This window comes from Equus quagga, chromosome 4 (genome assembly GCF_021613505.1).
Source record: "Equus quagga isolate Etosha38 chromosome 4, UCLA_HA_Equagga_1.0, whole genome shotgun sequence".
NCBI classification, from domain to species: domain Eukaryota; kingdom Metazoa; phylum Chordata; class Mammalia; order Perissodactyla; family Equidae; genus Equus; species Equus quagga.
Window position 1 is genome coordinate 27,118,582 of NC_060270.1, and position 114,478 is coordinate 27,233,059.

General features: G+C 38.0%; 1 protein-coding gene across 4 annotated transcripts; it reads left to right on the forward strand.

Moving 5' to 3' along the window:
- Nucleotides 1–1,964: 1,964 nt before the first annotated feature.
- On the forward strand, nt 1,965–82,729 carry PAK2 (p21 (RAC1) activated kinase 2). Of its 4 annotated transcripts, none has more exons than XM_046658330.1 (16): nt 1,965–2,107; nt 6,507–6,670; nt 37,229–37,436; nt 53,678–53,778; nt 54,137–54,284; nt 55,822–55,853; nt 56,828–56,935; nt 57,810–57,942; nt 59,322–59,385; nt 61,207–61,255; nt 61,741–61,853; nt 62,972–63,089; nt 64,625–64,724; nt 67,094–67,290; nt 78,208–78,345; nt 78,807–82,729. In XM_046658330.1, exons 3-16 carry the CDS (start codon nt 37,250–37,252, stop codon nt 78,891–78,893), a joined length of 1,575 nt encoding a protein of 524 aa, XP_046514286.1. In that variant the 5' UTR covers nt 1,965–2,107; nt 6,507–6,670; nt 37,229–37,249; the 3' UTR covers nt 78,894–82,729. The 4 variants fall into 4 exon arrangements, with proteins under 4 accessions (XP_046514286.1, XP_046514284.1, XP_046514285.1 ...); XM_046658328.1 differs by lacking the exon at nt 1,965–2,107 and adding an exon at nt 3,759–4,044; XM_046658331.1 differs by lacking the exon at nt 1,965–2,107 and adding an exon at nt 4,213–4,841.
- The last annotated feature ends 31,749 nt before the right edge of the window (nt 82,730–114,478 follow it).

The following is a 114,478-nucleotide window of genomic DNA, read 5'->3' on the forward strand; positions in this document are numbered from 1 at the left end:
GCTAACATCCGTGCCTGTCTTCCTCTACTTTTTATGTGGGATGCCTAGCACAGCATGGCTTGCCAAGTGGTGCCATATCCACACCCGGGATCTGAACCGGTGAACCCCGGGCCGCCGAAGCGGAATGTGTGCACTTAACTGCTGCACCACCAGGCTGGCCCTATATCTATTTTCTATTGCACATCAGAAGGAAGTTTCATCAATATTTAAATTAGTTTTCAAATTCATATTTGAGATTGTGGCTTGGAACATGATTCAGCCATTTACTCATTTATACAGGTTTTTAGAAGTGTAATAAAAATGTGAATGTGAGTGAAGAATACTTTAATATGACTCTTCTTGCCTGAGAAATGGTTGCAGATGACATCACTTTTATAACAGACCACTGCTGGTTTTGAACTGTTTATATTATCTTCTTTGAATTCTTAAAAAATGAACAAGTGCTTTATTTTTAAAATCAATTTTATAATTCTGTATACAGTCTTTTTTGTTTAATGCCAAGAAAATGGGCACTGGTCTCTTAGTGAGTTCCAGTATTTGTTCCACTTTTATGGTTTATTTTTCTTAAAGTATTGTGTTATGTTCTTTTGGATAAAAATAACAGCCACAGGTTACCTCAGCTAAGGGTGGTGGTAGGACAGAGACTATTGTGTGGGTATCTCAGCCACTCTGCCAGGAACTTAGATTATTTAACTAGATCTCATGGAGGATGGTATATACATGATGTGGGAGCTGGAAAGATCTATTGTGGCTCTAATGATTTCAGAATTTAATGAGTTTAAGGATTATTCTAGTCAGATATTGTATTCATTTCAAGCTACTCATTTATATTTTGATAATTAATGCTAATTGATATAATATGGAGATAAAGAAGTTAAGGTGAGGTGACCAACACCTATCTGTATTATCCCCCAAACTTACAAAATATGCTTCTACAGGTAGTTGAAAGTAGGGTTTGGTAGACTGTGGGAGAATGAAATAATATGGACTAAGTATGCTCTTCAGGATTGTCCTAATCAGTGGTAGGATGGTGGGTTAAGCTATTTGATTTCTTGCATCTTAGACCTCACTACTGGATCACTTTCTTCCTGGAGTGTATCTTTTTAAGGAGTTCCTTTAGTAGATCTCGGTTTTTGTTTGATGATACCTTTCTTTCAGCTGCACTCATATGACTGATAATTTAGCTAAGTGTACACTTCTAAATTTGGTTATTTTCTCTTGTTACTTTGAAAATATTTTTCCATTTTCAGCTGGCACCCATTGTTGCAGTTGAGAAATATGCAGTAATTTTAATAGTTGTTTTTTTGTAGGGCATGTCTTTTCTTTCTGGTTGCTTTATCTTTGAAATTCTGCATTTTCACTTTGATGTACTTGAGAAGATTTCCTTTACTTTTCCAGGTTGGGATTCACTTTGCTTCCTGAATCTGAAGGTTCTTGTCTTTAATCAGTTCCGGAAAATTTTTAGTCATTATCTCATCATATCCTGCTGCTTCTGCTTTCTCTCCTCTCTCTCCTCGAGTTCTCATTAGGCATATGGTAGACCTTTGCAATCTATCCTCGTGTTTTTAAATCTTTCCTTCATATATGCTACGTCTCTGGGCTGCTCTCAGTAATTTTTCTAGATCTGTCTTCCAGTTTACTAATTCTGTCTTCAACTGTGTGTCACCTGCTATTTAACCCAAACACTGGCTTTGGTTTCACTTATTACATTCTTTATTTCTAGAAGTTCTACTTGTTTCCTTTTCAAAGTTACTTGGTCATTTTTTGAAAATAGTATCTTGTTTCTTGCTCCTGTCGTATTTTAATCATTTTAATAAACTTATTTTTTATTCTGTAGCCAATACTTCCAATATCTAAAGTTCATAGGCTTCATTATTCTGTTCCTGGTTTCTGTGGATTCACTCATGGTGGCTTATTTTCTCAGGTGTATTGTAATTATATTTTGGTGCTTATGTTTAGCTTTTAAAATTCTGTTTATCTGTGGAAATCCTTTCAGAGCTGGCTTGAGAGTGAACACGTGGAGTGAGGATTTGTATTGTTTTTCTTCTAGGCCTCCAAGCACTACCAGCGTGGGACACCTTTCTTGACTTGAAGTTTCCTGGACAGTGTACGTTCTATAAATTTGAACTTTCAAACCCATGGGAGGGAAAGTTTGTGGTTATGAATTCTAAAGGGAAATTTTTTTTCCCCTCTATGCCAAGTCTAGGCTAAAACATACAATTTGTCTCCCTGGGCTGATACAGGGGATTTTGGGTTTTTTCTTTTAGTCTCTTCTTGGAGGGTATAGCCCTCTGAGTTACCAACCTTATGCAGGATCACACTCCCAACTCCTTGGACAGGCCCAAGGCCTTGTCTTTGGTCTCTTGTCTCCTGTGCAGCCAGTAAAAGCATAGAGATTGCTGAGATAAGTAAATACGCTCAGCATAACCGTGGCTTCACTGCCCTGCTTACCACTTTCGTTTCTCGTTCCATTTTTGGGTTGAGGGTAGAGTTTGGAAAACTGTCAGAGGTATTCCTCTTTCTTGAAAGTTTAGTTACGCCTTTGAAAGGATGTTCTATTTAATTCAGCATTTCTGTGTGTCTAATAATGGGACTATTTTTTAGGTTATTTGATAGTGTGACATAGCCTTGATTTCTTTCTCTCTTATACTCTCCATATCAGTTGAGTTTTTTGTTCTACATCTATAGATAAAGACAATCTGGCTACCTTTGTCCATTTCCACCAGTATCTCCCTAGTGTCAGTTGTGATTGCTGCCTCTTAGTTCATTTCCCTTATATTCTTGCATCTCTCTATTCTCCACATGGCAATCTAGTGATCTTGAAGTCTAAACCAGATAAGATCACTTCCTTGCTTAAAACTCTTTGATAGCTTCTTGGGATAAAGTCCAAATTCCTTACCATGGCATTCAAGATCCTTTCTGACCTGAATCTTCTCTACTCTTTGTGTTTTCTCATATATGCTATCTTTTTTGCACTAAGCTCCAGCTACCCAGGCCTTCATAACTGACCATAGCAAGGCCTTTTTGCTTCCTCCTGCCTGTAATGCTTTCTCCTGGGTGCTTCTCACGGCTCTCTCTTTTTCTTCTCAGCTTAGATGTCACCTTCTTAAAGATGCTTTTTCTGCCCGCCTTATCCAAAGTAACCTCCCCAGTTTTTTCCTCATACTACGTATCACTATTTTAATTATTGCATTTTCATATTTGTAAGCTCCACAAAGGCAAAGTGACTCATGTTCACTCCCTGGGTCCCTGATGACCTGACACATAGTATCTGATATGTATTAAGACACTCAGATGTTTGTAGAATTAATGAATACATTGATGAACCCCTCCATGGATAAAACATGGAGGCCTTAATTTGCAAGGAGGTGGGACTTAATTCAGGGGGAAAATATAGAGTTTGTAGGTAAAAAGCAAAATGGATAATGTATGAATTCCTAGAAACAAATGTCCTGGCGCAGATTCATATAGCCGCAGTCGTCTACCAGCATCTTTGGTTGGCACAGACCTGACTGGAGACAATGCTGAATAAAATGAGGAACTGGCTGTCTCTCTCAATATAAAGACAAAAAAAAGAACCCTACACAAAACAGGACAGGCCCCACACGTCTTCAAACTACAACTCTCAGCAGCCCTCGCGCGAGCCCGCCCCCTGGGAGGCGGTGCCGGTCTCCGCCCGGCGCAGCTCCGGGCTTCGGGCCGGGAGGGCGGGGTCATGGCCCCGCCCCTCCCCGCTCCCCGCCGTCGCCCTCCCCCAGGGTTGTGGCCACGCGCGGCGGCGGTGGAGGTTCCGCTTCCCCTCCAGCCCGGGCCGTCGCCATTGCCGAAGGCTCCCTGCCCTCCCCTCCCGGCGCCCGCGGGCTCTGCTGCCGCTCGGCCTAGCGGTTGTAGCGGCTGCGCTCCAGCGCCGCTCCTCTTCCCGCCCCGCTTCCCCTTCCTTCCCGTCCCCGCCCCGCGCCGCGCGCTTGCCCGGGGCGGCTCCAGAGCCCGCCGGGAGCTCGGACGGAGGCGCCTCGCTGGGGCGGGGACCTTCCCTCGCCTGGGGTAAGTGTGCCGACGGGCCGGGACGCGGCCGTCGCTCTCCCTTCCTCCTTCCTTCTCCGCGGCCTGGCCGGCGCGCGCGGCCCGGGCAGCCGAGCGCCCCGCGCAGGGCCGGGGAAGCGGCCACCTGCGTGCCTGGAGCCGCGCTCCTGGGGCGGTGGCTCATTGTCTGCTCCCTAGGGCTGTTTTCTTCTCCCGCTGGAGCCCGACACGGGGAGCTTGCTGGGCTGCTGAGCTCTGACTCTTCCTGAACTCAGCCCTGCCTGAACCGTGTCGCGCCACAGGCTCTGCCTCTCTCGGTCTCCCTCGCGTTTCAACCTCCTCCTCTCCTCCGCTTACTTTAGCGTTCGACCAGACGTCTCGGGTTTTCTTCCTCGATTTTTCCTCTCTTTCTGCATCCCGGCCCCTCCTTGCTACCCCTCAGTTCATCCCTGTTTCATTGCTCGGGAATATTGTCTCGCGTCCCTTTACTTTTTTCTAAACTACAATCTGTAATCTCTTCCATATTCCGCACTAGTGGAAAAGTATAGTTTTCTGAGGGTTTCAGGGCCTCCGCTTAAAAACAGAACTTTCAGATCTTCTCGTGATTTTCGTTTGATCTTCAGCCAGGAGCTGAATATTTTCTTCTTTAGGTAACTTAGGTGAAGGTTGGCTTTTCACCATGTTTGGCGTTTTTTTAAACACTCGCAAAACGTTGTCACAGATTCCTCGGTGGACTCCACCTTTTGACTGATTCTTTAAAGGTGAAGTTATCCAAGAACTGAAGTCTGAAAGTGATTGCCATGGTCAGTTGTTGGGAGGTCGGTACCCATCCTTGTATCTTAATTTTGATGGGAATACTCTGGGCCATGTGAGCATGATTTGTTTCCTCCTTGATAAATAATGCGAACCCCCATTGAGATAATCATCTCAGCTCTACTTTACAAGTGATCTGTAGTTTTGATCTGTAGTTAGATCTGTAGTTTTTTTGTTTTCTTCTTTAACCTGTGTAAAAAGACAATCAAAATGGTTAGGCCTAAAATTAGACTAGGACGAGCTGTGTTTTGGATCAAGGTTGTGCACGTCACGTTTTTTCCCCTGCTCTGTTTGACTCTTCCGCTCTTATAAGTAGGCAGGATATTGAAACGTACAAGAATTTGCTCTGGGGGTTTTGTTTTTGCAGGGTTATCCACATGAATAACATCGAAGTTAGATTGGGATGAAGGCAGTGAACAGTAATTTTTAAAGCATGTTGGAACTTGTCTACTTTGCCAGAAGCTCTGTGGTATTTGTGAAACACACTCATACCAACTTCTGTATACTTGTTACATATATATATAAGAATGAAAGACTTTATGTTCTATTAAGGGTATTGATTTAAGGCAATTCTTTTATCTTTGCTTTTTAAATCCTTGTAGCAGCCACGAACTGATTTGCATTATGAAAAATGAACCTTAAGAGGTTTTCGATCTGTAATCTGTGTAGGTTTAAGGGGTTAAGGTATAGAAATGTTGGGTCTGTTGATGTCAGCTTCTCTGCCAGTTCTTTCTGTAAGCAGATACTTGTACTAAGGGAGAGTTCCTGGGTATTCTACTTGCCTTAGCACCTTGATTCCTGCTTTACTATTATCCAAAGGGGTTATTCTTCTGGACTTTGTGACATTTAATACTCACCTTGCAAACTCAGATTCATAAAGTGACAGTAAGTTTGTAGTTGGCCATATCTACTAAATATATAAATACGGGCACCTCTGGTTCTCTGATCTTTGTGATAGGCAGGTTTCCAAGTAGACCTGGTTAACAGCGGTGTGTATTTCTTTTCAATTATACTTTTTTAAAGAGAAAATTTAGAACTTGTTCAGGTAGCTAAGGATAAAATAAGTCACTGCTGTTAAATCCTTCCTATGTTTCATCTGTCAATAGTGATCATTCTAATATTGAGTGTAACATTTTTTTTGCCTTTCTCAATTTTGTACTTTTGGTTAAAACTAGAAACTGGGCCTGGGGCTGACTCCGTGGCTGAGTGGTTGGGTTCGGATCCTGGGCGTGGACATGGCACCTCTAGTCAGGCCACGTTGAGGAGGTGTCCCACGTCCCACACCTAGGAGGACCTGCAACTAGGATATACAGCTGTATACAGGGGGGGTTTGGGGAGATAAAGCAGGAAAAAAAAAAAAAAGATTGGCAACAGTTGTTAGCCCAGGTGCCAATCTTTAAAAAAAAAAAGAAACTGGCCTTGTTCAAGACAGTTAAGGCTTTGGGGTTCTGATCACTCTGTTTTCAAAAGCCCTTGCAGTTAGAGGGCTAATTCCAGACTAATCAGAGGGAGGGTGTTAAGTTACTCACAAATCTGGGCTGTCCACTGGATCCTTCTTGTACCTTGGTAGAAGGAGAAAGAGAAGGAAAAAACAGCCCCCATTGCCCTGAAGAAATACTGATTGTTTTCTTCTGTGATCAGAATTGAGTTTCACTACTTCTTCATTTTAGGTTCACTAACCTGATTAAGAGTAGTCCACCTGAACATCGCAGGATTTCAGAGTCTAGCCTGTTATCTCTGTGGTGCATTAGTGCTTATCATTCCATGAATCGCTAGTGGTGAGGAGCTGGAGACCTGAACTGAATCCTGGCTCTTCTGCTTGACCGCAGGCAAGGTACACATTCTTTTCAAAACTTGTTTTTTTCTTCTGTAAAATGGGGGTTAATAATAACAACAATATAATGCGAATTTCATAGGGCTATCTAGAGCCAATGAGATAATGCAGGTAAAGTACTTAGCAAACGCGGTAAGGAAGTACTTAATAAACATTAGTTAATATTCCATTCTAAAATAAGTTTTACATTTAATTGTTTCTACAGTAAATGTTATACTCCTAAACTTAGATTTAAGACTGCTTTCTCAAAGAGGTTGGAATCTCAGCCAAGTTTCTGAGACCATAACTGTTAAATTAAAAATTATTTTTCAGGGAAAAAACCAATTTCACCACTGAAATAAAATACAGGTTTTGTGAACGCAAGTTTGTCAGATTTAAAATGTATGCATATTAAAGAAAATTTGGAAAGTAGTGAAAATTATTAAGAAACAGGATAAAAATCGCTTTAGTCTCAGCTCTCAGAGATAATCATCATAACAGACTGGAATAGTGTTTTTTCCTAATTTTAAAATTACAAAGGGAGTACCTGCTTATCATAAAAGGTTCAAGCAAGTAAATTATTGAGAGTAAAAGTGAAAATTACTCTTTCCTCACTTTCTAGTCCCATTCCTTGGACAGTTTTGTTGTCTTTATGCAATTAGAAATAAACACTGTATGTGTAGTTTTTACCTTTGTTTTTTAAAATAAAAAGTCTGATTATTATATATTTTCCATCTCAATACGTATAGTTGTACCTCATCTTTTTAACAGTCGTGAGATGTTGCATTAAACGGTTGTACTTTAATTATTCATGGTCATTTATGTTGTATCCAATTTTGAGCAACTAAAACCAGAGCCTTAATGAACTTCCTTCTGTCTTTGTGTACATGCGTATGTGTACAAGTATCTCCATTAAAAGGATTCTTAAGTGTGTATTTTAAGTTTCAGTAGATGCCAAAGTGCCTTCCTAAAAGGCTACACCAATCTATACTTCCTTATTGAGTTATAGAAACTCTTCATACATAATAGATATTAATCCTTTGCCTTCTGTTTAAGGTCTTCGCCATTTCACCTTCATCAGAAAGCGTTCTTCTATATTTTCTTCTGGTACTTTAATAATTCTTGTAATTTAATCTAAATTCTTGTGGGGTTTTTTTGTGTGTGTGCATGGTTCAGGTAAGAGTTTTAAAAATATTAAATAGTTTGGCTACTGAAATAAAATACAGGTATAAAAGTATTTTAGAAGCTTGAGGTTGATGTGAAGATAAGTCACATTGTGGAGATGCAGAGAGAAGTACTGTAGTGATGTTGTAAGCATCACATCTGAAAAGGAAAAAAATGCCCATCTTTGACTGCTATCTCATGTCATCCACCTACCTCATCCTCGTCCTTCAAATTTCAGCTTCTCAGTGTAGCTTTCTTTGGGAGTCTATCCTGATTTCCACTATAATTTCGATATTCTTCTTATTATATATTTTCTTAACATGTTAGTCCATAATTTTTATTTGCAGTATACTAAATGCATAAATTATTCATCTGGAAATGAGAGTTATTTCTCAATCTTTGTCGGTGGAAACTCATCAAAGAGGGGAGTGCAAGGAAGATCTCAGTAGTGTTGGTTAAGTGATGCACATAGATACACATGCATCCAGGGCACTTTTAACCCACATTACTGAGTTCTTCCTTACATCTTTCTGATCAAGGTATTATACTGGTAATATTTTTTTCATGTAAATGTTTAATAGCTTCTGGAAAGATAGAAGGTTTTATTTTGGTCTTGCATTTATTTAATAAGAACAAGGTGTATTTTAAGGTATAATCTCAGCTTTGAAAAAAATTGCTATTCCTTTTAATTTTGAGATTTTTTTAGTAACTTATAGACTTATGAATGAAGCAAAATTATTATATAATAAACATGAAGAACAAGAGATGGGGAAAGTAGTTATACAAAATTTCAAATGCTATAAAAAGCAAATTATTAAAGAATAAGGAGGTACATTGGCAGCTGTAATAGTGGAAATATAGCCAGATGTTTGATAACCTGTCTCTGTTGTAAATTCTTCCTGAACTTTTTTCATCTTCCTGAGTAAATATTTGAAAACATAAAGTTTAAAAAACTTGCTTCTTATTTCATTACCTTTGGATAACTACTGTTGATATTTTGCTATGTTTCCTACCAGTACTTTTTCTTCTTTATATATATGTATGTACATAGTTTACTTTTATAAAATTGAAATCATATTCTGTATAATTTGCTATCTTGATTTTTTTAACTTAACATTAAACCTTGAAGGTTTCCCTTTGTTCTCCTTAAAAATACTTTTTTTAAAAATGAGTTTTTAATCTTTACCAACATTCCGTTGTATAGTTGTACCTTAGCTTCACTATTTTCCTATTGCTGAATGTGTAACTTTTTCCAGTATTTTATATAAATAATACTATAGTAAATATCTTTTTATTTATCCCTGATTATTACTTTAGAATATTTTCCTAGAAGTGGAATTACTGAGTGAAAAGGTATAAGCATTTAAAAGTCTTAAAATACCCTTCAGAAAGGTTTCATGTGTACCGTCACTAGCAATGTGAATCCCATTTTATTGCTATCTTTATTGAAATGACCATCATTCTTAGTGAAATTAATAAAATTTTCTTATTACTAGGCAAATAAAAAATATAATTTATTTTCCATTTCTTGTTTAAATTATAACTTACTTTGTTTTTGTTAATTTGATTTATTTTCATTATTTATAATAAGTACACAGAAGTAACTAAATTTTTGTGCCTACTGTTATTTTTATTATCTTACTGGACTTTAATAAAATTTCAGTTACTTTTTTTTTTTCTTTTGGTGAGGAAGATTGTCCATGAGCTAACATCTGTGCCAGTCTTCCTCTGTTTTGTATGTGGGATGCCACCACAGCATGGCTTGAGGGCATTGTATAGGTCCGCACCCGGGATCCGAACCTGCAAAAGCACTCGAAGTTAACCACTGCCCCACCAGGCCCACCTGCAAATTTTATTTACTTTTGTTTTCCAGGTTCATTGTCTTATCTGAAAATGGTAGTAACTTTTACTTCCTTTTGAATAGTCACAATATTTATTTCTATTTTAGTCTTTATTACATTGACCAGAATCTCCAAGACACAGTTAAGTAAGAGAGGTAATAATTGTCTTGGAATGTCTCTGGTAATTTTACAATTAAGGTTGATGTCAGCTGTTGGTTTTACAGAGATATATTGTTTTATTCTGTTTCTACTTTACAAAAAATAAGAATGGCTTCTGAATTTTTTCAGATTTTTTATAATACTTAATTAGGTGATCAAGTTTTTCTTCTTTTAACTACATCTGATAAGAACATATAATAATAAATTTGCTAATAACCAAAGGTACCCTAAAGGGTATATTATGAGGAACCAAAACCCTACTCATGTTAGTCAAATGTACAGAATTTGTTGGAAGGATAGAAGAGGATCTCTCAGAAATTCAGTGTAATAAGAGTATATAGGCCATATGGTAGCTTCTGTAGTTACTTCTGTAGTCTCTTGGGGAATCCTTACTTATTCATGAGTCAATTGTGATAAGTTGTATTTCCCAAGATTGTATTTTTTAAGGTTTTAAAATTTATTATTATATGGATGTGTGTAATATTTTCTTATAATTAAGTCTGTGGTGTTCATTTCCATCTTTTGCTAGTGATTTTGTTATTTTTCTTGATTTGATTTGCCAAATGTTTATCTACTTAGTGGTTTTTAATAACCAGCTGTGAGATTTATTCTGTTGGCTTTCTGCTTTGCGATTCCTTGATTTCTAAACTTTTCTCTTTATTTTCCTCTTCTTGCTTTTTTCTTTTTTTGTTATACTTTTTATAATGCAATAAATTTTTGATTCTTTTTTTTTAATAACAAGAACATTTAATGCTCTTAATTTGCCTCTGAGTACAGCTTTGGCTGCACTCTATAATTTACATGAATGATGTTCTTATATTCTTTTCTTTTCAAATAGTTGATCTAGTTTGATTTTCTCTTTGACTTGAGGTATTTAGGACAGTTCTGTTCACTCTTTTCTTTCATTGTTGTCAGTGACTATGGTCTTTTAAAATATCTTTTAAATTTATCAGGGGTTTCTTTATGACTTAAAGCATAATCCAATTTGGTAAATGTTATGTGAAAACTTGAAAAAACCATTTTCTATTTGCAGAGTATGGTTTTTTGGGGGGTGAGGGGAAGAAGATTGGTGCCGAGCTAACATCTGTTGCCAGTCTTACTCTTTCTGCTTGAGGAAGATTATTGCTGAGCTAACATCTGTGCCAATCTTCTTTTGTTTTTTTGTATGTGGGATGGTGCCACAGCATGGCTTGATGAGTGGTGTGTAGGTCTGTGCCCAGGATCCGAACCCGCAAACTCCAGGCTGCTGAAACAGAGTGCGCGAACTTAACCACTATGCCATTGGGATGGCCCCGCAGGGTAGATTTATATATATATATATTTTGTTAATTAAACTGCACATTTTGGGTATAAATATCTTCAAAACCAAATGTGTTGAGTATATATGTAGTCACATGTTGCTTAATGAGAGGAATACTTTCTCAGAAATGCATCATTAGGCAATTTCATCATTGTGTGAACATCACAGGGTGTACTTACACAAACCTAGATGGTATAGCCTACTACACACCTAGATGTGTCTTTTCCAAATATTTTCTCCCAGTCTGTGGCATGTCTTCTCATTCTCTTGACTATTAATTTTTATTGTGTGTTTTGATGCAGTATTATATGATGCATGTGTGAGTTCTATGCTGCTGAAGATCTTCAGTATGGATTACACCTAATCAATAAACATGTTATCATATTTAATCTTTGTGAGTCCTTGTGTTTTACTTATCTTAAATTCCTGTCTGTATTATTTTTGTTCAATAAATTATCCAACTTTGTCTTTCCATGTCATTTTGTTTCAGTTATGTCTCTTAAATTACATGTAGTTTATTTTTGTTTTGATTCAAAATGAATGCTTAAAACATTTGTTTGTTGTCATAATGAATTCTGTTGAGTGTTTCTTCTGTCGTCTTAATGATTTGTTTTTTAATGATTCATTGTTGCTACTTTAATTGTCGTAAAATATACATAACATAAATTATTGTCTTTACTGTTTCTGAGTATAGAGTTCTTTGGCATTAAGTGTATTTACATTGTTGTGCAACCATCACCACTGTCCATCTCCAGAACTTCTTCATCTTCCTTCCCCAGTTGAACCTCTATACTCATTAAACACTAACTCCCCATTCCTCCCCACCCCCAACCCCTAATGTGCTTTCTGTATTTCTGCCCCCAATCTTCTAATCTACTTTCTGTCTCCTAACAATTTTGCCTATTGTAGACGATTCATATAAGTGGAATCATACCATATTTGCCTTTTTGTGTCTGGCTTATTTCATGTAACATAATGTTGTTGAAGTTCATCCGTGTTGTAGCATATATTAGTACTTTGTTCCTTTTTATGGCCAAATAATATTCCATTGTATGTTTATACCACATTTTGTTTATCCAGTTATCTGTTGATGTTTTCTGTTTTTTGCTTTGTGAATTATATTTGGTTTGCTTTTATTTCAGGTATTTGGAATGTATACATCCTGTTTTTAAAGTCTATTAATTTATAGTTTAAATGAATAAAAGAGTAAATCTAAATTTAAAAGAATAAAATTTTATGATTTGTCAGGCTGCAAAAGAAAATTATACTTTGATTCCTTCTATTTCTGAAGACTAATTTTTTCTCCTAACCTACCCTCACTTTATCTACTTTTCCCTTCTACAGTGAGTTTGGGGCCTTAGAATATTGTTAGTATATTTTTTTGTGCATTTTATGTTTTTAACTTCATCTTTTTACTTTTATCTTAGTAATTATGTTGTGTTAACATAAATTAGTTAAACTTTATTTACATGGATTTGGTGGTCATTGCCATTTTTCTCAATCTTACATTTAAATTGATTCATCGTGTATGTCAGCTAGCATACATTTCAGCTAATATTTTTAGTAAGAGTAACTGAAAGGCATATTTAATAATTATTAGGTCACTGAGGTCCTCAGAAATTCTGTGTCATCTTGCATTGATCATTTTGTTTTGGAGCTTCCTGTGCCTGATAGTGGTAGGAATATTTCATTTTCTTTTGGTGTAATATTTTGACAGATCGTGTCTTGTACGTGTTCATTAATGTTGCCTGGTACTTTAGCTCCTTGCAGTCTGCATAGCTGGCTCTTTCACATTTCCAGAGATATTTTTGGTTATTTCATTTTAGTTCTGTTTTCTTCCTTGAAAACACTTGTATTAATTAGGTTGGCTTATCATTTCTGTCCTTTGTGTGAGCTTCTCAAATGTTTTTCCTTATTTGTCATTTGATTTTCCTTTATCACCTCCAGTGTAGGCCTTATTTCTATTGAAATTTTAGTTTCGCATGCTTTAAAAATTTACCCTGCTCCCTTTTCTTCCTAAATTACTCTCGTCTTGGTCTGTTCTCTCCATGGATGCCTGTTCCATAGAGTTGCCAAGCAGTGTTTGGAAGTTAGTTCTCTGTCCCGAAGTAATTTAATTCACCTTCTGAGTCAGGCTCTGCTTCTATATGAAAGGTAATTTTCCCTCTTCGTTGTGCTGCGTTATTTTTTTGTTGGGATCAGTGGTGGATTTTTCTTTTCTGCTTGTTCATCCTTGAATGATAACTGTTACATATTACTACCTGATGTGCATTTGTCAGAAATGTTTGTGGACTGTCCTTGCCTCTACAGTTGACTGAAATTCTGGTCGAAGCTTCTTGTTAGGTGTATTGCTGAAGGATAAATATGCAGCTCCTAGCCTGAGTTCTGGAGATTAATAGACATTTATCTAATGATAGTTCTAGGCTAGGATGGTGGGCTCTTATCCTACCCTGGTTTCTAGCATGTGCTGCTGTTAGGGCTCTTCCTGATTCTAGCCTTGTGTCTTCAACACAGCACTTTGCACATATGACTCCACCTCCCAGGAAGCTGTGTGCCAATTCAGGTTTTTCTGCCCTCACACAGCTCCACCTGAACCTCACGTACACACGGGCACATAAACACTCCTTGCTTGTTTTCTGGAACTTGCATGGTAGTCTCCTAAATGTATGTAGACAGATCAGAGGAGAAGATAAGGAACTCTGGCTGCCACCAAACCTGCCTCTGCATAGCAAGAAATGGCTTAGCAAGGGTGACTGACTAATTTGTTTCTTTGAGGCAGACTTTGGGTCTCTAAATAAAAGGGTGGTTAGCAGAGAGAGACAAGGTATCTTCATATCTTTCTTATCTTTTTTTTTCCCAATGAGGAAGATTGGCCCTGAGCTAACATCTGTGCCAGTCCTCCTCTATTTTGTATGTGAGACGCTGTCACAGCATGGCTTGACAAGTGGTGTGTAGGTGCACGCCGGGGATCCAACCCCATGAACCCCGGGCCACCAAAGCAGAGCATGTGAACTTAACCACTACGCCACCAGGCCAACCCCTCTTCATATCTTCTTTTATGCAGGTGGTTGAACTGTCTTTTATGAAGCAGAGCATGGCTGGGTCATGAATCTTTTCTCGGTTAAGATTGAGTGACTTTATAAGTAGTGAAAATCCTTCAAAGATCTGATATAAATTGTCTTCATGGAAATTTGGGATAAAGTACATGGATAATTTCTGATTTGACATTTTTTATTAGAATAAGCTGATCCCAACTTCTGTTTAACTTAGATAACCATATAAGTAATTAAATAATCAGTCTGCTGTTGACCTTCAGTTTCCAGTAAAAGGTCTTATCTTAGAGTGATAGATGGTATCTTGTTCCACTTTGCATCTCCTTGATGTCTAGCAGGTTGAACACTTTTCATCTTTATTGCCCCTCTCCCCTTATTTCATTTCGAATTGCCGTTTGGGGTTTGTGACCAAACTTGGGGAAAGCTAGACTTCATACTGTTCAACACATTTCTTACTACTTGTTTTTTTTTTTTGGTAATCTTTGTTGTTGTCCCTTGCTTCCCCATTCCCTACCTTATCAGCAGTTTTGAAGCATTGTCTGAGTCTCACCCCTTTGCTTCTCTCATGCTTGGTTATTGTTTCACTCTTTTAGTATAGTGATTGGGTGAAGGCCAAGGGGAAAAAGAAAAAAAAAGACCACGTTTAGATTACGAAGTTTCTTTACACATACTTCTTCCTCTGTACAGAGACCTTCCTCTCTTTCTTTGCCTGGCAAATTCCTTTTCATCCTTCAAAAGCCAGTTCTGATTTATTTGCCTAATTACTCCCATAAATAGGAGCTCTGGGTCCTCTTTTCCGTTGTATGCCGCTCATCCCTCTCAGCTCTGAGCTCACTGCAGAGTAGTCATCTGTTACTGTTTTCTCACTGATGTGCTCACAGCTGAGACTAAATCTTAGTTATCTTTGATCTCTAGCATCGGACACATTGTAGGCACAAAATAAATATTTGAATGACCTAGAAGAGACTTACTAAGAGGTTTTTTTCCTTCCACCATTTCATTTCCCTGCTTCTAGTATGAAAATATAAAAAACAAGTCTTTCTGGATATTCTTTTTTGTTTAGATTTTATTCTAGTTTGAGTTTTTTTGTAATGATCGTGTACTACTTTTATTATTAAAATAAAAAACACTTAAAACCAAACCTCTCAAACTTCAAGGTGCTCCCTCTTGCCCCAGTGACTTTCTGGCCCCACTGAACTTACCAGTCTATTTCCCACTACTTGGTACCGTATGCCCTCTTGTCTCCTTGCTGTCTCATGAACTAGATCATATTTATTGTTCCTGTTGCTTAGAATCCCATCTTCTGGGTAGGACCAAGATCTGTTGTAAATTGAGGAATACTTGTAATAGGGATTGAGTTGTGAGAATTTAGACCATTTGTCCTGCTGCTCTTATCCTGACTATATGGTGGTTAAGGTGAGGTTCTTGGTCAGTTCTTCAGTTGTGAGGATCAAGATAAATGGAGCATTTAATTGTTTTAGTTTTCTAGAATAGTGACCTCAAAGGAGATAGAATAGTCCATGTATCTTCAAATTTCTCCTAGCCTAAAAAAGAAAAAACTTACTTGACTTGGAGGCCATCACAGATAAACCTTTCATTGGTTGATTTATTCATTCACCAGTTACTCATTTCACAGACACATGAACTATACACAGTGTGAGGTGTTAGTGATATAATGGTCAATGAAATGCTCACTGGATTCATGCTTATGGGGTTTATAACACACGGAAGATGGACGTTAAAAAAGTAAATCCGGTGTGATGAATGTTAAGACAAAGGAAATAAAGTAATGTGCATGGGATGGGAGTAAGGAGGTGTCAGAGGTGGTTTCCTTAAAAAGTGACTTTAAGGCCAATACTTGAAGTAGGTGTCAAACAGAGGTGGTAAACAGAAAGTAGAGTGACCGACTCAATCCCACTTTGCCTAGCGCTCTCCTGGGTTTAGCACTGAAAGCCCTGTGTCCCAGGGAAATGGGATGCTTGGTCACTGATCAGAAAACCTTGCAGGAAGGTCATGTGTGAGGGCCTGAGATGGCTATTAGAGGAGCTGAAATGACTGATAAAACTTAAAGCCTGTAGAGGAAAAGACTACAAAGGGGAGTCTGAAAAGTTAGGGGCCTGATCATGTGTTACAGTAGGCTCCCCTTACCCGTGGTTTCAGAGACCTGCAGTCAACCTCAGTCTGAAAATATTTAATGGGAAATTCCAGAAATAATTCGTAAGTTTTAAATTGCACGCCATTCTGAGTAGCATGATGAAATCTCGCACCATCCCGCTCCATCCTGCCCAAGACGTGAATCATCCCTTTGTCCATCGTATCCACACTGCATATGCTACCTGCTACCTGTCCGTTAGTCACTTGGTGGCTGTCTCGGGTATCAGAGCGACTGTCATGGTATCATAGTGCTTGTGTTCAAAGTCTTATTTTACTGGGGCTGGCCCCGTGGCCGAGTGGTTAAGTTCGTGCGCTCCGCTGCAGGTGGTCCAGTGTTTCGTTGGTTCGAATTCTGGGCGCGGACATGACACTGCTCATCAGACCACGCTGAGGCAGCGTCCCACATGCCATAACTAGAAGGACCCACAACGAAGAATATACAACTATGTACCGGGGGGCTTTGGGGCAAAAAAGGAAAAAATAAAAAATAAATAAATTTTAAAAGTCTTATTTTACTTAATAATGGCCTCAAAGTGCACAAGTAGTTATGCTAGCAACTCACATATGCCAAAGAGAAGCTGTAAAAGTGCTTCCTTTGAGTGAAAAGATGAAAGTTCTTAAGTTAATGAGGAAAAGAAAGAAAATCATACGCTGAGGTTCTGAGATCTACAGTAATTTTAATTATGGTATATTGTTGTTCTATTTTGTTATTAGTTATTCTTGTTAATCTCTTACTGTGCCTAATTTATAAATTAAACTTTACCATAGGTATATGTGTATAAGACAAAACGTCGTATATATAGGGTTTGGTACTATGGTACCATGGTTTCAGGCATCCACTGGGGGTCTTGGAACGTATCCCTGCTGGATAAGGGGGACCTACTGTATTGGGTTTTATCTTAAGTATCTTGCTTAAAAGCTTTAAGTAGGAGACTGAAGTGATGAAATTTAATATATTGTAAGGTTGCTGCCTGCCATGTGAAAAATAGGCTGGGAGGGACCGAGAGTGGATTTGAGGATAATAACAATGATTAAGTCATAGGCTGCACTGACTTAAAAGTTCTGAGGAAGCTGTTCTGAGAGGCATGGATAGTTAGGAGAATTGGGGTGTTATTATAGAGGTGTGAAGAACTGAAACAAATGATTTTCAAAAATTGTTTTCCTCCGAGAACGTTAATTTCTTAAAAACAGAAAATAACTATTTTTTACTCTCACATTTTTCTGTCACTGCATAGAAATTTTAGTGGCAGAATAAATAATCCAGATGGCAGGTTTTTTTTTTCGGGGATGACTGTCAGCCTTTTTTCAGATAGGAAGAACAGGAGCATAGAATGTAGGAGGCATGTCTTTGAAGTCATGGAAGTGATTCTTTTCCTGAACATGGCAAAAAGTGTAACTTTGAATGGTTTTGTCACCTTCAAAGTGGTCCCGTTGAAAGGCTATCATTATTCCAGTAATGCTTCCATTCTCCAGGTCACTTTTTAGAACACTTCCCTCAAGGAGACTGGAGCATATTCTTCAGAGTATCTTCTTCACCAGAGGCAAACCCTCCGTCTTTGCTTCTGCCTTTGTTTGTGTCAGTCCCTGTTGCTTTCTGCATCAACATCTGCCCCACTGTGATTTCTTTTCTTAAATTTTTAAAAATCAGATATAATTCATATATGATAAAATCCACACTTTAAAAGGTGTACAATTAAATGTTTTCTTTACTGTATTCACAAGATTGTGCAACCGTCACCAATATTCAATTCCAGAATATTTGCATTACTACAAAGAAAAATCTTGCACTCAATAGCACTCATTTTATCCCAAACTGTGCCCTCTCACCCTAGGCAACCACTGATCTATTTTCTCTCTCTCTGTATTTGTCTATTCTGGACATGTAGGCAGATTCATATAATATGTGGTCTTTTGTGACTGGTTTCTTTCATTTAGCACAGTGTTTTCAAAGTTGATCCATATGTAGCATGTATGAGTACTTCATTCCTTTTTATGGCTGAATAATATTCCATTGTATGGAATGGAATGGAATAAACACATTTTGTTTATCCATTCGTCAGTTAATGGAAACTTGGCTTGCTTTCACTTTTTGACTATTATGAATAGTGCTTCTGTGAACATTGTGTAGAGGTTTTGTGTGGACATATTTTCATTTCTTCTGTGTGTATACATAGGAGTGGAATTGCTGAGTCCTATGTTAGCTCCATGTTTAGCCTTTTGAGGAGCTACCAGACTGTTTCCTAAAGTGACTGCACCATTTTGCGCTCCCACCAGCAGTGTATGTGGATTCCGCTTTCTCCACATCCTCGCTAACGCTTGTTATTTTCTGTCTTTTTGATTATAGCCATCCTAATGGCTATGAAGTGGTATCTCATTATGGATTTAATTTGCATTTCCCTGTTGGCTAATGATGTTGAGTACCTTTTCATGTGCTTATTGGCCATTTGTATATCTTTCAAGAAATGTGTATTCAGATCCTTTGGGAAAGTATTTTATGTTCAGAATTGAGTGCTTTAGATCAGTGCTTCTCAGAAACTTTCTGTAATGGAGTAGCAACTTTTGTAAAATATAGTGGGTATGAAAGCAAAATCAAACATAAAAATTCAAGCCCCATCTGTTGTTGTTGTTGTTGTTGTTGTTAGGGTCAACAGCAAATTATTTCATTCAAATTGCTCTAAAAGTTTCTAAGCACTTTTTCTCAATTTTTGTATTTCATTAAGTGTTCGTACTAAATAGCCAGTCCCCATAACACTCTTTGAATGATGCTGCTTTAAATTACTAAAAGGCATTTGAAAAGTAGTGCAGCTTTTTCCATGTCTGAACTCAAGGCAATTGCTCAATTCTTGTATTTTCTGCACTTGCACCTACGGCTCCCAATTCTCATTTGCTGGTGAGGTAATCCCACAGAGGACTGGTTCCTCTGTGCAAGCACTTGATACAGATTTTACTCAAGCTAGTTAGATTTTATTGGGATAAGCTGGAAGGTAGAGTTTCAGCAAAAGATAACAAGGCGAATTGGGTTTGGGGCCAATGAGGGCTAGCCTTCTGACCCTCTCCCAGTTTTCCTCATAAGCAGTACCCTCAGTGTTGATGATATTGTGCTTGTTGAAGGGGAGTTTCTGGTAGCTTCTCAGAAGCACAGAGTGGAGGCTTACCATAAAGCCTGTTACACTTTCCAGCCATGTCACCCTGAGATTCCAACCTAATTATTTTGTTTGTTTGTAAATAAGTAATTTGTCACTTGGCTGTTACATCTTTGTTCTGAGCATAATTTCTTTCCTCATTGTTTACATTTATACAAAAATAAGCATTATTCACGCTCAGCCCCTTTATGAGTCTGTAACCATGAACAGTCTGTGAGCATGAACAGTTCGTTATCTCCCGTCTTACAAGGTCTAGGAGGGCTAAGCATGCAGGCTGGTCCTGACTTTGAAACCTCATAGTCTGAGGACACTGAGAAATGCATTCTTATGCTATCCTAATTATTTATGCTTTTGGTGTGAAAATTCTGAAACAACGTGGGTCATTAGAAAGTGTTTTATTTTATAGTGGCCTTAAACTAATGAAGGTGGATAGAGTGTGAATCATTTGAAGTGTGAGTTTAAACATTTGTTGGTGCCTCTGTGTTAAGAGCATTATGTTAGACAGTATCAGGTTGACACAGAGAAGTATGAAAAGTGTTCCTTGCCAGCCAGGAGTTTATAATCTTGTAGAAAGAAGAAAAGTTAGAAGCCAGGTGACTGAAATTCAAGGAAGTGTGTAAGGGTTGAATTAATGGATGAGACTTTATCACCCTGGGTCCAATTAGAAGAGAAAGTACACAGTAAGTTAAACATGGAAAGAATTATTGACTCTAATGGAAGAATGGAATAATGAGGGGTTAGCTAGTAAGAAGTAAATAGAAGTCTAAAGAACATAGCAATAGCACAAATAAGGAGCAGCTGCTACCCCAAGGGCTGATATCAGCACTCAGGAAGAGCCCTCCTTCCTCCAGAGCTGAGATCCAAACCTTGTTGGAGAGAATGTGGCTGTGGATCACTGAATGGCACAGAAGCCATGGTGCTTGTAGTGTGGCCGAACATGCTTGACATCTGCCCTCCAGTGTGCTGTTTACAGGGAGGTGTTAACTGGGCTACAACACCTCCCAAGAAAAGAGGGTCGGGGGGAAACCTCCTGGCTGCTGGGTATGCTGCTGACCACCTTGCTGTGTAGAAGCCTGGTGAGCCAGCCCGGAACCAGGAAGCAAAACTTTTCTCCTGCAGTGTCTCTCCTGTGCCCTCTACTGGTAAAGCTTAACTACTGAGCACTTGAAATATAACCAGTGCAACTAAGAAACTGAATTTTATTTTTATTTCATTTTAATTAAATTTAAGTAGCCATATATGGCTAGCATGACCACCCATATTGGATAGCACAGTTTACAGAATGGTATGTTCATAAGGAAAAAAGTTTTAAAGAAGACAGATAATTTGGAGGTGACTTTAAGAGCAAATTCCCATTCAGGGTTGGCCTGTATACATGAGAGCACCCTATTTCCCCAAAATATCTTAATTTGATATTTTCAAATTTTTTTTCATACCACTGATGTAATTACTAAAATTTGACTGAGATCCCTTTTTCCTTTTAAAGTGTCTTTTTAAAATGCTTATCCCCCAGTGATGTCTGTTTCTGTAACTTTACGTACCCGCCTAGTCTCAGTTGACTTTAGTAAGCATTTTTTGAGCACATACTGTGTCCCGAGCTCTGTACTATGTGCCGGGCCTACAAAGATTAATAAGGCAGAATTGCTGTCATTAGCAGTTTAGTCTAGTTGGGATTAAGGGAGAGGAAGATGAGAGTAAGGGGGAACTTTTAAATGTTCACTTTTTTTTAAACTTCTGTATGCAATTTGATACTGATTAGGAATATTCTTTTTAAAAACTTGCCTCACCTTTTAAAAGACATTTTTCGTAAAGTAGAGAGAGAGTTTTGCCTCTCTCTCTTTGCTGGATTATTATTTCACACCCTCCCATAAGTGGAATACAGCCTCAGAATTCTTCTCACAGCGTACAGGATACTGCGCAGCCAGCCCCTCTGGATCATTCAGAGCGGCTCTGTGAGGCGAAGCCTGCTTGCTGTTTGTGACCTGTAGATGGTACCTAGAGTATCCTTCCCCGACTTTTTATCTATGGAAACTGTCTCTCCTTTATGTCGTTTATCAAGTCCAGTCATCCTCTCACAGAGATTTTGAAGTGATAGGAGTGATTTCTTACCGCTCTGTGCTCATGCGTTCATTCAACAGATATTTATTGGTTGCCTCACATATGCCAGGTTGTGTTGCACGGTGAGGGGCGAAGTGAGGCATGGCCCTTGTGGACTGAGACGGTTAAGAGCCCACATGCCCCCTCAGTCTCTCTCTCCCATTTTGGTGGTGACTTGTTAACATAGTGGAACTTGAAGATAGCAGCAGCCTAGATCTGTAAATCACCTTAAGGAGAACTAACTTCCTCAAGCTTAGTATCTGCTAGAAATAAACGTTTATTGTGTTAAACCATTGAGATTGGAATGTTCGTTATCAATGCCCAGCCTAGCTAGCCTAATACAGGTATGTTTTCAGTCTTTTACTGCTATGACGGTGCTGCTATGAGTGTTCTTATAATTTCCACATGTGCAATAGTTTCTTGGATTTATATCCAGGAGCAAAGTTGCTGAGTTGCAGAACATACAGACAACCAACTTTACAAACTAATACCAAATTGTCTTCTGAAGTAGTTTCACCAGTTTATACTCCTGCTAGCGGTGTAGGAGAATTCTCTTTGCTCTTCTTCCTTGCTAACACTTGATTTTGCTCAGCCTTTGTAATTCTTGCTAATCTGAAAGGTGTAAAATGGTCTCTGATAATGGTCTTAATTTACATTTGCACAATTTCTAATGAGGGTTGGGCATGTTCTCATGTATTTATTCACTGTCATCTTCTATGAAATGCCTGTTCATGTCATTTGCTCATTATTTATTGAGTTATTTGTCTTTCTTTATAGGAACATATGGTGCGTTATGAAACACATTTAGCTTTTTTTTTTTTTTGAGGAAGATTAGCCCTCAGCTAACATCCACTGCCTATCGTCCTCTTTTTGCTGAGGAAGATTGGCCCTGAGCTAACATCCGTGCCCATCTTCCTCTATATGTGGGACACCTGCCACAGCATGGCTTGATAAGTGGTACATAGGACCATGCCTGAAATCCTAACCTGCAAACCCCCAGCCACTGAAGCAGACCGCGTGAACTTAACTGCTATGCCACCAGGCTGGCCCCACATTTCTCTTTTTATTATAGAAAATGCCAAGTTCATTCAGAAGTAGAAGGGTCTAGTGAACACTGATGTGACCATCACTCAGCTTTAAAATTTTTTTCTTTTAAATTTTTAATTGTGGTAAAATATACATAGCCAGCCCTGGTGGCCTAGTGCCTAACACCCAGTGCTCTCACCACTGAGGCCCCGGGTTCGTTTCCCAGTCAGAGAACCACACCTCCTGTATGTCAATTGTCTTACCTTGGCCACTGCGTGTTGCCGTGATGCTGAAAGCTACACCACCGGTTTTGAATTACTAGCAGGATCATCCATGGTGGATAGGCTTCAGCGGAGCTTCCAGACTAAGACAGATTAGGAAGAAGGAAGGACCTGACCACCCACTTCCAAAGAAATTGGCCATGAAAACCCTATGAATAGCAGCAGGGCATTGTCTGATATAGCGCCTTTAGGGGAGAGGATGGTGCAAAAAGGCCGGGCAGGGTTCTGCTCTGCTGTGCACAGGGTCACTGAGAGTCGGAATCCACTCAGTGGCACTAACAACAAGAAGTGACTGAGAAAGAAATTAAAGCTGTTATTTTTTCAATTTATGTGTATTGCTTTTTCAAATAGTTAGTAAATTTTTAGGACATGAATACTAATGAAGTTGTTTGGATCTAACTACTAAATAAATGAAACTGTTAGGAATTTCTTTTGGCCTAGAGGCACTGTGAATTAATTACTGAGAATATCAAGGACACCATGAAAAGAGAAGGTTTGGGAACTTCTGTCCTAGGAGCTTCATTTTTTTAATGATGTTATAAATGGTATCTTTTTCCCTTCCCATTTCATTTTCTGTTGAGTGTATAAAAATGTAATTGAATTTTGTATATTCTTCTTTATCCTGCAAATTTGTTAAATTTGTTTATCCTAATAATTTATCGTAGTTTTGTTTTCATTTTGTAGAGTCTTATCATTTGGAATTAATGACACATTTCTTCTGGTATAGCAAAACATTGGAGAAAAAAGAATAAATGATAATAATAAATTCAGATAATTTTTCAAAGCACTTTTCACATCCTGCTGTCTCCCATCCCCACTCCCTGTGAGATTAGCAATTTGGGTATTATTCCAATTTATAGGTGGTTGGATCAAGGGACTAAAAAAGATAAGTGATTTGGCTTTCAGTATACAACTTGATTAGTAGTAGTAGTTTATTTGCCTAAACTGGCCAACACTCTTTATTTGAAAAGCACGTGTTAAGTTTCTATGATATATATAAAACTTTGCTGTATGCTGTTGGGGAATAAAAAGAAATGTAAAATTAGTGCCTTCTCAGAAGGAGTAGAGTTCAGTAGAGGAAATATCATATATCATAATAGGCAATAATATAGGCAGTGTCGTAATCTGGTTAATGAGTATTTGCTGAATGTTTAATCCATATAATAATGTGGAAAGTTCTCATTGTAGATATCTTAAATACCTAAAGATATAAGAAGAAAATGCAAATTTTCAACCACTGCCAACTTATATTTAATTCTGTTCAGTATTTTGGTCTTTGTTTAGTTTAATTGTAAAGCTAAATAGGGTTCATGTGTTGTCTACAAAGTGAAAAATACAAGGATATTTTTAGTGGCAGTGGATTGTTAGATTGGGTCTCTGTGGTGTATCTCATTTATTACAGGCAGTATTACTCATTCTACTTTTGCTGGTGTTTTTATGTAATTTACAAAATTCCAAAATCAAATAACAAAGCAAGATAGATTCAGAGAAGTCTAACTTTGAACTCAGTCCCCTCCATTTTGTTCCCTTCCTTCCCTAAAGTAACTGTCAAAAAATTATGGTTCATCCTTCTCTTTAAAAAAAAAATAAGAGAGTGTGTGTGTGTATTGATACACCTTTTTCCCCCTTAGGTAAATGATAGCAAACCATACATATATTTTTCCTCCATCTTGCATTTTCATTAGTACTGTTAACCTGAAGAAAATAAAACAGCCAGTTATTTTACCAGCAAAATGGGCTTATTTGGGAACAAATAGAGCAAAGAATTGCAATTCAGGACAAGCAAGCTATAGCAAAAGCCATAGGCAAGTCCCACCAGCAAAGGAGAAGAACCTTGTTTAATAGAGAAAAAGGGGGAAGTTGGGAGGGGTTGTTTTGAATGAAAGTCCATTGGTGGAAAGCGAGAGTGACAGTTTCTCATTGGCTGAGTTGCTCAGGTAGTTGATTTCTTGTAGGAGATGTAATGTACATTTTTTCCTGTTGGAGCCTGTGATTAATGATTCTTTCCTGTTGAGGATTTTTTTGGGGGTCTGTAATTGACAGTTCTTCCTGTAATTGACATTGAGTGGTATTGCCTGAGACCTCCGCCTTTTGGGCTGCCAATTCCGTTTTAATGAGGTTTTCCTTTATTAATTTTCTCAGTAGTATATCCTGAGATCACTCCATGGCAGTATCTAGAGTGATTTCCTCATTCATTTTTACAACTTCTTAATACTGTAGTGTGTGGTATACCATAGTTAGTTCAACCAGTCCCCTATTTATGGAAGCATTTGAGATGCTTCCAGTCTTTTGCTCTTACAGATAACACTACAGTAACAGCCTAGAATATATGTCTATTTGTATTTTTACCAGTGTGTCTTTGAGATAGATTCCTACAAGTGGGATATCTGGGTCTGTACTTTTAAACACTACGTTATACAACTTTCCTATGAAATAAAAATCGTAGATTATTTAACCTCTCCTCTTTTCAGGGAGAAAATCAATATAATGCCCTAACTCAGTTCTCTAAATCAATTTCAAGGGGAAAATCAATATAATGGGAATAAAAAAGACATAAAAGGAAAACTATAAAAAAATATATATTTCCATTTGTAAATACAGTTGGCCCTCCATATCTGTGGATTCCGCATCTGTGGATTCAACCAACTGGGTATGGAAAGACCTATGATGCTTGCAGCTGTACTGAACCTGTACAGACTTTTTTTTCTTCTTGTTATTCCCTAAACAATACATTGTAAGAACTATTTACATAGCATTTACATCGCATAAAGGACTTGAGCATCCTCTGATTTTGGTATCCATGGGGTCCTGGAACCAATCCTTGTAGATACCGAGGGACAACTCTAAAAGTCAGTATGAAGTGATTATAGGTCTGTATCTATACACATACTTGGCCACAGTGCAGTCTCATGCAGGTGTACTGCCATTGACGATCAACCAGCATGAGCACATTTTATTCAGTGACATGATATTCCAAATAGTGAATGAACTTCTTGTTGAAACCAAGCTGAACGAAGTACAAAGTACTCTTGGTTTCATAGTGGTTGCACACCTGGAAAATTCAGTGTGTGTTAAAACTGTAAAAAATATCTTTTATATGTAAAAGAGAGCTATGCTGTAGTTTCAGATAATTGTGTATATATATTTTTAGTTATAAATCAGTGCATGGTGGAATATTCAACGGTTGTGAGGACTTGCTTTCACATTGCAGAATATTGGTGTGGTATCTGTGACCTCTGCTCACTAATTACCAGTAGAACCCTCTGTTAGTGTTTATTTGTGCTTTCTCTCTTTGTTTCTGGATTATTTGCCAGAGGTATTTTACTAGTTTTGTCTAAGACCCAAGTTTTACTTTTATTGATCTTCTCTATTGTATAGTAGTCTTCTATTCAGCAATTTTTGCTTTTATCTTAATATTTTCTTCTTGCTTTCTTTGGGTTTATTTTGCTGTTTGTTTTTACTTTTGCTTTTTAGCTTGGATGCTTAGATAAATTTTTAGTTCGTTTTTAAAGTAAAAATTCAGAACTGTAAGTGTCCGTAAGTACTTTAATCACATCCTGCAAGGTTTTTTTATTGTGGTAAAATATACATAACATAAAATTTACCATTTTAACCATTTTTAGGTGTACAATTCATTGACATTATGTACATTCACAATGTTGAGCAACCATTACTACTATCCATTTCCAAACCCCTAAATTTTTTTTTTGAGGAAGATTGGCCATGAGCCAAATCCATGCCCACCTTTCTCTACTTTATACATAGGACGCCTGCCAGAGCATGGCTTGACAAGTGGTGCGTGGGTCTGCACCCGGGATCCGAACCGGCGAACCCCAGGCCACCAAAGCAGAATGTGCAAACCTAACTGCTGCACCACTGGTCTGGCCCCTCCCAAGCTTTTTCATCATTCCAAACAGAAACTCTGTACTCACTAAACAGTAACTCCCCATTTCTCCCTCCCCCCAGACCCCCATGACCTCTATTCTACTTTCTGTCTCTATGAATTTGACCTGTCTAGATACCTCATATAAGTGAAGTTATATAGCATTTATCCTTTTGTGTCTGGCTTATTTTACTTGATGTCTTCAAAGTTCATCCTTGTTAGAGCCCCTATCAAATTTCATTTCTTTTTAAAGATAAATAATACCCTACGGTATGAATACTACTACATTTTGTTTATCCAGTCCTGCAAGTTTGGATACATAGTTTTTTCATTCTCATTCAATTCTAAGTGTTTTCTAATTTCCATTGTAATATCTTAACCATAAATTGTTTACAAGTGTTTTAAATTCCCAAACCTATGGAGTTTTTTCCTAGTTTATCTTTTTGGTAGTGATTTCCAACTTAATTGATTTTAGTTGAGTATAGAGTAATTCCAATCTTTTGAAAATATTCTGTCTCAAAATGTTTTTATTCTGACCTCATTCTTGAATGATAGTTTTGTGAAGCTGTAATTTATGTTTACAGCTTTTTCTCTCAGTACACTGAGGAGATTCCGCGTCTTCTTGCTTTCATTGTTGGTATCAAGAAGTAAGCTGAAAGTCCCAACTACCACAACTGTGAAGTTTGCCCTTTTTTCTCCTTTGGCCAATTTTAAGAATTCTTTCATCTTTGATCTTAATTTCACTATGATGTGTCTTCATTTTGTTGTGCATAGATTGCTTTTTATCCTGCTTTTGATTCATTAAATTTCTTCAACTTAAGGATTTGTGTCCTTCATCAGTTCTAGAAATTTCTCAGCTACTAGTTTATCCAGTGAACCATTCCCTCATTTGTTCCATCATCTCCTTCTGGAACTCCAAATAAGTGTATCTTAGATCATCCGACTTACTCATCTTACTTTTCTTCTATAGTTTCTGTCTTTGTCTCTCTGTGCGCCTTCTAGGTACTTTCTTCAGATACATCTCATGGTTCACTAATTATCTCTTCCGCTGAGTCTACAGTGCTTTTTTACTTCAATTGTTGAGTTTTAATTTTCAAGTATTGTATTTTTTTTATACTGAAAGTTCTGTATGGTTGTTTTTCATATTTGCCTTTTTGTTTGTTTTTATTTGCAAGCTTCTTGTTCATATTCTGTCAGATCATTCCACATCTGTTTCACTAGTCTGTTTTAACTAGATAGTTCTCAATCAGTGGTGCGTTGTTTGTTTTCTGAATCTTCACTATGAGGTGTTCCTTTTCCTTAGAATTTTATCTTTGGGTATTATTTGAGACTTGTGTTGAAGTTTTTTTCTCCCAGGGAGGCTTTGTATTTATATTTTATTCTCCCATTCACCAGGAAGTGCTGCCAACATGACCACATTCAATTAAACCTGCTTGGAATTTTCTGGGACCTCATAGGTGGAATGAATTCAGATCATAAATATGCATTTTGTTGTTAGGATTTCTCAGAAATTTTTTCCCCCTTCTTGTTATCACTGGACTCAAATACTTAAGATTTTCTTGTTCCCTCTACCCACAGGGATTTATTCCTTATTTACTCTTGTATAGACTGTAGCTTTTAGGTCCTAGCCTTATGTGGGAGGAACTCATATTAGATTTTTTCATTTTGGCAGACTCTGGGTTTTATCACCTGTCCCTGTGACATCCATCAAAGTGGAAGTTTGAGGTTTCCAGAGGGTAGTTAAAAATCCCTCGAGAATAACTGGATTAGGAAATTGCTTACTCTCTTGTTCCTGGTTTCACTTTGCTTTGGGCTCTGTGGAAACATCCCTTTCATCTTAACTAGCTTTTCCATGCATTTTTAAAGATTTGAAATGTTGTTCAGTCCTTTATTTACTTGAGTTTAAAGCAAAGTTTCTTTTCATTTTCTGTCTTTAGTCTTTACCAGTGCCTCTATTGTGTTTTCTACATCTCTTCCTCTTTCATTTCTGGCTTTGCCACTGATGGGCCTGATGTTACGGCTGTTGTCGCCAAATGAAGACACTCCTTTCCTTCTAATTTGTGAACTTTCTTTTCATGTTGTGTGTTGTCCACTTAAGGTATTTGGGATATTTTCATTGAGACTTTTGCTCTCAAAGGCATTTGAGGCTTTTTTGGAGGGAAAGGAGGAAGAAAGCCCAGTGGCACTGGGGCTCTTGTAGCTGATTGAGAGGTTGTTAGAAGTCTTACCAAATAATGTTGTATTGTACATTCATAAGGTACTGAAAAATTAAGGTTCATTTGTTACTTACATGAAATTTGAGTAAAAATAGCAAAATTGTGCTGTTTAAATCATCATGCTTTTCAATAGTATGTGGTTTGTACCTGAAGTACCATAGTTGATCTGAGTAGATTATAATAAATTCAGTGATTTCTACTAGTTAGACTGACTGGTTCCAGATACCACTCCTTTTTTCATTTCTGTTGTATATTTAGCCTCCCCTAGTCTCCTTCAGTAGACAATTGAGGAATTGTTTGTCTTTGAGTCGTGTCACAATTAAACAATGGGCCTGTTAGAAGAGTACAGTGTGTTTTGGGCATGCTTTTTGTTTTGCCTACTTGTTTTTCACTGAAAAATAGCAAAAAGTGAACAGATTTGGAAAGAGGCATTACTTATTTTCTTTTTTTACAAAACATTTTTGAAAATGGTGGAGAAAAATATTGGTAAATCAGTATTTTATCATGAGTTGTTTTTACGTTCTTTATTGTTTCTGGCTAAAATATAAGATGTAAAGAAACTTATCACATCCTCTTTTGGCACTTTTTAGGCATTTGACACCATCACTAGAAGCAGGGGAAAAAATGCAATGGTTTATGGAAAGGGATCGAAGACTAAAGCCATGAATCAGCTGTTAGCGGAAAAATATAAATCTTTCCAAAGATATTTTTGTTAATACAGAGTAGTATATGTTGTCTAGTGAGATGCTGTTTGATAAGAGAAGTAATAAATTCAGGAAGAATAATATTTCATCTGGGGACAGAGTGTAGTACCATAAATCAGTAAACATTATTGTCTAATACATGCAAGAATTTGTGTTAAACGTTAAAGGAGATAGTAAAATGGTATAATAAAAATAGCTGTAGTGTAATCCCTGCCTTTGACGTCTTGGGCAGGAAAGACACCTAAAATAATAATTAATGATGCACAGTTGTGATTCATTGCCAAAGAAAGGTCCAGTATATTAACATAATTTTTAAAAAAGATCATGAGGTTAAGAGTTGTTAGTAAACTTGAATTCTGGTCTTAGTTCTCTTAGTAATTAGATTTGTGTGACTTTCTGCAAACCGCTTACTTTTTGTTGAGTCAGTTCCTTCACCTATAAAATAAGGAAGATGGACCAGATGAATTCTAATCTAACTTTTTAATACTCTCTGACTTTATTTTCCTATGTAACTTGCATTCAGAGGATGTAAAGGGTCATTTTGAGCAGGGGTAGTCAGGAATGGCCTTACATAGGAAGAAATTTTTACTGAGCATTGAAACTTGGTTGGATAGAGAAAAGTGAAGAAAATTTCAGAATAGAGAAATATATACACAAAGATGGTTTAGGCTAGGAAAGTCTTTGGTCTATTTGGGGAACATGAAGCCTAGGATTTATGTGGTACATCCAGATGAGATCAGACTGATTCATAAGTGGCCCTAAATGCCAGCGTTTAGTCCTCAGCCTTTTGGTTATCAGTAGCTGCTGAGGAAAGTATAGCCAGTGATAGCATGTGTTATTTTTAGTCATCTTTATGTGTTTAACCAATTCTAACTTCGTTCTCCAAACAAAAACTGTATGCGTAGAAACTCTCTAGCAAGCTGGTTAGAGCTGCTTTTGTCCTCTTCCTCTAAACAGCAGCTGAAGGCAGAGAGGGTAGTTAGAGAAATCCTGAGATGAAGTGATGAAAGTCCTCAAGCTGAGCTGGCGGTAGTCATCAGACTTGTATCAAGGGTCATGCTTATGTTTACAAAGATCTAATCACTTATGAGGCATATTACTTAGAATTGTTGCTATCATTTTTGTCATCTTGAGTAATTTCATTACGGACATCTGTGACTCATGTTTAATATTAAATTTGGGTTTTGTTTAGGCATGTGTCACCTACAAGGTGCATCATGTTAACTGGGATTTCCTTGAGACATAGCTAATTCAACTTTATAATGTACAATCACCAAAAAGAAAGTTCTGAAACAGATAAATAATGTATTAGCTCCTCCTTAGTTCTACTGGACTCAATTTGTGCAGAAAATAAAAAAGTTACTGCACAGTATATTAAAATAGAGCAGTAAAGAAGTTTTTTTTGTATAACCACAGTATAAGGAAAGGCTGTGTTCTGCAAGTTGCCACGTAATATTGTTTGCTTAGAATTTGGTGTTGTTTTTCATATAAATGGCAGTTAGTCTCTTTGGCTAACCCACGAAAGCCTACTGATCTTTCTGATTTTTGTTATGGAAAACAATATAGTAAACACCATTGCACATGTATAGATTTTCAGCCATGTTAAAGATTCGATTAGGTTTTTGTGCTCTAGCTTGGAAATCTAGCCATTGATTACTTTTTCCTATTTTAAAAATGTGTTCTGTAGAGAAATATGAAATAAATATGGGTCTTCTGCCTCCAAAATAAAAGAAAGAATTGAGGATATTAGGGTAAAGTGTAGAGCTGAGGTACACTTAGAGCAGCAATTCTCAAAATATGGTCTATGGTACCCTTGCAGTCCATGAGGTCAAAACCTGTTTTCATAATAATACTAAGACATTCTTTGCATTTTACACTATTGACATTTGCATTGATGGTGGAAAAGCAGTGGTGGTGAAACTGCGTGCACTTTAACACAAATCAAGGCAGTAGCCGTGTGCTTGTAGTTTTTTTAAAAACCAGTTTCACCTAGGAATGTACTTGATGAGACTTTATAGCATACATAAAATTATTAATCTTATTATATCTCTACTTCTGAGTTCACTTTTAAAGTATTTTATATAGCAAAATGGGAAGTACTCATAAGAAACTTGGGAAGTGTAAATGGTTGCCTTGCAGAAAACCATTTATGTGATTGAGCTAAACTAGCCCCCTTTTCAGGGAACAGCGTATTAATTAGAAAGAACAATTGACACACAAACTCTGGTTTTTCTTTAAACTTAGGTTTTTGGCAGACATTTTTCTCAGAAATGAATGAAGTGACAGAATTGTTGCTGTTGGTAAAATTTGTTTCAAGTGAAAATTAGAATTTTAGAAAACTTGTGTCTACTCTTGAATTTGACAATTTCCCAATACTGAGATTTTTCTAATGACATCAGTGGTGATATTAATGAATGTGATTTTATTTTTATTGTACAATGAAATGTGTCAACGTTTGGAATATCTTTATAATTCAGTGAACCAAATAGTCAATTCATGATGTTACAAAATTCATGCATGAGTAAAAGATTTATTCGATCAATGCGTTTAATGTAACAGAGTACAAAAAATGTATTGCTGTGGTTTCAGATTCCACAACTAACTTTTAGGAAGGTTAAGTGTGGTGTAATATCAAAGAATAATAACACTTATCTGAAAGCTATTAAAATACTCCCTTATCCAGCTACATATCTGTGGAAGACCCAGATTTTCTTTATATACTTCAACCAAAACATAATGCAATAGATTGAATGCAGAAGCAGATATGAGAATCCAGCTGTCTTCTACTAAGCCAGACATTTAAAAGATTTGCAGAAATGTGAAATAATGTCACTCTTCTCACTAAATTTATTTTATTTTAGAAAGTACTTTTTAAAAAAATATTTATATTAACAGGTAATGGGTTTATTATTGCTTTTTTAATGAAATGAATTTTTAAATAACTTGTTTAAATTTCTTATATAGTAAATATAGATAGATATGATCCATATAAACAAAACTTATTTGGGATCCTCAATAATTTTTAAGAGTATAAAGTGGTCTTGAGGCCAAAATGTTTTGAGAACTATTACTTTGAAGAAACTAAGTGGCTTTTAACACGTATGTGCTAGGAACAGATGTTGATAAAAGCCATGCATGAGCTCGCTTAAACAAGTCCCTATATGCTGGTCTTTCCCAGTAGATTATGAACTCTTAGAGAAGAACTACGTCCTCTTTTATTTTCTCCAACTTCTAGCATAGAAATCTGATAAATAATAATCTTGATGATAGTAGCACAGCATTAAATCTTTATTAGCTCATTTAATCTTTATTCTCTGAGGTAAATATTATTAATTCCTTTTTTTAAATTGAGATATAATTCACATAGCTGAAATTTACCATCTTAAAGTGTACAGTTCACTGGTTTTAGTATATTCACAAAGTTGCACAACCATTGCTATTGTCTAATTCCAGAACATTTTCTTTTCCTCAAAGGAATTCCATACCCATGAGCAGTCACATCCCATTCCCCTCACCCTCTAGCAGCCACTGATCTATTTTCTGGCTCTATGGATTTGCCTATTCTGGACATTCCATATAAATGGAATCATACTATATGTGATCTTTCTGTGTCTGGTATGCACATATGTATTTATTTTTTTATATTTTTATTTTTTTGGTGAGGAAGATTGGCCCTGAGCTAACATCCATTGCCAATCTTCCTCTCTTTGCTTGAGGAAGATTGTCTCTGAGCTAACAGCTGTGCCAGTCTTCCTCTGCTTTGTATGTGGGATGCCACCACAGCATGGCTTGATGAACGGGGGTGTAGGTCTGTGTCTGAGATCCAAACCTGCAGACCCCAGGCCACCAAAGCAGAGCTTGTGAACTTAACCATCACCCCACTGGGTGGGCTCCTGTATCTGGCTTTTGCTTGCTTTCTTTTTGTGAGGAAGATTGGCCCTGAGCTAACACCTGTGCAATCTTCCTCTATTTATGTGGGATGCCACCACAACATGGCCTGATGAGCAGTGCTAGGTCCATGCCCAGGATCTCAACCTGCAAACCCCGGGCCAGCGAAGCGGAGCACGCAAACTTAACCACTACGCCACTGGGCCAGCCCCTGGCTTTTTTCACTTATGTTTCAAGGTTCATCCATTGTTATAGCACATATCAGTACTTCACTCCTTTTTGTGGCCAAATAATATTCTGTTGTATGGATATGTGACGTTTTGTCTATCTGTTCATCTATTGATGGATATTTTAGTTTTTTCCATGTTTTGGCTATTATGTATAACACTGCTGTGGATATTTATATGCAAGTTTTTGTGTGGACATATGTTTTCAGTTCTCTTCTGATGTACAGGGAGTGGAACATCTGGTAGGTAATTAACTTTTTAAGGAGCTTATTAATACCTTTTTAAATAGAGTTTATTTTGTAATAATTTTAGATTTACAGAGAAGTTGCAAAGATAGTAGAATTCCTGTATAGCTATCGCCCATTTTCCCCAAGTGTTGACATTACGTAAGCCGTAAAATGTATGTGAAAGCAAAGAATCCAGCGTTGGTATGTTACTATTTTCTAGTTGATATGTTACTAAATTCTAGATTTTATTTCAATTTCACCAGTTTTTCCACAAATGCCCTTTTTCTTTTCCAAGATGCCACATTGTCCTGTCTCCTTAGACTCCTCTGCTCTGTGACAACTTCTCAGTCTTCATTTCTTATGTCCTTGACAGTTTTGAGGAGTACCAGTCAGGAATTTTGTAGAATGTCCCTCATTCTACATTGGGTTTGTCTGGTGTTGTTCCATGATTAGACTAGGGTTATGGGTTTGGGGGAAGAATACCACAGAAGTGAAATGTGTTTTTCACCACTTTAGATCAGAGGTGAGTGATGTCAACATGATATCACTGGCAATGTTAACCTCGATCACTTGGTTAATGCAGTGTTTGCCAGCTTTTTCCACCATGAAGTTATTTTTCCCTTTTCATATTCTGTTCTTTAGAAATGAGTCACTAAGTCCAGCCTATACTCAAGTGGGGAGGGACGTTAAGCTCTAACTCTTAGAAGGAGATGTATCTACGTATTTTATTTGGAGTTCTTTTGTAAGGAAGATTTGTGCCACCCCATTTTATTTGTTTCAACATGAATTATGTATATTTATTTTATACTTTGGATTATAATCTAATACTACTTGATTAGTTTTGTTACTCAAATCGTTCCAGGATTGGCTTTTGGGAACTCTTTCCTGTGTGCCTTTGATATGCCCTCGTCCTTGTTAAGTACTTCTTACCTCTGACACTATAAGATGCTCTGGGCTCATTTTGTATTTTCCCTCTCCCGGGCCTAGAACCGGCCGTTTCTCCAAGGAGCCCTGAGGCACAGTTAAGTATTTGCCCAAGGTCACACATGTAAGTAAAGGGGGGAACCAGGATTCCAGTCAAAGCAATCTGATTCCACAGCCCATGCTCTTAACCACGATGCTAGACAACGTGCTGCTGAAGGTACACTGGCAATTTCTAGTCGTGGTCCATCTATGAGCCATTCTTAAGGATAGAATTTGTAGTCAGTTTACACTAAATAATTATTGTGCCCTGACTGTTTCATATTCATTTTTTTCTTTCACCACCATTGTGATAGTTATAATCAAGTTAAAAATTAGCCACAGTTAACCAGTGTCAATATTTTGGTGCATTTCCTTATATAAATGCATGCAAATATATTTTGAAATGTTATTACCTTATCCTGATTTTTTAGTTTAATATACATTAATATTGTAGTATTCACAGTGTAACCAAAATCTGAATGTGTCGTTTCTGTTATAGCTGGTGATTAAGATGAAAGTGAGCTGCTCTACGGTTCATCTGTTTTGTCTTAATATTATGGTCACGTAAGAGATAAACATCTGTCTTGATTTATCAATTCATCAAATAATCCTCAAATTATTGTTACTAAGCCTTATCTTTCTTCCATTTGTAGCAATAGATAGGTCTCCTCTGGTAATGCACACCTGACAGCCCACACTTAAGAACAGCCAGTTGCATCCTGCTTACATCTCACCCCGAAACAAAACAAAGCCCACATGATATGAACAGCTGTCAACCTTATCACCTTAGATCCCATCCCTGTTTCTTCCTTTGACCACCAGTAGTTTAATTTCACTTCAGGTGGTCTTTTTCACACACAGATACAGATCTTTCTTTACTCCCTTTTCCCAGCCCTTCTCTAACCTCTAACTAGTTACCCCCCAGAAATGTTTATTTTCCCCTTTTACCTTCTCTTATTCTTCCGCTTTTGTAGGCTGAAAGATAACTGTCATTATGGCAGGTAAAATATACAGTAGTGCTAGGGACATAATCCTAGCAAGGAAAACAAAAGCTATAGAATGTGGAATGAAATTAAGTATAATAATCTCTTCATCTCTCAGTTCTTCTCAAGTTATACCTGCTTTTCTTCAGGTACTAGCATTCACACTAAATAAAAGATGAAATAAATTTATTTTTAATTTTATCTAAATACAGTTGGCATTCTTTTCATTGTATACATACAAAGTTTGTTCACTTACATGCATTAAATAACTTTACAGTCAAGTCAAGATCTAATTACCAATCAAAACCTTGTTTAGCAGGGAAATGTGTTATTTCCTAACATATATATTTTTGTATCAGGACTCACCTGTAAGTTAGGCATTCCCTCCCCTTTACTGCTGATTTTAAATGTGTGTAATCCACTTTTTTTTAAAGACATATAGTGTATATGTATAAGTATATGTAAACAAGATTGAAGTTTCCACTGAAGTAGCCATGTGGATAAGCGGGATTACTTGACTGCCTGGATGGGGCTTCACAGCGTGACAGAACATGGGGATTTAGCCATATTCTGTTTTTCAGCCAAACTCTGGATTTACTTTTGTCACTGTTCCCAGATGGATCAAGTTCTATGTGACTGTCTGCAAAACTCGCAAGGGACTAACATGTGTAATTAGAATGTCAAATTTTCAGAGACCAAATATTGCATCAGTGACACCTTCTCATCCTTTAGGAAAGTTTATATGAAGGCTAAGTTATAATCACAACATTGGTGAGCATGGAATCAGATTTCGAGGGGGTGTTGGTTGATGTATTTAGTAGCACGTGTCCTATCTCTGCTCTAGAAATGGACATGTCGTTTGATTGGCTGGTCAGGATATAATCTTCCCCTTTGAAATTCTCTTTTTAAGACTCCATATTGTCTGTCTTTTCATTGGAACATTTACTCTTAGAATCAATTGATTAGGTGAATATCTTTTGATATGTTTGTATCATCTTGCTTTCCAGAAACTACTGTAGACTTCTTAACTGGACATGGCTTTTCGAACATTCCTTCAGCTAACCGTTTACCACCTTTGTTAGAGGGGGCTATCTATATTCATAACCAATTTCCTCTCTTACTCATTGAGTTTTACAAATTTTGCAGATTTCACTCTAAATGGATAACATTTTCTAATTCGAAGTTGGGGAGGAGATCATTACTATTTTGTGCTTGTCCATACTATTTTTTACCTTGTTATTAACTGTGCGTGTTTGCGTATCTGTTTCAGGCCATATTGTAATTCTGAATCATGTCTGATAACGGAGAACTGGAAGACAAGCCTCCGGCGCCTCCCGTGCGAATGAGCAGCACCATTTTTAGCACTGCAAGCAAAGATCCTTTGTCAGCTAATCACAGTTTGAAACCTTTGCCCTCTGTTCCAGAGGAGAAAAAGCCCAGGAATAAAATCATCTCTATCTTCTCAGGCACAGAGAAAGGTAAATAGCTGCTGTGGTTTCAAGAGTGTCAGTTGTTATTTTATGTTACTGATTTTGATAGCTTTTTAATTAAAATATAATAAGTTGATATCTTTTATGGTGAGAACAATAAACAGATCCAGGAAAACAATTGGTGGTGGTATAGAGGCACCATTAGAAAGGCTGGTTTATTTTAACTGTGACAGAAAAAGTAAAACTAAAGTTGTTGTTCATCCTACTGGTTACATCCGATGAATTTCTGTACTCATCTCCTTCAATTTCTAAGACTTGGGCCATAGGTTTTGCCTTCCCAACCTTAATGAGATTTCTGATATTTGAGAAAGACCTACTTTTATAAGAATGTTGATATAGAGTACAATCTCTCTCTGAACTCCCTGGAGCCAGCTGTGTTTTGGGATTAAGAGTTTTTCTGATTTTTGAGTAGTAGTAATACTTTCTTTTTATCGTGTATCCTATGAGCATCTGAGGCAAGACTCAGTAATCAACACTTTAATCCTCTTCTGCAAACATAAGTCTAGTCCAGGGTTTCTCAGCTTCAGTAAGATTGACATTTTGGGGCCAAATAGTGCATTGTTGCAGGAATCTGTCCTGTGCATTATAGGATGTTTACCACCATTCCTAGCTTTTACCCACTAGATGTCAGTAGCACCTGCCACCCAGTTGTGACAACTGAAAATGTCTCTAGACATTGCCAGATGTCCCATGTAGGGCAAAATCGCCTCCAGTCTAGTAATTGGTCAGAAACACAAAGTGGGATAAAGACTATAAGTAGTCTTATATAAGTTGAAGTCACTAAATTTGTTTTGGTCTCAAACCTTTCAGTTTTCAGAGCTTTTTGGATTTCATTTATTTACCTATTCTTAATTTTTTAAATTCTTGCTTAAGGAAGATTGTCACTGAGCTAACATCTGTGCCAGTCTTCCTCTGTTTTGTGTGTGGGATGCTGCCTCAGGGTGGCTGGACAATGGTGCTAGGTCCACACCAGGGATCTGAGCCTGCAAACCCTGGCCCGCTGAAGCAGAGCACATGAACTTAACTGCTACACCACTGGGCTGGCCCCACTTTTTGGATTTTAGAATTGGATAAGGGATTATGACATAATGGGTTTTAGAATAAGGGTTAGGGATTAGTTTATTTAATTATATTAAGCATGGCAAAATGGCTCTGATAGTAGTGATAGATATAAGTGGAGATAAAGATATATTTCCACTTATGTATCTAAGTACACATGGAGAGGTAAACTGAAGTGGAAGAAGAATGGTGCTTTTATATAATAATAAATACATATTTAATTTGAGAGTTAAAAATGTATAATCAGTGAAAATTTGAATGAGGCAATATAGTTAATATTAACAAAGAATCAAATCTTGGAGAATTTAGATTTGCAGACAGAACATAATCATTGAACAGTTAAAAACCTGTTCATTTTATTGTATATCTCTCGTTTCTAATTTTGCTTTTATTTTTAAGATTTCATGTGAAGTTGTAACTGAAAAGCTCCATTGAAGTATGTTTTTTAAGTTTATTTAACAGAAGTGATAGGGTGTGTATTTGGCATGTTTGAGAATGAAAAATATACTTAGACTGGAATGGGTAAAAGATAAAGGGGGAAATTAGGAAAGGAACCAAAAAGTATGCATGGGATGGGGTGGAGAAGTGTGTGTGTTGGAGTGCACTGACTCCTCATCTTCCATGGTAGTAAGTCAGTATATTTAAAGTAGGAAAACCTGAAATAGCGGTGTAAACACAGTATTTATAATTATTGGGGTTAGAAAAAAATTTATGAAGTTAGTACCAGCAGAAATTACTGAGTGAATTGAAATTACTTGCCTGTGGAGAGCAGAATGCAAAGTGGGTCAGGGGAATGCTCTAGATAGGATAAAATGTCCTTGGGGACAGCCTAAGAAAGGGGAAAAGAAGAACACAAAATGAAAAGAAATGAAAGAGAATGTCTGGACAGTCCAGTACTTTGGGTAATGGTAGGGTTTGTGAGCACATTGAATATCATTTACATAAATGCGAAAGAGCAGACCCATCTCTCTGATCATTCTGAGAATCTTCCAGTTTTACCTTCTTTTATTTTACCCTTTCTCTTCCTTTCTTCCAGAATTACTTATCAGCTATAACTAACTCAGGGTCTCCCCCTAACAAAGGGAGAGAGAGGGTACTGGTGTCCTAGGAATGGCTCTGATTGCATTTAGGTTTATCAGCTCTTGAGATCTGTAATTACTATCCATTTAATTTTTTTGTGTGATTTCTGAAGTCATTTTTTTTTTTGTATTTTTTACATTCAAGATCTAATACCTTTTTAGGGCTAATCTTAAAACTTTGCAAGCTCTTTTAAAAGCAAATTTTGCCTTTCTTATCCAATTCCTTTTTTCTTTCTCTTAAAAAAATTCTTTCATAGAAAATGTCAAACATACCCAGAATAATCGTTTAGCTTCACCAGCTTCAACAATTATGATTCTGCCTCCACTTGACTTATTTTTTAGGTAAAATTTACGTATATTAAAATGCACAAAATTAACTGTACCGTTTTGACAAATGGGTACACCTGTGTAAGCCGTAATCATTATCACCCTATTACATTATACGCCATTTCCATCTCCCCAGAAAACTCGTCTACATCCTGTTCCAAACAGTCTACTCCTCCCCTGCCTTCAGGCAACTACTGTGTGATTTTTTACCTTTGATCAGTTTAGCCTGTTTTAGAACTTTATATAAACAGAATTTTGCTTTAAGTTTTTAGTTTTGTGATGACATCATACCCACAAGAGTATAGTGTACACAATGTATACATTTTAATAAAAACACCCTTGTACTAATTTTATGACATAATATCCACAAAAAACATATGCCTATTTGGAAGCATGTTAGAACATACTCTCTGCACTGTTTTCAGGACTTCTGTTCTTCCCTCAACTTTATGTTTTTGAGATTCATGCTGATATGTATCGCTGTAGTTTGTTTGCACTGCCGATGTTGGTATGCACGGCTGTGGTTTGTTCGTTGTCACTGCTGATACTAGTACACTGTATAAATGTATGGCTATTTGTTTAACCAGTCTCCTATCAGTAGACAGATTGGTTGTTTTCATGAACAGTACTGCTGTGGGTGATGTTGAACATATCTCTTGGTGGACATGTGCAAGTACTTCTCTAGGGCATTGCTTTTCCATTATCAGGTGACCCATTAGTTTAGTTCTTTTCTATTCTAATTGCTTATTAGAATCTCTTGGGGAGCTTAAAAAGATAAATTTGTGTCCAAGCTCCATCCCTGACCAATTGAACCAGAGTCTTCAGGAGCTTACCTCGGCATTGTTTTTGTTTTTAATTCTTTAAACGCCTCAGTTGATTCTAATATGCATCTAATGTTAAGAACCACTGTATTAGTGGGTTATGAGATCTGTATAGCAGATGACACTAAATGAAATAGAATAGAAATAATAAGAGTATATTGCACATGGTGAAGGAGTTGTCTCATGAAACTTTTGTTTCAGTTATGTGTGTGTTGGGTCAGGAGGTAAAATATATTAATGTATGTCCTTGCCGAAGATTTAAAGATTACCCTGAGGTATATACTTAGGAGTAAAATCGCTGGGTTGCAGGGTATTCCCATGTTTGTCTTGATTAGGTTTCTCAGATTGCTTTCTAAAGTTTTTTATTCAATCTCACCCACAAAACGTGAGTGTTCCCATTGTGACCATCTTTGCCAATTCTTGTATTACAGGACCTTAATTTTTGCCAACTTGGCAGGTGTGGAATGGTATCTCATTGTGGTTTTAATTTGCATTTCCCTGATGACACGGGAAATTGAGTGTCTTTTCATATGTTAATTTGCCATTCATTTGTGTTTTCTGTGACGTAGCTGTTCTTTACTCCATTTTTCTCTTGAGTTGTTTGGTTTTTCCTTATTTATTAATAAGCATTTCTTATAGTCTATATACTAATCCTTTGTCAGTTATATGTTGTTAAATATAGTTTTCCAGGTTGTGATATGCCTTTTCACCATTTCAGTGATATCTTTTGATGACTAGAAGATAACTAATTGTGATGTAGTTGAATTGATGAATTCCTTCCTTTATGGTTTGAGCTTTTTGTGTTTTAAGAAATCTTTGCCAAACTAGAGGTCAAAGATGCTTTCTTATCTTTCTCTATAAGTTCTACCGTTTGCCTTTTATAATTTAAGCCTTTAAGCTATCTGAATTTGGTTTTTGTGCATCTGTAGAGAGAGACCATTTTCACTTTCTCTTAAACCAGTGTCCCAGACCATTCGTTGAAACTTTTGTTTCCCCACTGACCTGCTGTACTGGCCATGACTTGTCAGGTTTCCATGAATGCCAGGGTCTGTTTCTGTGTTCTCTCTGTTATTGCATTGGCTTATTTGTCTGCACTGAGCTAATACTGTACTGCCTTAATTGCTATAGCTTATAATTCTTAGTACCTGATAGAGCAAATCTGCTACCCGGTTCTTCTTCAGGATCTTTTGGCCCTTTGCTCTTCTCTGTAAATTTTAGAATTTGCTTATCATGTGCTAAAAAAAAACCTGTAGGTGTTTTGATTAGAATTGCATTGAATTTGTAGGGCAAGTTGGGGAGCATTGCATTCAGCTTTGTAGTTGAGAGTAGAGCACCTGCAGAGTGTGTTTGTATAGCCTATTGAGGGAAGATTTAGGAGCATGGTATGGTTTTCAGTTAGAGAGATGCGATGTTTGGAGGGTAGGGTGCTCCTTCATTCCTCCTATCCCTGGGGCTCTTCCCTCCTTTTCCAACCCAACCTCCCACACTTTCTGTTCCTTCTTGGAATCTGATACAACTCCTTCCTGGAATCTGACACAACTGTGGCCTGAAGCTTTGAGGGTTAGGAATGAGGGAGAACCCTGTCTGTGTATGCACATTCGTGCTTATTTGAAACACAGAAATCTACCCGTTTAACGGCTCCCAGCGTTTCTGCAGTGGCATTCTCCTGCCCATATCCTGAGCTGCTGTTTGTCTTTAGTTTTATCCTAATTACTTTTCGTCTTTGGGCATTCCTCATAGATTTTATTCCATGATAAATAGATTTGGTGTAGAAGGGGAGGGTTACAATATGTGCTTAGTCTATCATCTTGAAACAGAAGTCTAGAAGGGAAAAAATTTTCTTTTTCTTTAAAAAAAATCATAATGACCCCAAGATTTTTGCCATCTCTAATGTAAGGCCTGATGTCAAGATATTCATTTTATTCTACTCAAATTTACATCCCTCATTGCTGTCCTTACTGACAGGCAGCTAATTATTTTCATTAAAAAAAAGAAAGACTAAAGGGGCTGGCCCCGTGGGCGAGTGGTTAAGTTCGCGCGCTCCGCTGCAGGCGGCCCAGTGTTTCGTTGGTTCGAATCCTGGGCGCGGACATGGCACTGCTCATCAAACCACGCTGAGGCAGCATCCCACATGCCACAACTAGAAGGACCCACAACGAAGAATATACAACTATGTACTGGGGGGCTTTGGGGAGAAAAAGGAAAAAATAAAATCTTAAAAAAAAAAAAAAGAAAGACTATGGAGTATCTTCAGTTATTCATTATTGGTTTTAATCAGTGTCACTGGAAAAATTAAGAAAATTAGGAATTATACCTTTTATGACAACTGGACTGAACAAATCTTTTACACTTCGCTGCTAAGATGTATCATATGTTCTCTGTAAGTCATCAGAGATACAGTGATAAGCAAAGCAGATGGTGTCCCTGCCCCCACGGCACTAATCAAAAACCTCAGCAAATAAATATAAACTATGAAAGGTGATAATAGGGATAGTGTAAGACGTCTGTCCTATCTGAGAAGGCTTCCTAAAGAAGTGACATTGGAGCTGAAGACTAAAGGATGAGTAAGTGAAAATGGTTAGGAGGATTTTGATAGTTAACGAGTACGTTCCATGCCTAGAGAAGAGTTTCAGTGGCCCAGCCACACAAGGGCTCACAGGCACATTCATGGAGCTGAGAGCAGTCCACTGTGATTTGAAAGCAGAGAGGGAGAGAGAATAATAGCATGATGTATGTAGGAAACTACAGACAGCAAAAGAGGCTGAAGAGGTGAGCAGGGAGCAGGTCATAAAGGGCCTTGTATGCCATGCTACAGAGCTCAGATTTTATCCTGTTTCCTGGGGAACCATTACAGAATTTCAAACAGGGGAAAGACCTGGTCACATTTCTGTCTTAAATAGAGACTGGTGGATGTATAGAAAGTAGCTTTTGTTGGAGGTCTAAGACTGAAGTTGGAAACTAGTTAGCAGGATTTTGCAGTAGTCCAGGTGAGAAATGGCTTAACAAGTCTAGTAGTTTTGATAATGAAAATGCCAATGAGTCTTGGCTTATTTTTTAAAACTCTGTTCAGTTAGCCAGTGTTGAGTGGGGTAGTATTTATTAACTGAAAAAACTTTCACTTCTAATTAGTCAACCTGTACGCACCGTCACTTCTGGTTGGTTACGAGGATGATAGAACTGTAAATAGCCCTTCTGGTCTAAAAATCTAATTCTAAGATTAATAATAGTAGCCTATATTCCTCTGCCTATTTCCTAGAGAATATGCTTCTGTGTGTTGGGACAAGTTTAGTTTCACCAATTCAAAGCTGTTGTGGGTCAAAGGAACAAAGGGATAATCACTGATTCTGTTAGACTAGAAATAGAAGAGTCTTCTTTTTAAAGAGATGAGGTTTTTTAGCCTTAGACTCTAGTTCAAATCTAGCCAAAAGAGTAGTGGCCTGAAAGAATGTGACAGTGGCATACTTAGGACTCTTTTAAGGACCTTTTGTGCAACGCATGACTCAGGGGCCCAACCTCTTGGCCAAAGGTTGCTACCTACCGGATTATTTTGTTGTCAGATGAGGTTGGAAAAGGTTGCTAAGAATCTTTTCCCCCTAGTGCACTGATGAGTTGTGCATTTTATTAAAAGAAATTTCTTTCCCTGGTCCATTACTTCCCATTGTGATCCAGTTGCCAGATGAACATCCTGTAGATAGATGATTGTGGGGCTTTTTGTTGTTGTTGGTCCTCAGAGTTCTTGGCTTCCAGGGTTATAAAGCAGTGATTCTGTTTATGTAGCAACATCCTTCCAGCATGTTCGTTGTTTGATTGGAGACGTGCTTCAGTATCTTTTTGTTTTAGATAAAATTTTAATATCCCTTTTCCCTCCTACAAGGACTACTAAAATACAGGGGGTATCTGTGTGTATGTATATGTGTTATATAAAAACAAATGGAATTAAACAGATTTTTAGGATATTGTGTCATTTTCTTTTAAGTAGACTAATGTATGGAAATGTGTCTCAACTTCTGCTTAATTGTTTTCACTTCTTTAACTTTTTATTCTATAGTCCTAACATACATGAAACTTTCTTTAATATGTCTCTAAACTCTTAACATTCCCAAGTTTAAAAATATGGCTGAGCCTTAGACATGATAGGAACCAGGAATTCTCTTGCTGTATGTCTTGGCTTTCCCCTTTCTGTATTTCTTTCTTATTTCAGACTGGTTTTTCTCTATGTGTTAGGTAATATAGCCCTCAACAGTTCCTGGGCTTTATTTCTCAAAACTTCATTCACTGGTGAGAGACTGATTCTCAGGGTGCCAAGTCTGGCTTAGTTTAGGTGTTCAACCCTGAACCAATCTAATTGGCTGGGAGTGTGTGGGGAGCTGTGGCTGACCTAGCTTGAATTAGATGCCTGCCTTGGACCAGTCATCTGTAATCAGGGTCATATAAGAGAAGAGCATCTTTCTTACCATATGCATATCAGAAGTGGGATGCTGAGCAGATTTTTTTTAGAAAGAATCCGGAACAAGTACTTTTATAGTACATGAAATTGTATGTTTTTCTGTCAGAGCCATGTAAAAAGTAAATTATTAGTTTATAGTTGGTTAATAAATATTTCCTCCTATATGCAGGATACTGAGTTAGAATCAAGGGATTGGAAGAGGAGAGAGAATGACCTCAGATTACTCAGAATCTAATGGAAAATGAGAGGTTGTCTATGATAGATGTAATTGTGCATTGCAGCAAAGAAAGGAAATTTTATACTAGGCTTAACAGTTGCATTTCTCTCTGCTCCTTTCCACAACCAAAATGCCCTGCCCTCTACTATAGTCAGATCTCTTGTAAACAAATATTATATGTGCCTAGGAGACCTAGAGAGGAGATGGATGTTTGAGCACAAATATATCATCACTAGTCAAAAAAACAGTATATTTCCTACTAATGCTAGGTCAATAGCATCTTTGTAAACAAAGAATAATGTACAGTAATGTTCCAACTTTTTATGTGCAGACCTATCAACGAACAAAACTTTTAGCTATTTTATATTGGGAGAATATTCTGGTTAACCATGGCAGGTTGACCACATGTCTCTATTTACTCTCCCTCCCCAACCCTAACTAAAATGACAGTAAAAAAAAAAAAAAGAATTTTTTTTATATGTATATCACAAGGACAAAGAGAATGGGAGAGGAGACAGTAGTAGTATACAAGAGATTTCAGTACATATTTGGAAGATTGAAGTGCAGCTGACTAAGCAGAACGGAGGAAGACGTGTCCTAAGCATTTGCAGAGAGGAATGTCTGTGAGAAGTGAACCAGTTTCCCTGTCAAAATCTCCAAGGCTCAGGATTGAGAATCACACAATGTGTTTTTGTGTGTGTGTTTGTGTATGGTGGGCGAGGGGAGTGTAATACACAGGCTGAAAAGGGAAAATTAGTTGAAAATCTATATAGGAAGTTTCTAAGGCCCCTTAGGAGCCCATTTTTACCACATACAGCCAGGCAGATATAACTCCCGTCCTCTGAGAGAACAAAAGAACAAACTGATGTTTACATTTATTTGAGGAGAAATTAAACCTGAGAGGCCCATTATTATTCTTGTCAGAGGAGCCAGGAAAAGGTGTACCACCAGAATAAAAAAGGCAGGATCAATGAAAGTTAACATACTAAACTCCTTTCCTCTGCCCTGCTTTCAGAACTCTTCTTGACTCAAAGCCCTTAGGCAAGACATTGGAAGATTTTTCTCTGGATAAGCAAAATGCCCCGGAAAAGATACTTTAGGTACCCCATATCCTTCCCCCATCTTTAGTGCAAAGGCCAACTTATCTCCCAGTTAACTTCTTAATACTTTTCTACGTGAGTAGACAGCAAAGGATCACCAGACATTTGAGAAAAACCTGTAACATAAGAGAATCCAAAACAACAGGGCATAAAAAAGAATGTAGAAGAAACAGACAGTGTAGGGAGAAATAAACTAACCTATAAACACACATAAACGATATAATCTTCAAAGAGAGAAGATAAATTGCATCCATGAAACAAGAAAAGTGTTCTCAGAGAAAGAACAATCAGAGAACAATGAGAAATAATTTTTGCAAGGTGAACATTTAAGATTATCAAAAGAAACAAAAGATATCAGTAGGCAGAAGACTAGAAGTTAGTCAAGAAAATTCTCCCAGATTGTTAAACAAAAATACAAAGATAGGGCTGGCCCAGTGGTGTGCAGTGCTTGAGTTCATGCACTCTGCTTCAGCAGCCCAGGGTTTGCTGGTTCAGACCCTGGGTGTGGACCTACACACCACTCATCAAGCCATGCTGTGGCAGCATCCCACATAGAAGAATAGAAGGACTTGCAACTAGGGTATACAACAGTAGGATGTACTGGGGCTTTGGGGAGGAAAAAAAAATACAAAGATGGAAAATATGAGAGAAGAGATAACAGGTTTAAGATCAGACCAAGATGGACTGATCTAACTAATAATGAACAAAGAAAACAGAGAGAAGGAAATAATCAAAGAAGTAATAGAAAAAAAATTCTAGATGTGTAGAATATGATTTCCAGATGGAAGGGGGCCCACTGAGTACTCAGCACAATGAATGAATGAAGACCACATCAAATCACATCATCCTGAGATATCATAATACCACAGATAGGACAGCAAAACCTGTTATACTCCCAGTCAAGATGGAGTAACAGGGACCAGATTTACCCCTCCAACTGAAAGAACCAGAACACTGGGAAAGAATATACAAAACAGTGGTTTTCAAGACATTGTACATCAGGCAATAAAGGAAAGTGATTCCCTAAGAGATGGGAAACAATTGAGGAGTCCTACAATTGTTCCAGCTTAATTCCTGGAGAGAGTTTCCAGGCTGCAGCACAGGAAGGGGCAATTAGGTAGTCTCCTAGAGTTGAGAAATACAGCTGGGAATTGGGGGATACCAAAGCAGCTGGTTTATAATACAGATACCAGAGAATAAAGAGCTGAACAGGGAAAGAAAGATCTGCAATTCCCCCTCAAGTCTTTAGTAGCACATGCATGTGAGGAAACTCTCCAAAGCTGGAGAAAGAACCACTGGAAATGATTAGAGGGAACAGTCCTCAAAGCTCACGCAGGACATAGAATATATCCTGTTTCTACGCTTCAGAGTACAAAACATTGGAAAGAGTTCTTGCCTTGGGGCAGAATTAGCCCTAGATTAGATGTGCTCCAATCCTAACAAAACTTAAAAAATAATACCTGAGAGGATCAAGTATTTCTAAATTCGTTTTTCTCTTATATGAGTAAACAGCTAAGAATCAGCTTTCTAGGTCCCAGAACAAAGCTCACAATATTTATAGGAGTATAAAAATACCTAGCACCAAAATAACATGGAAGGACCTGGAGAGAATTATGCTAAGCGAAATAAGCCAATCTGAGAAAGGCAGACACCAGATGATTTCACTCATATGTGAAATATAAACAAATACATGGACAAAGAAAACAGTTCAGTGGTTACCAGGGGAAGAGGGGTGGGCCATGGGGGTGAAGGGAAGCACTTATGTGGTGACAGTCAAGAAATAATGTACAACTGAAATTTCACCTTGAGGTAAACCATTATGAACTCGATAAAAAAAAAAAATACCTAGCACCTAACAAGGAAAAAATTTCAGTCTGGCATCCAATCAGTGTTTTCCAGGCATAATGAGTAAAATCTGTCAATTGCAATCAATCCAGAAATGGCACAGGTAGGCAAGAACTTTAAAACAGTTAAATAACGGTATTCCCATATGTTGAAGAACCCAAAGGAAAGATTCAGCATATTAAGAAGCAGCAATGGAAGATAGAAGAAAGCGAAATTGTAGAGCTGGAAAATACAATGGACAGGATTAACAGTAGATTAGACATTGCAGAAGAAAAGATTAGTCAATTTGAAGACTATGTGAATAGAAATCATCAGAAATGAAACTTGGAGAAAAAAGGCTGAAACAAAAGTGAACAGCTGTGGGGACAACTTCAGGCAGACTAATGTAAGTGTAATGGAGGCCTCCAAAGAAGGGGAAGAGGAAGCATTAAAAAATTACTTTTTAAAAAATGGCTGAAAATTTTCCAAATTTAATGGAAACTGTAAACCCATAGATTCAAGAAATTGAGTGAATTCTGAGCGCAGGAAACATGATGAAAACTACACCAAGGCACACAATCAAATTGTTTAAAACCAATGATGAAGAGAAAATCTTAAAAGCTTCCAGACCTTTGGCTCAATTTTCTGTGAACCTGAAATTGCTATAAAAAATAAAATCTACTAAGAAAAAACAGTGCTTGTTGTTGTGAGGCAAAAAGTAAAAAGCTGTCAGAAGGAAAAGACACATTACATGTAGAGGAACAAAAAATGACAACAGACTTTATGTAAGCAATAATGCAAACCAGAAGACAAGGAAGAACATCTTTAAAGTACTGGAAGAAAAAAATCGGTCAATTTAGAATTCTCTATCCTGTGAAAATATCTTTCAGAAATGAAGGGGAAACAGACTTTTTAAAATGTGTGAAAGATGAAAGAATTTATCACCAGCAGAGCTGCACTATAGGAAATGTTAAACCAAATCCTTAGGCAGAAGGAAAATGATGTCAGAGGGAAATGTGGATCTGCATAAAGGAATGAAAATCACTGGAAATGGTAAATTTTTAAAAATCTAAATCTCTTTAAAAGATAAGAAATTGAGTTTTAAAGAAATGAAGCACTGATATATGCTATCATGTGGATCAACTTCAAACTAAACTAAGTGAAAAGAGCCATTTACAAAAGACCACGTTATATGATTTCATTTATACGAAATGGCCAGAATAGGTAAGTATGTAGAGGCATAAGTATGTATGCCTAGAGTTTGGGGACAGGGAGAAGGAGCAATGGGGAGTGATTGCTAATGGGTACAGGTTTCTTTTAGGGGTGATGAAAATGTTTTAAAGTTAGATTGTGTGATGGTTGCAACTCTATAAACATACTAAAACCCAGCGAATTGTACAATTTAAAGAGGTGAACTTTATGGTATGTAAAGAGTTATGGCTAAAATACCAACAAAGGAGATAAAAGGGAATTATTTAAAAAATAGTTAATCCAAAAGAACAAAAAGAGGAAAATGGAAACAGACTAGATAGAGACCATTAGAAAACAAATAATAGGATAGTGGGTTTAAACCCAACTATATCAGCTGTCACATTAAATCTAACTGATCTAGATACCCCAATTAAAAGGCGGAGATTATAAAATTGCTAAAGCAGACTTAACTGTGTGCTACCTACAAGAAATCCACTTAAAAAATATAAAGGATAGGTTAAAATAAAAGGATTTAAAAAAGTATGCTAATAGTGAAAAGAAACCTGCACTAGCTCTGTTTATATCACACAAGGTATATTTTAGGGTGAAAAATACCACTCTAAATATTTAAGGGATAAGGTTAAGGTATAGGTTATTTCATAATGGTAGTGGGTTAATTCATCAAGATAATAGAACTAAACACGTACGCACTTAATAATAGGTATTCAAAATACATGACGCAAAAACAGAATTTCAAGGAGAAATAGACACTCAGTTATAGTTGGAGATTCCAGTACACTTCTCTCAATAATTGGTAGAACAAATGGACAGAAAACTGCTAAAACCACAACCACCTGGATGGACTAGCATTTGTGGAACATTCCACACAGCAGAATACACATTCTTTTTAAGTAAACAATGAAACATTTACTGAGATAAATCATATTCTAAGATCATTTTTAAAAGTCTCAAGAAATTTAGAAGGATTCAAATCACACAAAGTATATTCTGTGATTACAGTGTAACTAAATTAGAAATCAATAATGGAAAGATCTCTGGAAATATTTGGAAAGTAAATAAAACACTTCCAAATAAATGAAGAAATCAAAAGAATATTTAGAAAGTAAAGTATATGACATGAATGAAAATGAAAATTGAAAATGTCAGTATCTGTATGAGGCTCCTAGAGCAATACATAAAGGAAAATTTATAGTATTAAACACCTGTATTGGAAAAGAAAAAAATTATTTCAGATCAATGACTTCAGCAAAGCCATCTTAATAAACTAGAAGGGAAGAGCAGGTGAGATCCAAAGTCAGTAGAATAAAAGAAATAATAAAAATCAAAGTGGAGATTAACGAAATACAAGAAAAATACAGAAAAATCAGTGAAACCAAAAGCTGATTCATTGAGAATATCAGTGAAATGGGTAAACGTCTAGCCAGACTGATGAGGGGATAAAAGAAAGAAGACACAAATTACCAATATTGAGAATGAGAGAGGTACCATCCTTAACAGATTTTACAAATATTAAAAAGATAAAGTAAGGAGCTGGCCCGGTGGCACAGCGGTTAAGTGCACGCGTTCTGCTTTGGTAGCCTGGGGTTCACCCGTTTGGATCTCGGGTGCAGACATGGCACTGCGTGGCAAGCCATGCTGTGGCAGGCGTCGCACATATAAAGTAGGGGAAGATGGGCACGGATGTTAGCTCAGGGCCAGTTTTCCTCAGCAAAAAGGAGGATTGGCAGCAGATGTTAATTCAGGGCTAATCTTCCTTAAAAAAATGATAAAGTAATATTATGAACAAATATACACAAATTTAACATGTTAGATAAAAGGGAAAAATTTCTCAAAAGACACAAATTTTCAAAGCTCATTTGAGAAGAAATAGGTAACCTGAAAACCCTGTATCTCTTAGGGAAATTTAGTTTGTAGTTACTAGCCTTTCCACAGAGAAAGTATCAGACCCAGATAGCACCACTGGTGAATTCCACCAAACATTTAAGAAAGAAATATCACCAATTCTACACAAACTTTCAGAAAACTGAATAGGAAAGAATACTTCCGAACTCATTTTATGATACCCCAACTAAAGTCTTTACAAGAAAAGAAAGCTGCATATCCAAATTGCTCATGAACATAGATGCAAAATCTTAGGAAGAATTTAACATTAGAATACAACAGTGTCTAATAAGAGTAATGCATCATGACCAAGTGAATTTCATTTCAGGAGGGCAAGGTTGCTGTAACATTTGGAAATCAGTGTAGTGCACTCTATTAACAAAATGAAAAAGGTAAACCACATGTTCGCCTCAATGGATGTAGAAAAAGCATTTGACAAAATCCAATATCCATTTCTGATAAAATCGTTAAGCATACTTGCAATAGAAGAAAATGCCCTTGACCTGATATAGGGCATCTTTGAAAAACCTACTGCTGGCATCAAAGTTAATGGTGAAAAAAATGGCTGTTTTCCCACTAAGATCAGGAAGAATGCAAAGATTTCCCTTCTCACCACTTTCATTCAACAGTGTGCTAGAGGTTATAGTCAGTGCAGTAAGGCAAAAAACAGAAGTAAAAGGAATCCAGAGTGAGAAAGAAGTAGTAAACCTGTCTTAATTCACCAACAACATAACCAGATTTTTAAGGGAAATTCTATGATAGCTACAAAAATGGTACTGGAACTAAAAAGTAGCTACAGTAAGATTTCAGGATGTGAAATTGATATTCAAGAATCAACTGTGTTACTATATGCCATCAATTAGTAATTGAAAGTAGACGTTAAAAGCTGTACCATTTGCAATAGCAATAGAAATTTTGAGATACTGAGGCAGAAATCTGGCAAAAGCAGTGACAGATCTGTACACTGATAACTATAAGACATTGCTGAGAGAAAACAAAGGACTAAATAAACAAAGAAATTCACTGTTTTCATGCATTAAAAGACTCAGTATTGGTCAGAAATCAGTTCTCCCCAAAGTGGTCTGAGGATTCAATGCAATCCCAGTCAAAAGCCCGGCAGGCTTTTTGTAAAAGTTATCAAGCTGATTCTAAAATTCACGTGGAAGTGCAAAGGACCTAGACTAGCCAAAGAGTTTTGGGGGAGAAAAAGTTACAAGGCTTATACTTTGTAGTTTCAATGCCTATTCTACAATTACAGTAATCAAGGCAGTCGGGTATTGGCATAAAAATAAGAGATGATTGCAACGAAGTTGAGTGTCTGGAAATAGACCCATGCATGTATGGACAGTTGATTTTCAACAGTGGTTCAAAATGGCATTGGCCTCCTAAATAGCAACACTGGAGATTAGAAGAAATTCTGAAGGGGGGGAAAAAAGCTTTTTCAACCAAAATATATATATGGTCAAGAATTTTCAAGGGGTAAACCAAGAAGAAGAAAACATAGGATCCAAAAAATAGATTCCTGCACAGGGTAAAAGTGAAGAAAGAAAGGTTCTAGGATGGTAGCCATTCCACAGCCTGGACATAAACTACTGCAGGTGAGAGCAGGAGGATCTGAGAGCAAGGAGGCCAGGGTCAAAAAAGGAACCAATGTGTTTGAATTTACAGAGGATGTTATTGATAGGTGTGTGGCAGAAATGTTGCAAAAGTAATTGGTGGAGCCACAAAAAAACTAGGAAACTTTAAAATGTAGCACTTATTAACTTCAATAGAAAGAAGGGTTAGCGTTGCACAAGAAAGGTGATGCGGTCTTTGTACTACTTTTCTGTACAGTGCATATTATTTACATGGTCATAGTAATGGACATTGTTCTTTCTGGATGAACATGGCCAAATAGAAATAGGATTGGATAGACTTTATTTTCCAAATTGCTCGGTGTCTGCGATGTAGGCCTCTATTTATGAGAGAACCAGCATCGTAAGGGCTGTCTGTCCTGCCGTGTCCTTTTATTCAGGCCTGGAGCTGGTTCAGTCTGTGCGCCTCTTTAATCAGGACCTGCTTGTCTCCGCCCCTGCTTGATGACAGGATAGCTCACTGTGTTTCGTGTATCAGTTTCCTATCAGCCAGTGTTTTTAGGGGAAATCTCTTTTCTAGAATAACTTTGTTCCTAATCTGTTTTAGGAAAAATACAAACGTACAATTATGAGTATTTTTATTAATCTTTTTTAAATAGGCTGATTTTTTTTTTTTAATGCCCTCTAGGAAGTAAGAAGAAAGAGAAGGAACGGCCAGAAATTTCTCCTCCATCTGATTTTGAGCACACTATCCATGTTGGCTTTGATGCTGTTACTGGAGAATTCACAGTAAGTTTGCCTAATTGGGGCTTACTTATGTCAGCGCTTAAACCTTTCCTTTCAGTATTAAGTTCGAAGTTAGCTTTTCTATCCACGTTAACTGTGAATTCTAAGTGCTTTTCTCTGTATTCTTATAAAAGTGTTTCTGGTTGGGGGTATCTTTTTCCTAGGGAGCTAAGCCCGTTAATTATAAGTATGCAAAATATGTTTAGAAAAATAGACCTTTACAAGACTAGACTTTTTCGAATTTAGTCAAACCTACAATTGTGTACACTGATTTGTTTTATGTATTTTGTCATTTACCTCTAGAAATTGACTTTGTTAGAGCAACTCAAAACAACTAATTTCCTGAATATCCTTTCATTAGGGCATGCCAGAACAGTGGGCTCGATTATTACAGACCTCCAATATCACCAAACTAGAGCAAAAGAAGAATCCTCAGGCTGTGCTGGATGTCTTAAAGTTCTATGACTCCAACACAGTGAAACAGAAATACCTGAGCTTTACTCCTCCTGGTAAGACATCAGACAACGTTAAAAGGCTGATTCAAATGGGATTGCAGAGTTATACTTCTAGATAAAAAGGTTGCTTCTGGAAAAATAAGAAGCTAAGCTATGGTTCTTGTCTCTACTTATTCCCCTGCATGGATCTGCCTTTTGTCAACTGATTGGGACAGCTCTTGCACATGATTTGGAGTCTCGGGATTATAGTAACCTCTTAGTTTTGCCAAAAGTGAATGTTTTGGCCTTTGGTTTATATTGTCTTTTCTTTTCACTGCTTTTGAATGACTTCCAGCAATAGAAGGGAAAGAAAGGTGCTGATTTATAGACATGTTCATACTAGAAACATATTTATTGTTAGTGGGACAGGAGGAGGGTTGTTTCACTATATAAATGCACAGACTTTGAAGTAAAAAATGTTTAAGTCCACTCAAAAATTGAAACATCAAATATATAAACATAAAGCAAACAGAACTAAAAGAATTTTTACCTCAGAATTGGGATATCGTCAGGTAAGAATTGGAGAATAATGTATTTTTAAAAAATAGTTTATTCAAGTGAGGATTGGAATAAAGTCCATACGTTACAGTTAATTGCTCTCTCTGTCCAATGCCTTTTGATATTTAGGCTTCCCCTCTTTCATGCTCTCTTTGTCTTGCAGTTTATTTGTTAAAGAAACAGGATCATTTGTCCCCTTTCCTCCAGTGTAGATTTTGCTGATTACATCCTCAGGGTGTCATTAATATGTTTCTCTGTTCCCTAAAGTCATACACGTAGTTTTTAAAAACAATATGATTGCGCTAAAATCATACATGTTGTTTTAAATTAATTGTACTTAATTTGATTGCATCCTTGCAGAAATAAGGGTTGTGCTCAAGGAATGGATAGAGACAACTTGGCAGATGTGAACTTTTTGCTTAGCCTAGTCTGTCCTTAGCAAAAGGTCAGCCTTGCCCCTAGAACTTTCGTGTCAACTAGCAAATCTGTGTCAATTAGTCATCTCTTTTTTTAAATCCATGTTCAACCAGAATGTTCTTTTCATTTTACATATATATATATAATAAGTCTCTTGGCATCTTAAAAAATAAAACAAAACAAAACTTGCTCTTCTGAACTCCAGAGTGAGCGTTTTGATGTTGAGTCTTCATAAACTGTTTTGCCTTCAGGGATTTTTCAGGAGAAAATATTGTTACAAATAAACTTCTGTTTTGTTTTAATAAACACAAATTGACAGGTATAGTTGCAAATAAATTTTAATAACTTTATTAAGGTATAATTTACATGCTGTAAAATTCACCCTTTTGAGGTATACAATTCAGTGACTTGTAGTAAATTTAAAGTTGCATTAAGATTTGAAATTTGTTAGCTCAATGTTGTATGAATTCCAGTTTGAATACTGATGTTGTCATTTTCCTCAAGACTTAATTTAGCTTAAAATGAAATCAATTTATAAACATTTTTCTTGCTCTGCTTTCTATTTTCTTCCTTTTATTATATAGAAGTTTTATTTTTTGAATTGTTAACTTGGCGTTATTTTTTGTCTCATATTCAGAGAAGGATGGCTTCCCTTCTGGAACACCAGCAGTAAGTTAATATGTTATTTCTTGTAGCTCTTGTTGTAATTTGTTACCCAAAACAAATCTGTTTTTATTTTGCTTTCTAAAATAAATTACAGCCATCATAAATAAATAACTACTTATTGTACGTTCTTAGCTGGCCATCTGATTAGTTGAGGAAGCCATATTAAGCAAATAGAATTTCCTTGATACATTACTTAAAGTAACCAAAACTTATTATGAGCTTTAGAGCAGTTTAGCTACTTTTGATAATGTTGCCATATACAAGCATGAATACAAAGAACTTGCTAGCATTTTCCCCTGGTGCTGTTTTATTGAATATAGAATATGGGAACATACTGAACAAGAGAAGCCTGTCAGAGTCTTCAGAGTTGTCTGAAACTTTAAGTTATTGTGTGAGCACAGTCACCTCCTGCAGACAGTCACTGTTTTATTTTCGTTTCTTCAGTTGGGAGGAAATAATCCCCTGGAGTTATATGAAGATTAAACGCGCTATGTAGAGTGCACCTCCCCAGCACACACCTGGCATATCATAAGCTCTGTCTAAAGGTTACTGCCTTCCTCTTTTGTTTCGTTAGCCACCATTTTTTCTGGTGAATCTGACTGTTTTAAATGACTGAAAATGACTCTGACTTATACAAAGCCTACAGGATCTTTGTTTTTGGTCTTAACAAATAAAGTGATTGTTTACTTTTAGGGCTTGTTTAAAGGGTATAAAATTCTCTATAGAAAGGGTATAAATTCTCTCTTAAAAATACTTGGTATTTACCATATACATTTATTTCATAAGCTTACTTTTTATAACTTATAAAATTGCCGTTACTTTTTAAATGATTAGATTAGGAGTGAGATTTTATCATCTTGAAATGAAGTATTAAAGAAATACATTTTTTTCAGGTATGTTAAAAAAGAGAGTGTCGTATTTTAGTGTGTTACTATATTTGACTTGTCTTCTTTACTTTGCTCCTGTAATAAATGCAGCTGAATACCAAGGGATCAGAGACACCAGCAGTAGTAACAGAGGAGGACGATGATGATGAAGAGGCTGCTCCCCCTGTTATTGCCCCACGACCGGATCATACAAAATCAGTACGTGTCTGATTAGTGAACTGGGCTGTGTGTGTCTGTGCCTGTGTGTTTTTTATTAAAAAACAGCAATCTGTATTTGACTTCCAATGATTAATTTCAAAAAGGCCTCAGACTTAAGATATTTTAGTATCGGGAAATTTGAATAGGAGACCTTTACCTAAAGATTACTGGTCAAAAAAACCTAGTGTTTGAAAAATTAAAATCAAGTGGCTTCTTTAAAAGTTAAAATACTTATCTCATTGTTTTTTCTTTCTATGTTACACCCTCTCTTCTCAAGAATTCATCTATTTCTCTGGCTTTTTCTGTTATCTCGATGCAGAAAACTATAACTACTATGTCTAAAACTTGGACCTTACTTTTTACCCAAATTATGTATTTTATCTCCCATTTTACATTTCCCTCAACGCCTTGGTGTCATTCAGGAGGCTGCTGAGAGTGATATTCCTAACCCAACATGGGAGGATTTTAACAGTGACCTCAGGTAGAGACAGAAAGTGTCCTGTCCTGCTGCCTGTATTAACACAGGTAGAGCGTGGGGGAGGCTCTGCAGTGTGTGTGATGGAGTGGTGGCACAACTGGCAGGTGACACTCTGAGGATCCTGATCGAATGACAGAGGTCTTTTCTTTATCTCCCAGAACTGGCTGTTCAAAATGAAATGGTAGATATCGTATTTGTGTAAAAATTTTTGTGGGAATTAATAGTTATTTCAGCATCAAGGTTTCTATTATTTTGCTCTCTATTTCCCTTTTGTTGTAAAAGCATGATTTTTAAATTTGTACTTCTTTTTAAAAATCAAAAAACTGCATAGTGTGCCAGTAAGAATACATAAAAATATTTTTCCTCAAATCTTAGTAATTAACTGTCTCTCTGCAGATTTATACACGGTCTGTAATAGACCCTATTCCTGCACCAGTTGGTGAATCTAATGTTGATGGTGGTCCTAAGTCTTCTGACAAACAGAAAAAGAAGACCAAAATGACAGATGAAGAGATTATGGAGAAATTAAGTATGTTAGCTACGTTTTTATATTATTCTTAAATTGTTAACAGCTCTTGAAACATTTGGCCCAGATGGATTTTAATTTATACCTTATATTTTGGCTTAACACATAAAGAATAAACTATTTTCTTCTAGGAGCAATAGCTTCAATTAAAATCTAGTGAAGCCAATATTCTTCTTTGCTTATTATTATGTGTTGACTAGTGAGCAGTGTCTTTGCAATAGTCAGTACCTTTGGGAGCAGTACTTTTTCCTGAAGGGCCAAATCTCAGGGTCATAGTTGGAGACTTTATCAAAGGAAGTTTGTATATGTTTATGTATAACTGTAGCCTCTCAGTGTGAGAATACCAAATGTCCCTAAATAACTAAACGAAATGGCCTTCCTGTGTAGATGTATGTGTAGGCATAAAATGTATTTTTTTCCTCTTTTCCCCTTTCATCCATCAACTCTCACTGGCCTGGATCAACCATTGGAAATAATGTACACAGTGCCAGGAAGAGGATAGCAGTAATGTCTGATGAGAAGTCTATAGCAACTATAAAGAACACTGACCCAGAGGAATCAAGGAAAAATACTCTAACTATAGTGGCTGTAGATTTGATATTCCTAGATAAAATTGGATTATTTATGTGCGTTTCCTTGATATGCCCCTGTCTACTTTTACCTTGAGCAAGTAAAAATTTAGTATGGTCTCTAATATTTTGATTTACCAGTAATAAGAATATAAGGTATGGTTTTATGTTCAATATCCTAATTTTAAAACCTGTTTCTTAGCTGTGACTTTGTGAACTTTCCTAAAATAGATGTATGCTTAGTTCATGTTAAAGTAGAGTCATCTTTGTAGTAATAAGTGGTTTCGTAAATATATTGAAAGAAGATATATGGAAAGAGTCAGAAGAGCCATTTAGGGTTATTCGTTTGGGTATCATTTATATATTATTTTTGATAGTAAGTAGTTTCATAACTTATTATTGGTTTAATACATTTCAGTGGAATATGAAAAGTAGAATGACCGGCTCATCCTTTCCCCAGAAATGTCCCGGTTTTAAGACTGAGCATCCCACATCCTGAGAAGCCCCTTAGTTTCAGGCAAACTTCTACAGTTGGTCTTTTTAAAACGTGATCACTTTTTAAAGTAATGATAATCAAGACATTAGTTAGGAGGTCTAACCTAATGGCAATAATGTGTCTTTTTGCTTCTGATACTGTTTATTTTTATTCCTTAAGTTTCTTTAGTATTTTGTTTTGGAAATTTAGTGTTACATTTGAAAACCACAGTTCTAAAATCAGTGTTTTATTATAAGGAATAATGATATTAGAATTAACTTACAATTTTAAAATGCTTGACTGAGCTTCCAACTTTTTGTTGTTTTTGTTTAAAATAGGAACTATCGTGAGCATAGGTGACCCTAAGAAAAAATATACAAGATATGAGAAAATTGGGCAAGGGTAAGTATTTGTGACTGTATCACCACAATATTCAATACTTAGGTGTACAGCATGGTATCTCCTTTGCCTGCTGACATAGAGCACTTACACTATCCTATGAGTGATATCCTTGGATTTGTGTAAATAAGTAATGCATTTATTTCTAGATGCTATTTTAAAAACTGTATTACTTAGCAATGATTGTACGTTATTTCTTCTTAAATGTTATTTCTCATTCGTGGTAAGAGATTAGATGGCTGGAAAAATTGCCCATCAAATATATTTAAAAGACAATAAGAACACTTTTACTATAAGATTATAGGCAATAAAAACATGCATTTTAGTCATATGATTGAGTATTGATCTCTGAATCTACTGATCTTCTGTTTTTATCCACTAATTTGTATTTTTAAACTAACTAAACTTTTTTTTCTGTTGCTTGGGAGCAAATGAAAATCTTGAGTTTTTAATGTTGTTAATCTCTGGAAAGTGTTCCGTGAATTTAGAAAGAGAGCTTAAGTCTCTTTTGAAAACTTTCTTTCTTTTTAAAAACTAAATTCAGTTGCAGCACTGGTTTTTAATAACGAAAAATTGAAAATCTTCTTAATAGTCTTGAACTTGAAATGGATAAATTGTAATATGTTGAATAATATATATTATTATAATAGTTATGAATGAATAACACCTATCCATATGGATAACCTTCCAAAATCCAATGTTGAATTAAAAAAGCAAATTGGGGGCCAGCTCCGTGGCCGAGAAGTTAAGTTCACGTGCTCTGCTGCAGCGGCCCAGGGTTCGGATCCTGGGCGCGGACATGGCACCACTCGTCAGGCCACGTTGAGGCGGTGTCCCACATCCCACAACTAGGAGGACGTGCAACTAAGATATACAACTGTGTACAGGGAGGGTTTGGGGAGATAAAGCAGAAAAGAAGAAAAAAAGATTGGCAACAGTTATTAGCCTAGGTTCCAATCCTTAAAAAAAAAAAAAACGAAGATTGGCAACAGTTGTTAGCCCAGGTGCCAAAAAAAAAAAAGCAAATTGCAGAAAAATACATAAAATTGGGGCCGGCCCAGTGGCGCATTGGTTAAGTTCGCACGTTCTGCTTCTCGGCGGCCCGGGGTTTGCCGGTTCAGATCCCGGGTACGGACATGGCACCACTTGGCAAAAACCATGCTATAGTAGGCATCCCACATATACAGTAGAGGAAGATGGGCATGGATGTTAGCTCAGAGCCAGTCTTCCTCAACAAAAAGAGGAGGATGGGCAGTAGTTAGCTCAAGGCTAATCTTCCTCAAAAAAAAAAAAGAAAAGAAAAGAAAAATATGTAAAATGAAACAGTTTATATGAAGTTTAAAAAGTATGTTGAATATATTCTATAGTGATACACAGCTGTGTCCCTTGTAGTTAAAGTATGGAGAACTACATGGAAATAGTGCGCATCAAATGCAGAATAAACACCAAATACAGCTTACTTTGGGGAGGAGGGAGGATGCCCTTGGAAAGGGCACGTAAGAACCTTCGAATGTATTTGCAGTTCTTTGTTTCTTGAGCAGGGAGGTGGATCCATAAATATATGTTACTTTTTTCTTTCCTTTATCTTTTTCCTACTTTTTTAGGAAGGAAATTTATGACATTTCTAACCTAAATTTTGGCCACAAGAATTGCCTCTTTTTCTTATTTTTTTTCTCTCTTGTTTTTACTTTTACTGCTGTTAAAGATGTTAGGTCTTAAATGTTCTTTAGTTCTTTTTCAGTAGTTCTAAGTATAAAGTGTTTGGATGTTTTAAATGATAGTGATTTATAAACCTTAAATCTTGTTGTGTCTTTTTCCCCCCAGGGCTTCTGGTACAGTTTTCACTGCTACCGATGTGGCATTGGGGCAGGAGGTAGCTACTTTTTCATACTTCTGGGTGTTACCATTAGATTTTAGTATAGGACAAACTAGATAAACCTGTGAATAATCAATAGAAATCTCTTTTTCAATGGAACATGTCAAAAGAATTACTCTGCATAATGTCCTAGCACTTTTCTTATTAACTGGAGGAACGGAACTTTGTGTTGTTTCATAAATAAGCAAATATTTTAAAAAGTATTTTCACAGCTTGAAATGAAAAGAGGATTAATTCCTGGCACTGGACTGACCTTGGGTTGGTTAGTCAGCTTCAAGAGAAATCTAAAAATAATTAGGCTCTGTGTATTACACAGCATTGTGCATAGGCCACGTGGAAGTAAAAGTACTCCCTATGAGTAGGTTATCTCATTGTATATGTGATATATATGCAGTAAATTAAATGACTAACTAGTGTTTGTAATTTTCTAAGAGAATTAGGAAACTTGTTTTGATTTTTTTTTAATTCTGTTTCCATCATAGGTTGCTATCAAACAAATTAATTTACAGAAACAGCCAAAGAAGGAATTGATCATTAATGAGATTCTGGTAATGAAAGAATTAAAGAATCCCAACATAGTTAACTTCTTGGACAGGTAAATATGAATATTTCGTAAACACTGGGACAGATGTGGAAATTTTAAGTCTCGTGGTTTTGGGGGTAGCCGCTTTACTTAGACTAGAGTAGAATGTCAGTGCTGAAATGGAAGCTTGCAGGAGGAGGAGAGAGAAAAATAGCACATTACAGTTTAGCGGGCCCTTTTTCTACGTAGATATCACTTGGCAAGTGAGAGAAGGCAGTTAAATGAAGGACATTGCTGCTGGTGCTCTTATTAGTTACAAATGATCAGAAGCAGAAACATGAGGGAAAGGTTGGCTGTGATTCGTGTCTTGAATGATAGAGGTTACTGGCCACACGGTTTTTAAACTTTTGGATTAATTTTTATTTCAGATGCTGTTTTTCACGGGCAAATAGTATGTCTATCAAAACCTTATTTTAATTTAGAAATTGATGTTAAATAGAATAAAAAGCAGAATAGAAAATTTTGTATCTTACAAGTATGTGGGTTTTTTAAAGTAATTACATTTATGTGAATGAAAGAAGAATAGTGGAAAAATAAATGAAAATGGTAATAGTGATTGTTTCAGAGAGAGAGGACTATAGGCGATTTTCTTACTTCCGTATTTCAATTTGTTTAGAATGGGAAAAAGATAACACATTTTTAGACTTTAGCCCTAGTTATAGGGACCATGTTCATAGAAATAAACTTTCCAGGTACATTTCCCTACTTTTTAAAATAGTATTTCAAGTTGCTATAGCATGGTGGTTAAGCCATACACTTTGGAATCGGTTGTACTTGGCTTCAGGTTCTGGTTCTGTCACTTACCAGCTATGTCACTTTGGATGAGTTACTTAACCTCTTCAAGCCTCTCTCTTCATCTGTAAAACAGGACGAGTAATTCCTGCCTCGCAGGGTTATTTTAAGTGGAATAATCTGTGTACACACTCAAGTTACGAGTGATCCAGGAGAATCATAATGTGATCCTCAGTTACTTTTCTGTGCTGTTATGTAGCAACTTTCTTCCTAGCTCTCAAAGCTGCCAGCTTTCTTGTTTTGTTATTAGGGCGCCTAACATTTGAATTCTTCAACACAGAGGCCATGTGTTTAAAAAAAGTAAAAACGCGAGTGTCTCTTGCCTGTTCTTTGTTTAGTTACCTGATGGGAGATGAATTGTTTGTGGTGATGGAATACCTTGCTGGGGGATCACTTACTGATGTTGTAACAGAAACCTGCATGGATGAAGCACAGATCGCTGCCGTATGCAGAGAGGTGAGTTGGCTCCCTTTTTGGTAAGTTACGGTGATGTCTGGTTAGCAGGAGGTAAAGAGGAGGGAAGATTTTTGCGTAATTTTTGTTGTGTGAGATACTTTCCTAGGAATCTTTGTCACAAAGGGCAAAATTGTAAAAATTCTTGAGACTATTGTGTTTCCTATGGTTTGGCTTTCAGCATTTTTACAGTGATACAAAAGTGAATTATAAACTTTGTTCATATAAAGATAGTACATTGATGTTTTCCTTTTTCTGCTTTAATTAAGGTGTTAACAAAATATTCTTTGAAAATTTTAGTTCTGAGTTAATAATGCTCCCCCTAAAGAGAGAGCCCTTGGTCGTTTGAGGAGAGACGGAACTAAGAACTCCTTAACAGTTATGAATACGATAGGTTAATAATGTGACAGCCCTTATCAGAGAGTGTTTGATGGCTTAAAAGCTGATAAAAACTTAAGAATTTACACTTACTTTGTTTTTCTAATTTTTTTCATAATTGATGTAAAAATTATTTTAGGAGTTCTTCTAATTGTGAAAACTTTGTTTCTATTTATTTGTACAAGTATTTTCCTGGGATTTGTTTTTTTCAATCATCGGCTTAAATTTTTGGTAAATGTAGTGCAGTAATACATAGGTTTATTCCTTGAATGAATAGTAGAATATTTTAAATGAGATTTTTAGTTGTTATTAATGATATACAGACTGTATTTGTTGTTCTTCTCTGATCAGGGTAAGAAATAAAAACAGCTTTTTCCATGTTTACAATTTATGCTCAGTTTATGTTAAAAAACATAGAGGCAAGCAGATTTTAAAAATCTGATCTCGTTCTTGTATTTCAGGAAAAGGGAAGAGTCTTTTCTCACTTTTAACTCAGTCCTTTCTGAAACATGGCATAAGAGTAAAGTTAATCTTTCATCAGTGGTGTCTGGGTCATAGCTATAGCTTTATGAGAAATCCACCATAGAAGAAATGAAGAAAATACCTTATGTCACATTGACAAACAGCTGAGTGGAGCCAAACACCCAGGATCTTACCCACTTTTCAGTGGTTTGCGTTGATTAGACTTCTGAGTGTCTCAGATTCAAGCGGGAATGATCACAAGTTTATCCTTTACTGTTGAAATCATTTCTAAAGAGCCTTGTGCATGTTTACTGAGTGCTGTGTACCTCCAGGCACTTAAACCTGAAAAGGCCTGGAAATTGTGTAGACCCACCCATCATTTTATAGATGAGATCATTGAAGACAGAGTGATATTCGTGGGATTTTAAATAATCCTTGGCCAGAGATAGGACTAGATAAGACATCATTTAATAATTGTCTCTGGGAAAGACCAAAGGGTGGGAGGAGGGGCAGCTAATTAATTAAGGTATCGTATTTTCGTAACTTTGCACATGAGAGGGTGTTTTTTCTTTTGAAACCTAAGTATTGGAATGTCTTCTGGATACCAGAGGCGGTGCTCGGGTCCGAAGTACTGTATGTGAGCCTCCTTTAGACTTTTCAGGGACTGTTTCATTGATCGGTGTTTTTCTTCTGTTCAGTGTTTACAGGCATTGGAGTTTTTACATGCTAATCAAGTGATCCACAGAGACATAAAAAGTGACAATGTGCTATTGGGGATGGAAGGATCAGTTAAACTTAGTGAGTAACAAATGAACAAATACCATTTATTGTTGTTTATTATAACTTCCTGCCTTTTGTTTAAGTAAAATAATCTCTTCTGCTATTAATATTTTTATGACTTCATATATGGAGGGGGAGGGAGAAGAGTGATAAAGAGTATGGACTCTTAACTGGACAGCTTGAGTGTAAATAGCAGATCTGCTACTAGTTGCTTGATAATTTGGGGCAAGTTACTTAATCTCTTTGTGTCTATTTTCTCATTCGTGTGATAAGGAAAATAATAGTACCTGTCTCAGAGAATTCTTCTGAGGATTAAAAATGTAAAGCACTGAGAAACGGTGCCTGGGACTGTCATAATGTGTGTGCTGTCTTCCAAAGATAAACTTGAATTTGCCTCTGCCATCTGTTAGGTTAGATTCTTCTCCTTGTGCTATTCAACTTTCTTTGGATTTGGTAGAGCATGGCCTGATTGGGGGAGGGCTGTATGACCCTGACTTCAGAGACGACAAGGGAAAAAAAACCCGTGTAAACTTTTTTCACTAATTATCTTCTGAATCAGACATGGTAAAGTCATGGGGGAAAAAATCCTAAGCTTCCTTTTCCTCTGCCAGCTGTAGTCTGTCAGTTCCAACCCTGCCCCCTGGAGGATTCAAGAAGAACTTCTACTGAGGTTTCTCCAACTATGGAAAATTCAAAGCATTTCTTGGATCAAGATACCGAAAACTTTTTTTCTGTTCTGCTGGAGAGTTGGGCTCCTTTTTCAGCATCTCTTTTTTAAGATACATCTTCCAAAGGTTATCCAACCATAAGAAAGGGGGTTTAGGTTCTATCAGATGATCACAAAATATAAGATTACTAATCTTAATGAGCAAGTTAGAAATGGGTATTCTCATACATTTTTGGTGGATACACATGTAAACTGAATTAGACTTTTGGGGATAATGTTTTATCCTGGCTCTGCCACTTACTAGATGAATGATCTTGGGTAAGTTGTCTAAAAATATGTATGCCTCAGTTTCCCCATTTGTAAAATGTGAGTAGTAATAATGACCCTATCTCATAGAGTTATGATGAGGATTAGGTATGTTAATTCTTATAAGGTACTTGGAACAGTGCCTGGTTTATTCTAACCACCCATTTTAGCTATAAATATTATTATTTGACCTAACAATTGCTCTTTTAGGATTCTCTCTTATAGTATTACTGAGCATATGCACAACAATAAGTACAAAGATTTTTCTCTCCAACATTCTGAAGAAAAATTAAAAAGTTCTTAAATTTAATGTCCAGCACTATGGGAATGGTTGAGTGTTAGGATATTTTAATATTCTGTAATGTATAATTATAATAATGAAAGAGAACAATGTACTAATATGGAAAGATCTCTAAAAATAAGTTATTTTAAAAAACAGTCTACAAAATATCCTAATTAGGTAAGGTAGACCAAGCGGTTCATTAATCTTATATATATGTATATAAATGTGTAACAACAAGTCTGAGGCTTACAAACCTAAATGTTAACACTAGTTACATGTGGAGTAGAATGAATTTTAACAGTAGAATGGAGGAAGAAACTCTAGATTCTCATCCTGAGTTTCCCACTAAATTAATGCTGTCTGCTCAGCTGGGTCTTCTGCTCCTCGGTTACACAGTGAGGTGGTTGGAGCAGAGTGATGCTGTTAACCACCTCGTAGGTACAGTTGGAGTTAAATGTGTTCTTTTTCTCTGCTGTCTGCTAAGTTAGATGCTTTGTAATTCTAGTTTCTGTTTATTTTCTTCAAAAGTAGTTACCACTTGCTGGCCTTTGCCTGATTCATAGCTTTTAGTTTTGGTGTCCACCTTTGGTCAACTTTTTCTTTTAGATCTTTTTCAACTGTGTTACAATTTTTTTTTTTTTTTTTTTAGATTTTATTTTTTTCCTTTTTCTCCCCAAAGCCCCCCAGTACATAGTTCTATATTCTTGGTTGTGAGTCCTTCTAGTTGTGGCATGTGGGACGCTGCCTTAGCGTGGTTTGATGAGCAGTGACATGTCCGCGCCCAGGATTCGAACCAACGAAACACTGGGCCTCCTGCGGCAGAGCGCACCAACTTAACCACTCGGCCACAGGGCCAGCCTCCTTGTATTACAATTTTTAGGATAGAATTAATTATTCAGAAGAAAAAACGTCCTGATAATTTACTGTCTGCTTGTGGGAAGTGAAAATAAACCAGTGAGAGTATGTAACATCATCAAAACGTATGTAAACACATTCTGGTTCTGCTGTATTAATACAGTCTTAAGAAACAAGAGACTGAATAGTCAAATGTAATTAATTAAGTCATACAAAGTGAGCTCTTAGATAAAACCATCTGTGGACACCATTAACTCTAGGTGTTTTGTTTTACAGCTGACTTTGGTTTCTGCGCCCAGATCACCCCTGAGCAGAGCAAGCGAAGTACCATGGTTGGAACGCCATACTGGATGGCACCAGAGGTGGTCACACGGAAGGCTTATGGCCCTAAAGTGGACATATGGTCTCTGGGTATCATGGCTATTGAGATGGTGGAAGGAGAGCCTCCTTACCTCAACGAAAATCCCTTGAGGGTAAGACCAATTAGACACAAGCCTTATTTTAAGAAAAATACTTTCATTTAAAACATTTAGAACCTGCTTATGCCAGGCACTGGCCAAGAATTTAGGATACAAAGTTGATAAAACCTAATCTCTGCCCTCACTCTGCATCTAAAATCATTTGCTTCTGGGTTGTTCAGTTAAGTGTGTTAGGTAAAGAGTCTATAGATCTTCAGTAAGATATATGGTTTCTAATCGTGTGCCTAAGTAAGAATTTGCTCACTTTTCTACAGAGTGAAGAGTCCCTAGATATACCCTTCAGGTTATCAACTTGAACCTTGGCCTCTGTACCCCCAGGTACAGAGAAGGGGAAAACAAGATCACATCTGTGAGAAAGCTGTATAGATAACAGTGTTAAAGCCCAGATTCACTCAAAAGACAGGGTCCTGAGATACAGAGGAGGTCAGTAGACTTTGAACCATTAAATACGCCCTTAGTTGAGGTGGAGAGTTTGGGGTCTGTACTTTCTGTCTGTCTTTTTTTTTTTTTTTTTTGCTGAGGAAGGTTGGCCCTGAGCTAACACCTGTTGCCCATCTTCCTCTATTTTGTACGTGGATTTCTGCCCCAGCATGGCTTGATGAGTGGTCTAGGTCCACACCCAGGATCCAAACCCATGAACCCAGGCCTCTGAAGGAGAGTGCGTGAACTTAACCACTGCGCCACTGGGCCAGCCCCTGTCTGTCTGTCTCTTGTTGTTTTGTTTTTTGTTCATTTCTTCTCTGAAACTCCTACTTTTAAGTTACCATAGATAGCTCAATATCATTAGTTATTAAGGAAATGCAAATTAAAACCCCAACAAGATACCACTTCACACCTATAAGAATGGCTATAGTCAAAAAGATGGACAATGGTAAGTGCTGATGGGAATGTGGAGGAATTGGAACCCTCATACATGTGGAAATGTAAAGTGGCGCAGCACTTCGGAAAACAACTTGGCAGTTTCTAAAAGTTAACATTGTGTTACCCTATAACCTAGCAATTCCACTGCTAGGTATTTACCCAAGAGAATTAAAAGCACACATCCACACAAAAACTTGTGCACAGATGTTCACAGTAGCCTTATTCGTAATAGCCAACAGTGGAAACAACCCAAATGTCTGTCACTTGATGAATAAGTGAATAAAAGTGGTACATCTGTACCATGGAGTATTATTTAGCCATAATAAAGGAATGAAGTACAGATTCATATAACGTTGAACCTTGAAAACATGCTGAGTCAGACACACAAGATCATATATTGTATGATTCTATTTAGGGTCAGTTCTGTTGTTCATGGTAGTTAGGTTCTGTAAAGCCACATACACTGAATTAATACTGAATCATTGCTTCTAGAGGAAATATAGGGTTAGATTCCTGCAAGCCTGTGTCAACTGACCAGTACATAACCTTGCTTTATGTGTGTTTGTTTAGAGACTATTGAATATATATTGTTGATTCAGTGTTATTGAACTCACAGCCAGCAGCACTATAACTCATGCCTTTTGAAAGAAGCTTATCACACACGTGTATTTTCTCCGTAAGGCACATCACTGCCTTCTTGCACTTAGGAACACTAGACAGCACTTCAGTGCTCTGCTTTTCACCTCTCGGCACATATCCACAAACGACCACAAAAGCTCTGAGAGTACTGATTTGGGGGTTACAAATTTTAGCGAGTAGGCGAAGTTGCAAAAATGGAATCTGCAAATAATGAAGATCGACTGCATATGAAATCTCTAGAACAGGTAAATACATGGAGACAGAAGATTAAGGGTTTGCAGGTACTGAGGAGAGGAGGGCATGGGGAGTAACTAATAATGTGCATTGGCGTTCTTTTGGAGGGATAAGAATGCTCTGGACTTAGTGATGATGGTTGTATAACCTGTGAATATACTAAAAACACTGAATTGTGCACTTTAAAAGGATGATTTTTATACTATATGAATTATATCTCAAGCAGTTATTTGAAAGAAAGTTTTTAAATTACCATATTTGACTGCATATAACCATATTTGACTATTGTCAGAAATTTTTTAAAATTTTTATTCAAAATAGCTTGGACATGCTATAAAATGGGCTAGAGAATGCCAAGGTAGTGAGTATGTGCAGGAGATGCTCTGTCTGCATGGCATTGGATTTTCCTGATGCTCTTCATCCCCTTGCAAAGATTCCAGTTCAAGTGAGCAATTAAAGTACTTGTATAGTGATGATTAATTTTAGAACACTGTTCAGAATAATTTTTAAAACCCTCTAGTTTCATTTATTTGTTCAGCAAACATTGATTTGAGTACCTGCTCTGTGTGAGGCACTGTTCAAGGCGCTGTCTAAAAGAACCAACCAGAATTCCTGCCCTCATAGAAGGAGGAGAGAGACAGTAAACAAAATAAATAAGAATAATATGTAACATATTAAATGATGGACTCTGAGTGCTGAGACTGGTGGGGAGGGAGTCAAGAGTGTTCCATTTCAAGAGAGCTTGGGAGAGGCTTCACTGAGGTGACTTGTGAACACAGGAGGTAAGAAAGTGATATTAGGTTACCTAAGGGAAGAATATTTCTCGGAAAGAACAGCACATGCAGAGACCCTCCAGCGGGAGCATTGCTGATACATTCAAAGATCGTTAAGGCTAGCATGTAGTGAGCACACAGCTGGAGAAAACAGGTAGATCAGTGAAGAAATGAGGCCCGACTGTCGTGCCTTATTAGGCCTTTGTAAGGATTCTGGCTTCTACACAGGTAAGATGAGGAAACTATTGCAGAGTTTGAACAGAGAAGCAAAGTGGTCTTGCATTTCAGCAGATCACTCTGGCTGCTTTGTTGAGAAGAGATTCTTGAGGGAGGCAAAGGCAGAGGCAGGAAGTCCAGTTAGGAGGCTGGTGCGATAATCCAGGCCAGAAATGATAGTAGCTTAGACCAGGATGGTATCGGTGAGGTGGGAAAAAGGAGTTGGATTCTGGATGTATTTTGAAAGGATATATTTTGAGAGAGGGAGAGGTGACTCCAAGAGTTTGGCCTAAGTAGCTAGAATGATGAAATTGAAGTTTGTCTTAACTGAAATGGGGAAGACTGCAGGTGGAGTAGGGTAGCAGGTGGGAGATCAGGAGATAACATTTTAACATGTTTTAGACATGTTAAGTTTGCAGTGCCTGTTAAGACATCAAAGTGGATATGTGGAATAGGCTGTTGGGTATGCAAGTCTGGGATCCAGACTAGAGATATAAATTGAGACTTGTAAACTATAGACATTACTTAAAGTTATGAGACTAGACAAAATCACCAGGTTAAGTGGGCATGGACAGACAAGAGAAGAGATTCAGCTTGCTCCCTGAGGCAGTCCATAGCTGAGAGTTGGTGTGGCAGACCAGGAAAATAGACTGAAAAAGAAGGGCCAGAGAGGTAGATAAAACCAAATAAACACATGCCCTGGAATGTACATGCCAAAAGTGAGGGAGAGATCAGCTTGTCAGAAATTACAGTTATGTCACCAAGATATGAGGACTGAGACTTGATCGCTGGAGTTGGCAATGTGGAGGAAATTGGTGAAAACTTGACAAGCGGGAACTTCTGCTTCCTGTCAAGATGGAATAACAGGGACTAGATTAACCCTCCTTGCCTGAAATAACAAAAAAAAGGGGGTCAGCCCTGTGGCCAAGTGGTTAAGTTTGCACGCTCTGCTTGGCAGCCCAGGATTTTGCCAGTGTGGATCCTGGGCGTGGACATGGCACCACTCATCAGGCCATGCTGAGGCAGCGTCCCACATAGCACAACCAGAAGGACCCACAACTACAGTGTACAGCTGTGTACTGGGAGGCTTCCAGGAGAAGAAGGGGGAAAAAAAGAAGATTGGCAACAGATAGATATTAACTCAGGTGCCAATCTTGAAAAAACGAAAAACCCCACACTTGGGCCGGCCCTGTGGCCGAGTGGTTAAGTCCTCCTGCTCCGCTTTGGCGGCAAAGGTTTCACCAGTTCACATCCTGGGCATGGACATGGCACCACTCATCAGGCCATGCTGAGACGGTGTCCCACATGCCACAACTAGAAGGACCCACAACTAAAATATGCAACTATATCCTGGGGGAATTGGGGGAGAAAAAGCAGAAAAAGAAAAAAAACCCACACTAAAGCATATGAAACCAGAGTTTATGGTTTTCAAGACACTAGACATGAAACAAGAACTGTGATCTCAGAGGCCAAAAAGGCATGAAGTGAGCCCTGTGATTGCCCCAACTTAATGTTTTGAGAGTTTCCCGGACATGTACAGGGAGGGAGAACCCAGATGGGGCACAATAGACTCCTTGAGTTGAGGAGATGGAGTTGAGAATGTGGGGAGACCAAGGCAGCTGGAGTTCACAAGACAGAGTACGGGAGAGGAGAAAGCTTCTCAGAGAAGGCTCTGGAGATCTACAGAGAGTCCCCTTTGAGCATTTAACAGAGATTGGCGCACCTGTGTGAGGAATCTACCCAAGGCTGAGGATGTAACCATCTGATAAGATTGCAGAGAACAGTGCCTGGTGCTCACACAGTCTGGGAACAGTGCCTGCTTCTGTCAGCCACAGTGGAAAACCTTGTAATTCTCAGGATATTGAATAGAAGGCTCAAGAGAGTCTTGCCTCAGTGATGGGAAATAATTACCCCTAGACCGCATGCTGCTGTGGTCCCACCTAGCAGATCTTAAAACAAGACCCAACAGGTCATGTTCCCAAATAACTGTGTCCCAGAACAAAGCTCAAGAATATTTATAGGAATACAGATATTTCTAGCACCCAACAAGCACCCAAATATCCTGTCGAAGTTTACCGGGCAGGCTAAAGAGCAGGAAAACACAACCCGTAATGAGGAGGAAAATCAATCAATTGAAACTCACCCAGAACTGATACAGGTAAAGAATTAGCACACAGGGTCATTAAAAGAGTTTTTATGACTTCATTCCAGAGGTTAAAAGAGTTAAGTAGAGATATTTGGAAAGTATATATATTTTTAAAAACCCAAATTAAATTTATAGATAGAAGCTATAGTGTTTGAGATTAGATTAGTGGCAGGTTATACATTGCAGAAAAAACAATTAATGATTTAATAATCATAGACACAGTAACAGAAACTATCAAAAATGAAACATAGGGACTAAAATGAGTTTTTTGAAAAATGTAATAGCGTCAGTGAACTGTGAGACAACTTCAAATGTTCTAATATATGTGTAACCAAGTTTTGAAAGAAAAAATCAGTCAACTGAGAATTCTGCAGCCAACAAATTTCTTTTAAAAACTAAGGTGAAATAAAGATTTCTCAAACATACAGAAGTTTACAGTATTTATCACTAGCGAATCTACACTACAGGAAATGGTAACGTAAGTCTTTCAAGCAGAAAGAAAGTGGTAATATGGCTCCACACGAAAGGAAGAGCATGAGAAATAGAAACTATTGGGTAAATATACCAGATTTTTAAAAATATAAATATCTTTAAATGATAAAAGTTTAAATAAAAATAATAGCAATGGAGGGAGGAAAAGAACTTATATATAAGTAAAATGACAACAAAAGCCTAGGGCTGAGGGAGAGAACTGTGATATTCTTATACACTCTGTGAAGTGATATAATATTATGATGATTGTGAAAGTTGAAAGATGTATGCTATAAAACCCTTAAGGAAACACTAAATCATGAAAGAAGGAGTTTTACCTAATAAAACTCAACTAAGGAGATAAAATGGAATCGTAGATAATGCTGAGTTAAAGAAAAAAGCCCACACTGATGGGGGGGTATGTCTAAGGGGCACAGAGGCCAATTGAAAGAGTGCCAGTGGCTAAAGATGCAACAATTTGAACAAAATAAAGTAGTATGGAATTATATCCCAAAGTGTAAAATAATATTTATGAGTCTGTAATTAGACAAGTAAATGATTGAATAAATAAATAGGGCAGAAGAGACAAATCTCCCATGCAGAATAATTCCAGATAATTTATGTACTTTTTCCACCCTAAAGGAGATGGAGCGTTAACTTCTCACTCCTTGAGTGTCGGCTGCACATAGTGACTTCCTTCCAAAGAGCATGGTGTGGAAAGGGGGGGGAAGAGTAACTTTACAGTGGAGTAACCTGGCAAACACTGCTTCCGCCAGGTGATAAGGGCAACATCAGTAGTGATAAATCATCTACCCTTGGTAGGATGTGATGAAAATGGCACTCTGACTCTGATCTTCCTCCCTAAAACCCATAATCTGAGTCTAATCATGAGAAAAACATCAGACAGACTGCAACAGAGGGGCATCCTACAGTGTAACACCTGACTAGTGCTCCTCTATACTGTTAAGGTCATCTAAAGGAAAGGAAGTCTGAGAAATTGTCATAGGCAAGAGGAGCCTAAGGAGACATGACAACTAAATGTGATGTCTAGTATCCTGAGACAGAAAGAGGAGAGTGGGAGAGCGAGTGAAATAGGGGAATCCAGTAGGAGTGCTGCAGACGACAGGCTCATGTGAGGTTAGTGACGCCAGTCACCAGGGATTTAGCTGCTTTTTCCACCGTCCTTAGCTGCATAGGTACAGGCAAGGAGTAGGCAGAGTTTTAACCCCATCTAGTCAAGTGAATGCTGTGAAGTGCGAGGGGGTCAAAGAAGTGATTATGTGAAAGAAATGATGGACACTGGAAGATCAATGGGATTTATTTGGGTCCAGGATAGTCAAAGGATTGCTGGCATTGGGGTACTAGGAGTGAAAAACATAGGAGGTGTGGAGAGCAGCTGAGATTTAAGAGTTGCACTTATTGGTACTGATAAGGTGTAGGACATGACCATGGGTGTGTGTGGCTGAGGAAGCCTAAGGGACAAGAACATCAGAGAAGAGGAGGTCAAGGAACGTTAACAGGCACCTTTGTAGCTATTGAAATCACTGTGAATTATGAGTATGTTAGAGATGATAACAGTGTTTGGTAGATGTTTGAGACAAGGAAAGGTCAATATGAGTTTGAAAGCCCAGGAGTTATAGAGAAGGAGATCTCAAAGTAGCAATGACGAGCTGAAAGGACACTCCATCTTCGGGCCCAGCGATACAAAGGTAGGGGAGAGATAAAGCTACCTCTAGAGAGCACTGCAGATGAGGCCCATGAGAATCCTCTTGGGAGAGTCAGGCCTCAGTAGATAAGGAGAATATTTGAGATGGGGAGGGGAAGCCATGTATGAAAAAACTAAGTCCAGAGAGGGTAATGTGCAGAGCCACACGGGCATCAGAATGGAGAAGCTGAGGGAATGGCTGCTTAGAATCACTAACATAATAGAATGAGTGTAATAAGATGTATCCCAAAGCAGGGGAAAGACTGCTAAGTGTTTGGAGAGGAGTACTTGACAAGAGTGCTTGTTTTTGTGGGCTTCCCTCTTAATCCCTTCTGGCGGAAGTGTGGAGGCTCAGAACAATCTTATGATCTTAACTTGAAATTAATTGCCATCTCAGATAATTTTTTTAGGATGGAATTTTTAAATGAAAATTTGAGGAGAAATGTCATGTAAAGAGAAGTGAACTTAGGTGACAAGGAAATGGGCACACTCATATCCTGATGGTTTGAGTGCCAATTGATATGCTTTTTTGATGGCATTTTGGCAACACAGCAGAAACTTCTAATAATTCAGTATAAAATCTAGACCTTGGGTTTGGTAATTTTTAGAAACAACATCAAAAGCATTAAAATTAGAATCTTCTCTGAGAAAAATACAATTAAGAAAATGAAAAGACAAGTCACAGAGAAAATATTTGCAAAACACCTATATGATAAAGGAATGTTACCCAACATCCAAAGAACTCTTAAAACTCAACAATAAGAAAACAAACAACCTAATTTAAAAATGGGCACAAGATCTGAACAGGCAACTCAGCAAAGAAGATACACAGATGGCAAATAAGCATATAAAAAGATGTTCAACATCATGTCATTAGGGAATTGCTCAATTAAAACAACGAGGTACCTCTACACACCTGTTAGAATGGCCTAAAATCCAAAAAGCTGACAATACCAAGTGCCTGTGAGGATATGGAGCAACAGGAACTCTCATTCATTGCTGCTGGGAGTGCAAAATGGTACAACCACTTTGGAAGACAGTTACAGATTGTGCCCACTGTTTACCCAAATGAATTGAAAACTTACATTCACACAAAAACCTATATACAAATGTTTATAGCATTTTTATTCATAATTGACCCAAATTGGAAGCAGCTAAGATGCTGTATAAAAAATATGAATGTAGGGGCTGGCCCCGTGGCCGTGCGGTTAAGTTCTTGTGCTCCGCTGCAGGCGGCCCAGTGTTTCGTTGGTTCGAATCCTGGATGCGGACATGGCACTGCTCATCAAACCACGCTGAGGCGGCGTCCCACATGCCACAACTAGAAGGACCCACAACAAAGAATATACAACTATGTACCGGGGGGCTTTGGGGAGAAAAAGGAAAAAATAAAATCTTAAAAAAAAAAATGAATGTATAAATAGACTGTGGTACATCCATACAATGCAATGTTATTCCGTAACATTAAAAGGATAAAAAGAAATGAACTATCAAACTATAAAAAGACATGGAAGAATCTTTTTTTTTTTTTTAAAGATTTTGTTTTTCCTTTTTCTCTCCAAAGCCCCCGGGTACATAGTTGTGCTGCCGACGAAATGAATACACGAACACCGGTTGCTGTGCAGTAGTCTTCTCTCTATTCTATACTATACCCCGAGCTAGCCGGACTCTTTATTCTTATAGCCCCTAAACAAAGCCGGCCTTTTGCCAAAGCAGTGAGTCAGCGACCTAAACCTGCGCAAGCGTCCCACAATAATGACCTTTCCCCTACACATCTGTTCATAACAGGTTCCTTCATAATGTTTCAAACTCCCAAGGTCCCAGGCTTGCTCCTTTTGAGGAGCTGATAAAACATTCTTGTTTGCAAGCAATGTTTTTCCTGGGGCCTTGTGAGTTCACCAGGCAGAACATTCTGTTTGCAGAAAAGTCCAGTCAGTCTTGTGGATGCCTCGCGTGCAAGAACAACCACATTCCATGCCAGGTCTCCTTCATAGTTGTATATTTTTGGTTGTGGGTCCTTCTAGTTGTGGCATGCGGGATGCTGCCTCAGCATGGCTTGATGAGCAGTGCCATGTCCGTGTCCAGGATTCAAACCAGTGAAACCCTGGGCGGCCAAAGCAGAGCGCACGAACTTAACCACTCGGCCATGGGACCGGCCCCAGTAGAATCTTAAATGCATATTGTTTAGTGAAAGAATCCAGTCCAGATACTATATAATTCCAAATAATGTGTGAAAAAGATCAGTGGTTGCCAGGCGTTTAGGGAGGTGGAGAAGATGAATAGGTGGAGCGAGAGGATTTTTAGGGCAGTGAAAGTATTTGTATGATACTGGAATGGTGGATACATGACAATGTGCATTTGTTAAAACCCATAGAACTATACGATACAAAGAGTGAACCCCAGTGTAAACTATAGACTTTTGTTTAATGACAGTGTATCAATATTGGTTCATCACTTGTAATAAACGTACCATACTAACGTAAGGTATTAATAATAGGGGAATCTGTGGGAGGGAGTTATATGGAAACTTTCTGTGCTATCTGCTCAATTTTCTGTAAATCCAAAACTTCTGAAAAATAAAGTGTTTTAACTTCCATTTCTAGGAATTTAAAGAAAATAATCAGCGAACTACATAAAGAATACAAGAATTTTCCAAAGGGGATTAACTAAATTATGAAACATCCATATAATAAGGCACCATTCAATTCAGCCACTAAAATAATTTTGCAGATCTAATCTTTTATTAGGCCAGGATATAGATGGGTTTGTTTTTTTTTTTTAAAGATTTTAGTTTTCCTTTTTCTCCCCAAAGCTCCCCAGTACATAGTTGTGTATTTTAAGTTGTGGATCCTTCTAGTTGTGGCATGTGGGATGCCGCCTCAGCATGGCTTAGATGAGTGCTGCCATGGCCGCGCCCGGGATTCAAACTGGCGAAACCCTGGGCTGCCGAAGCAGAGTGTGCGAACTTAACCACTCAGCCACACAGCCAGCCTCTGTCTGTTTGTTTTTGTTTTTGTTTTTAAGACTTTATTTTTTAGAGCAGTTTTAGGTTCACAGCAAAATTGAGAGGAAGGTGCAGAGATTTCCCATATACCCCCTTCCCCCACACACGCATAGCCTCTCACATTATCAACATCCCTCGCCAGAAGGTACATTTCTTAACAATCAGTGAACTACATTGACGTATCGTGGTCACCCAGAGTCCAGAGTTTACATTAGAGTTTACTCTTGGTGCTGTACATTCTGCAGGTTTGAACAAATGTATAATGAATAACATGTGTCCATCATTACAGTATCATGCAAGTATTTTCACTGTCCTAAAAATCCTCTGTGCTCCACCTCTTCATCTATAGCTATATAGATGCAGCTAGTTTTGTAAAGAAGGTTTCAACAAATCCCATTGTTTTGAAATGTGGTGTGACTTGAAAAAAGGTTAAGAAAGGTAAAAGGGATATTATATGTTGATGGTAGAATTGTCATTTTTCTTTACACCTTTATGTATTATAGTTCTTTTACCAATATGTATTGCATTTATAATCCAAAAAAAAGATGAAGCTAATTTTTGAAAAAGAAATTAGGGCAATGTAACATCTAAAAATAAAGGAGAAATTTCTAATCCAAACGGGTAGAAACACTAATAACCTCACTTTAGTATTTATGGTGATTGTCTGTAAAGAAGTTAAAGATCCAACACAGAAATCGAAATATAATGATATACACCTGAAATCTATATAACGTTATAAACCAGTGTTACCTCAATAAAATAAATAAGTAAATAAGAAGTTAAACATCCCTACACTTTATGGAGCGCTCTCCCACTTTGTTGAGCTACCTTCAGTATGTCACAGATGTTCTTCTGCTTTTAGGCGTTGTACCTGATAGCAACTAATGGAACCCCAGAACTTCAGAATCCAGAGAAGCTTTCTCCAATATTTCGGGATTTCTTAAATCGATGTTTGGAGATGGATGTGGAGAAAAGAGGTTCAGCCAAAGAATTGTTACAGGTAAATTTAGAAATTATACTATTTTGAGAAAAAGTTGACTTTTTTGAGTAACCAACAGAAAGTTGGTTATGTAGGGTTAATAAATACAATTCACTATTCATTCATCACTATCAGCAGGTCAGCTGCTGAAGTTTAGGATTTCATCTGCTGGAAATAAACTACCCATAATATTATAATAAGTATATGAATTTTTGTACAGTATAAATTCTCAGACCAGTTCATTGCTGGCATGGATACCTTGGTCATTTAACTGAGATTTTATAATATTTGAAAAACTAAAAAGACTGTGCTTTCAACTGTAAAAGTGATAGATTGATTATGTTGATTTTGTATAGATATTTAAATATGTTTTTATTAAATAAATTATCCATAAAGTAGTCTTTGGGGCCTAGTTGAAAGGAAATGTTGAGCTTCTAGACTGGTAACGTTCATGCATTTGTTTTTCCCCCTCTTTCTGACAGCATCCCTTCCTGAAACTGGCCAAACCATTGTCTAGCTTGACGCCGCTGATCATGGCAGCCAAAGAAGCGATGAAGAGTAACCGTTAGCATCACTGCCGTGGCCTCATGTTTTTTCCATTTTCTAAAAGAAGTCTTTTAATATATGAAAATTATTACTCTTTCGGGGTTTAAAGAAATGGTCTGCATAACATGGAGGAAAAAAGCAAGCTATTACTTCCTGAAGACAACCAAGAGAAAATTCTAAAACAGAATGACAACTTTCTATTGAATCCCTTCTGTAGGGTCCAAGAGGAATTGTAGACTGACTCACGAGCCTTACTTCTCTCAGCAGACAGCCCAGCAGGGCCATTTATCATGCTTGAGATTTGCATTTTATTTTGCTGATTTCATTGTAGTAGATCCCATTCATTGTCCCTTCCGGAGTATTTTCAGTACTTGAATGGCAGATTTGAGTTTTTCAGAGTATTTGTTTCATCTGCTACTCTTCTTTTCTCTCTCCTTCATAGCTTTCTTTTTCCTTGACCTTGCTCTTTTGAGTTGCTTTGAGAAATTTTTCTTATGCCTAAATTCGGGGCAAATGTGAGAGAAATTATGTGGCTCCTTATATTGGCAAAGGAGCTCAATATGGTTTAACTTTGTATAGAAGTTAGGACCAGCTGTTGTTACATGTAATAGTTCAGAATTTGAACTTAAAGGAAGGGAAGAAAAGTATGTGATTTTTACCTTTTTTAACAAATGTGAAAGAGTCAGTTTTAGAAATTTCATGGTAGTGAGTTGGTTGCCATTTGTTACATGTATAAAGAGAGAAGACTAATGATCTATATTTATGACTAAATCATTGAGACAGAAAAAGAATCCCATTGACTCTACATCCTTACAATTTCATTTTCCTTTCTGACTGTTTCCTCTTCAGATTTGGCTTCAGGAACCGAAGTGGTTTGTCCTTGTTCCAACTTGGGCTGGGGCCACTACTTTCTCCTTCCCCATTTTCTCCCTTGATTTTGGAAATAAGTTTCTGTATATGTTGTAATTTTAGTTAGTTTGTTTGTTTTTTAATTAACTCTCACCCGGCTCCTTCCCTCCCCCCGTGGTAAATAATGTAATAACCATTGAATTTTCAGAATTTAAAAGTTAACTTTTTTCCCCATTTAAAGGAGAGAAATATTTGGAGCTAGCAGAGACAGAGTGGCCGACTTGAACCTTGGTGAGCTGTAAAATAATTAGATGAGATTATATTCATGAAAGAGAAATGTCAGTTACATCGAGATGCAGCTTCTGACCAATAAAATGTAGAGATTTGTTATAAACATTGTTCCCAACCCATTACCAACATTATACTGTCTATGAGTACTTAAATGACAAAGTCCTTCTTGATAAATTTATGGATTATTTGAGATGTTTTTCAAATAAATAAATAATATGTAAAAAAAAAAACTGGAGGAAGGAAGAAAAGTGAAATGTGCTTGTTGATAGCAATACTTTTTTTATTTTAAAGATTTAAAAAAGGTCTGTGACCTGTAGCATTAATTATTAGAGTCCTTTTCTCCTCCCTTTCCATCCCCTTCTCTTCTTTCTCTCTTCTTCTCTCCTTATGTTTTTTTTTTTTGTTTTGCCTCTGGAGGTAGTATGGTCCCTTCTGACATGCCAAAAGCCACATAAAGGAGAAGATTCTGTGGTTTGGTTCCGGCATTTTGTTCCCACCGTTTGCTCCTAATTAACTTCACATCTACTCACCATCCTGCAATAGTACAAATCATGAATAAAAATAATTTTGATGTTTTGTAGTACATTAGGGGAACTAGGAGAGTTTGATTTCCTATCATTCCCATCACATCTGTGTTAAGATACAGGTATAAGGATAGAAATGGCTGTTTATTGATAATGCAGGAAGGTTTTTACAAAAAGGAGTAAAATAATTAATGAAACTTACATCTAGAGCACTTACTGACCTCTGTTTTCAATTTGATTCTTGATTTCATTTTTCTCTGGATTATATTGGCCTTCTACAGCCATTACTAAATTACAGAAACAAGCTTGTTTATTTCTGGTGGAAAGCTACAGTGTCTCTTGAGTTCCAGATTTGAACATTGTAAATAGTTTTCTGGATGGATTATGATAAAGAAGATGCTATCGATGAAATAGAAAGCCAACTAGATGCCAAGACTGTGATCGTCATAACCACTCTCGAAGGCACTTCCATACATGAGTCATAAAGACCATATTCACTGAATACAGTGCCAATGCCCCATTTTTATGCCTGTGACTCAACAGAGATCTTTTCAGTTTATAGAAGCAGTTTGGGATTTGTATTTACAACTTCTTTGATGGTTACCTGCACGTCCATTGCTGGCAACGGACTTTGTCATTGAAACCTGACTCCTAGGTTAAGGGAGCTACACTGTGGTTTATTCTTTACTTACTTGGATAAACTAACTTGTAATAGAAATATACTTTGGTTAATTCTGAAATGTGTCATTTTTAAATAATCTTAAAATAATCTTAAAAGCAATACGGAATTGTGATTTATTAGTTAATTTTAAATTAAAATGTTCAGATCTTGTTGAAAGAAAAATTATATCTGAATCAAGATTCATGTTTTGTTAATAGCTGCTTTTTGTAATCACCCTCTTTGTCATCACTTTAGAATGAAAATTCCCATTTAAATCTAAAAGTTACCTTAGTAGTCCTCTTGTGTTCTAGGACAATATTGCTATAGTACTTATTTATTATATTTCAGACTCTCTGACGGTCTTAAAGTTTTCTCCTCCTCTTGTTCCTTTTGCTGCTTTTAGGTACAGTTAAAACTGGGAAACTGAAAATAATGAATATTTTATCCTACCTAGAGTAGTAAAGGAGTAGTGTGAGTGTGATGGCATAAGAAACCAAGGCTAACACAACTCCATCTTCCTGTGTTGAGTGCCTGGCACATAGTATCAACTCTCTTCCCTTCAACATATAAATATTAAGCTGCTTAAAATGTATCTAGTTACCACCAGTCCTAAACGAACCTGTGCCTTTAATAAGCAATTTAAAACTACCTATGAGTATTTCTTTGTAGGGCTCACATAAATACATGTTTGTTTATATATACTGTATTCTAGCCAGAAGAAGTTTAGATCCGATCAGGCAGTAGCTATAGTTAGAAAAAGTGGATGCTTGAAGAATTTGCATCAGTTTTTTAATCTAAAAGTTTTAAGGTATACTGAGATCCATATCCGGTGAAATAAATCATATAGATTATAGCTAAAATCTAGATTAATACTCATTTTGTGTTTTTTATAATGGAATTTCATAGTAATATAAAAAGCAGATCATCTTCCTTGTTTCCACTGCTCCCACAAAAGATATTTAAACAATTAAAATCCGTTTTCCACAGTGCGCGTATATGTGTGTGTATAAGAAAGGAAAAATATATGCACACACACACACCTTTTTTTGGTCTCACTCGACAACACACTTATTGACCACTTTGGCAAAGACACTGTGGTGGACACTGTGGAAATTACAAAGGAGAAATCCAGCACTGGCCTGGCCTTGAGAGAACTGAAGTCTTTCTCATTCACCATTCTAGAATGTTGCCAAATGAGAGGGAGAAAGAAATGTATGATAATTCTGTCAAACAAATTTTCATTCTGTATTAAGAAAAGCAGAGGAATATATTTGAAATTGAACATCGTGGGTAGAATGTGTTGCTTTTTTTTTTCCTGGTAGATAGAAATGGAATTAAGAGAAAGTAACTTGTCTCTACTGTTTTGTCTTCAAATTTTATATTGACTTTTATTTTTAATTTAATCCCATTCAATTATTTAATTGTTACATTGACATTAACTGCTGTATTTGATGACCTTGTTCAATAATTTTGTTCTTTCAGGGCTAGAAATAAACTTTTTTTTATGTTCACTTCTCCCTTTCCTAAACTTTAATTCTTTCTTTAGGTCAGAGTCGCTTAAAAGAATAAGCATAATAGGTTTTCAAAGAGCATTCTAGTATTTTTAAGGGTAAATGTTTTTTGAACATGTCATGGCGCTATTTTGAATGCATTGCAAAGCTCCAAATTAGAAAGGTTTCCATAAATTTATGGCTAGTAAGCATGAGCCTCCCCTCTTTTAAACCATGTTAAGAATAAATTTCTTACAAATGTTCCGGCTTTGATCAGACCCAGGGAAACACTTTGATCTGTTTGAATGTTTCCAATAACTTGGCCTGCAATTCTAGTGCTTTCCTGGCAGGTGGAATAAGAATCTTACCAGAGTTTCTGTGTTAAATGCACCAAGAGATCTTTAAAAGTGCAGTACTGCAGGGCGTCTCTTCATTTTATGCATTTCATTAGCAATGTTGGATACCCTGGCATGGAGAACAGCTGTAATATAGAGAGTTCACCATCAAAAAGACAAAACTAGACATGTAGTTAGCCTGGAATCGAGGGTGTAGGCAGTGACTGCTTAAACGTATTTTTGACAGGGCCGGCCAAGTGGTGTAGTGGTTAAGTACGGTGTGCTGTGCTTCGGTGGCCCAGGTTTGCAGGTTCGGATCCCGAGTGTGGACCTACCTCACTCGTTGGCCGTGTGGTGGCGGCAACCCACATATAAAGTGGAGGAAGATTGGCACAGATGTTAGCTCAGGGCTAATCTTTCTCAGCAAAAGAGAAAAAAGATTTGTTAGACTATAAACCTGTCAGTGCTATTCGAACATTTGTATGTCTGTAAACTATAGCAAATGCTCAACATATTTGCCTAAAAAAAGTTAAAAAAATGACTGGATGATTGATTTGAAAAGCACTTTTTGTAAGAGCTTAGTGTATACTTTACTACTTTGTACTTGTGGCTTTTTTTAAATTAGGGAATTATTTTTTATGCTAAAATATTTAGCAGGTTTTGTCTTTTGAGGAGGAGGAGAACAATGAAGGGAAAGGTCTTTCTGGGCCTGGTTATTTTAGGTTTTGAACAAAGTAATGTACATAGATTAAAAACTGGAATAATCTTAAAGAAGCTGTGATAACAAACAATGCCAGTCCCCAGCTTTAAACTTTCCCACAATCAATGGGGCCGGCTTGGTGGCTCAGCTGTTAAGCACGCATGTTCTGCTTCTGGGCAGCCCGGGGTTCGCTGCTTCGGATCCCGGGTGTGGACATGGCACTGCTTGGCACGCCATGCTGTGGTAGGCGTCCCACGTATAAAGTAGAGGAAGATGGGTATGGATGTTAGCTCAGGGCCAGTCTTCCTCAGCAAAAAGAGGAGGATTGGCAGTAGTCAGCTCGAGCTAATCTTCCTCAAAAAAAAAAAAATCTGAACTTTCCCACAATCAAGTCTTGCTCCACAGAGGCATCTGTTTCAGCTCTGAGCTGTTTTTAGCATGCATTAATCTTCACATCTAAGTTATATATTTACACAACTATTTCTTGACAGTTCTATATTTTACTTTATCTAATAACTTCCTATTATGACAGTTGAGAATTTGAGTACTGTCATACCATCCCATTCTCCCATTTCGACTCCCTCTAGACTGCCAATTAAGGTACTTTTTTATTCAATTAGCAGTCAGTTTTACCTTATGACTACTTGGGAGTGTTGTTCACTTGAGTCAAGTAATTTATTATCATTACATGTCATTTCTTTACAACTCTTTGCTTTTCCTGTTAATTTTTGTCTTTTTGTTTCCTTTGAAAGTTTTTATGTTCCTAAATTTGCTGCCAAATTAAAAAGGCCCTTTGAAGACTATTTTCTGGTCTCAGATAATGACAGTTCCTTTTTCTTTCCTGAAACTTTGCTGGGGCTCCAGTTTGGACTGTTGCTCTCCAGGCCTCCTGCCCCTCTAGCGTCTGAACTCAAGCTCGCTTTTCTCCTGAGTTAGATCCTTTGCTTCCTGAACACCATATCATCTTCTGGCTTCATTTATCCCCTGATTTTGGAGAAGTACCTCTTTTGCTAGTGTCCTGAGAAAGGGTACATAGAGGTAAGATTTTTTAAGAACTTGCATGTCTGAAAATGTCTCATATTTAATTGATCGTATGGGATTTTAGATTGGAAATTATCTTCCTTCAGAATTTTTTTTTAAGATTTTACTTTTCCTGTTTCTCTCCAAAGCCCCCGGTACATAGTTGTACATTTTTATTTGTGGGTCCTTCCAGCTGTGGCATGTCGGACGCTGCCTCAGCGTGGCCTGAGGAGCGGTGCCATGTCCATGCCCAGGATTCGAACCGGCAAACCCCTGGGCCGCCGAAGTGGAGCGCACGAACTTAACCACTCGGTCACAGGGCCAGCCCCTTGAGAATTTTGAAGTCACTGTTTCGTTGTCTTATAACCTGCCATTTCTGATAACATCTTTATATGTAATCCATTTCTCTGCCCCTCTGGAGCTTTTGTTCTGAAAATTTACCATGCAGTGCCTTGGTCAGGGTGTGTATGTTCTCATTAGTTTTGGGCATTTGGCAGGCCCTCTTGATAACAGACCCATTTCCTTCAGTTCTAGGAAATTCTTGTATTATTTCTTTAATGATTGCCACTTATTTTTTTTCTCTTATTTATTTCTGGAATTCCAGCATTAATCTTCTTTTTGTCTTATCTTTCTCTCCTGCTTTCCATCTCTTTGCCTTTTTAGCTTTCTGCAAGATTTTCCTTGATTTTTATCTCTGACCATTTTGAACGTATGTCCACTATCACATTTTTAATTTCCGAAAGCTCATTCTTCTTTTCTGATCTCCCTTTTTATAGCCTTCTGTTCTTATTTCGTAAGTTCAATATCTTTCCTGAAGTATTAATTATAGGAGTTTTTGTTAGCTCAGGCTGCCATAACAAAATACCATAGACTAAGTGGTTTAAACAGTAGAAATTATTTCTTATAGTTCCAGAGGCTCAGAAGTAAAATCAAGATACCGGCAAGGTAGGTTTCATTCTGAGGCCTCTTGGCTTGTCGGCGGCCACCATCTTGCTTTGCGCTCACCGGGTGCCTTCTGTGTATGTGCATGTTGGGGGAGAGAGCAGTCTCTCTAGTGTCTTCTCTTCTCTGGACTCTAATCCCATTGTGAGGCCCCATCCTCATGGCCTCATCTAACTAATTAACTCCCAAAGGCCCCATCTCCAAATCCCAATACAGTGGGGGGCTTAGGGCTTTAACATAGGAATTTTAGGGGGACACAAACAGTCAAGCCATAATAAGTTGAGGTTTTTTCTGTTATCTCTGGAGATGTGTATTTTTTCTGGATTCTTTTTTTATTTATTAGCTCTGTCACATAAAGATGTTATTAATGCTGTTTCTGTAACACTGTTTTTTGCACTGTCTGGCACGAAACAAATACTGACTCATATACATGTTGATTTTTCTCAGTTTTCACCTGGGCTCTTGGTGATGTCCACCAATCATTCATTTTACCCCTAGATCTTTTTTTTCCTCTCTTTTTCTCCAGACTGTCTCATGACTCCCAACCCCTTCATCTCACCATATCAACACTTTCTTTCTTCTGCCCTACTGCCAGAATTTTCTGGGTTTCTATCTTTGCCTTCTTCCTTTTGGTCTCAGTGGGAAAAGTTCTTCATCTTAGCAGCTGACCCCACTGAGGAGCTGTTCTCCATGTTCTCCCGCCTCCAGGTCCTCAGGCCACTCGGATTTATCCTCGCCCTCCTGTACCTACAACCTGTCCCTCTGCTCTCTAATCCTCAGCAAAATAAGCATGCTTACATATCTTCCTTGTAAAATAAATTTCCTTTGACTTTATTCAGTTAAACTTCCAGAAAGAGGAGACCAAACTTACTGTTTTTCTCTTTGTTATCATTTTGCACCTGCCCTCAACGTGTCATTGAAACTATCCTTACCAACATCACCAAGGACCACTGAATTTCCAAGAGATTCTCAAAACGTCAAAAAGATGACCCGCTCAACTGTTAGCTAGTGTGCTCACTGGTGTTTTTGAGAATTCCTAAGATTCTATCTGTTGCCACACTTTGTTGTTGGAAAATTGAGGACTTCTATTACTAGCTTGTTGAAAATTCTATGACCAGACATTTATTGATTTGGGATTAGGGTCCAGAATATGATGTAAGCATGGATTTGGTAAGCTTTTAGTCAGTGGGATCCTGTTTTCATCGTTGAGTATACAGTAATGCAGGCAGCTCTTGCTGAACTTAGCAATCGGAGAAGGAAGAGTGGTGAAGATAAAAAGAGCAAATTCTTAAAAATTCGCAACTTAATTTGTAATGTGCATTACTTGAATAACAGATTTACTTTCCTAATAATTTTGTTTAGCCTTAAAATGTGTTTTCATTCCTTGAGCATATGAATATAGGTACCAAAGGAGCAGGGCCCATCTAGGAATGTGCCAAGTGGCAGAGGAAAAGCCAGCCCAGCCTTGAAAACCAGTTGTGGGTCTTGGTCAGAAATTAGGAGTTGATGAGTACTTAGGTTTTTATAAAGAGATTTTTATAGCGTCAATAATCCTGATTATACCTGTTTTACTATACATCGTAGTTTTGGGTTAGGGAAAAAGACTAAAAATACTGCATTTCTAGAAAACAAAACATTCAGTAAGTAGTGACAGCCTTTATGTAAATTTGTAACCCAAGGGGTTGATTATTTTGAAAGGAACAACATTCATAGATAATATAGTTTCTGGTATACTTATTAAAAGACACCTGTCACATTACTTTGTACCCACCGATCCCAGTTTGTGTTCTGTAACAGGTGGAAACATCTCAGCCTGGTTGCACTGCCTTTTTTAAAAACAATCAGGATAGATTGATAGATAGTGCCACATGCATTCCTTGTCTTTCATTCTCAGATCTGTAGGCCTCTACAGTATTAGGAATGCATTGCCAAAAAATGTTTTTCTCTATTAATGAATTACTTCACATTGACACCTCTTGTATTTAAAAACAGAAATGCACCATTTTCAGAAACTATTGTTTTGAGCCAGAAGATTAAGGAATGTCCAACAGTACAATGTGATTCTGAATGCTTTAATGTATTGTCATTAAAATCTTTAAGGAGTTTTGTAGTTGAAACTAGAAGACATCTTAATCACATTCACTATTCCTTACACTTTAGGATACTTTCAGTTTTGCTGCTAGTAACTTTGTTGAAGAGCTTTATTTTTCAGTAAACTCTACAAAAAACCTTAGCCGTTTGAGTTTTCACTATAAACATTGTCACTGTTTTTATCACACTCTTCTTCTTGGTGACATAAGTGTTTAAATCTTTTACCATGCCTTTTGTTCATCTATAGATCTTTTGGAGTATGTTCCAAGACCAGGGCATCATGGAATCATAGAGTAATAAGGGTTTTTTGGGTTTGGTTTTGTTTTGGAAGATTAGCCCTGAGCTAACTTCTGCCACCAGTCTTCCTCTTTTTGCTGAGAAGAATGTCCCTGAGCTAACATCCGTGCCCATCTTCCTCTACTTTATATGTGGGACGCCCACCACAGCATGGCTTGACAAGCGGTGCCATGTCCACACCCGAGATTGGAACCGGGGAGCCCCGGGCCACTGAGAAGCGGAACATGTGAACTTAACCGCTGCGCCACTAGGCCGGCCCCATGGAGTAATAAGTTTAGGTCATGGACTGTTGGGTCCATGGATCAGCCACTTTCATGCAACCTGCATTGTCAGCCAGCAGATACTTTCCCACTTGCTTTCATCCATGCATATATTACTACTGATCTACTCCACTGTCTGCCTACTGTGTCCTGTTTCAGTATTTGTTTCTTTTTTTTTTTAATGACAAAGCACAGCTGGCTAAAGTATTACCACAGGAAGTCTGAGTACTTGAGTGCTTCTTGCTGCACATTTCCTCTTCCTTCACTAAGCATTGCAAGACAGCTGTATTAAAGCTGATTTTTGCTTGGTTTCATCATACAGTCATGTTTGATGACTAAATTATACTCTGAACAAAAATAGAGTATACTTGAAAATTTTGCTGCCTGTGGGAGGACCACTTATGCTTTTAGTTAGTAACACTACTATTTTAGTAGAATGTGCACTAAAAATTGTTACTGTGAATTGGGCTTTTTTTGTTGCTTTGTTTTATTTGGAAAGTGCCTACCTACATCATCGGGGGTTTTCTAGGGTCAATGAGTTAGTTCCACATAAAATGTTTAGAATGGTGCCTCGCACACAGTAAGCATTCGATAAGTGTAATCTGCTATCATTACTTTTCTTTTTAACTATTGGACAGCCCTTTGTGATAATGCAGTAGCAGATGGAGAGCTAATGAACTGAGGATACTCGACAGAGCTCTTTGCCCTTTTCCCTACCTCTCATCTTTTAAAAAATGTATCCATAATATATGTGAAGGAATTATATTTCAACTATTATACCAAGAAGGTCTCAATACATCCTTGTTTGGTAATGTACTATGAAATTGCATATTTAATTTTACCGTATTGCATATCTTGCATAACTTGCAATATGAGACACTCTGCGTTATAGTTTGGAAAATCATTTTCCTGAGGGGGATTTAAAAAGAAAAATATACTTTAGGGATTGGTTTATATACCTATTATGAATAAGTTTGACTGTAAATAACAGGTACCCAAGAGTGATTGTAAACAAACAGGACTTTATGTCACACAAAAAGAAGTCCAGGGGTGGTCAGTCCAGTGAGGACACCAGGAGCTCGGGTTTTGCGTGTATGTTCACTCCTGCATTCTTAGCATGTAGGCCTGTTGCCACACAGATGCAAGGTGGCAGCTCCACCTCCAGTCTCGTGTCCAGGTGTCAGGCAGGAAGAAGAGACGATGGGCAAAAGGCAAAGAGGAAAGCAGGAAGGAGGAGTGCCTATATCAACAAAGTACAAGCTTTCCCAGAAGCCCTCAACTTCTGCCCGGCTAGCCAGAACTGTCATTTGACATCTCATACCTGCAAGAGATCCTGGCAAAGAGTGTTTTTAAAAGCAAGGCACATTGCCTTCCCAGACAAAATCAGACTTGTTAGTAAAAGGGATGGATATAGCATATAGCCTTGGCCACCATAGCTTGCATATGAAAACTGCACAATTTCAATTTTTTATAGCTCTCCCTGTCAGTTTGCACTGCTAAAACAATACTATAGACTGGGCGCCTTATAAACCACAGAAATTTTTTTTTTTTTAAGATTTTATTTTTTCCTTTTTCTCCCCAAAGCTCCTCCGGCCCATAGTTGTATATTCTTCGTTGTGGGTCCTTCTAGTTGTGGTATGTGGGAGGCCACCTCAGCGTGGCTTGATGAGCAGTGCCATGTCTGCACCCAGGATTCGAACCAACGAAACACTGGGCTGCCTGCAGTGGAGCGCGCGAACTTAACCACTCGGCCACGGGGCCAGCCCCAGCAGAAATTTATTTTTCACAATGTGGAGAGTGGGAAATCCAAGATGAAGGCACCAGCAGATTTGGCGTCTGATTGAGGGCCCACTTCCTGGCTCATAGACACCTGTCTTCTCACCATGTCCTTACATGGTGGAAGTGGCAAAGGAGCTCTTTCATAGCATCCTCACAATCTAATCATCTCCCAAAGGCCCAACCTCTTCCTACCATCACATTGGGGATTAGACCTCAGCACACGAATTTTAGGAGAGACAAACATTCAGTGTGTAGCATCCCCTAATATTTCTATAGGGCACTTTCACATCTGTCGTCTCCTTTGATACTGCATAGCTGCTAGGGATTAGTTAATATGCTCATGTTTAGATATGAGAAAAAGGGCCAGAAAGGTTAAATGCTCAATATTACCCAGCTATAATTTCACCCTTTCCGTTACCCATCAACTCTGAGTTAACTGGAAACAGTTTTCAGCTCTCTAGGCCTCACCTCAGCTGTATAACTGATTTTCAAGGAATGTAATTGCTTACATAGCTTATGAAAGCATAAACGCAATTAAAATATACTTGCAGTGTTGCACATTTAGGCCTTCATTGGGAAGAGACCACAAGTCCCACTATAAACTCCTGGTGCAGTGAGTGAGTGATTTAGCTTAACTGAGGGAGGCGAGAGCCGGAGCTTTGGTGACCCACCGGGAGCAAATGCTCTTCCTAGGTTTTCCTTGCCCCTGAGTTCCCTCTAGAGGGCGCTGCTGCCACTGACAATCTCCACGACAGATGGTGACAAAGATGAAAAAGAAACCGCATTCTCCTCGCTGCCCTGCTTTACTCAGGTTTACACCATCATTCTGGAAGAAGTTAGATGTAACAATCCGACTGTTTAGAAGCACGGGACTCTTTTGGCTCTTGAGTCAAACTCAATATCAGCAAAGCCACATTCTCTTGGGGAGAAAACAAGCCTAGGGAACTCCCCAACTTCCCCAGTGCTCCAGACAGCCCATGTTCCTGTAATCATTCTTATTCTTGAAAATGTTTTAAGTACCTAAGTAATAAAGGCACACAGTCTCATGTTTCAAATTCCAGTAATTCAGATAAAAGAAAGGCTCCCCAAGCCGAGTCTCTTTCCCAAAGGAAAACTTAACAGTTTCTGCCTTTTCAAGACCTTTCTCTGTGCATCACATCTAGATTGTACAGTGATGCAGACCAAGCTGTTCTTGAAGGGTGAAATCAAAGAATTTATTTTTGTTGCCCTCTCTTCTAACCCATATTATGAAGCTAGTTTTTCTCAGTTCCCTGGATGAAATTTAAAGCTAAGACCCAAGCAGTTTTATCAGCAAGTTCTACAAATACTCAAAGAAAAATAATTCCAATCCTGCACAAACTATTCCAGAATGTAGAAAACACTCCCCAAATTCTATTATGAAGTTAGCGTAACCGTGATATCAAAACAGTATGTGAAAGGGAAAATTACAGGGCAGTCTCATTCCTGAAAAACCAAATCTAGCAATGTATAAAAAAGATAGCACATCCCAATCCAATAGCATTATGCAAGGTTAGCATAATTTAAAATCAATATAACTTACCATACTAGTATATTAAGTGAGCATCTCAGTAGATAAAGAGAATTTAACAAAAATATCAACTCATAATTTTAAGAAATACATTTTAGCAAATTAGGAGTGAACTTCTTTAACCTGATAAAGTGTATGTACAAAAGACGAGCAGCAAGAAATCATACTCAGTGGTGAAGCATTGAAAGCATTCTTTTCAGGATCAGAACAAGACAAGGGTGCCCATTTTCACCACTTTGATGTAGATTTGGAGTTGAAGATCCTACTTAGCGCACTAAGAAAAAGAAAATATATAATAATCGGGAAGTAAGATGAAAAACTGTTATTTGCAGGTAAAGTTGAGAACACAAGAAACCCAAAAGAATATATATGATAAGTTAGAATTAATGAGAAGTTTAGCAAGTTTGCTGGATACAAAACCAATGTGCAAAAGTCAATTATATTGCTAAACACTAGCAACAAATACAAAATGTAACCTTAAAAATTTACCACTTATAATAGACCAAAAATGTGAAGTACCTAGAAATAAGTAATACCAAAAAAAGTATAAGAACTTTATAAAGAAAATGTGAAGATTTTATTGAAAGATTTTAACTCTTGGATCGGAAATTGCTTTATGGATAGAACAGTTTCAATCGTTATGCATATTGAAAAGAAAATTAAAAGTGTGAAACAATTCAATTTAACCCAGATGAATGAAACATTGGTTCAAAGCCAGAAATATATAGTCCCCTGAAGTTTGGTAGAAGGAGGCACTTCCTGGAGGCCATGAAGTGGCTTGTGTGCTAGTTTAGCTCCTTTGGGTAGTAGTTTCTGTATGTGCCATTCAGCCAACAAGGAATGTACCTGCCAATTTGCTATTCTCAGTTCTTTGGGGGGCCTGGTTTCTACAGAGTCACATCTCCTTGTTGGCTTCTAATCATCCTACCAGTCAAAAAAGATTAAATTCTAGAAGCCTCTTCTCACTTGTAATTGGAAGCCCTGAGATCTCCTTTGGCTAAAGAGAGATGAAGGAATGGTTGATGATAGAAAAACAATTCTAGATATTTTCCTCTGGCAAATGAGTGTTGAAATTATGTCCTAGTACCTTCTACCAGTAAGAGATTTGTTTGAACTAAGAGCTTCTCTTTGTTCAAATATTCCCTGAGGGATTTAGACACTGCCCCTCCCTCCTCTTGGTGTAAATTTCACTAATCCATTAATCTAAATCCCAGTTGAGCCTTCGTTAATCTTTCAGAGAATGGATGGGAGGAGAATTGTGGAGTGTGAAGGGCCATGATGGTAAAGAGGACCTCGACAGCACTAGGTGTAAGTTGGAAGACGAACATGGGGCAATATTTTTGAAAGAGGTGATAGAGCATTGAAAAAGAAATCTTGCCAGCTTCTCAAGTTTGCTTAGGCAGGACCTTCGTGTCAATGGTATTAAAAAATAGGAATACTGATATCAAACCTGAAGTGAGTTCGCTCACCCATTGCGCAGCAAGCCAATCTCTGACACCGGGTGTAGTGGAAGAAGGTAGGAATTCTATTATTGCACAGCGCTGAGCAAGGAGAAAGGGTAGCTAAGGCTAAAATCCCAAACTCCCTGAAAGCTAAAAGGAAGGGTTTTTATTTGGGGTTTTAGGTAGGGGAAGGGGAGCATATGGCCTTGCTGGGCAGAGTTTTCCCACCAGCCTGTCTTTGGCCTTGAGACTACTTGCAGAGAGGAGGGAGCCCGTGACCTTGCTGGTCAGCAACTTTCCCACCAGCCTGTATCTCTTTGCAGGGAGGAGATAGTGAATCCAGGTGCTTGTCCTTGGTGGTGTCAGTCTCCATGGAGGATAGTGGATTCTGGAGCCAAGAAGCCAGGGAGTAAGCAGGGAATGTGTGTTTTGGTTTTAACCCCATATATGCTGGGTTTAATGTAGGGAAACTGATATCAGGATCGGTATCAATACTTTGGAAGGTTGTAAATTTCAGCCTATCCAAATATAAGCCCTGTCATACTATTTCCCAGAGAAAGAGAAAAATAAAGAGGAGTCAAACAGAGATGAAAAAGATGTTGTGTAATCCACTCCCCCCTCTTTTTTAGGATGATTTAGTGCAAGCTTTAGTATTCCCTGCATACTCGAACCTCTTAAGCTCAAGTTCTAGTGCCTGAAGTGCAATAAGCCAATCGCTGAGGGGATAAGCCAATCCACTGCTTGGAGGTGGAGAAAAGTTCATTCGAATTGGCCAGAATGAGAAGGTGGGAGGATAGGTTCTCAGATCTGCCTTAACCAAAGAAGTAACCAGGGGGTCTTTATAGAGCTAAGGGGCTCAGGAGGAGGAGTTTCGGAGAAACAAAGAGAAAGTCTTGTTTCTTGTGATCCTTGAGTCACTCCTCAGGTTAAATGAGAAAACAGAAAATTAACAAGATTAACTTCTTTTCATCTGTGTCTGTGTTGAGAACAAGGTCAAGGTGTAACCCTGTTCTTATTGGATATTTACAGTAACCCTCAGGTACCTGGCTTCACCATTCCGATGATCATTAGTAACGTAACTCCTAAATGTGGGAGGGTCTGTTGCAATACTCCAGTGGGTATTGGGTTAGCCTGGATTAGTGGGTGGGGAAAGATAGCGCAAAAGGCAATTTTGAAGACTGGCCCTGTTCGGAGTTGGAGAGTACAGTGGACTTTCATAATGGGGAGCTTTTGTGACTGAGTAGACTCTGGACTTTGGGAGAGAGAAAAAGTAGAAGAGGATAAAGAAAAGCTTGATTTGCAGCTTGTTGGAAACTGACTTAAGCCAATTTGTTCATGCCCTGCTCTTAGGTTCTTTCAGTAAAGCCGGCTACCCAAGAAGTTTGAAGTGATGAGGGTTAACTAACCTCTGACAAGCTCGCTGCCAAATTATGAGCAAGTCTCAGAGCAAACTCTACTACATATCTTGAAGTTAATTAAGTAAACATTTATTAGCAAAAGCATTCATTCAGCCTGCTTGACAGCTCCTCATAATTCTGACTCTGTCCTAAGTGCTCTGTCCACAACCTGCGTGAAAGGGTCACTTGAGGCAGAGAAGGAAACACTCCAGAGGCCAGGATTCTGTTGCCCTCAAAGATGGCATCATGGAACCAGACATCCTCCTAACTAGTGTTCGTGCAGGAAGGGAGCGTTGGGGCCATCCTTTAAGGGGCCAGGTTGCAGGCCTAACTGGATTCTTACAGCCCTTCAAGCAAGGCTGCAGTGCCTCTCAAATCACTTTAGCCAATCCAAATTATTTGAACACCTTTAATTTCACTGATAAAAGCTTATTGCTGACTCACAAGCAACTAGTTTCATAAAGCACCCATTTCTGATACTCACTTTGCTTGTTAGCAGAGCCTCAGGAATTGATTGAGATATAGATAATAGAAGTGCTTATAAGGGCAGCCTAGAGTATGACCTTTCTGACTAGGAGCTGACCGCTCCTAGTGTGTGAATTTTCTGTTAGAAAAACACACACTGTCCTTGCTAAAACACTTTAAATTACAGACTTTGTAATACAAATGATGTTAGTCCTTGACATTTACAGTTTAATGTTTGTGATTTGACTGCTTATTAGTAATCTGTAGCTGCTTACATTTCACTAAGGTAAAATGACCTGGAAGACTGATGCACAGGAAAGAGGGTCACTTGGCTAATAAATGAATTAGGGGTCATCTTTATTCAAATTTTCTTCTTGGCATGTAAGTACCAGCTCTCACTAATGGCTAAAAGGGCCCATTTAAATTTGCAGTTATACTTAAGTGTTTTTTGTGAGGGATATTATGTTGTTTAGATCTGTTTGGGAATTTACAATGGCATAAGTATGTCAGAGTTCACTGTGACATATAATTTTGCCTATGGCAGATTGTGCATCCAGTCTTAGTCCCAGAAATCAAGTCAGGTGTCTTTTCTACTGTCTGAAATTCCAGTTCAGTGTGGCTAAATCTAAATAGTCCGTATCTCAGGATCCTTAGATGTTTACACATAGTTATTGGAAGCTTGGGGTTTTGTTTTGTTTTTTTTTTTTGAGGAAGATTAGCCCTGAGCTAGCTACTGCCAATCCTCCTCTTTTTGCTGAGGAAGACTCGCCCTGAGCTAACATCCATGCCCATCTTCCTCTACTTTATATGTGGGACGCCTACCACAGCATGGCATGCCAAGCGGTGCCATGTCCGCACCCGGGATTCAAACCGGCAAACCCCGGGCTGCTGAGAAGTGGAACATGCGAACTGAACTGCTGTGCCACTGGGCCGGCCCTGTCTTGGAGGCTTGGAATGCAACCCAATTAAAAGTTCCACAAGGTGGGGCTGGCCCGGTGGCCAAGTGGTTGGGTTCACGCGCTCTGCTTCAGCAGCCCAGGGTTTCGCCAGTTCAGATCCTGGGCACGGACATGGCTCGGCTCATCAGGCCACACTGAGGTGGCGTCCTACATGCCACAACTAAAGGGACCCACAACTAAAATATACAACTATGTACCCAGGGCCTTTGGGGAGAAAAAGGAAAAATAAAATCTTTAAAAAAACAGTTCCACAAGGCAGAATATTCTAACAACTAGAGTCTTGAAACCGGTCAACAGCCATTGATGATTAGGATTTTTTTTCTTTTTTACAATTACTGATTATAGCTTTTAGTTGTTAACTAATTGTTAACCATGCTATTTAGGCAACATGCTAGTTGACTCCCACTAGGTCACTACTAGGAACACTAGGTTCCTATAGAAAACATGGCCCCGGGTCACCACAGTAATGGATGTTTGAGCTGTTTTTCAGGAATTAGGACCCCTTGTCCAGTTCAGGCTGGTTGAGACCACCTACCCATCAACTGAACCCACACAGATGCCCGGTAAATGATCTTTTGACATCAAGAGGCTAAAAACTCCACCTTCAGGTCATGCTAACACCACCATTTTGTGAGCATGCGTCCTATGAAGAGGCATGAAGTTTGACTAGGCGTGTGCGGATCATCAGTGACCTCACCTCTCCTCACCTCCCGTCATCTATCTCCGCATTTCAGACCACCTTGCCTCCTATCCCATAAACATCCCTGAGTCCTCGCTCTCGGGGAGGTGGATGTGAGGCTCGTTCTCCCCTTTCCTCACTTGGCTGCCTTATAATAAAACCCTCTCTCTGCTGCAGTCTCATCACCTTGGTGTTTGGCTTTCTGGGCGACGGGCAAAAACGGACCTGGTTCAGTCTTTAGGGGATTTTTAGTTCTGCCGTCGTTATGTCCTAGTTATGTCACCTCTCAAGTTCATGCTTGGGATGCCCCAGATAGCATCTATCCGCTTTTGCCTACACACCAGTCTTACATCTGATAGAATGTGGGGAAAAGAGATTCCCCACCTTCTCTTTCCTTTTCTTACTAAGCATCTAACATCTACTTTCTGCAGGGGGTAGGGGAAGGGCTTCACCAGAAACTGTCTCCCCACCCCAGGTCTTTTACTGCTTACTTACAGTGTTCTGATGCAAATGGCCTAAGACTCCTTCCTAAACCTGTAAAATGGGGTTCATAGATCTCACCTCATGGATGGTTGTGCAGACCATTTGAAATGTTTAACTTGCAGTTAACAGTGCCTGGCACATAGAAATTCCGCAGTACATGTTAATTACTATTTTTAACTTTATTTTGAGATAACTTTAAATTTACAGAAGAGTTGCAAAGATAATACAAAGAGATCTCATCTACGCTTCACTTAGCTTCCCCTAATAGCATCTTACTGTCAACCTTCAAAACAGAAAACCTGTTTAAGAGGCAAAGCATTTATTTGGGATCAAAGAATTCCAATTCAGGGAACACAGATGCAGGTAGAAAGACAAATAGTGTCCTGATTACAAGAGAAGGGCTCAGAGTTTTTATGGGAAAAAGGGAGGAAGAGGAGGTAAGTTGTGTTAAAGAAGAGTTCATCGGTGCTGGATGAGATAAGGCTAGGTTTGTATATCATAGATTGGCATGAGATTCAGGCATCAGGCAAAAGGCTCGACTTATACTTCATTGATTGGTTAGTGATTCAGTCATCAGCAAAGTCCAATTTCATCAGTCCTTACAATCAGCATATTCTTGTCCTTACTGACTTGGAATGTTGGTAGTTTGGTCCAGTTTGGAAGATAAAGAAAACAAGACATGCAAGGCAATTCCTCTGAAATGGATGCTCCGACTGTGTTTTATTTTATTTTATTTTTTATTTTTATTTTTTTGAGGAAGATCAGCCCTGAGCTAACTACTGCCAATCCTCCTCTTTTTGCTGAGGAAGACTGGCCCTGAGCTCACATCCGTGCCCTTCTTCCTCTACTTTATATGTGGGACGCCTACCACAGCATGGCTTTTGCCAAGCGGTGCTATGTCCGCACCTGGGATCCGAACCGGCGAACCCGAGGCCGCTGAGAAGAGGAACATGAGAACTTAACCGCTGCACCACTGGGCCAGCCCCCATCCAACTGTATTTTAATATGGCTCCACTCAAGTCAACGTTCACGTTTCCCTCCAGTCATTTTTTTTTTTTTTTATTAACCAAGATTGGCCCTGAGCTAACACCCATTGTGAATCTTCCTCTTTTTGCTGAAGATTAGCCCTGAGCTGACATCTGTGCCCATCTTCCTCTATTTTGTATATGGGATGCCACCATAGCATGGCTTGATGAGCAGTTTGTAGATCCATGCCAGAGATCTGAACCTGCAAACCCTGGGCCGCCAAAGTGGAGCACACGAACTTAACCACTACACCACCTGGCCTGCCCCATACATTTTCCACTTTTGATCAAGATATTTTTCTAAAAGTATTTACTAATCAAACACTGGAAAGCATTGCTGGTAGACTATTGGAAAGCAGTGCTGATCAGCCATCAGACCATATTGGTCCCTCATTGCCAGGAAGGCTCATTCCTGCTATGTCATGTCCCATGTAGGGGGGGAAAGAGGTTTCTTTAGGAGCCTTTAGGCCACATTTGAGTGACAAGAGCACCAGAGCAGAGGAAGGCTCTACTGTGAAGTTCTTTTAAGGGTAAACATCTTCTACAGTTCCTTGAAGTTTCTCATGTGAAATTTCATAAACTTGAGTAATTATTTCAAAGCACTGAGCAGTCATTATCCAAGTGGTGTTTTTAAAACATCGAACTATGCAGAGGAGACAAAGTTTTATAACAATGAGAATTCCCACAATAACACACAAAATTCTAAGTCCAAATTGGAGAATAGACCTGAATAGACCTGAGGGCAGCCAGCTAAAGAGATCAACTAACCATGGGATGTCAGTGGGCACTGCATTCACCCATTTGTGCTCAAATTCTGTCTAGTCTGTCTCTACCTTGCCAGAGGTGTTTACTCAAGTAAGACGAGGTATTTACAACAGATACAAATGTTACCTCTTAATCTCTAGAGGTTTGATTGGTTAGGCAAGAAGTTCTAGACACCTAGCACAAGGAATTAGGTGAGGAATGGTGGAGAGAGTGGCGGTTAAATATACTAAGGGATGTCCCAGATCCATATATAGAATGAGGCTTCTGATGACGAATTCAGTATTCAGAAAGATTCCCCCTTTGTCATAGGTTGGGAGATGCAGTTAAGAGTATTGTCTTTCCAAGAAGGAAAGGGAGAATATACAGTAGGAAGCAACAGCGAGCAAAAGGTATACAGGCCTGGTCCCCCCATCTTGGGAAAGCTGTCTGCCTCAGATGTCAGCAGCTTCTCTTCCTAGTCAATTTTATTTGGAGGTCTCCAGTGCTTGTACAGGACTGGATGTCAGGTGGAGACTTCTTTAGCCGTGAGATGTATCTGCAAGGTTCAGTGCCTTCTAGTTCTCCAGTAGCGTCAGTGGTTAGGAGCACTTGGTAAGGTCCTTTCCAGTGGCGCTCAAGAGCTGTCTTCCTCTGATGATGCTTCCACAACACCCGGTCACCAGGCTGTAAACTATGACCAACAGGATCATTTAATTTGGGATCCAAGAACATTGCTTTCATCTGTTGATGATAGGCCTGAGTATAAGACATTAGAGACTTACAGTGGCATGCCACACTAGCATAAGACAACAAAGGATCAACGGAAGGTTGTAAACCAACAGACACTGATCTACCAGTGACCATCCCATATGGAGTCAGTTCATGTTTCCAGTGAGGGCACTGCGAACCGTCAGCAAGACCAAAAGTAATACCCTAGGCCGGGGAGTCCAGTCCATAGGTATATAACAAAACCTCAAAGACAATTAACAGGACTAGAATCCAGCATCTACAAAGGTGCAAACATACTTTTTCTCTCCACAATTACCCTCATTTTTCCCCCAAAGATAATCACAGTAAAACTAATTTGCTTATATTAAAAATTTGGCCTGATTATTAATATAAGTGAAAATAATAATACTCAATGAGCATATCCAAATTCTGGAAGGATAAGGTAGGGAGAAAAAGAAAATGTTTTATCTTTGTTCACGAAGGTATATCTTACCAAATTCTTGGTAGCTTAAGAGAAAAGATTTCTTTGAATCGAGAGAAACAAAACATGAGATCATCCTCATTGGTTCATGAGGTCCCTGTAATTAATACATTTTGTTCTTTAATAATTAATAATTAAATAATAATGAAAATCAAATAATTAAAATTAAAAATTTTAAATAATTAAAAATTAATAATATTTGTTCTTTATCTTTTGTTAGCAGTATTATGAAGCCAACAGTTTCTTCATTAGAGTTCTGTAATTTCTTACCCAGTTCAGTTTTATGATCTGAAAGTTTATCAGAAATCTGTATTCTAGAGTAAGTGTCAGAGTTCTTTCCATGAGTCTATCTGGAGATGAAACATTTTCGTAAAAGCATCAGAGTAAAACAATAACTATCTATAGATAACAACAGACTAAACATTATAATGCAACTGACAAAGAAACTTGGTTATTTCTATGACATACAACATTTTAAGATAATAACCAGAATTACAAGTGATAACACTATAGCAGGACATAACAGATTTTTAAAAATTTTCATGGGGCGGGGCCGGCCCTGTGGCCGAGTGGTTAAGCTCATGGGCTCCGCTACGTCAGCCCAGGGTTTCACTGGTTTGGATCCTGGGTGTGGACATGGCACTGCTCATCAGGCCACATTGAGGTGGCGTCCCACATGCCACAACTAGAAGGACCCACAACTAAAATACACAACCATGTGCTGGGGAGATTTGGGAAGAAAAAAGCAGAAAAAAAAATTTTCATGGGGCCGGCCCAGTGGCACACTGGTTAAGTTCGCACATTATGCTTCAGCGGCCCAGGGTCAGATCCCAGGTTCAGATCCCGGGTCTGGACATGGCACTGCTTGGCAAGCCATGCTGTGGTAGGCATCCCACATATAAAGTAGAGGAAGATGGGCATGAATGTTAGCTCAGGGCCAGTCTTCCTTGGCAAAAAGAGGAGGATTGGTGGCAGATGTTAGCTCAGGGTTATTCTTCCTCAAAAATAAAAATAAAAAATAAAAAATAAAAATTTTCATGTAATTTCTAGAACACTTATATTAATAATTTTCACCCATACAATATAACCTAAGAAAGCTTATCACCACTTATTTGACAATGCTTCCCATGACGTTAAACATACCAAATAACACTAATTAGTTTTTTTTATTTTTTTTTTAAGATTTTATTTTTTTCCTTTTTCTCTCCAAAGCCCCCCAGTACATAGTTGTATATTCTTCGTTGTGGGTCCTTCTAGTTGTGGCATGTAGGACGCTGCCTCAGCGTGGTTTGATGAGCAGTGCCATGTCCGCACCCAGGATTCAAACCAACGAAACACTGGGCCGCCTGCAGCAGAGTGCGCGAAATTAACCACTCGGCCACGGGGCCAGCCCAACCCTAATTAGTTTAATCTCTCTCTTTTCATAAGGAGAAAAAACAAATCTTTGGCGGTCAGTTTTTCCAGGGGCCCTCTGGAAAGCCTCAAAGTTATTTCCAGGTTAAAAATACTTCATTTAGAATTTGATTTTGGGAAGTTTGTCAAAAATGTCAAAATGTTTTAAAACACTTGCTCAAATAGGATCATAGCTCACTGTGAAACAAAGCTTAGTTATCCACTTAACCATGGTGACAATTAAAGACTTCCACACAAATACAGGAAGTTAAATGATTGTAAGAAAACCTTAGTTCTTATGATTAAAGACCTGATGAAAACAATACTTGAAATTATTTTGATAAAACATAAAATCCCTCCCTTTTTGGTAGACTACTCAAAGGTAAAGAAAAAAACTTCTATAATCTCTTTCTTTTAATAAATTTTTTTCAGCTATATCTGTAACAGTTTATTTTTTTAACTTTTTATTGAGATTATGATAGTTTACAACCTTGTGAAATTTCAGTTGTATATTATTGTTTGTCAGTCGTCTTGTAGGTGCACCACTTCACCCTTTGTGCCCAACCCCCAAACCCCCTTTCCCCTGGTAACCACTAATCTGTTCTTTTTGTCCACATGTTTAACTTCCAAATATGAGTGGAGTCATACAGAGACTGTCTTTCTCTATCTGGCTTATTTCATTTAACATAATACCCTCAAGGTCCATCCATGTTGTTGTGAATGGGACAATTTTATCCTTTTTTATGGCTGAGTAGTATTCCATTGCATATATATACCATATCTTCTTTATCCAATCATCAGTTGATGGGCACTTAGGTTGTTTCCACGTCTTGGCTATTGTAAATGATGCTGCGATGAACATAGGGGTGCATGGGACTTTTGGAATTGCTGATTTCAAGCTCTTTGGATAGATACCCAGTAGTGGGATGGCTGGCTCATATGGTATTTCTATTTTTAATTTTTTGAGAAATGTCCATACTGTTTTCCATAGTGGCTGCACAGTTTGCATTCCCCCCAGCAAACCTCTCCAACATTTGTTACTTTTTGTTTTGGTTATTTTTGCCATTCTAACAGGTGTAAGGTGATATCTTAGTGCAGTTCTGATTTGCATTTCCCTGATGATCAGTGATGACGAGCATCTTTTCATATGCCTATTGGCCATCCATATATCTTCTTTGGAGAAATTTGTGTTCATGTCCCCTGTCCATTTTTTTTATCAGGTTGTTTGATTTTTTTGTTGTTGAGTTGTGTGAGTTCTTTATATATTATGGATATTAACCCTTTGTCAGATATATGACTTGCAAATATTTTTTCCCAATTGGGGGGTTGCTTTTTTGTTTCAATCCTATTTTCCCTTGCCTTGAATAAACTCTTTAGTCTGATGAAGTCGTATTTGTTTATTCTTTCTATGTTTCCCTTGTCTGAGAAGACATGGTGTCTGAAAAGATCCTTTTAATACTGATGTCAAAGAGTATACTGCCTATATTTTCTTCTAGAAGCCTTATGGTTTCAGGTCTTACCTTTAGGTCTTTGATCCATTTTGAGTTTATTTTTGTGAATGGTAAAAAAGAATGGTCAATTTTCATTCTTTTACATGTGGCTGTCCAGTTTTCCCAGCACCATTTGTTGAAGAGACTTTCTTTTCTCCATTGTATGCCCTCAGCTCCTTTGTTGAAGATTAGCCGTTCATAGATGTGTGGTTTTATTTCTGGGCTTTCAATTCTGTTCCATTGATCTGTGCACCTGTTTTTTACCAGTACCATGCTGTTTTGATTACTGTAGCTTTGTAGTATGTTTTGAAGTCAGGGATTGTGATGCCTCCAGCTTTGTTCTTTTTTCTCAGGATTGCTTTAGCAATTCAGGGTCTTTTGTTGCCCCATATGAATTTTAGGATTCTGTGTTCTATTTCTGTAAAGAATGAAATTGGGATTCTGATTGGGGTCGCATTGAATCTGGAGATTGCTTTAGGTAGTATGGACATTTTAACTACGTTTATTCTTCCAATCCATGTGCATGAAATGTCTTTCCATCTCTTTATGTTGTCATCAATTTCTTTCAGGAAAGTCTTGTAGTTTTCATTGTATAGGTCTTTCACTTCCTTGGTTAAATTCACCCCAAGGTATTTTATTCTTTTTGTTGTGATTGTGAATGGTATTGTGTTCTTGAGTTCTTTATCTGTTAGTTCATTATTAGAGCATAGAAACGCTACTGATTTATGTAAGTTGATTTTATATCCTGCAACTTTGCTGTAGTTGTTGATTATTTCTAATAGTTTTCCAATGTATTCTTTGGGGTTTTCTATATATAAGATCATGTCATCTGCAAACAGTGAGAGTTTCACTTCTTCACTCCCTATTTGGATTCCTTTTATCCCTTTCTGTTGCCTAATTGCTCTGGCCAAAACCTCCAGTACTATGGTGAATGAGAGTGGTGATAGTGGGCACCCTTGTCTTGTTACTTTCTCAGGGGGATGGTGCTCAGTTTTTGCCCGTTGAGTATGAGGTTGGATGTGGGTTTGTCATATACGGCCTTTATTATGTTGAGGTAATTTCCTTCTATCCCCATTTTGTTAAGAGTTTTTATCATAAATGGCTGTTGCATCTTGTCAAATGCTTTTTCTGCATCTATTGAGATGATGATGTGGTTTTTATTCCTCAATTTGTTGACGTGGTGTATCAAGTTGATTGATTTTCAGATGTTGAACCATCCCTGTGTCCCTGGTAAGAATCCCACTTGATCGTGATGTATGATCCTTTTGAGGTATTGCTGAATTTGTGTTGCCAAAATTTTGTTGAGAATTTTTGCATCTATGTTCATCAGCAATATTGGCATGTAGTTCTCTTTTTTTGTGCTGTCCTTGTCAGGCTTTGGTATCAGAATGATGTTGGCCTCATAGAGTGTGTTAGGAAGTGTTCCATCCTCCCTAATTTTTTGGAATAGCTTGAAAAGTATAGGTATTAAATCCTCTCTGAAAGTTTGGTATAATTCCCCAGGGAAGCCATCTGGTCCTGGGGTTTTATTCTTTGGGATGCTTTTGATTGCTGTTTCAATCTCTTTCCTTGTGATTGGTCCATTCAGATTGTCTGTTTCTTCTTGACTCAGCTTTGGGAGGTTGTAAGAGTCTAAGAATTTATCCATTTCCTCTAGGTTATTCATCTTGTTGGCATATTGTTTTTCATAGTATTCTCTTATAATCTGTTGTATTTCTGTGGAGTCTATTGTTATTTCTCCTCTTTCATTTCTGATTTTGTTTATTTGAGCTTTCTGTTTTTTTCTTTGTAAGTCTGGCTGGTGGTTTGTCAATTTTATTTATCTTCTCAGAGAACCAGCTCTTTGTCTCATTGATCCTTTCTACTGCCTTTTTTGTTTCAATAGCATTTATTTCTGCTAGGATTTTTATTATTTCCCTCCTTCTGCTGACTTTGGCTTTGTTTGTTCTTCTTTTTCTAGTTCCATTAGGTGTAGTATGAGATTACTCATTTGAGATTTTTCTTGTTTATTGAAGTAGGCCTGTATTGTTATAAATTTCCCTCATAGCACCACTTTTGCTGTATTCCGTAAGAGTCGGTATGTTATGTTTTCATTTTCATTTGTTTCCAGATTTTTTTATTTCTCTTTTGATTTCTTCATTGATCCAAATGTTGTTTAGTCTCCACATATTTATGACCTTCCCAGCCTTTTTCTTGTAGTTGATTTCTAGTTTCACAGCATTGTGATTGGAAAAGATGCTTGCTGTGATTTCAATCTTCTTAAATTTATTGAAGCTTGCCTTATTTCCCAACATATGGTTTATCTTTGAGAATGTCCCATATGCACTTGAGAAGAATGTGTATTCTGTCGTTTTTAGATGGAGTGTTTTATATATATGATTCTATTAAGTCCATCTGGTCTAGTATTTCATTTAAGGTAACTGTTTCCTTTTCGACTTTCTGTCTGGATGATCCATCCATTGATGTAAGTTTGGTGTTGAGATCCCCTACTATTATTTTGCTGCTGTCAATTTCTACCTTTAGATCTGTTAATAGTTGTTTTATATACTTTGGTGCTCCTGTGTTAGGTGCATGTATATTCATAAGTGTTATGTCCTCTTGGTGGAATGTCCCTTTTATCATTAAATACTGCCCCTCTTTGTCTCTCATTGTCTTTTTTATCTTGAAGTCTGTTTTGTCTAATATAAGTATGGCAACACCTCCTTTCTTTTGCTTGTCATTTGCTTGGAGTGTTGTCTTCCATCCCTTCACTCTGAGTCTATGTTTGTCTTTAGAGCTGAGATGTGTTTCCTGGAGGCAGCATGTTGTTGGCTCTTGTTTTCTAATCCATCCATCCACTCCATGTCTTTTGATTGGAGAATTCAATCCATTTACATTTAGAGTGCCTACTGATATATGAGGGCTTAATACTGCCATTTTATCTCTTGTTTTCTGGTTGTTCTATCTTTCCATTGTCTATTTTCCCTTTTATTGCTGACTGCCATTTCAGTTTGGTGGTTTTCTGTGATGTTTTTCTCAGTTTTCTCTTTATTTATGATTTGCGGCTCTGCTCTGATTTTTTGTTTAGTGGTTACCATGAGGTTTATGTAACAGATCTCATAGATGAGATAGTCCATTTTCTGATAGCTTCTTATCTCCATTAGTCTAAGCAAGATCTTTCCCTTTCCTCTTTCCCTTCTAAGTTATTGATGTCACAAATTGTTCTTTTCTGTGTTGTGAGTTTGTGACTAAATTGAAGTGTTTATAGTTATTTTTGATACTTTCCTTCCTTTTCTTCTATGTTACAATTAAGTGTTTACTAACTTATTCTGATATAAAGCTGTAATTTTCTGATTCTATCTGTCTATTTATCTCCTTGCTCAAGGTTTTGCAAATGTTTGCTTTTTAGTTTCAGATGAGAGGGCTCCTTTCAACATTTCTTGTAAGGCAGGCCTAGTGGTGATGAACTCCCTCTTCTTTTGTTTATCTGGGAAAGCTTTTATTTCTCCATTGTATCTGAAGGATGGTTTTGCTGGACAGAGTATTCTTGGCTGAAAGATTTTGTCTTTCAGTATTTTGAGTATATATTCCATTCTCTCCTAGCCTGTAAGTTTTCTGCTAAGAAGTCTGCTGAAAGCCTGATAGTTGTTCCTTTGTAGGCTATTTTCTTTTCCCTTGCCGATCTTAATACTTTTTCTTTGGCATTAACTTTTGCCAGTTTTACTATTATATGCCTTGTAGAAGGTCTTTTTGCATTGATGTAATTAGGAGTTCTATTGGCTTAATGTACTTGTAAGTCCAGTTCTTTCCCCAGGTTTGGGAAGTTCTCAGCTAATTTTTCTTTGAACAAGCTCTCTGCTCCTTTCTCCCTCTCTTCTCTGGAATATCTATAACACTTATATTGCTTTTGCTAATTGAGTTGGATATTTCTCAGAGTATTTGTTTGTTTGTTTGTTTGTTTGTTTTTAAAGATTTTATTTTTTTCCTTTTTCTCCCCAAAGCCCCCCAGTACATAGCTGTACATTCTTCATTGTGGGTCCTTCTAGTCATGGCATGTGGGACGCCGCCTCAGCGTGGCCCGATGAGCAGCGCCATGTCCACACCCAGGACCCGAACCAACGAAACACCGGGCCGCCTGCAGCGGAGCGCGCGAACTTAATCACTCGGCCACGGGGCCAGCCCCTGTTTGTTTGTTCTTTTTTTTAATTTTTGTTCTCTCTCCTTCTCCATGTGAACCATTTCTATAATTCTATCCTCTAAATCACTAATTCTGTCGCCCATACTGTCAGTTCTATATTTTATGAATTCTAGATTCTTTTTTATTTAACTAATTGTGTTCATATCCAGAATTTCTGTTTGGTTTCAATCTCTTTGGTGAAGTATTCCTTCTGCTCATTAATTTTATTCTTGACCTCATTTAACTGTCTTTCTGAGTTTTCTTGTAACTCACTGAGTTTCTTTATGACAACTATTTTGAATTCTGTCATTTACATCATAAATTTCTGTGACTTCAGGGTTGGTTTCTGGAGACTTGTCATTTTCCTCCCCCTCTGAACTGTTAACATAGTTCTTCATGGTGTTAGATAAATTGATCCTTTGCCCACAGATTTGTAGTTTTATCAGGTCACAGGTTCTGTCACCACTAGTGGAGGGGGGCAGGAGCTCTGTTTTCTGATACCACCCCATCTGCTGGAAGTTGTGCCAGTAGGCTCCTCTGCATTTTTGTGCTGACCATATCTGCTTGGCAGGTCATGAACACACATGCAGATGGGGCCTCTGTGCTCTGCCAGTGGGTCACACTCATGCAGGACCACTACACTCAGCAGAAGACTGGCCAAGCTACTGTGATAGGTGGGAAAGGAGGGGGCACCTTCATTCACACATGGGCCAGCTCTTTGCTCACGGGAAGCTGGGCTGAGCTGCTGTGCTTTGTAGGAGTTCCTTTCTGGGGGTTGAGCCGAGCCACTAAATGGGGAGTGTTCTTATGGGTGAGGCTACTGTGGCATGGTGGGCACTCCTGCAGGCTGGGCTACCACTCAAAGTGTTTTTATGCAGGCTGGGCTGCCCCTGCCTCCTCTTACAGTTTCCCTGGCTGCTGTATGAGGACCTGTGACCTGGATCACTGCCGATGGAGATGGGGAAGGATCTACTCACTTAGTTCCACTGCTTCCAGGGATCCAGTGCCACCCCCTCTTCAGATGTATGGCTGTGTGGATCTCTCAGATATCCTGTTGTGCTGTGTAGGGACTCCTCTGTTGGTTAATGAATACCTATTTAGTTGTAACTGAGAGGAGAGAGACAAAGGAAACAACTCATTCTGCCATGATGCTGATGTCACTCCCATAATCTCTATCAAGAGCAGCCCAACAGTCCAAGAAAACTGTCCCTATAATAGAAAGAAAACCAAACTCTAATTTTTCACCAGCTTACTTTTGATGTTAAAACTCATTTACTTAATTAAATTCATTCTAATCTTAGCCAGCTTGACTATGCATAAAACTATTTTCTCAGAGTTCCTCTACAAACCTTCTATAACTTTTTTTTTTTTACATTCAGAACTTGTCCTTTCCTTTTTTCCATAACCAGTCTTAGTTTAGGACAAATTTCTTTCTTGAGAAAAATATCTCCATTCCTTATATCTTCTTTTACTGAAAATATACATTTTCTCATAGCATAAAATTTTTTAACGTGGCACAAGACATGTTTACTAATAGACCCCAACATCTTTTAGTTTTTATGTAATAAGAAGCCAAAAATAGGTAAACTTAGATTTGTTTAGAAATTGATGTTTCAGTATTTTATCTTATTTGGAAGTGATCTAGACATTCATTGAATTGCCATCATTTAACTTAGCAAAACTCTAAGGTTTCAAGTTACCAAAAAGATTTTGCAGTTGCTTTTAAGTACATATGCCATAACACATAATTATTGTTAAAAAGTTCACCTAGGGGCTGGCCCCGTGGCCGAGTGGTTAAGTTTGCACGCTCCGCTGCAGGTGGCCCGGTGTTTCATTGGTTCGAATCCTGGGCGCAGACATGGCACTGCTCATCAAACCACGCTGAGGCAGCGTCCCACATGCCACAACTAGAAGGACCCACAATGAAGAATATGCAACTATGTACCGGGGGGCTTTGGGGAGAAAAAGGAAAAAATAAAATCTTTAAAAAAAAAAGTTCACCTAAAAATCTTCTTATCTTACTTACGTCTATTTAGTTTACTTGTTTTCAATAATACAAGTTTAGGTTACCTACAAAACCTTCTTGAGACATTAGACAAAGTCAGCCATCAATTTTTTTTGTTGCCAAATTTTGTTACAGAGATAATTTGAATTTCTTTGACTTTTAGTAAACCTAGGTAGAACAAAAGTTTTATATCACCTTAACTTGAAAAACATTTGGGTTAGTTTCTATTACATTTATAAATAATTATATAACTCCTGACTTTAAGCCAATTAAATAGAGCTCTTTTAGAAGTTATACCATCTGGTGGTAGAAAAATATCACATATATATAACACCCATCCATAGATATACATAGATACATAGACAGATGCAAGCAGAGACTTTTTTTTTCACTTTAAAATTTTAGCTATGAGGCAGGTATAGTAATGCAAAACTCACTAGTTTATAAAAGAACAGTTTGATTCAAACTGTTCTTCTGGTACATGGAATAAATTAAGGTTACCTGCTCAAGTGGCTAAAGCTTTTTAACTAATATTTGTGGAGAGGCACTTAAGGTGCTAAATTTCATATAATGGCACTTCTCTAGCCATGTGCCTCGTTTTTCCTCCAGTATTAGGAATTGGGGATGGTCTAGGTAAGTTCTCAGAGAGTTTACAAGCCTTTTGAGATAAACAGGGGAGGTTTTGGAATTGGTAAAACCTGAACTGCCTCTAGAGCTGCATTTTCAGTTTTACAGAGATTTATAAGATAAGGACAGTTGCTCTCAATTCCTCAGAAATTGAGTTGTAACTTAAGTGATATCATAAGTTGATCTACCCATCCAACTACATCATTTCTAATTTGCTTGTTTTCCTCTGGGTACATAGTTTTATTTCAATTTAAGGAAGAAGTTCTATAAAAAAGTTCCTATCAGGCTCTGAATATCAGCTTCCAATTGGCCAAATTTCTGACCATATGTTATTAAATCATTTCAAATATCTTGTCAGGTTTCAGCCAGGACAGACATTAAATATTTCTGGAAGTATTAAAAAACTTCATTAATTTTTAATTTTAGTTTCCCCTTGGCTGTTTAATGGAATAATGTAGCAGTTTACCAGAAAATCTCTCCGAGTTTTGTTACCTTTGGAAGGGGCCCCTATGGGGCCCTCCTTTGAAGGTAGGTTGGGACTGTCTGCAGAGCCATTAACTTAACAGACTTTTGTATAGTCTCTTCCTTTAGGTACCTGTTATATCTTAATTTTTCATCAGTTTTTTGCAATGAAACTTTCAATAAGGCTATCTTGGAATTTTGAAGGCTTTGCTTCTAACTGCGCCTCTTAAATGATCTTACCTGATCTAATGGCCAAGGTAATTCTCCTGAGGGCTGGGAGAAGTTTGATAGGACTGTAGCTGCAAACAGAGTTCAACCCACACATCTGGCTGCAAATGGGGTATAACCCACTTTTCTGTCCAACCGTATTTTGGGCCCCCAACATGTCAAGCCAAGCTTGCAGGACATGAAACAGGCTTAGTAAGATCTTGCTGTTTTTGTAACTATTTACAGCTTCTGGGATAAGTTTTTAAGCCAGTGTGCCAGAAGGTGGCACACTTGATTCTTTAGAAATTGAAGATTACATTCAATTTGTCCGGTCCATGGTTCTCAAATGTAGTGTGCAAAAAGGCAAATTTTGGAAGCTCAAAGGAGCTCCAAAGTGGCCACTGTAATTTTAAACCAACTTTTGTACTATCAGTCCCCAGGACAATAACTTACAAGAGGAAGGACCATAGCTCTTAAACATAAAACCAGCTGGAATTCCTGAGGGGAGAACTTCTCAGGAACTTTTAGGAGATGAAATTCCCATGTTAAAGCATGGCCAAACAAAGACACAAAGACATTTCATTTGCAGGCCCAGGTTGTTACCTGTGCTTCTGACCCACTGGCTACAGCTGTTTGGACGAACAACACAAAAGCCAGAATTTGAGTACTCACCAGACAGGGAATAAAGCCTCAGACAGCCATAGCTGGCTCAAACAGAGAAACCCTTCCAGACCACAATAGCTGTGAGCTGCTGTAAGGTGGCCCAAACAGGGAAACTCCTCCAGACAGCAAAAACTGTGACTCGGAAGACAACTGTCTCCTGGTTGATCGATCTCAGATTGGGCTATTGCCCCTAGAATCCCAAAGAAAGGCAAAGACCTCCACTAAAAGGGAGGGAGGTCAGAACCTGAGGGGACTTACAGTTGGAGGAACTGGAAGTCCATGGAAGTGGTGAGCACAAAAGGGGATTTCTGTTGGTACTGAACCCATTTCCAGAGGACTCTGGCCTGCAAAGGTGAGATTGCTTCAGGCCCCACTTCCTATAGATATGCCAACCTTCAAAAACAGAAAACCAGTTTAAGAGGCAAAGCACTTATTTGGGATTCAAGGAGCACAGATTTAGGTAGAAACCCAAATATAGGACAGGGGCTCAGGGTTTTTAGGGGAAAAAGTAGAGGAAGATGAGGTAAGTTGTATTAAAGAAGAGTTCATCGGTGCTGGATAAGGCTAGGTTTGTATATCATAGATTGGCTTGAGATTCAGTCCTCAGGCAAATTTCACTTCACTGATTGATTAGTGATTCAGTCATCAGCAAAGTCCAATTTCATCAGTCCTTACAAACAAGATATTCTCGGCCTTACTGACTTCTTGGAATTTTGGCAGTTTGGTCCCGTTTGGAAATAAAGTAAACAAGATGGGCAGGACAATTCCTCTGAAATGGCTGCTCCAGCTCTATTTTAATATGGTTCCACTCATGTCATCTTTCATATTACTAACCCTGGTATGATTATCAAAACCAAAAAATTGGTACAATAATGTTAACTACACTACAGAATTTATTCGGTTTCACCAGTTTTTCCATTACTGTCCTTTTTATGTTCCAGCATCCAATCCAGAATATCACGTTGCATTCAATATTATTACATTTTTTTTTTTTTTTTTAAAGATTTTATTTTTTCCTTTTTCTCCCCAAAGCCCCCCGGTACATAGTTGTGTATTCTTCGTTGTGGGTTCTTCTAGTTGTGGCATGTGGGACGCTGCCTCAGCGTGGTCTGATGAGCAGTGCCATGTCCGCGCCCAGGATTCGAACTAACGAAACACTGGGCCGCCTGCTGCGGAGCGCGCGAACTTAACCACTCGGCCACGGGGCCAGCCCCAATATTATTACATTTTTAAGAAAGAGAATCTGATTCTCTTGGCCTATCATCAATCCCAGGTGTTCAGCACTGTGACACCGTGAGGCCCCTAGGAAGTGTTGGAGATGTTCTCCTTAATTTTCTGGCACTTCCTTTGGGCCTTCATCCATATAATGTAACTCTTCCAGCCAAACAGGCTGGGTAGATCTGAGGAATTGTTTTATTCACTTTGATTCCTCTTTTTTATTTTTAGGAAGATTAGCCCTGAGCTAAATCTGCCACCAATCCTCCTCTTTTTTGCTGAGGAAGACTGGCCCTGAGCTAACATCCATGCCCATTTTCCTCCGCTTTGTATGTGGGACACCTGCCACAGCATGGCTTTGTAAGCAGTGTGTAGGTCTGCACCCGGGATCCGAACCAGTGAACCCTGGGCTGCCAAAGCGGAACGTGAGAACTTAATCACTGCGCCACTGGGCCAGGCCCTCACTTTGATTCTTGAGGGCCTTTTAGGAGGTAGTCTCAGATGCTGAGTGAGCTGAGGTTTGGGTAGGGGCAGAATCCCAGAAATTGGGCTGGGGGCTGGGGAGAGTAGCTGTTTGTTCATGGAGTAATGGTGCCTGTAACCATGGAATAGATCTTGGGACTGACAGAACAACAGGAAATTTAGGGAGTGTGCCCCCTAAACAATATATTGCCTCTCAGCTCCAAATCTAACCTTCTTCGTCCTACTTTGGAATCATGGAACCGGACCCTATAAAAGTTTCTCTTTTGCCAGCCGGTGCATTGTTAGGCTTTGTGAAAGGGATGCTGGAGGGACACTGCAGGGCATAGCAGAGGTAGGCCTCTCTTCCTAGACCCTGTTTATTTCTTTTTGCTCCTATGGTGTGGCTGCCAGAAGCACTCAGGAGGTCCAACGATGTTTGCTCTCCAGTCAGTTTCTCTTGTATCTCTGTGGACCACTTCCTGTGGATCAGTTCTGGCTCACCAGTGAACTTTTCTGCCACCCAGAAAGTTGCTTCCTGAGTTCCGTCTCTGGCCTAGCAGCACTCTCCAGAGAATGTCTTGTCCACCTGGCAGACGGTTCTTATAGAACCACCTCCAGCTCATTCATCTGGCCCTCTAGTGAATGTCTTGAAAACTCAGCTGGTTGTTACTACAGACCAGCTGCAGCCCACACCTTCTGGCAAGTTTCTTCAACACTGGTAGATTGTTACTCCTCTGGGACCCACACAGTCTCTGAGGAGCACTGCATCTCAGCCTTCGGGAGGAGTTACTCTTTCATGTTCTTAAGTCCTACCTTATGTACTCTGTCTCAACCCTAGAGCTAGTAGCTGCTTCCTAAATTTGCTTTTTCTGTATTCCTTAGTATCCTCTTTTATTACTTTTAACAAACATCCTTAATTGTTAGTAATTCCTTTATTAAAATTTCCCTGTTTGTACAAAACGTTGTTGAAAAAAATTAAAGATCACCTAAGTAAATGGAAAGACATCCCACGTTCATGGATCTTAATATTAAGATGCCAGTACTCTTCAGACTGGTCTACAGATTCAACACAAGCCTTATCAAAAGAGGCCAAATATTGTATGATTCTGTTTGTACAAAATGTTCAGAATAGACAAATCCATAGAGCCAAAAAGTAAATTAGTGGTTGCCTGGCGCTGGGACGAAGGGAGAAGAGGGAATGATTACTGATAGGTATAGCGTTTCTTTTGGGGGTGATAAAAACGTTCCGAAATTAGATAGTAGTGATGTTGCACAACTCCATGAATATACTGAGAACTACTGGGGTGGATTTAAAGGGGTGGATTTTATGGTATGTGAATTATATCTTAATAAAGCTATTAAAAATTTTTCAAATTCAAATTCTGTCTTCTACCTGGACCTTGACTGATAAAAATTGGTACCAGCAGTGGTCTCAGGGGATAGTCACTCAAAGATGGGATTTATAGATTGGTTTAGTTGTGCCTTTGGGTTTGAGTGTAGTGCTGAGCTCCTTGCCAGTGGTAAATGGGATGCAAGTAATCCATGGCATGCAGTAGCATAACAATTAACCAAGCTACCATTTGTGGTTGATTGTGATGAGGTGCTAACCCAAGCAAGCGTTTCGGGAGCCCAGTGGCTGCTGTAATAATGACCACAAGCAGTGTGGTCTAGGACAATTTTCCTGAGTGCATTGGAGAGGTTACAGAAATGAAATGACATGCTCAGGCCCTTTAGGTC

What these genes read in the sequence shown, in the direction of transcription:
- PAK2 (XM_046658330.1), top strand. Translation starts at nt 37,250, where the DNA reads ATGTCTGATAACGGAGAACTGGAAGACAAGCCTCCGGCGCCTCCCGTG. An exon ending in AGAGATTATGGAGAAATTAA is followed by an intron (nt 57,943 to 59,321) that starts GTATGTTAGCTA and finishes TGTTTAAAATAG; the next exon opens with GAACTATCGTGAGCATAGGT. An exon ending in CAGCCAAAGAATTGTTACAG is followed by an intron (nt 78,346 to 78,806) that starts GTAAATTTAGAA and finishes TCTTTCTGACAG; the next exon opens with CATCCCTTCCTGAAACTGGC.